The sequence below is a fragment of the Ornithorhynchus anatinus genome, chromosome 1 (assembly GCF_004115215.2).
Source record: "Ornithorhynchus anatinus isolate Pmale09 chromosome 1, mOrnAna1.pri.v4, whole genome shotgun sequence".
Classification (NCBI taxonomy): Eukaryota; Metazoa; Chordata; class Mammalia; order Monotremata; family Ornithorhynchidae; genus Ornithorhynchus; species Ornithorhynchus anatinus.
Window position 1 is genome coordinate 138526222 of NC_041728.1, and position 128901 is coordinate 138655122.

General features: G+C 42.7%; 1 protein-coding gene and 1 non-coding gene across 3 annotated transcripts; both read left to right on the plus strand.

Annotated features, from left to right (window-relative positions):
• Positions 1-274: 274 nt before the first annotated feature.
• Positions 275-67749, plus strand: ECT2 (epithelial cell transforming 2). Of its 2 annotated transcripts, XM_029073892.1 has the most exons (25): positions 275-334; positions 11239-11397; positions 15471-15550; positions 15645-15737; positions 17072-17254; positions 21722-21811; positions 22478-22585; positions 25591-25664; positions 27315-27445; positions 27579-27694; positions 27810-27872; positions 28609-28831; positions 33899-34035; positions 38312-38431; positions 40889-40957; positions 42959-43069; positions 43961-44057; positions 45653-45734; positions 47108-47186; positions 47383-47502; positions 50741-50879; positions 51950-52104; positions 59452-59559; positions 60883-61029; positions 66379-67749. In XM_029073892.1, the coding sequence occupies exons 2-25, from the start codon at positions 11268-11270 to the stop codon at positions 66466-66468; spliced, it is 2745 nt and encodes a 914-aa protein (XP_028929725.1). In that variant the 5' UTR covers positions 275-334; positions 11239-11267; the 3' UTR covers positions 66469-67749. The 2 variants fall into 2 exon arrangements, with proteins under 2 accessions (XP_028929725.1, XP_039769042.1); XM_039913108.1 differs by lacking the exon at positions 15645-15737.
• LOC114815897 lies at positions 65230-65366 on the plus strand. Its single transcript, XR_003763695.1, has one exon. It is a non-coding gene; the product is annotated as a small nucleolar RNA SNORA7 (small nucleolar RNA).
• Positions 67750-128901: the final 61152 nt, after the last annotated feature.

Here is a 128901-nt window from a genome sequence, read left to right on the forward strand (position 1 = left end):
CGGGGGGCGGGCCAGCGGCAGGCGGGCTCGGGCGGCGCCGACCAACGGGGAGGGCGCTCGCCCACCGGCCCTCCGCCCTCGGCCAATGGCGACGGCGCTTAGGGCGGACCGCAGCCTCGGGGGCCGTCCAATCGTCGGCCTCGCCGCCGTCCGCTCCGGCGGCGCCCGCCAATGGGGAGGCGCACCGCCCCCGGGCCCTCCCCGCCTCGCCCAATGGGGAGCCAGCTTAGGGCGGACGGTCGCTTTTTGAATCGCGGCGCGGGAGGGAGGCCGGGGCCGGCAGCGGCCGGGGAAGGTTCTGAGCGGGGCGGGGGCTCGGCCTCCTCCGGACCAGGTGAGTGGGGCTGCACGGGGCTCAGACAGTAGTAATAATAATAATAATAATGTTGGTATTTGTTAAGCGCTTCCTATGTGCCGAGCACTGTTCTAAGCGCTGGGGGAGACGCAGGGTCATCAGCTTGTCCCACGTGAGGCTCCCAGTCTTCATCCCCATTTCACAGAGGAGGTCACTGAAGCCCAGAGAATAATAATAAGAATGTTGGTATTTGTTTAGCGCTTACTACGTGCAGAGCACTGTTCTAAGCGCTGGGGGAGATGCAGGGTCATCGGGTTGTCCCACGTGAGGCTCCCAATCTTCATCCCCATTTTACAGATGAGGGAACTGAGGCCCAGAGAATAATAATGTGATTATCGTTATTTAATAACCATTTATTATCATTATTATTAATGTTGGTATTTGTTAAGCGCTTACTATGTGCTGAGCACAGTTCTAAGCGCTGGGGGAGATACAAGGGAATGAGGTTGTCCCACGTGAGGCTCACAGTCTTTATCCCCATTTGACAGATGAGGTCACGAGACCCAGAGAATGATAATGTTATTATTGTTGTTTAATAATTATTTATTATTATTAATGTTGGTGTTTGTTAAGCGCTTACTTTGGGCCGAGCACTGTTCTAAGCACTGGGGTAGATGCAGGGTCATCAGGTTGTCCCACGTGAGGCTCACAGTCTTCACCCCCCATTTGACAGATGAGGTCACTGAGGCCCAGAAAATAATAATAATAATGATGTTGGTATTTGTTAAGCGCTTACTGTGTGCAGAACACTGTTCTAAGCGCTGGGGGAGATGCAGGGTCATCAGGTTGTCCCACGTGAGGCTCACAGCCTTCATCCCCATTTGACAGATGAGGTCACTGAGGCCCAGAGAATGATAATGCTATTATTGTTATTTAATAATTATTTAGTTATTATTATTAATGTTGGTATTTGTTAAGCGCACTCTATGTGCTGAGCACTGTTCTAAGCGCTGGGGGAGATGCAGGGTTATCAGGTTGTCCCATGTGAGGCTCACAGTTAATCCCCATTTTGCAGATGAGGTCACTGAGGCCCAGAGAAGTGCCTTGCCCACAGTCACACAGCAGACAAGCGGCAGAGCTGGGATTCGAACCCATGACCTCGGACTCCCCAGCCCGGGCTTTTTCCCCTGAGCCACGCTGCTTCTCATGAGACCTCATTCGCTCATCCGTTCGTTCGTTTGTATTTCCTGAGCCCTTACGGGGGGCCAAGCACTGCACTAAGCGCTGGGGACAGGGCAGTGGAACCGGCAGATGCATTAGAGAAGCAGCGTGGCTCAGGGGAAAGAGCCCAAGCTTGGGAGTCAGAGGTCATGGGTTTGAATCCCACCTCTGCCACTTGTCAGCTGTGTGACTGTGGGCAAGTCACTTCGCTTCTCTGTGCCTCAGTTACCCTATCTGGAAAATGGGGTTGAAGACTGTGAGCCTCACATCGGTTAACCTGATGACCCTGTATCTACTCCACCGCTTAGAACAGTGCTCGGCACATAACAAGCGCCTAACAGATAATATTACTATTATTATTATTATTATTATTATTATCCCTTTCCTAAGAAATAGGCCTGTGGAAGCTAATTCAACTGGGCTCAATTGACTTCACTTCTCTGTGCCTCAGTTCCCTCATCTGTAAGATACATTCAGTAGTATTTATTGAGCGCTTACTATGTGCAGAGCATGGGGGTGAAGACTGCGAGCCCCACGTGGGACAACCTGATGACCCTGTATTTACCCCAGCGCTTAGAACAGTGCTCTGCACATAGTAAGCGCTTAATACCAATATTATTAACAAATACCAATATTATCATTCCCCGACCGCCCCCATCCAACGAGCTACCCCCTCCCTGACCGTAACGTGTCTCTTAGCAATAATCAGGATGGTATTTCTTATCCCGGCTCCGCCACTTGCCTGCTGTGTGACCTTGGGTAAGTCACTTCACTCCTCTGGGCCTCAGTGACCTCATCTGCAAAATGGGATTGACACTCTGAGCCCCACTTGGGACAGGGATCATATCCAGAGCTTAGTACAGTACCTGGCACATAGTAAGCAATTAGCAAATACCATCATATTATTATTATTAAGTGCTTACTATGTGCCAGGCACTGTACTAAGCGCTTGGAAGAGGACAATGCAACAATAAACAGACACATTCTCCACCCCCCAACGAGCTTCCCCAGGGAGACTCGTCCCCCTCCCTGACTCTACGCCTGTTGTGAGCAGGAAATGCGTCTGTTATTATTATTGTTAGTAATAATGATGATGGTAAAGTGCCTACTCTGTGCGGAAGTGCTGGGGTAGATAGAAGGTAACCACGTTGTTCCATTCGTTCGTTTATTCATTCATTCAATAGTATTTATTGAGCACTTACTATGTGCAGAGCACTGTACTAAGCGCTTGGAATGAACAAGTCGGCAACAGATAGAGACAGTCCGTGCCCTTTGACGGGCTCACGGTCTAATCGGGGGAGTCGGACAGACGAGAACAATGGCAATATTCATTCATTCATTCAATAGTATTCATTGAGCGCTTACTATGTTCAGAGCACTGTACTAAGCGCTTGGGATGAACAAGTCGGCAACAGATAGAGACAGTCCCTGCCGTTGGACGGGCTTACGGTCTAATCGGGGGAGATGGACAGACAAGAACAATGGCAATAAATAGAGTCAAGGGGAAGAACATCTCGTAAAAACAATGGCAACTAAATAGAATCAAGGCGATGTACAATTCATTAACAAAATAAATGGGATAACGAAAATATATACAGTTGAGCAGACGAGTACAGTGCTGTGGGGATGGGAAGGGAGAGGTGGAGGAGCAGAGGGAAAAGGGGAAAAAAAGGGTTTAGCTGCGGAGAGGTGAAGAGGGGATGGCAGAGGGAGTAGAGGGAGAAGAGGAGCTCAGTCTGGGAAGGCCTCTTGGAAGAGGAGAGTTTTAAGTAGGGTTTTGAAGAGGGAAAGAGAATCAGTTTGGCGGAGGTGAGGAGGGAGGGCGTTCCGGGACCGCGGGAGGACGTGACCCAGAGGTCGACGGCGGGATGGGCGAGACCGAGGGACGGTGAGGAGGTGGGCGGCAGAGGAGCGGAGCGTGCGGGGTGGGCGGTAGAAAGAGAGAAGGGAGGAGAGGTAGGAAGGGGCAAGGTGATGGAGAGCCTCGAAGCCTAGAGTGAGGAGTTTTTGTTTGGAGCGGAGGTCGATGGGCAACCACTGGAGTTGTTTAAGAAGGGGAGTGACATGCCCAGATCGTTTCTGCAGGAAGATGAGCCGGGCAGCGGAGTGAAGAATAGACCGGAGCGGGGCGAGAGAGGAGGAAGGGAGGTCAGAGAGAAGGCCGACACAGTAGTCTAGCCGGGATATAACGAGAGCCCGTAACAGTAAGGTAGCCGTTTGGGTGGAGAGGAAAGGGTGGATCTTGGCGATATCGTAGAGGTGAAACCGGCAGGTCTCGGTAACGGGTAGGATGTGTGGGGTGAACGAGAGAGACGAGTCAAGGATGACACCGAGATTGCGGGCCTGAGAGACGGGAAGGACGGTCGTGCCATCGACGGTGATAGAGAAGTCTGGGAGCGGACCGGGTCTGGGAGGGAAGATGAGGAGCTCAGTCTCGCTCATGTTGAGTTTTAGGTGGCGGGCCGACATCCAGGTGGAGACGTCCTGGAGGCAGGAGGAGATGTGCGCCTATTGAGATGCTAGTAGAGTAGAACCAGGTGACTTCTCCATATACCGTCTTCATCATTATCATCATCGACTGTGGCATTTGAGCACAATATATAGAGTCAAGGGGAAGAACATCTCGTAAAAACAATGGCAACTAAATAGAATCGAGGTGATGTACATCTCATTGACAAAATAAATAGGGTAATGAAAATATATACAGTTGAGCGGACGAGTACAGTGCTGTGGGGATTGGAAGGGAGAGGTGGAGGAGCAGAGGGAAATAGGGGGGAAAGAGGGTTAAGCTGCGGAGAGGTGAAGGGGGGCGGTAGAGGGAGTAGAGGGAGAAGGGGAACTCAGTCTGGGAAGGCCTCTTGGAGGAGGTGAGTTTTAAGTGGGCTTTTGAAGAGGGGAAGAGAATCAGTTTGGCGGAGGTGAGGAGGGAGGGCGTTCCGGGACCGCGGGAGGATGTGGCCCGGGGGTCGACGGCGGGATGGGCGAGACCGAGGGACTGTGAGGAGGTGGGCGGCGGAGGAGCGGAGCGTGCGGGGTGGGTGGTAGAAAGAGAGAAGGGAGGAGAGGTAGGAAGGGGCAAGGTGATGGAGAGCCTCGAAGCCTAGAGTGAGGAGTTTTTGTTTGGAGCGGAGGTTGATGGGCAACCACTGGAGTTGTTTAAGAAGGGGAGTGACAGGCCCAGATCGTTTCTGCGGGAAGATGAGCCGGGCAGCGGAGTGAAGAATAGACTGGAGCGGGGCGAGAGAGGAGGAAGGGAGGTCAGAGAGAAGGCTGACACAGTAGTCTAGCCGGGATATAAGGAGAGCCCGTAGCAGAAAGGTAGCCGTTTGGGTGGAGAGGAAAGGGCCGATCTTGGCGATATTGTAAAGGTGAAACCGGCAGGTCTTGGTAACGGATAGGATGTGTGGGGTGAATGAGAGAGACGTTATTCATTCATTAGTATTTACTGAGCTCTTACTGTGCGCAGAGCACTGTGCTAAGCTCATGGAATGTACAGTTTGGCAGCTGATAAGAGACAATCCCGGCCCAACAACGGGCTCACAGTCTAAACGAGGGAGACGCAACAAAACAAGTAGTCAGGTGTCAATGCCATCAAGATAAATAGAATCATAGATATAGACACATCATTAGTAAAATAAATAGAGTAATAAATAATGGATACAAATATGCACAAGTGCTGTGGGGAGGGGACGGGGTAGAAGAGAGGGAGAGAGTGGGGGCAGTGGGGAGGGGGCTCAGTCTTAATCCCCATTTTCCCGATGAGGAAACTGAGGCACAGAGAAGTGAAGTTTCTTGCCCAAGGTCCGTCCGCTCAACTGTATATATCTTCATTACCCCATTTATTTTGTTAATGAGATGTACATCACCCTGATTCTATTTATCTGCTATTGTTTTAATGAGATGTTCTTCCCCTCGATTCTATTTATTGCCATTGTTCTTGTCTGTCCGTCTCCCCCGATTAGACCGTAAGCCCGTCAAAGGGCAGGGACTGTCTCTATCTGTTACCGATTTGTACATTCCAAGCGCTTAGTACAGTGCTCTGCACATAGTAAGCGCTCAGTAAATACTATCGAATGAAAGGTCACACAGCAGACAAGTGGCGGAGGCACTTAGCGTTGAGGGCGACAGCCCCTTCTTTAGGCATCCCTGCAGGGAAGATGCTTCGGAGAGGCCTCTGTTGTTTCTGGGAGCCCTCGTCCCTAGGGGTGGTCGCTGCCACCTTTTAGAGCAGGAGAAGGAATATGGACACCCTTAATAAGTAATTGTAGTATCGCGGTCACCGCGTATATCTCGTTTGTGGGTAGGTAATTATCATAGGCTATTTTAAATCGATACCGTGCCCTTTCATTCATTCATTCAATAGTATTTATTGAGCGCTTACTATGTGCAGAGCACTGTACTAAGCGCTTGGGATGAACAAGTCGGCAACAGGTAGAGACGGTCCCTGCCGTTTGACGGGCTTACAGTCTAATCGGGGGAGACGGACAGACAAGAACAATGGCACTAAACAGTGTCAAGGGGAAGAACATCTCGTAAAAACAATGGCAACTAAATAGAATCAAGGCGATGTACAATTCATTAACAAAATAAATAGGGTAACGAAAATATATACAGTTGAGTAGACGAGTACAGTGCTGTGGGGATGGGAAGGGAGAGGTGGAGGAGCAGAGGGAAAAGGGGAAAATGAGACTTTAGCTGCGGAGAGGTAAAGGGGGGATGGCAGAGGGAGTAGAGGGGGACGAGGAGCTCAGTCTGGGAACGCCTCTTGGAGGAGGTGATTTTTAAGTAGGGTTTTGAAGAGGGAAAGAGAATCGGTTTGGCGGAGGTGAGGAGGGAGGGCGTTCCAGGACCACGGGAGGACGTGACCCAGGGGTCGACGGCGGGATAGGCGAGACCGAGGGACGGTGAGGAGGTGGGCGGTGGAGGAGCGGAGCGTGCGGGGTGGGCGGTAGAAAGAGAGAAGGGAGGAGAGGTAGGAAGGGGCAAGGTGATGGAGAGCCTCGAAGCCTAGAGTGAGGAGTTTTTGTTTGGAGCGGAGGTCGATAGGCAACCACTGGAGTTGTTTAAGAAGGGGAGTGACATGCCCAGATCGTTTCTGCGGGAAGATGAGCCGGGCAGCGGAGTGAAGAATAGACCGGAGCGGGGCGAGAGAGGAGGAAGGGAGGTCAGAGAGAAGGCCGACACAGTAGTCTAGCCGGGATATAACGAGAGCCCGTAATAGTAAGGTAGCCGTTTGGGTGGAGAGGAAAGGGCGGATCTTGGCGATATTGTAGAGGTGAAACCGTCAGGTCTTGGTAACGGATAGGATGTGTGGGGTGAACGAGAGGGACGAGTCAAGGATGACACTGAGATTGCGGGCCTGCGGGACGGGAAGGATGGTCGTGCCATCCACAGTGATAGAGAAGTCTGGGAGCGGACCGGGTTTGGGAGGGAAGATGAGGAGCTCAGTCTTGCTCATGTTGAGTTTTAGGTGGCGGGCCGACATCCAGGTGGAGACGTCCCGGAGGCGGGAGGAGATGCGAGCCCGAAGGGAGGGGGAGAGGACGGGGCGGAGATGTAGATCTGCGTGTCATCTGCGTAGAGATGGTAGTCAAAGCCGTGAGAGCGGATGAGTTCACCGAGGGAGTGAGTGTAAATGGAGAACAGAAGAGGGCCAAGAACCGACCCTTGAGGAACTCCAACAGTTAAAGGATGGGAGGGGGAGGAGGCTCCAGCGTAGGAGACCGAGAATGATCGGCCAGAGAGGTAAGAGGAGAACCGGGAGAGGACAGAGTCCGTGAAGCCAAGGTGAGATAAGGTATGGAGGAGGAGGGGATGGTCGACAGTGTCAAAGGCAGCAGAGAGGTCAAGGAGGATCAGAATGGAGTAGGAGCCATTGGATTTGGCAAGAAGGAGGTCACGGGTGACCTTAGAGAGAGCAGTCTCGGTAGAGCGGAGGGGACGGATGCCAGATCGGAGGGGGTCTAGGAGAGAATGGGAGTTAAGGAATTCTAGGCATCGATTGTAGACGACTCGTTCTAGGATTTTGGAAAGGAAGGGTAGTAGGGAGATAGGATGATAACTGGAGGGGGAAGTGGGGTCAAGAGTGGGGTCAAGAGTGCCCTACGTTTAAGCATGCATTTGTTTATTTAAGCATGTTAGTTTATGTTAAGCAAAGTTGCTGTCATAATCAACAATGCCAGTTCAAACCGTTATGGACAGGATGGGAATGTTTTGGCAAAATGCAATATACTGAAACATCCGCGCTTTCTTTTTCCCTTGAATTTATGAAGAACACGGTTATTAAGGAATCGTACAGGTTAATCTAGTGGTTGGTGTTATCGGGCCTTGGGATGCCAGTTGATCAATCCTGTAAACTTGTTGTGAGCAGGGAATGTGCTAGTTATATTGTACTCTCCCAAGTGCTTAATACAGACAGTAAGCTCTAAATACCATTGATTGGGTGTTATAATGTACAGAGTACTATACTAAGCACTTGGGAGCATCCAATATAACAGTCATGTTCCTTACCCACAAGGAGGTTTCAAGGAAGAGCAGTAAACCATTCCATCTTTGCATCCAGTAGGCCCCAAAATTATTATTAAAGATGAGTTCATTCATTCAGTCATATTGAGCGCTTACTGTATGCAGAGCACGGGGTGAGTACAATGCAACAGACAGACTCCCTCCCCACAATAAACTGTCTAGCGGTGGGGAGAGAGACATTAATATAAATTACAGATATGTGTGTAAGTGCTGTGGGCCTGGAGGAGGGATTGAATGAAGGGAGCAAGTGAGGGTGGCGCAGAAGGGAGTAGAAGAAAAGGAAAAGAGGGCCTCTTGGAGATGTCGTGCATTCAATAAGGCTTTGAAAATGGGGAAGAGTCATTGTCGGATATATTCCAGACCAAAGGCAGGATGTGGGTAAGAGGTTGACCACGAGATAGACGAGATTGAGGAACAGTGAGAAGGTTAGCAATAGAGGAGCGAAGTGTGCGGGCTGGGTTGCACAGTAGGAGAGTAGCAAGGTGAGGTGGGAGGGGGCAAGGTGATGGACTGCTTTAAAGCAGATGGGAAGGAGTTTCAGTTTGCGGAGGTGGATGCACAGCCACCGGAGGTTATTGAGGAGTGGGGAAACATGGCCTCAACGTTTTTGTAGAAAAGCGATCCGCAAGCCGAGTGAAGTATGGACTGGGGTGGGGAGAGACAGGAGGCAGGGAGGTCAGCCAGGACGCTGTTACAGTAATCAAGGTAGGCTAAGATGAGTGCTTGGTTTAACGTGGTAAAGCAGGTTGCTAATAATAATAATGACGTTGGTATTTGTTAAGCGCTTACTATATGCAGAGCACTGTTCTAAGCGCTGGGGTAGACACAGGGGAATCAGGTTGTCCCACGTGGGGCTCACAGTCTTCATCCCCATTTTCCAGATGAGGGAACTGAGGCACGGAGAAGTAAAGTGACTTGCCCACAGTCACACAGCTGACAAGTGGCAGAGCTGGGATTCAAACTCATGACCTCTGACTCCCAAGCCCGTGCTCTTTCCACTGAGCCACGCTGCTTCTCTAATAGGGAAAAGGATGCTATTTAGTGCCCTCCTGTCTTTTAAGCCTTTCTGAAATCACATTTCCAGGAAGGCATCCCAAATTAATTTCTCTTCAGCCCAGCTTGTATCCCTTTGCGTCCTGCCATTTCAGCAGTTTCCTGCCAACTAATCACTTGTGTACATATGCCACTGTAGGCAGAGAATGTTTCTACCAACTCTGATGTATTGTACTCTCCCAAGCGCTTTGTAGTCAGTGCTTAGAACAGGGCTTGGCACTTAGTAAACTTTTAACAAATACCTTAATGACTATTGATATTATTGCAGTGCTTGGCAACGAGTAAGTGCTCAAAAGTGCTTAGTACTGACTCATACACTTCCTCGTAACTTTCCTCCTATGTAAATAATTTCAGTATCTGTCTTCCCCCACACGTACAGGGCAGGGGTTTCTCCATCTAAATCTAGGATAGTCGCCCAACTGCTTGGTAAAGTGCTCCTGAATATAGGCCCTCATGTATTATTGATTGATTTTTCAAGACAAAAGCACAAGAACTAAGTCAATCAGTAGTATTTGAGCGCCGAGGAGGCGGGGAATCCACGGTTACTCACTTTACTGCAGGTGGAGGATTGAGACGAGGAAACCCTGGCTTCTGGGCTTTTCCTCTCAGTCGGCTGCTTCCTAAGGGGAGACCCACTTCCCTTCTGACACGCTGTAACGGGCAAGGCAGGGACTTTGCGCGTTGCGCTCTGGATTGGAGAAGAAGCTATGCAGAGAACTGAGTACGTTGTCCTCCCACAGTAAGCACTCAATACTTATCACTGATGATGCAGAGCACTTAGGAGAGTGTAATAGAGTAAATAGACATTATCCTTGCACTCAGAGGAGCTCACAGTGGAGTGGGGAAAACAATGTTAAATTATAGGCAAAGGGGAAGCCACAGAGTATAAGGAAAGGTACTTAAGCGCTATGGAGGCGGGGTGCATTCCTGAGTGCTTAGCGGGTACAGACTCAGTGCATAAGTAATGCAGGAGCGAAGCAAAATAATGATTTTTTTTAAGAGATTATTATGTGCAAAACACCGTTCTAAGCACTGGGGTAGATACAAGGTAATCGGGTTGGACACGGTCCTTATCCCGCATGAGGCTCCCAGTCTTAATCTCCATTTGCAGATGAGATAACTGAGGCGCAGAGAAGTGAAGGGACTTTCCCAGGTCACACAGCAGATAAGTGGTGGAGCCGGAACTAGAACACAGGTCCTTCTGACTCCCAGGCCCATTTTCTATTCACTAGGCCACACTGCTTCTAACTATAATAATTATTATTATGTTACTTGTACAGCACTTACAATATGCCAAGTACTGTTCTAAGTACTGGAGCAGGTACAAGTTAATCAGGTTGGACACAGTCCCTGTGCCCCAGGGGGCTCGCACTCTTAATTCCCATTTTCCAGATAAGATAACTGAGGCCCAGAGAAGTTAAGTGACTTGCCCCAGGTCACACAGCAGACAAGTGGTGGAGCCCGAATTAGAACTCTGCTCCTTCCGACTCCCAAGCCTGTGCTCTATCCACTAGACCATGCTTAAAATGGGATTTGGTGGTGAGAGAATCACTAGGGAAGGCTTCCAGGAGGGACTCTGACCTTTTTTGTTTGTTTTGAAGATGGGGAGAGCAGTGAACTGTTGAAAGTAAGAGCTTCCAAGGGGGTGATGTGAACATGAGGTTGATGGTGAGAAAGAGGAGAGTGAGGATAGTGGGTAGGTCGTTATTAGAAGAGTAAAGTTTGCAGGTTGGGTTGGAGGTACATGGCGGGAGAGAGCTGATTTGAAGGCCTTTAAGCCTTCCATTATTATATTTCTCCTTCCAGACTGTAAACTCATTGTCGGTAGGGAGTGTGTCTGTTTATTCTTACATTTGTGCTCTCCCAAGCGCTTGGTACAGTGCTCTGCACACAGTAAGTGCTCAAGAAATACAGTTGAATGAATGAAAGCAACGGTGAGGGGTTTCCGCTGGCTGCAGATGAGTAACCACTGGGAGGTATTTGAGTCAAAGACATGGGCAGAACGAGGAGGTAAATTGCACAATATCATGACTAGAGTAATATTGTGACACTTGGGGTTGTGAAGTCTAATGATTATTTTATCACAAAAATGGACTTTTTTTGGCTGTTTAAATATATTTTTAATTCAAATATTATTCCTGCAGCTGACAGAGAAGTCTGTACACGATCAGATATGGCGGACAACAGTGATTTAATATCCACTGCTGGAAGGAGTTTTTTGGCAGACACTTCCATTTTTGATTCCAGAATTACAGAAACTACTAAGGAAAGCTCGTTTATTGAACCTGCCTTGGGTGTTGAAGGTAACTGTAGCACTTGTTCAGCTGTAGATGTTTTTAAAGTGAAAATTACAGTAATGATAATACTTACGGTATTTGTTAAGCACTTATTCATTCATTCAATAGTATTTATTGAGCGCTTACTATGTGCAGAGCACTGTACTAAGCGCTTGGAATGTACAAATCGGCTTACTATGTGCCAAGCTCCGTTCTAAGCACCGGGGTAGATACAAGGTAAATCAGGTGGATATAGTCCCCGTCTCACATAGGACTCACACTCTCAATCCCCATTTTAGAGGGAACTGAGGCACAGAGAAGTTAATGACTTGCTTGAGGTCACACAGCAGACAAGTGGCGGAGCTGGGGATTAGAACCCACGACCTTCTGATTCCCAGGCCTGGGCTCCGTCCACTTGAGCATGCTGCTTAGTTCTTTTAAAGGCAGGATCTTATGGGTGATCTTTACCAAACATCTTGAGTTTTGTACTTGACAAATGATGGGCACAACAAAATAGGGAGATGAGTTAACTGGTAGTAGCCTACTGAGTGCAAAGCAGTCAGTCGTCTTCATTGAGCTTGTACTGTGTGCAGAGCACTGTACTAAGCACTTGGGAGAGTACTCTATATCAATACACAGATACTTTCCCTCCCCACAATTCTAAAACTGCATTAAGTCAATGTGCAAGTATAACAGAAGCAAGAAAAACATTCTCTGCTTTCATAGTGCTTATAACTTAATGGGGGAGATAGAACATTGATAATTTCTAGACTGTGAGCCTGTTGTTGGGTAGGGATTGTCTCTGTTGCCAAATTATACTTTCCAAGCATTTAGTACAGTGCTCTGCATACAGGAAGTGCTCAATAAATACGATTGAGTGAAAGAATGAAAGAAATAATTTTGGTATTAAGCGCTTACTGTGTGCAGAGCACTGTTGTAAGTACTGGGGCAGATACAGGGTAATCAAGTCGTTCCACGTGAGGCTCACAGTTAATCCCCATTTTACAGATGAGGTAACTGAGGCACAGAGAAGTTAAGTGACTTGCCCACAATCACACAGCTGACAAGTGGCAGAGCCGGGAGTCGAACCCATGACCTCTGATTCCGAAGCCCAGGCTCTTTCCACTGAGCCACGCTGCTTCCCCAAGAAATAGTGGCAGGAGGAGGGAGAGCTAGGCTTTAACAAAGCCAGTGGGCTATTGAGAAGAACAAAGTCCCAGTTCTACCACTTGCCTGCTGTGTGACCATGGGAAAATCTGTGCCTCAGTTTCCTCATCTGTAAAGTGAAAGTATTTGTTCTCCTTCCTACTTAAGACTGAAGCCCATGGAAATTGGGACGAATGTCTTGTTCCTACACCAGCATTTAATACAGTGCTCGCCACATGGTTAGCTCTTAACAAATAACCCAAATAGCTAACAGTGTTAATTTGCAACACTTTTAATTTCATACATGTACATTTACTGGTACACCAAACCGGAAAGATTTCCTGGAGGAGGTGGGATTTTAGGAGGACTTTGGAATTAGGGAAAACTGTAGTCAGGCTGATTTGGAGGGGAAAATTGTTCCAGGCTAGAGATGGGTTTGAGCAAGGAGTCACTTTAAGGGACAGAAAATTGATGAAAAGAATCACTTGGGGTTATTTCTTGAGCTCAGTGCAGCCGTTTGGGGCGGGTAGAATATGGACTGTTGTGTGACACTGGAGTTGGGAGGAAGGAAATGGGGACTAACCTAACCACATTTCTGTGGTGCGTTACACTGTGAGTGCAGTGCTAGATTGGGTAACTTGAAGTGATGACTTGGTGAGTCGTTCCACCTGATCTTAAATATTCCCCTAAAATTAAGGCAAAAATACATGAAAATATCCTCACATTCCCATGTTTCCAAGCTAACCTGCTATCAGCCCTTGGCCTCGCTACAGTAAAGTAGATTTTTCACAACCATATCTCAACTGTGTATCATTCAGAACATTTATTTCATGAATATTCCTACCTCCAGAGGCATCAGCAGGTGAATCATTTAACATTTTTTTTTTAAATAATGGAAGTAATTGATTTGGATCAATCAGTGGTATTCAATTAATCGTATTTATTTAGTGCTTATTGAACGCAGAGGACTGTACTAAGGACCTGAGACAGTGGAATACAGTGGTGATTTCTGACCACAAGATGTTAAAGCAGCTCCTCCATTAAATCAGTGGTATGCATTGAAGCACTTACTGTGTGCAGAGCACTGTATTAAGGCTTGGGAGCATGTAATAAAGTAGAGTTGGTAAACATGATCCCAGCCCACAAGGAGTTTACATCTTAAGCCAGCCAAACGAAACTGATTCTATGGAACTTTGTGCAATTTTTCCCCAGCTGTAAATTTGACTTAAAAGCCCTTTACAATTTATAAAGTCTTTGGTTTTTTTCAGCTATATTCATTCATTCATTCATTCATTTATTCAATCATATTTATTAAGCGCTTACTGAGTGCAGAGCACTGTACTAAGCTCTTGGAAAGTACAGTTCAGCAATAGAGAGAGATAATTCCTGCCCACACCAGGCTTGCAGTTTAGAAGGGCAGAGGCAGACATCAAAACAAGTCAACAGGCAACAATATAAATAAATAGAATTATTGATATATATACACATCAAAACAAGTAAACAGGCATCAACATAAATAGAATTAAAAATGTATACATTTACAAAAGTGCTGTGGGGCCAGGGAGAGGGCAAAGGGAGTGAATCGAAGCGACATGGAAGGGAGGGGGAGCTGAGGAAAAGGGGAGTTTAGACTGGGAAGGCCTCTTGGAGGAGGTGAGCCTTCAATAGGGCTTTGAAGGGGGGAAGAGTGATTGGTGGATTTGAGGAGGGAGGGCATTCCAGGCCAAAGGTAGGACGTGGGCCAGGGGTCAATGGTGGGACAGGTGAGAATGAGGCACAGTGAGAAGATTAGCAGCAGAGGAGCGGAGTGTGCGGGCTGAGATGTAGAAGAGAGAGGGGAGGTCAGGTAAGAAGGGGCAAGGCGATGGACAGCTTTGAAGCCAATGGTGAGGAGTTTTTATTTGATACGAGGTTGATAGGCAACTACTAGAGATTTATGAGGAGAGGCGTGACATGCCCAGAATGTTTCTGTAGAAAGATAATCTGGGCAACAGAGTGAAATATGGACTGAAGTGGGGAGAGGCAGGAGGTTGGGAGATCAGAAAGGAGGGTGATGCAGTAATCCAGGCGGGATAGGATGAGTGTACTAACGTGGTAGTGGTTTGGATGGAGAGGAAAGGGCACCTTCTTGGCGCTGTTGTGAAGGTGAGACCAGCAGGATTTGGTGACGGATTGGATATGTGGGGTGAATGAGAGAGCAGAGTCAAGGATGACACTAAGGTTGTGGGCTTGTGAGATGGGAAGGATGGTTGTGCCGTCCACAGTGATGGGAAAGTTTGGGAGAGGACAGGACTTGGGAGGGAAGATAAGAACCTCTGTCTTGGACATATTGAGTTTGAGGTGGCGGGAGGGCATCCAAATAGAAACATCCTAAAGGCAGGAGGAGATGAGAGCCTGGAGGGAGGGAGAGTGAAGAGGGGAGGAGTTAGAGACTTGGGTGTCATCCGCATAGAGATGACAGTTGAAGCAGTGGGAACGAATGACTTCTCCAAGGGAGTGAGTTTAGATGGAGAATAGAAGGGGACCAAGAACTGAACCATGAGGGATCCCTACAGTTAGTGGATGGGAAGGGGAGGAGAAACCCACGAAGGAGACTGAGAATGAATGGCCAGAGAGAGAGGAGGAGAACCAGGAGAGGTTGGAGTCAGTGAAGCCAAGGTTGGTTAATGTACTGAGAACTGCACTCCTCGGCATAACCTGTTTAGTAACTTCTAGACTCTGAGTCCGATGTTGGGTAGGGATTGTCTCTCTTGCTGAATTGTACTTTCCAAGTGCTTAGTACAGTGCTCTGCACACATTAATCGCTCAATAAATACGATAGAATGACTAAATCCAGAATAGCTTAGTTGCTTTTACTTTATTAATAGTGTTAATTGTAGCTCCCTTCCCCCCCAAAACAAAGACTTGTGTCATTCAATTTTGGAAATGCCCTAAATCACTTTTAAACTTTTCAGAAGAAATGCCACAGATTGAAACCAGGGTGATTTTGGTCCAAGAAGCTGGAAAGCAAGAAGAACTTATAAAAGCCTTGAAGGTATGCAATTTAATGTGACCTCCATTTTTGGCAATCAGTGTGCTAAATAGTTTTGAGTGCTTTTAAATCTCATACCCGAGTCTTTCTTCCACAGACCATTAGAATAATGGAAGTCCCAGTTATAAAGATAAAAGAAAGTTGTCCTGGAAAATCGGATGAAAAATTAGTAAAAAGTATTATTAAAATGGTACGTCAAGCATCTGATTGCATGCGGCATGCTGCACTTCCCTTGATTGCACTCTCTAATTTCTATTTATTACAATTAGATCTAATAGAGGCACAAAAGGTGCATGTGGATGCATTTTAAAGTTTGCTGAGTAGAAAGTGTGCAGTGCATACTTTTTAATCCACTTTGGTAACTGGCTGCTTCTGAAGCCTTAAACAAGAATTTCTAGTACAACATTAAGGAAGTACTCGAAGTAATTTGATATCCTTAATTTGGACTGTTCTAATAGTACATTTCAATATCATTGCTCTCATTGAACTTGCGTGTCCATCATGCATTTTAATTTATCACTAAAACTTTTAATCTTTGTTGTAAAAGTAAATAATGATTTTTAAGTTTCCCGTTCTTCCTTTTTTTAACTGATGGCTGTTAATTGTATAGTAATGAATTGGACAGATCGATATTTTTGAAGTTGTTGTACATATACTCCACAATGCTTTTATTGTCCTTCATAATGTTAAAATGATGAAAAAGCACCTAATCGCTCCTGATTAATATTAAGTATTATATGTATTTTACTTGTACTTCAGGAAAGAAGTTGAATTGAGCTGTTTATATAGGACTGTTTTTGGGAAGAGATAATTCTGTATTGTCATTCTTCTTTCAGAGGCTATAGAGGATTATATTCCCTATTTGAAAACTTATCAGATTTATAAAATTTTACACAGGATTGTTCAAAACCTCTGTGTTATAACTATTGACTTTAAAATTGTTTGAAATAGTTTAAAACCTTTCTAATAATAATAATGTTGGTATTTGTTAAGCGCTTACTATGAGCCGAGCACTGTTCTAAGCGCTGGGGTAGATAAAGGGTAATCAGGTTGTCCCATGTGAGGCTTACAGTTAATCCCCATTTACAGATGAGGTAACTGAGGCACAGAGAAGTTAAGTGACTTGCCCACAGTCACACAGCTGTCAAGTGGCAGAGCTGGGATTCGAACTCATGACCTCTGACTCCCAAGCCCGTGCTCTTTCCACTGAGCCACGCTGCTTCTCTAAATAACATTATTCCAAATTGGATCAGTGGAAATCTTCTGGACTGTATTTTTGGTCATTAATTTGATTCCTGAAGTGCAAGAAGTAAGACTAAATTTGTCTAATGAGGTGATCTTGAAGCATACTTTCTCAGAAAGAAGCTAATGAGATTTACCAGAGTGAAGCTGTAAAATGTAGTGTGCTGGTAATATGGAATACTATAAAATCGAATTAGTAAGCATTTTCATTAATTTGAGACACTTTCTGTAGTCTATTGACTATGATATGATTAATGACTTATCCTTTTCATAAAAATCAAGGAAATTAAAATGCCCTTTATAAAGGCGGAAACAGTAAAGGAGCTTGAAGATGCTGATTCTCCAGAATTTGAGAATATATTTGTGGTCAAAGATTTCCAGGATTCTGTCTTTAATGACTTGTACAAAGCTGACTGTAGAGTTCTTGGACCACCAATCATACTGAACTGTGCACAAAAAGGAGAGGTAAGAAATAATTTTCATTTCAAGAATTTCATGTTTTTCTAACTTTTTGGTCTCAACTCCAGTAACTCTGAACCCCAGTCAAAGAGAAAAGGTCTCCCTTCTCCCATCCTTATTTTACTATATTGCCTGAGTCATTTTTCTAAAACATCATTCTGCACATATTTCCCTTGCTTTAAAGTATTCAATCATTCACTGTCCTCCCACTGCATCCTGATTCGTCAACCCCAAGCTAACTTAACCTCTCTCCCGCTCCCTTTTGTTTGTGGCCTTCCTTGCTTGAATTCTTTCCCCCCATGCATATAACAGACCATAGCTCTCCTCATCTTCAAATTCCTTCTCAAATCACATCTCCAGAAGGCCTTTCCAATTCATTTCTCCTTTTTCTGGTTTAAATCTTCCCCCTTCCTGCAACTGGCACTTCAGTACCTCTGTGCCACCTGTACATTTGTATACTCACAACTCCCAAAGCATGTGTTATATACGTCATTCTTCCTCTTACCTGCAAATTGTCTTTCATCTTCTCCCCGCATACTGATTGTAAACTCCCTTTAGATCTGGGATCATCTTTATTAACTCTGTTGTACTTTCTTGAGCACTGATGCTCTGAACACAATTGTGATCAATAAGTAATATTGATCGTTTGATCAATTGACTGAAATAGATCTAAACTGTCTAATGACCATGGTACTAAGTCTTGAACAAACCGAACTGATAATGTCCTTTCAACTTTTCTAGCATTCTAGAGAAAATGTGAAAAATATATTAAAGAACATAAATCTGCAACTGAAAAAAAGATGCTTAAATTAAGTTGACATTTTAGTTTTGTAATTTCTCCAACTTTTAGTGAAGACTTTTTTCCTTAGCATCTTGTTCAATTCCATCTCTTAGCAAGTACAGTTGTTAGATGATTCAAAAGAAGAAATAATTTATAAAAAGAAACCTGAGTATCTTCTTTAAGGATAAACTTTTGTAATTCCCCAATTTCATATTGAGGTTTTCTGTGTGCAGAGCACTGTATTAAGTGCTTGGGAGAGTGCGGTACAACAGAGTTGGTAGACATGTTTCCAGCGCACAACGAGCTTATGGGCTTCAGTCTCGTGCCAACCTCTTGCTCCCGTCCTCCCTCTGGCCTGGAACTGCCTCCCTCTTTATACTGAACAGGCCATCACTTTCTCCACCTTCAAAACCTCATTAAAATCACATCACCAAGAGGTCTTCCCTGATTAAGCCCTCATTTCTCTACTCTCTCTCTCTCTCTCCCTTCTGCATCACCCTTGCACTTGAATTTGCACCCTTTATTCACCCCTCCCTCTTCCCCACAGCACTTATTTTTATATCCGTAATTTACTTATTAATGACTGTCTCCCCCTCTAGTCTGGAAACACTGTGGGCAGGGAACGTATCTGCCCGTTTTGGTTATCTTGTACTCTCCCAAGTGCTTAGTACAGTGCTCTTCACACAGTAAACTCAGTAAATGCAATTGATTGTTCAGAGCACTATAATTACAAAATGAGGAAGAACAAGATTTGCTGCATTATTTACCCAGAGTTTACAGTGTATTGGGAATTGACAAACAATAATAATAATAATGCTGGTATTTGTTAAGGGCTTACTCTGTGCCAAGCACCGTTCTAAGCACTGGGGTAGATACTGGATAATCAGGTTGTCCCACGTGGGGCTCACACTTTTAATCCCCATTTTACAGATGAGGTAACTGAGGCACAGAGAAGTTGTGACTTGCCCAAGGTCACACAGCTGACAAGTGGCAGAGCTGATATTAGAACCCATGTCCTCTGACTCCCAAGCCTTTGCTCTTTCCACTGTCACGCTGCTTCTCGACTGTATGTGGTGGGGTCTTGGAGTTAAGAGACCATAAATTATAGAATAAGCCATATAACCAGGATAGCGTGGACTTTATTTGAGAAGGATTCCTAAAGAGAGTGTGTTTTTTATTAATCCTTTTGAAGGAGACAGGGCTATGTTTTGATAAAGCAGAGGAGAGAAGGTAATAATATTGGTATTATTTGGTATTTGTTAAACACTTACTGTGTACAGAGCACTGTTCTAAGCTTTAGGGTAGATACAGGGTCATCAGGTTGTCCCACGTGAGGCTCACAGTTAATCCCCATTTTACAGATGAGGTAACTGAGGCCCAGAGAAGTGAAGTTACTTGCCCACAGTCACACAGCTGACAAGAGGCATAGCTGGCATTAGAACCCATGACCTCTGACTCCCAAGCCCAGGCTCTTTCCACTGAGCCCCGCTGTTTCTCCACACCCAGTGAGGGGTTAAGATCTATTTATTTATTGATGCTACTGATGCCTGTTTACTTGTTTTGAAGTCTGTCTCCTCCCTTCTAGACTGTGAGCCCGTTGTGGGCCGGGATTGTCTCTGTTGCTGAATTGTACTTTCCAAGCACTGAGTACAGTGCTCTGCACACAGTAAGCACTCAATAAATAGGATTGAATGAATATGTGCTTTTGTAACTTGAAGCCCTTGGTAAAAAAAAATTTAATATGATGCAATGGTGCCAGGCAGCCAGAGTAGACTTGATAGACATGCTTCTTGCTGCTGTTTTTTAGTGGATTGGAGTTGAGCGAGGTTGTATCATTTATTCAATATTAATTTTACCACTTTCACTGTTACTAAGGCACTATACTAAGTTGTGTGGCAAAACATTAGACTACCAAAGATTTCTTGCATTGAATTTGGAGCTTGCTTTGCTGTTTACCCCTGAACTCAGGCTAAAATTACAAACAATGTTATGTTGGAAATTATCCAAGGTGGAAATAGGATTAAATGGGATTAGGGATTGTCTCTATTTGTTGCTGAATTGTACTTTCGAAGCTCTTAGTACAGTGCTCTGCACAGAGTAAATGCTCAATAAATACGACTGAATGAATGAATTAATAATAATAGTAATGATGGTATTTGTTAAACGGTTACTATGTGCAAAGCACTGTTCTAAGCTCTGGGGGGGATACAAGGTGATCACCTTGTCCCAGGTGGGGCTCACAGTCTTAATCCCCATTTTACAGATGAGGTAGCTGAGGCACAGAGAAGTGAGATGACTTACAGATGTTCTTCCCCTTGTCTTTATTTATTGCCATTGTTCTTGTCTGTCCGTCTCCCCCGATTAGACTGTAAACCCGTCAAACGGTAGGGATTGTCTCTATCTGTTGCCGACTTGTTCATTCCAAGCGCTTAGTACAGTGCTCTGCACATAATAAGTGCTCAATAAATACTATTGACTGAATGAATGAGTTGAGATTAGAACCCATGACCTCTGACTCTCAAGCCTGGGCTTTTTCCACTGAGCCAAAAACTTCCACCAGGACCTGGTGGATAGTGCTATGTATCTCCTAGGGTCCATGATTGATCCCAACTCCCAAAGCAGCATGGCCTAGTTCTCCCAACTGGAGAAGCAGCTGGACTCCGAGCCTGGGAGTTCAAAGGTGATGGGTTCTACTCTGGCTCTGCCACTTGTTTGCTGTGTGAACTTGGGCAAGTCACTTCACTTCTCTGTGCCTCAGATACCTCATCTGTAAAATGGGGATTGAGACTGTGAGCCCCACGTGGGACAGGAACTATGTCCGACCGGATTTGCTTGTTACCACCCCAGAACTTAGAACAGCACACGGTAAGCACTTAACAAATGCCATAATTATTATTATTAAACCAGACACGATTAAAGTGGGGATTTAATTAGTAACACAAATGGGTGGAGATTACAAGAGAGAACACTGAAAGATAGGGTTTGCCAGACAATATTTACGGTCCCTGATGTTCATTCATTCAATCATATTTATTGAGCACTTGCTACATGCAGAGCACTGTACTAAGCGCTTAGTATGTACAATTTGGCAACAGAGAGAGACAGTCCCTGCCCAACAACGGGCTCACAGTCGAAACGGGGGAGACAGACAACAAAACAAAGCAAGTAGGTGTCAATACGATCATAATGGTGGTATTTAAGTGCTTACTTTGCACCAAGCATGGCTCTAAGTGCTCTGGTGGATACAAGGTAATCAGGTTGTCCCATATTACAGTCTTCGTCCCCATTCTCCAGATGAGGAAACCGAGGCACAGTGAAGTGATGTGACTTGTCCAAGGTCACACAGCAGACAAGTGGCAGAGCAGGGATTAGAACCCACGACCTCTGACTCCCAAGTCCAGGCTCTTTCCACTAAGCCATGCTGCTTCATGACTGTCAGGACCAAGAAGAGGATCTGATTAAGTCATGCAGTTTGGCCATGTTTTGCCTGTGAATTACTTGAGAAGAATCAGGGAAATAAAGCATAGTCTAAAATAACCTCCAAACTAAGATGACGACCAAATTCAGTAAAGGGTGGTCTACTTGTGTTGATTGTGTGTGTGTGTTTGTATTCTTCAATATGGGGCAAGTATTGTCTCTTGCCTAGGAAAAACTATACAATGTTTCTTAAATATTATTTTTTCTTCTTGTAGGCTCTGCCATATTCGTGTCGTCCACTCTTCTGTGGTAGTATGCTAAATCTTGTTCTCTGCTTCACTGGATTCAGGAAGAAAGAAGAACTGGTAAGTAATTTGGAAAAGGCTGTATTAAATTTTTCTTAATATTTTTAGATGTTTTTGTTAAACATTTCAAATCTCAAGTCTTTGAAGAGTGTTAGATCACACCATTTTGATGAAAACATTATTGACTTGTCAGCTTTTTAAAAAGGCAATTATGTAGCAGCTATAAAACATTACATTTAAGGAAAAATACATTTCTAACCACAATGTAAGAACTGGAGTCTGCAAATTCTATTGATTAATTCCATTAATTCTCTTCAATTGGTTGTTTCTAGAAGCTTTAGAAATTGGTATCCTCAATTTTCTGGCCCTGGTTTACCTCAGTGTAAGCACTGAAATCAAGGAGCAGCCATTTTTCTTTGTAGCATCAGGAGTAATTACCTGAATTAAAAAGGTTGGTCTATAAAATAGTTTCACTAGGAAAACGCAAATAGTAATGAAGAGTTTATGTAATGCCATTTTTACATTTTATTTTCTGGAACTCTACTGAATATTTGTAATCGATTGTCAAGGTGGTAAAAGAAACATTAGAATTACTTTTAAAAATGACTCTCCTGCAATATGATGGTATTTGTGAAAAAGTGAATAAGATGAATTAATATTTAAGTTCACTTTTGTTCCTGTATACTGGTAATGTGATTTCTAAATTGCACTGACTTGAATCTTCAGGTCAGGCTGGTGACATTGGTCCATCACATGGGAGGAGTAATTCGGAAAGATTTCAATTCCAAAGTCACACATCTAGTGGCAAGTTGTACCCAAGGAGACAAATTCAGAGTATGTACACTGTGGTATTTTAAAGCATTTCTGCATTAGATTCAGAAAGTAGCTAATTACTTTGCTACATTAAAATTTTCAAGGAGGAAACTAGAATGTAATGATGTGAGTTAAGTACTGTTCTGAACACCTGGATAAATGCAAGGTAATCAGATTGGACACAGTCCCTCTGTCAAGTGGGGCTCAGTCTTAGGAGGAAGAACAGGTATTTAATCTCCATTTTACAGATGAGGAAACTGAGGCTCAGAACAGAGTTATGATTAGAACCCAAGTCTTCTGAGTGCTGAGATAGATACAAGATAATCGGATTGGACGCTGTCTCTGTTCCAAGTGCTGTTTCCACTAGGCCAAGCTAATAAAAGCTTTAAAATGTCTGAGAGGGTTTTCTTGGAATTGCGATATACTCAAACTATTAAAGCATCTAAATGTGTCTTAAATTTATTCTAACATTGGCATATATGCAAAATGGATAACAGGAATGGATTCTTAACTCTTGAGATGTTAATAGATCCGTCTCGCAGACTGTGTCTACCAACTGTGCTATATTTTACCCTCCCCAGTATTTAGTATGGTGCTCTACACTTGGTAAGCACTCAAAACATGCTTGATAAATTTGTTAGTTTACTTGGGATTACAGAACAATCTATTGGACTATTGAGTTCTGCACTGAGGAGCCTTATTTCCAGCACTTTCAGCCCAATAAGACTTTCAGTCTGTTTATTACTTTTATCATTACATTACAGTGGAAGAAAAACTAGCAATTTATAACTTAAAATATAATAAATTCAAGCAAGACCTGGGTTCTAATTCAAGCTCCTCCACTTGTCTGCTGGGTGACCTTGTGTAAATCACTTAACTTCTGTGCCTCGGTTACCTCAGCTGTTAAAGGGGATTAAGATTGTGAGCCCCGTGTGGGACATGGACTGTGTCCAACCTTGTATTTATCCTACCTACCCCAGCTCTTGGTTTAGTGCCTGGCCCATTGTAAGTGCTTAACAAATGCCATTTAAGAGGGAAAAAAAAATGGGAATTTAATTGAATCTGATTTTTACTTTAAACTTTCACAAATATGTATAAAATGATTATTTGATGTTCAGTTGTGATACAGATTAGAAAGGTGTGATTATTTCAAATTTGGATTCACTATGTGAACTGAAAAGCCCTATTTAGTTTTAAGATTTTAGGAAGCTACAACTTTGTTCTTCTTATAACTCTGAAAGTCAATTTAAGGCTTTGATAACTTTAATTAGTTTTTCAGTGGCAATTATTTTGGGGAGTTCAAAATTTTCTCCTTGGGATTACTAGGTTATGATTTTTGATCTTCAAAAAGACTGCCAAGGTGTCTCATTTTTGCACATTCAGGTCTCTAGCAGTTCAGCGTGCAAGGTCAGACCTCAAGCAATTGTACTGTTTTGAGTTTGGCTTTTTTATGGTATTTATTAAGCACTTTTTATGTGCCAGGCACTATACTAAGTGCTGGGGTGGATGAAAGATAATCAGATTGGAAAGAGTCTCTGTGCCACAAAGAGCTAGCGGTCTTAATCCCCATTTTACAAATGAGGTAACTGAGGCATAGAGAAGTGAAGTGACTTGCCTGAGGTCACAGAGCAGAGAAGTGGTGGAGCTGGGATTAGAACCCATATCCTCTGAGTCCCAGGCCTATGCTCTTTCCACTAGGCCATGATGGTTCTCTTGAGTTACCTAATACTTGTGGTATTTAAGTGCTTTCTATATGCCAGGTACTAAATTCTGGGGTAGATATTCTGATCAGACACAATCCCTGTCCCAAATGGGACTCACGGCCTAAATAGGAGGGACCACACTGGATTTTATATTACCCTCTTGCTGAGCCACAAAGTAATTTGATCCTTCTATGCTTTCGAATGAGTACAGAGTTACCCAGTGGAGGGTGCTCTGTCATTCATTCATTCAATCTTATTTATTGAGCATTTCCTATTTTCCAAGCACTTAGTATTTTCTAAGTGCTTGGGAGAGTACAATATAGCAACAGACACATTCATGCCCACAATGAGCTCACAGTCTAGAGGGAGAGACAGACATTAATATAAATCAAATACAGATAGATACAGATACATAATAATGTTGGTATTTAAGCGCTTACTATGTGCAGAGCACTGTTCTAAGCACTGGGGTAGATACAGGATAATCAGGTTGTCCGACGTGAGGCTCACAGTCTTAATCCCCATTTTACAGATGAGGTAACAGTCAGAGAGAAGTAAAGTGGCTTGCCCACGGTCACACAGCTGACAAGTGGCAGAGCCAGGATTCAAACCCATGACCTCTGACTCCCAAGCCGGTGCTCTTTCCACTGAGCCACGCTGTTTCTCTACATAGATATGTGATGTGGGGGTGGGGGGGAGGATGAATGAAGGAGCAAGTATGAGCGGCGCAGAAGGGAGTGGGAGAAGAGGAGAGGAGGGCTTAAACAGGGAAACCTTCTTGGAGGATATGTGCCTTCAATAAGGTTTTGAAGAGGGGGAGAGCAATTATCTGTCTGATGTGAGGAGGGAGGGCATTCCAGGCCAGAGGTAGGATGTGGGCGAGTGGTCAACGTCGAGATAGACGAGATCGAGATACAGAGACTTTATCATTTGGGTGCTTCTTTGACATTCCATAAGCCTCAAGATCTTTAAAGTAGTGAAAGATAATTCACTCTGTTCTTTTAACCTTGGAAGTGGGGTCTCTTGTCAGTTTGACCAGCTGGTCAGAACCTTCTGAACAGAACTTACATCTCCGGTCAGAGAACATATTTCTATAATGACCCTTTTTATCTGCTGACATTTAAGATTTATTTGATGGTTTTCATATTGGTTAGACCCTTTTCTTGAATTACATAAAGGAGTTTGAAATTCAGTTGAAAAGTAACTTAGTGTACAACTCGGTATTCTGGAAAGAGATTGAAAATATGATTTTTAACTGTCAAATATGGCAAGTTATAATGAGCATGTAATTGGTGCAGTTACTGAATTATTTATTTATTATAGGTTGCAGTGAGTCTGGGCACTCCAATTATGAAACCAGAGTGGATTTACAAGGCCTGGGAGAGGAGAAATGAACAGTAGGTGTTTTCAAACTCTTAAGTAGCCTATGTTGCTGTGAAGTCTAATTAAAGATAAATGTTGTGGGGTAACCCTCAGGAGGATAGTAAGCAATTTCTATTTTGAAGGGGGAACATGGAATTTTGATTCGTATTGTTATGAAGGGGAAACGGTTGCTTTACCTTCCCTTCTTAAAATGTTAATCACTTCTTAAAATGACTAACAGAATTCTCTCAATTCCAATGACAGTTATGATGCAGATCAAACTTACTGACCCTCTGGAAAAAAAAAAATGGGAGCAGTTTTTAGACAGGATTCTCTGTAATTTAATGCCTTCTGCTAGTGGAAATAGCCAAGAACCATCACTTAGCATTAAAATATCTAGTGGCTAGAGCTCAGGCCTGGGAGTTATAAGGGCCTGGGTTCTAATCCTGGTTCTGTAATTTTGACAGCTGTGTGACCTTGGGTGTGCCACTTAACTTCTCTGTGCCTCAGTTACTTCATCTGAAAAATGGGGATTAATGCTGTGAGCCCCATGGGGGACATGGACTGTGTCCAATCTGATTAATTTGAATCTACCGTAGCACATAGAGTGCCTGGCACATAGCCCTTAACAGATGCCATTAAATAAACATACTTGTTCCTCTCTGATAACTTTTCAGAAGAATGCAGTAGTAGTAATTTGTATTTATTGTGCCTCCCCTGGGCACACCGCATTGTTCTCGTATTGACTTTCCTCGTGTCTTCCTATATAATAATAATGTTGGTATTTGTTAAGCACTTACTATGTGCAGAGCACTGTTCTAAGTGCTGGGGGAGATACAGGGTCATCAGGTTGTCCCACGTGAGACTCACAGTCTTCATCCCCATTTGACCAATGAGGGAACTGAGGCACAGAGAAGTTAAGTGACTTGCCCACAGTCAGACAGATGACAAGTGGCAGAGCTGGGATTCGAACCCATGACCTCTGACTCCCAAGCCCGGGCTCTTTCCACTGAGCCACCCTGCTTTTCATGGGTTCTAATCCCACTCCACCATTTGTCGGCTGTGTGACTTTGGGCAAGTGACTTAACTTCTCTGTGCCTCAGTTACCTCGGGCTTGGGAGTCAGAGGTCGTGGGTTCGAATCCCGGCTCTGCCACTTGTCATCTGTGTGACTGTGGGCAAGTCACTTAACTTCTCTGTGCCTCAGTTATCTCATCTCTAAAATGGGGATGAAGACTGTGAGCCTCACGTGGGACAACCTGATTTCCCTGTATCTACCCCAGTGCTTAGAACAGTGCTCTGCACATACTAAGTGCTTAACAAATACCAACATGATTATTCCTATATTGCCTCTGTTGCTAGGACCTGGGGCAAGAAAGTACCAGCCCACCCCCCAAAGTCTGCTTTTATACATTTTAAACTTAAACTCAAATGTTTGTACAATGCTCTACACATAGTAAGCACTTAATAAGTATGATTGAATTGAATTCATTTCCCTAGCTTCACTGGTTAATTGGAAGTTAACATTCTACTACTATCCATTTTTTAACCTAAAGTTCAAGTAGGTTAAAAAAAATCAAACTGGTTGAGAGTGTGGTTTCATGTGTTTAAACATTTCATAAATTAAGCAATCAACTTAAAAAATAGTTTACCTACCTGAAGCTGGTTTTTTTCCTTTATTTTCAGAGATTTTTGTGCAGCTCATGATGATTTTCGAAATGAATTTAAAGTATCTCCATTTCAAGATTGCATGTTGAGTTTCCTGGGCTTCTCAGATGAGGAGAAAGCTAACATGGAAGAAATGACAGAAATGCAGGGTAATATTCATTTAAGTTTTAAGAAGTAGGAATTTCCTTAAACACTAGGCTGGTTAAGTGGTTTTTGGTGGAACTCTATTTTAAATATTCAGAAGCAACACTATGGGTAATTTTCATGTATTTTTTCTTCTAGGGGGAAATTTCTTACCTGTTGGAGATGAGAGGTGTACTCATCTTGTCGTTGAAGAAAATACAGTAAAAGAGCTTCCATTTGAGCCTCCAAAGAAACTTTATGTTGTTAAGCAAGAGGTAAGTCATTTTTATAATTTATTAGTTTATCAATGGTTTACCATAATGATTGTCTCAGAGTAAAATTGAGTTTTTACTGTTCTAAAGTTTTGCTTTTTACCCCTCTTGGTTATAGTGGTTCTGGGGAAGCATTCAAATGGATGCCAGAGCTGGAGAAACGATGTATCTATATGAAAAGGTATACAAATATTTACATTTGGAAAATAACTATCCTAGTTAATAGTTTGAACTCTTAGGAAGAAAAGAGTTTTCAGTATTCTACATCCAGCAGTCTGCTACCCTCCCTATCATGACTATGTATATATCCTAAGGAAGTTTTACTCAGTATATAGATATATTTTAACCACATCTGTATAAATTGAAGTGCAAGTATTCACATTCAGGAAGTACAGTTATTCCGATTTATCATGTTTGTCAAAGCTCAACAGAATTAGTTTGTGCCTTACTTTTCATACACTGATTAAATTGCAAATATGCTTTAGAGAACATCTTATGCTTTTCTTTTCATGAGAAGTAGCATTGAAGTAGCCTGGGAGTCAGAGGACCTGCGCTGTAATTCTGACTCTGCCAGTTGCTTTTTGTGTCACCTTGGGCAGATCACTTAATATCCCTGTGTCTCAATTCCCTCAGCTGTAAAATGGGGATTACATTCCCATTCTCCCCCTGGCTTAGGCTGTGAGGCCCATGCGGGACATAGACTGTGTCTAACCTGATTAACTCGCAACTTTCTCAGATTATCATTAATATCACATTATCATTAATATCACAATTTCTTTTGGCTAGTTTTAATGGCCTTTCTTCTCCTCCAGTGCATTTGCCTCTCCGAGATGAGAATTTATCCACTTTTATACGTAGTTTGGCCAGTATGCCATTTCTTTTAATGTGAGAGTAAAACTGAGCGTCTTTGTTTGCAGGCCGATACTCCTGAACTCAAAAAATCAGTATCCTTGCTCTCTCTGAGTACACCAAATAGCAATCGTAAGAGACGTCGTTTAAAAGAGACACTGGCCCAGCTGGCACGAGAAACCGACATGTCCCCATTCCCTCCTCGTAAACGGCCATCCGCTGAACATTCCCTTTCTATAGGGTCACTGTTGGATATCTCTAACACCACAGAGTCTGGGAGTAACTATGGAGGTAAGTCAACAGTTGAATTCATTCATTCAATAGTATTTATTGAGCATTTACTATGTGCAGAGCACTGTGCTAAGATCTTGGAATGTACAATTTGGCAACAGATAGAGACAATCCCTGCCCAATGATGCAAAATAACAAATAACTCTTAGTGTTCTCTGGTTATACTAACAAGACTCTTGCCACGAATGAAGAGCCCATGGAGGAGCAGCATGACCTAGTGGGTAGAGCACGGGCCTGGGAGTCAGGAGGACCTAGGTTCTAGTCCCGGCTCTGTCATGTCTCTGCCGTGCGATCTTCGTCAAGTCACTTAGTTTCGCTGGGACTCAGTTACCTCATCTGTAAAATGGGGATTAAGACTGTGAGTCCTACATGGGGCATTGAAAGTGTCCAACCTGATTAGCTTGTATCTACCTCAGTGCTTCCTAATAGTGCCTGGCATGTAGTAAGTGCTTAATAAGAACTATAACAAACAAGCAATATCAGTTGCTCTTTGGAAGCCTAAGTGGAGGAGTGTTAGAGGCCAGGGCAGTGCAGGTTGGCTATTAAATGATCAACTTATTCAGGATACAGAATTCTGTTGAAGAATTCAGACAGTAGTAAAAGCCAAGCCAACCCCGATCAGGTCATTAGGCATAGTAATTCATGGAGGATGCATAAAAGAAAATCCAAGACAGTAAGTGAAACTTTGGATCATCTTTTTCCAAAACAGAATGTAGCTTTTATAGACTAGTTGAAGAAGCTTGAGCAGAAATCAGTGCTATAAATGACCAGAGATGTGATGATTTTTACTTCTCAGAAAGTACAGGAAGTAGAGTATTCTTACAAGACCCTTCTTTTGAAACTTTGAGTTTTGATATGAAAAATATTGCATGGTACCCAAGAACATTCACAGAAGTACAGCTACAAGATCCAAGGAAGCCAATTTATGAAGAGTTATCTAACCTCTTTAGAATTTGACAGGAAAGAAAAAAAACAGTCTCAAAGTAAAAATTCCTGGAACTTTACTGTCAAAGTGAAGCTCAGTACACTGAACCTTTCATAAAAGTTTCAAGTATGAGTGATCTCTCCTGTGCAAGTTTCCTTTTGTTTTAAAAACATAATGTAGCTTTTAATTTTTTCAGTTATATGTACCTAGTCATTATCTGAAATTGGATAGCACAACCAATAAACTTTTTTGGATATTAATGTCATTCAAAGGATAAATATTCTGTTTTTTTAAATGACCGTTAGCCTATGACAAAAGAAATGTAAGTCAGGCATCTCCTTCAATGCCTTCTAATATTCTGAGTTCCAAATTTTAAGTAAAAAGCAGTCATTTCCAAAATATGAAAAGTCAATACTACTTTTTGAGCACTTACTGTGTGTGGAGCTCTGTACTAAGCACTTAGAGAACAATAGAATTAGTAGCCCCTCTCCCACTCTAGACTAACCTCGTTATGGGCAGGGAATGTGTTTATGTGGTTATATTGTACTCTCCCAAGCGCTTAGTACAGTATTCTGCACACAGTAAGTGTTCAACAAATATGATCGACTAGTAAATAGCTTGGACTGTAAACTTATTTTGAACAGGGAACTTGTCTGCTAATTCTGTTGTATTGTACTCTCCCAAATGCTTAGTATAGTGCTTTGCACATGTAAATCTCTCAGTAAGTACTGTTGATTAACTATGACCCCTGGCCTCAAAGGCCTTGCAATCCAGCAGGGGAGACAGACACCAAAATAAATTCATTCAATCCGTATTTATTAAACACTTACTGTGTGCAGAGCACTGTCCTGAGCACTTGGGAAAGTACAATACAACAATAAACAGTGACATTTCTTGCCCACAATGAGCTCACAGTCTAGGTAAGAGAAAGCAGTACAGTTTGAAGATAACTTTTAATGTGCTATGGGTGAGGGGGAAGTGTGAATATCCAAGTATTTAGGTTATTTGGAAATACTGAAATGATTCAAAACAAGGTGGGTTTTTTATATATATATTTTTTAAGCACTTAATTTATGTCAAGCACTGTATGGTAATCAGATTAGGACCAGATTATCTAATAATTAGATTGGATAACCAGATTAGATAATCATGGGGCTCACAAAAGTGAGGTTGATTATTTTTATTTTATTGTTTTTTAGGTTCTTGTAGGATCTAAGCTATCTACTGTAGCTACGGTTAGAGTGCAAGTTCCTTTTGGATAAGGAATGTGTCTCTTTCCATTGTACTTCTAAGCAGCTAAAGCACGTTTTGACTAATGCGACATCTAAGAAAGTGGCAAATTCCTTGGTTGATCACATTCAGTGAATTCCTAGAGCACGGCAAGCTCATGTAGTTAGTTGTTGAATGTGCTTAGAGTCCAGGAGGGCAAGGTTTTTTTTGTCTCGCTACCCTCTAAAATAGATGTTGAATGAATAACATTGAAGATGGTGATGATGTGGGCAGGGGAGAAAAATCAAGGGAGATAGGCAATATTCATTCATTCAATCTTATTTATTGAGCGCTTACTGAGTGCAGAGCACTGTACTAAGTGCTTAAAAGGTACAATTCGGCAATAAACATCGAGGGAAAGGAAGTGTATCCACTAAGAGAACACGCTCCTGCTTAGCTCCTTACCTCAGGGATTGCTCTGGTTTCCCTTATCACAAAAACTAGGAACCCCCCTTTCTGAACCTTTGCCCACTCTTCTTTCTTGCGTGTCTTTATTATTTATGCTTACCATTTTTAAAATTGTTGCATAACTTAGTATCATGTCTTCCTATTACACCATAAACTCTTGTAGGGTAGGAATTGTAAATGCCTTTTGCTGCGCTTACAGTAGCCTCTCTCAATTTTATCATTACCAGTAACATTTATGGGGCACTTACTGGTTGCAGAACACCACTGTATACATTTGAAAGAATACAAAAGTATAATAATAATAATAACAATATAACAAATACAAAAGTAGAACAGAATCCCAGCCCTCAAAGCTTGCAGGCTAGTGGATAATAATAATAATAATGATAATATTAATGGTATTTAAGTACTTACTATGTGCCAAGCACTGTTCTAAGCACTGGGTTAGATATAAGTTCATCAGGTTGTCCCAGGTGGGGTTCAAAGTCTTAATACCCATTTTACAGATGAGGTCACTGAGACCCAGAGAAATGAAGTGACTTGCCCAATGTCACACAGCTGACAAGTGGCAGAGTGGGGATTAGAACCCATGACCTTTGACTCCCAAGCCTGTGCTCTTGCCACTGGGCCACACTGCTTCACACACACAAATTGCAGGTGGAGAAAGTAATACAGTGTATATAAGATGTGTAGTAGGTGCTACAGTTTTCATCATAATATAAATGCTTCAGTGGTGCAGAAATAGTACTTGGGAGATATAAACTGGAAAAATCTTTCAGGGGAAGATACTATTTCAAAAGAGCTTTCAAAATTGGGAGATCTGTGGTCTGATTTGAAAGTTGGGGCAGTCTAGATAAGGGGAAGTTCTTCAGCTAGAAGTTGGTGGTGGGAGAGGCAAAAATGAGTGAGTAGTTCTTTTATTTTTCCTTTTTAAAATAATAATAAATAATGATGGCATTTATGAATCGCTTACTATGTGCAAGCTTTCTAAGTGCATGCTTACTAAGCACTGGGCATTTATGAATCGCTTACTATGTGCAAGCTTACTATGTGCAAGCTTACTAAGCACTGGAGAGAAAACAAGGTGATCAGGTTATCCCACATGGGCCTCACAGTCTTAATGCCCATTTTACAAATGAGGTAATTGAGGCACAGAGAAGTTAAGTGACTTGTCCAAAGTCACACAGCTGACAAGCGGCGGAGGTGGGATTTGAACCCATGACCTCTGACTCCCCAGCCTGTGCTCTTTTCACTGAGCTACTCTGCTTGCTTTAATATTTCTAAAATATTTCTCACACACCTACTGTGTGTCAAGCACTGTTCTAGGCACTAGATACAAGTTAATCATGTCAAACACAGTGGCTGTCCCACATATTCTAAGTAGGAGAGAGAACTGGTACTGGATCCCCACTTTGCAGTTGGGGAAAGTGAGGCACAGAGAATTAAGTGACCTCAGTTGTCTCCTCTGTAAAATGGGGATAAAAATGTGAATCCCACGTGGGACAACCTGATTATCTTGTATCTATCCCAGTGCTTAGAACAGCGCTTGGCACATAGTAAGTGCTTAACAAACATCTTAATTATTATTACTATTAAGATCACACACTAGGTAAGTAGTGGAGCTGGGATTAGAACCCAGGTCTTCTGGCTCCCAGACCCATGCTTTATCAACTAGGCCATGCCGCTTCTCAACTTGAGAAGAGTATATTCCTTGAGAGGAGTGGAGACTGAGCCGAGGTCTAGTTGGGGAGAAGAGTGGATTCGTAGAAGGAAGTGACCTGATTTGCTCATAAACCCAATTATGAGTGGTTTCTTGATGAGCAGGAATGGGCAATCCTTGAAGACTCTTTTGAGCAGTTGGGAGATGGGTGCAGTGCGACATCTAAGAAAATGTTTGAAAAATATTTTCAATAAATATTGTTGCCTTTATGTTACAAACGTTTTTGAAAGCAGTATAACTTGGAGAATTTTGCATTTTCTAAAGAATTATATTATAATTCTGTAGAATTATATATGCATATATATTTTTCTGGTATTTAAGTGCTTACTGTGCACCAGACACTGTATTAAGCACTGAGGTAGATTCAAGCTAATCAGTTTGGACACAGTCCATCTCCCACATGGGGCTCACAGTCTTAATCCCCCTTTTACAGATGTGGTAACTGAGGCACAGAGAAGTGAAGTTACTTGCCCAAGGTCACACAGCGGACAAGTGGCAGAGGCGGGCTTAGAACCCGGGTCCTTCAGACTCCCAGGCACATGCTCTGTGTCTAGGCACTTGGGAATTTAAATTGTCCCTTTAGAAGACAAAGTTTCTACATACGATGAAACTTGATACAAAAATCAGGTCTTACTTTTGTAAGAACTAGCAATTTGTTTCAGAGGTTAATATATTCTGTGGATTAAGTGATTTGATATTTATATTTGGTAATGTATTCTTTTTCTTTTTTTTTTTTTTTTTAAATAAACACCAAAGTCTTGTGCCAAGCCATCTAAAAATTCCACTCCTGTTCCTCCAAAGCAGTCGGCAAGGTGGCAGGTTGCAAGGGAACTCTATCAGACCGAAAGTAATTATGTTGGTATTTTGACCACAATCCTTCAGGTAAGCTTGAATAGGTAGTGATGGGCTCTTCTAATCTGCTCCTGGCCTAATACTTCCATGAATATATAAGCCACAAGCATAGCATCCTGCATCTTTTCAATATAGATGTATCTATTTTTTTAAATCAGCTATCCAAGTCCTTTGATTCCAAACATTTTACTTGTAATTTCATCAGAGACTTGTAGAAAGAGGTGTTAAAAGCAGATCAATCAATGCTTTGTTTTTCTGAGATTTGGTGGGAGAGAAAAGTTGGCGACCAGTTCATTTAGGTATTACCATTATCTGTACAATCCTGCTACCTTTTACCTTGGATGATCAAAGTAGCGGCTTTGTGCCTCTTTTTGAATTATAGTGAAATCTCATTAATTAGGTTTCCCATGACTTCTAGATTAGCAGCAATTTTTCTTTCCTTCCTGTTATATAAAAGCCTACCATTCTGGGCAGCAAAAGAGAGGTTAAGTAGGAGACCTTGGCTCACTTTAACAAAATATCAGTTATTTGGTCGATTAGAGCTCATTTCAACCCAGCTACTCTACGGCCAGGTTTAGTGAAGTCGTTGAAAGAGCCCAGGTGCGTTCTGTTAATTTGAGCATGTGTTTTTATAGTTCAGATTTCACTAATTTAGACCTGGTTCTAGTCAGAATCAATGGAGCACGGGCTTTGGAGTCAGAGGTCATGGGTTCAAACCCCGGCTCTGCCACTTGCCAGCTGTGTGACTTTGGGCAAGTCACTTAACTTCTCGGTGCCTCAGTTCCCTCATCTGTAAAATGGGGATTAAGACTGTGAGCCCCACGTGGGACAACCTGATTCCCCTGTGTCTACCCCAGTGCTTAGAACAGTGCTCGGCACATAGTAAGCGCTTAACAAATACCAACATTATTATTATTATTAACTAAGTGCTTACACTGCATGCAGAGCACTGTACCAGGGTTGGTAAGCATGTTCCCTGCCCACAGGAGATTACACAGTGATGTACCTAGGTTTTTCCCAACAGATGACATATGGACCATTGTGGGATGGCTCAGGAGAGAAAACATTAACCGCTGTGCTGACTTTCATTCATTCAATAGTATTTATTGAGTGCTCTTGGCTGAGTGGAAAGAGCCTGGGCTTGGGAGTCAGAGGTCATGGGTTCGAATTCCAGCTCTGCCAGTTGTCAGCTGTGTGACTGTGGGCAAGTCACTTCACTTCTCGGTGCCTCAGTTACCTCATCTGTAAAATGGGGATGAAGACTGTGAACCCCACGTGGGACAACCTGATGACCCTGTACCTACCCCAACGCTTAGAACAGTGCTCTGCACATAGTAAGCGCTTAACAAATACCAACATTATTAATCGGGGGAGGATCAGGGCTGGGCCATACTAAGTAACAGGACAGGAATGTGTCTACCAACTCTGTTATATTGACTTCTCCCAAGCACACAGTATGTTGAGCGCTCGGTAAAATATTCATTCGGTAGTATTTATTGAGCGCTTACCTTGTGCAGAGCACTGTACTAAGCACTTGGAATGTACAATTCGGCAACAGATAGAGGCAATCCCAGTCGGGCTCACAGTCTAATCGATTGACACCAATTAGATTCTATTTCTCTTGGAATGTTTTAAGCTGTCAGCTCACTGAGATTGAGGAGGATTGTGTTGGTGATGTTGCGTTATCACCAGCCTCCTTGAAGTCGGAGCATATCAATACCGAACCCCATGCACAAGTCACAAAATGATAGGGACCTTGGGCAAGTCACTTCACTTCGCTGGGCCTCAGTTATCTCATCTGTAAAATGGGAATTGAGACTGAGCCCCATGTAGGGCAGGACCTGTGTCCAACCCCATCTGCTTGTGTCTGCCCCGGCGCTTAGCCCAGTGCCTGGCACATAATATTACAAAGTATTACAGCCATCAACATCATGGTGAATTAGTATTTTATGTCGCTGTTCAATTTAAATATTTTAATGGTAATAGTAATAATTGTAGAAGCAGCTTGGCCTAGTGGCCGCCACTTAGCTGTGTGACTTTGGGCAAGTCACTTAACTTCTCTGTGCCTCAGTTACCTCATCTGTAAAATGGAGATTAAGACTGTGAGCCCCACTTGGGACAACCTGATTGCCTTGTATTTACCCCAGCGCTTAGAACAGTGCTCTGCACTTGGTAAGTGCTTAACAAATACCATAATTATTATTATTAATTAGGTCAGACACAGTCCTTCTCCCACAAGGTGCTCACAATCAAAGGAGGAGGGAGAAGAATGACTCATTTAGTAAATAGTGGTAGCATTTAATAATAATAATAATGATAATAATAATTATGGTATTTGTTAAGCACTTATTGGGTGCCCAGCACTGTGCTAAGTGCTGGGGTAGAAACAAACTAATCAGGCTGGGCACAGTCCCTGTTCCTCATGAGGCTCACACTCTTCATCCCCATTTTATAGATGAGGTAACTGTGGCACATAGGAAGTAAGTGACCTGCCCAAGGTCACACAGCAGACAAGTGGCAGAGCCGGAACTAGAACCCACGACCTCTGACTCAAGCCCGTGCTCTTGCCATTAGGCCACGCTGCTTCAATACTGATATAGCCCTGTGTGTTACCCACATTAAACATAATAATGTCAAAAATTCGTTCACATGGCCTAGTGGAAAGAGCAATAAGTGCCCACTGTACCGTGCGCTGCACTAGGTTTTTGGGAAATATAGATTAAACAAAGCGATGCATTCACTGGCCACAAAGATCATGCTGCTCTAATGGGAAAGACAAACGTATAAACATTTATGGCTAAAATTATTTAATTTTTAAACATTCATTCAATAGTATTTATTGAGCGCTTACTCTGTGCAGAGCACTGTACTAAGCACTTGGAATGCACAATTGGGCAACAGATAGAGACAATCCCTGCCCAGTGACGGGCTCACAGTCTAATCGGGGGAGACAGACGGACAAAAACAAGACAACATAATTACGATAAATAGAGTCAAGGGGATGTATACCTCATTAGCAAAATAAATAAGGTAAATAGGGGTATATATAAAAAATATATACAAATGAGCACAGTGCTGAAGGGAAAGAGGGGAGGAGCAGAGAGAAAGGGGGCTTAGCTGAGGGGAGGGGAAGGGGGAGGAGCAGACAGGGAGCAGAGGGAAAAAGGGTAGCTCAGTCTGGGAAGGCCTCTCGGAGGAGGTGAGTGCTCAGTAATCATAATTTATGATCAATTATAGGTAGGAAAGGTAGGAGAGGGAGATCAGAACCCGTTCTGTAGTCACTATAAAGTTGTGTAAGATGTAGTTTAGATTTTATGAGCACTACTGCCTGCAGTCTTTGTTCATCTGTTCTGAATCAGTTTAGCTGTCCCTTTACGGGTATATTCATGGCCTGTTTAGTTTTTATAGTTAGCAAAAAAAGTGATTTGAAAGAGAGACTACCATGAGATTAACTCTTGCATCTTGTTTCAATCTTGCCTGGACATGGAGAAGTTTTTGAAGTAGGTCATCAGAGAGGCAGTTTCAATTCAGATGTCAATTAAAGTCCCAATTAGGCCTTACGATAAAAAAAAAAAATTCCTCCGGGAAGCACTACAAACCTGGCAAAACAATTTTCTCCCCTGTTGAACGCTAACTTCAAAGTCTGTAATGGAAATACTACAATCTTAGTAGTAAGAACATGTCTCCCATGTTCTTCAGGAATCTCTTATGTGTTGGGACAACTAATTTTAACTTCGACCCAAGTTAAAGCACTGATGATATTTAAGCACCTTAGAAACCATATTTTATGAAGTCGGAGTTAATTTTGTAAACAGTGAGTTCCTTTCAGTAGTCAGATTTTAAGCCAATGAATAGGTGTGGAGGAGTAAAGAATAATGAAATATAACTGAGCACTAAATGTTCATAGAAAATTAGATCAATTTAGCTTCTGGAAATAACTTTTTTTATTTCAACTTGGTATTCTTTATCTCCCAGTAGTCACTTAGCACTCGCATTGAATAATAAAGTTGAATAATAAAGTGGAAATTACCTTGCATAATGCTAACCTTTGTAATGATTGATCTATTGAATTGTGATTAATTCTCAATAACACCTGGCACATTACAAGACTTAAAATATATTCTTGACAAGATTGTAGGTGTAATGGAAAATGCCATAAGGTAAAAAGAGAATTTCTTAGAACTAACTTCTAGGGTGCTTTCAGAAGTTTCAATCTCCCACTCAACATTCCACATCCAGTGTCTTAGAATTTAATGGGATTAAGGAGATGGTACCATAAAAGGGTTACTTTATTTTCCTCCTCCAGTTATTTCAAGTTCCCCTGGAAGAGGAAGGACAACGAGGAGGGCCTATCCTTGCTCCCGAAGAGATCAAGACCATTTTTGGCAGCATTCCAGATATATTTGAAGTACACACTAAAATAAAAGTAAGTATCTGTTATTCATCTATGGTTTTCTTAGTTGTTTTCTTAGTTGCCTCTTTAAGTTTGAGTAATGACATGAGCTCCTTAAAATCCCCTCTTTCACTTCTCGATTTTCCATGAGTTCGATATACAGGTCAAATTTTGCCATAGTTCTCAGTCCCTTCTCACCTTGCCTCACTGATCTCCTTCTACCACCCAGCATGCACACTTTGATCCTCTAGTGCCAACCGATTCACTGTACATCACTATTGTCTCTCTTCTAACCCCTTACCCATAACCTCCTTCTGGCTTGGACTCCCACCTCCCTTCATATTCATTCATTCAATAGCATTTACTGAGCGCTTCATATCCAACTGACCTGCACTCCCCACCATCAAAATTGTCCTGAAACCTTCCCCGATTAAATCCTCATTTGCCCTACCAACTGTCATCGTCAATAGTATTTACTGTTTGCCTACTTCGTATAGAGCACTTTACTAAGTGCTTGGGAGAGTACAACAGAGTCATACTGTCCCATGGGCCTGGGAGGTAGGAGGACCCGGGTTCTAATCCTGGCCCTGCCACTTGTCTGCTTTGTGACCTGAGGCAAGTCATTTAACTTTTCGGGTGCCTCAGTTACCTCAGTTATCTGTAAAATGATTAGATCCCAGGTCCTCTAAGACTTCCATGCCCATGCTCTTTCACTAGGCCATTCTGCTTCCCACTTAGTACAATGCTCTGTGCACAGTAAGCACTCAATAAATACCATTGATCAATTGATTTGGAAATTAAATACTTCCTATGTGCCGGGCAATCTACTAAGAACTATCATAGATACAAGATAATGGGGTCGGGCACAGTCCTGAGGAGACAGAGGTGGTATTTAATCCCCCCTTTACCAATGAGGAAACTGACACCCAGAGAAGTTAAAGGATTTGCTCAGAGTCACGGAGCAGTAAGTGGTGGAGCCGAGATTAATGCCCAAGTCCACTGACTTCCAGGCCTGGGTGCTCTTTCCATTAAACCACATTGAACAAAGGCTTGCGAAAACCTCTGTCGTTACTGGCTAGCACATTTTGTCTTTTAAGGACATAAGTTGTTTGATATGGTTCCATTTCAAAAATCTAAATCAGATTTTAGGCTACAGTCCTATGTTATTTTTGAGTTTTGCTTTAGGATTTCAGAAGATGGAAAGCCAGGGCTCTTAAAATACCCAGCTCTCTAGATCTCATAGTGTGCTGTGGTGTGAGGAAAAGATGGTATTGATGCACGTGTGCCATGTTAGACAAGTTAGATATTGCAATGAAAATGTTTCTCAGTGCAAGGTTTTCAAGAATACATCTGCCATAATCTGAGACTTGGGTTTGCAGAAATGTGGACACCAATGGAATGGATGGTGTGATCAAGAAAATGGAAGAATATTGGGGACTTCATATAGGAAGTGGAGGTTTAAATAGAATTTTGAAAAGAAGAAGAAGAAACTTAAGACTCAGAGAAATTATATATTCAGCATCTTAGAGGCGTGAAAGTCATATGAATGATACGAAGAGGAAGTTTGCGGTAGTGGAGAGACCAAGCTAGGGAATGAAATTAAATTATTGAAGTAACCAAGGAGGTAGAATACCTTAAGATTTTGTAGTAGTTTTAATTTGATGCAAATCAATAAGACAGCTATCCGCGGTTTTGAGGAGGAAATGATTCATTCAATAGTATTAATTGAGCGCTTATGTGCAGAGCACTGTACTAAGTTCTTGGAATGTACAAATCGGTAACAGATAGAGACAGTCCCCTTTGACGGGCTTATAGTCTAATTGGGGGAGATGGACAGACAAGAACAGTAGCAATAAATAGAATCAATTGATCCAATTGGGGTAACCTCAGAAGCATCACTGACTAGTGTATTTGGGTAACCAACATTTTTTCATGGCATTTAAGTGCTTATCATGTCTCAAGCACTGTTCTAAACTTTTTGAAAGAGCAGGGAATATGTCTACTTACTGTTGTACTGATAAATACGATTGAATGAACGAATGCAAAGTTATCACAGTGAACACAGTCCCTGTCCCATATGGGGCTCACAGTCTAGGTAGGAGGGAGTGGGATTTAATTTCCATTTTACAGATTGGGAAACTGAGGTGCAAAGGAGTTAAGTGACTTGGTGATGGTCACACAGCAGACAAGTGGCAGAGCCCAGATTAGAAACCGGGTCCTGATGTAGGAAATAGATAAATCACATTCCAACGTAACTTATCTTGATATTGAACTTCTAGCAATCTCTACAAGTCAACAAATGAGTTAAGGATAAATGCTGAAAAATCTGGTCAATGACGTCCATGATCACTGGGAGAGCTCTTAAAATTAAGCATAATTTGTTTAGTGACTTTTATGCACAAGTTTTAATAGCAGTGAAAACTTATTCAGTGCATGAGAACAAGGAAAGGCAGTCTTATATTAATTTGTTATAATTTTATGTTATTTCAGGATGATCTTGAAGACCTCATTATACACTGGGATGAAAGCAAAAGTATCGGTGACATATTTCTTAAATATGTAAGTGCACTTTTTTCCCCTTCAGTCATAAGTTTTTATTTACATTATTGATTGATTTTTGTAACTAGGAGTTTGGATTTCTTCCGTCTGAAAAACAATGTAATTTGAGCATAAATTTAGGTAAATATTTAAATTTTAAGAAAATTCAGGTTTTATTTTCATTTTTGTCTTTAAGTGCGATAAGATTTGTAGGGCAAATGCTTCTTCCCACTATTGTTCTCCACCACACCCTCTAACTATATGAGAATGGTCAATTTTCACAGCTATCTATTAGTACATGTCACGATATGTCTAATTTGCACTTTGGACATCAGTACAGTTCAAAACACCATCATGTCAAATATTGGTTTCTGATTAGTGCTTTATGCTATAGCAAGAGGAAAGCTGAAATTCCCCCAACAGATGAGCAAAAACTGACCACTTGTGCCAGCAACTAAAGGAGCCCTCATAGAGAAGTAAATCTCCACAGAAAAAAAATGATAATTAAAACTGACCAAAATTTTCACTCTCATATCTCAAAATGCCTCAGTGCCATTGAAACAGTGGCTATAGTGAAGATCACCAAATAAATGTGCTATGTGCATTTATCTTTCAAACACTAGAATTTATTGGGCACTTCATCTGTGCAGAACACTCAACTAAGCACTTGGGAAAGCAAAATATGAGTGTTGTTAGACATGTTTTCTGCCCACAAGAAGTTTATAGTCTCCAGCGGGAGGCAGACATTAAATTATCTTGCCTTATGCTGTTGAGTCGTCTCCGACCTGTAGTGATGTCATGGACACATCTCCCAGAGCGCCCCGCCTCCACCTGCAATCGTTCTGGGAATGGATCCATAGAGTTTTCTTGGTCAAAATATGGAAGTGGTTTTCCTCTGCCTCTTTCTGCATAGTAAACTTGAGTCTCCACCCTCGACTTTCTCCCATGCTGTTGCTGCCCATTGTGGGTGAGTTTTGACTTGCAGCAGTTACACCTTCCACTCGCTAGCCACTGGCCAAGCTAGGAATGGAATGGATAGGCCTCTGCTTGACTCTCCCTCCCATAGTTGAGACTGGTAGAGTACTGGAAACTCTATGGGTGTGACCCTGAGAGGGTCATTAAATTATGGATAGGGGAAGTAGAGTATAAGAATATAGGTAAAGAAGTGCTAGAGGGCTGGAGTTTTTAAGTGCTCAAAGGGATACACAGCCAGATGCATAGGTGATGCAGAGTGGGGAGGGGCAGTTAGAAGTAAGAACCTTGTCATGAAAGGATTCTTGGAGATGTGATTTTTTTTTTTAAGAGGGTTTTGGTAGTGGACTGTTGATATGAAGGGGGAAGGAGTTTCAGGCCCGAGGAGGGACAACGAGGGCAAAGAGTCAGTGGTGGGAACGATGAGATTGGGATACTAAGTGTTAGAGTAGCGGAGGTTGGAATAAGAGGAAAGGGCAAATTGTAGTGATGGTTGAATGAAAAAGATGAGTTGAGGCTAATGCTGATGTTACAGGCTTGTGAGACAGGAGGATAGTGGTGGTATCTACATTGATAGGAAAATCGTTGGGAGGACAGGGTTTGGTTGGGAAGATGAGGTGTTTGAAGTGTCCGGACATTCAAGTAGGGATGTCCTGAAGGCAAGAAGAAATGTGAGACTGAAGAGAAGGAGAAAGATCAGGGCTGGAAATGTAGATAGTTGTTGAAGAGGTGGGTAGGTGAATGAGGCCTCTAAGGCAGTGGATGTAGAAGGAAAATAAAAGGGGACCCAGAGTTGAGCATTGAGACACCCCCAGATTTAGAAGATCAGAGGCGGAGCCAGCAAAAGAGACTGAGAATGAACCATCAGAGCGGTAGGAGAGCCAGAAGAGGACAGTGTCGGTGAAACCAAGGTTAGATAATGTTTCCAGGAGAAGGGGTGGTCCAGAAATAATGAGGATTAGGATGGAGTAGACGTCAGATTTGGCAGGAAGGAGGTTATTGGTGATCTTAGAAAAGGCTCTCTGATTTTTTTTTTTTTTCTTTCTTCAGTCAAGGGATTTGGTGAAAACCTATCCTCCTTTTGTAAACTTCTTTGAAATGAGCAAGGAAATGATTATAAAGTGTGAAAAACAGAAACCAAGATTTCACGCTTTCTTAAAGGTAGGTAATGTTGGCTTCTTTTCACTTGCAACTGTGAGTCTAACGCATTCTCAAACGGGAATCTTATTTCAAATTGCCACGAAGAATCTCATACAGCTTTAAACATAGTTGGACTGTATATTTTACTGATATACTGAATGTTGCCCTCCTTTGAACTATTGATACATCCATTGTCATTCATTTATTGAGCACTTATTGTGTGCAGAGCACTGTAGTAAGCCCTTGGGAGAATGCAATATAACAATAAACACACACATTCCCTCCCCACAGTGAGCTTACTTCTAGAGGTTATAACTCCCAGAGCACTTTGAGTTATAGGAACCAGCAAAGAGTACATTTGAAAAATCTGTTTTAAATTTTGAGCTTGAATATAGGGTAGGGTAATGGGTCTTCTCAGGTGCGAGGGAGGAAATTGCTATCTTCTTTCAACCCAAGTTATACTATAGAGAAGTAATTTAATATAATTTGGCTGTCTTAAAGGAAACCCCGCCAAAGGGATGCATGTTATCTCTTTTCTCTTTGATAGAACTAATTGAATAGCATTTGATTGAGAAGCAGCGTGGCTTAATGGAAAGAGCCTGGGCCTGGGAGTCTGAGGTTGTGGGTTCTAACTCTGGCTCTGCTACTTGTCAGCTGTGTGACTTTAGGCAAGTCACATAACTTCTCTATGCCTCAGATACCTTATCTGTAAATGGGGATTAAGACTGTGAGCCCCACCTGGGACAACCTGATAAAGTTGTATCTCCCCCAGTGCTTAGAACAGTGCTAGGCACATACTAAGCACTTAACAAATGCCATTATTATTATTATTGTCAGGAGTTAATTGTGTTCAGGGTATACACTACAATTCTTAATTGCTATTTTTGTGATATAAACAAATGATCTCTTTAGATAAATCAAGCTAAACCAGAGTGTGGACGGCAAAGCCTTGCAGAGCTACTTATTCGACCAGTACAGCGACTACCCAGTGTTGCTCTCCTTCTTAATGGTATGTCCTATGCACAAGTTGTCCTAAACACCAAAAAAAGCAACTAATTTCTGCGTTCTTAAAACATTCAGAGTATGCAAGTTGACGTGGTGACAAGTTCAGTGTGACAGCCTTTGAATCACATATTGTAAGAATGTAGGATTATCTTCAAGTGAAACTTAACACTTAATTTTTTTTCTTCATTGAGCACTTGCACTAAGCACTGGGTTTCTTACGAGATAATCAAACCAGAAATATCTATCCAACATGGGGCGTGCAATCTTCCGAGACGTTACCTCCCCCAGCGGTTGTATCTCCCCCAGCGCTTAGAGCAATGCTTGGCACATAGTAAGCGCTTAACAAATACCAACATTATTATTATGACCATCTCCATCTTGCCGATCAAATAAATTGAGGCCCCGTGAAATTCAGGGCTTAATCCAATTTCCCACAACAGAGGTACTAGAGGTGGGGGTCTCCTAACTCCCAATTCGCTGCTCATTCCACTAGACCCAAGGTCTCTTTGATTTGTGTTAAAAAAAAAAAAAAAAAAAAGGATATTTTTCTATTAGACCAGGATACATGTGTGGCTCAGTGGAAAGAGCCCGGGCTTGGTAGTCAGCGGTCATGGGTTTGAATCCCTGCTCTGCCACTTGTCAGCTGTGTGACTGTGGGCAAGTCGCTTCACTTCTCTGTGCCTCAGTTACCTCATCTGTAAAATGGGGATGAAGACTGTGAGCCTCACATGGGACAACCTGATTACCCGGTATCTACCCCAGTGCTTAGAACAGTGCTTTGCACATAGTAAGCACTTAACAAATACCATAAAGAGACCCTCTGATATTCCTTGAATGATTGGGTCCTTACAGATTGATCACCTCTTTTCCATTATGAAATAATCTTAAATGGTTTTACATAAAAAGCAAAGTTCATTTTTGTTTGGCTTAAAAACAGTTCTTATTCCCATGGCATAGTGGATAAAGCACGGGCCCTGGAGTCAAGAGGTCATGGGTTCTAATACCGGCTCTGCAACTTGTCTGCTGTGTGACCTAGAAGCAGTGTTGCTCAGTGGAAAGAGCCTGGGCTTGGGAGTCAGAGGTCATGGGTTCTAATCCCGGCTCTGCCACTTGTCAGCTGTGTGACTATGGGCAAGTCACTTCACTTCTCTGTGCCTCAGTGACCTCATCTGTAAATTGGGGATTAAGACTGTAAGACTCACTTGGGACAACCCTAGTATCTCCCCCAGCGCTTAGAGTGCTCTGCACATATTCATTCATTCATTCATTCGATAGTATTTATTGAGCGCTTACTATGTGCAGAGCACTGTACTAAGCGCTTGGGATGAACAAGTCGGCAACAGATAGAGACAGTCCCTGCCGTTTGACGGGCTTACAGTCTAATCGGGAGAGATGGACAGAGGAGAACAATGGCAATAAATAGAGTCAAGGGGAAGAACATCTCGTAACGTAGTAAGTGCTTAACAAATACCAACATTATTATTATTATTATTACGACTGTCTACAATCCTATTTACTCGTATCCACCCCAGCACTTAGTACAGTGCCTGGTGCGTAGTAAGCACTTAACAAATACCAGAATTATTATTATTATTCCAGATCTTAAGAAGCATACAGCAGATGAAAACCCTGACAAAATCACTCTAGAGAAAGCCATTGGATCTTTAAAGGAAGTAATGACGTAAGTGCAACATTCACAGGGTCTTTGTCCATTGAGATTTAGAATAGTAGAAAAATAAAAAGTGAATATAGGGGGTGTATTGTACCGTAACACATTTTTGGAGCACAAAGAAATCTTAACTTATGTAATAAGGCACATTTCTGTTGTTGATAAAGGCTTCCAGTAACACTGACTAGCTCATCAGACTGTCAGTCCTGAAGGCCCTTAGTCTTTGGAAGGTTACAAATATTTTCCCTGAAATTCTCTCTTTTGTTTATAGTGCTTTCCATATGTAAAGTTATATAGCTGGCTACTAGAAAGAAGTGCCACTTAAAGTAATGTGCTATAGAGGGTACCATCAACACCAAGATTGTGAAGCCATTGCTAGCTTGCTTTCTCTATGTTCTACCTAATTTTTTTTTTTGTCATCCATAATTGCTGCACACCAAATTTCAGTGTCCATTTTTACCTTGACGATTCTGCCATACTCTCTCTTTTTCCCGATTTGTCTATTGCTGGCTGCGATTGACTTCCACCAGAAGCAGCGTGGCTCAGTGGAAAGAGCCCGGGCTTGGGAGTCAGAGGTCATGGGTTCAAATCCCGGCTCTGCTGCTTGTCAGTTGTGTGACTTTGGGCAAGTCACTTAACTGCTCTGTGCCTCAGTTACCTCATCTGTAAAATAGGGATTGAGACTGTGAGCCCCACTTGGGACAACCTGATCACCTTGTATCCTTCCCAGCACTTGGAACAGTGATTTGCACACAGTAAGGGCTTAACAAATGCCATCATTATTATTATTATCCATTTGAGGATTCTGTCACTGCTCCTACACAGTTTTCAATTTCTCACAGTTTCATGCTTCCCCCTTCAAGTGTTTCTACCCAAACAATGACTTGAGGGAATGGCCCATTTGGCTATGGCATTGATTATGGGAGGAATAGTTGATTAATGGCTGTCATGATGAACTTAGCGTACATTCATTCAATAGTATTTATTGAGTGCTTACTATGTGCAGAGCACTGTACTAAGCGCTTGGAATGTACAATTTGGCAACAGATAGAGATAATCCCTGCCCAATAACGGGCTCACATGATTCTCCCACTGTCTTTTCTGGGCACTGCTAGAACCTTAAATTCTTTGTGCATGTAATTTAGATTTACATACTTGTGGACCTTGTTCTTCTAACTTCCATTCTTACAGAAACCTGCATTAGGGAAAATTTCTGTCATAGTAGTCACTCCATTTCCAACAGGATGGGTGGTTGGGTCCAGACAGAAGTCATTATTTTGCTATCTGATTTTTTCCAAAAATGTGTTTCAGCAGTACATTAAATGCACACAATTAAACCTTTACCTTTAGTTGAATGTTTATGTAGGACTCTGTGACTTTTGCAGACATATTAATGAAGACAAGAGAAAAACAGAAGCACAAAAACAAATATTTGATGTTGTTTATGAGGTGGATGGATGCCCGGTAAGTATTCTCTATTTAAGAGGTTTAAAGCAATTAAATGAATTCACTCCTTCCAGCCATCAGTGTTACAGTTCACTGAAAGCTCTACCATTTTAGTGTGAACTGGATTAGAAAAAGAGTTTATTTTTAGCATTTAATGTGATCTGGATAACTTTTAAGCAGTATACTCTCTTGTTTTGATCTTGAATTCTTACAGGCTAATCTTTTGTCCTCACATCGAAGCTTAATACAGAGAGTTGAAACAATTTCTCTAGGCGAACACCCCTGTGATAGAGGAGAACAAGTAACCCTCTTTCTATTCAATGACTGCCTGGAGGTAAGGGTACTGCAACTTCATTTTTATCTGTTTAACTGTCAGCACCTATTGAATGTAGATCATCTCAAATTAGATGTGGATCTTTTAAAAAAAAATCTTAAAGTGTTGGCTCTGATAATTAATAGTGAACTATTGATTTGATAGACATGACAATACCTTTATTTGGAGGAGATACTTTGCTTTAAGGGTAACCAACATTTTGAAAGGCTTGGAAATTTTATGGTATCTTACCAGAAACAAATTCACTGGGTGAAATATTTATTCTGGATCAAAATCTACAAACTAGGATTTGAGGACTGATTCCAAGAACTGTTATAAAACAAAAAACCTGGAGTCGTCAGATTTTTATTTTTTTTTGTTAACCTCTGGAACAGGACTCTGTGTTCTGGGAGAAGTAACAGTAGCTGACCCTGGAATTATTTGCATTTGGGGTAAAAGGTGATGAGGTGTAGCATGGAGGGAGAAAGACAATGGTAAACAGCCTTGCATAAACTTTATAATCCTACTTTCCCACTGCAGAAAATGTTAGAGTGCAGAAAGAATCCTGAGCTGAAGTGCTATGATTTTTGTCCTGATTAAGAATGGAAATGCGGAATTCTCTGAGGAAGTTTTAGATATCATTCTCCACAAATATGCTAACTTTATTGCCATGTCAGCTTTGTGCCTCAGGCTTGGGAGCCAGAGGTCATGGGTTCGAAGCCCGGCTCTGCCACTTGTCAGCTGTGTGACTGTGGGCAAGTCACTTAACTTCTCTGTGCCTCAGTTACCTCATCTGGAAAATGGGGATTAACTGTGAGCCTCACGTGGTACAACCTGATTACCCTATATCTACCCAGTGCTTAGAACAGTGCTCTGCACGTAGTAAGCGCTTAACAAATACCAACATTATTATTATTATTATATTGGAAGCGTAGTTTTTAACCTCAGTCTTCCCCAACCTCCCCCTTCCACTCACATGATCCCTCATTGCTCCAGATATTGTATACCTGTAGGTGTCTTTCCTCCCTTCTGTGGAAAACAAAATAATCAGTCCAGGGTCCTCACACCTCAACCAGAATGAACCAACTCTGCAGGTGGCCTATACGCAAGCTGTAGAAAACAGTAATAGGAAGCCCTGAGAGTAAGCAACTGACTTGTTGGGCTTCCAATGTCATTTATAATAATAATGATAACGTTGGTATTTGTTAAGCGCTTACTATGTGCCAAGCACTGTTCTAAGCGCTGGGGGTGATCAGGTTGTCCCACGTGGGGCTCACAGTTTTAATCCCCATTTTACAGATGAGTTAACTGAGGTACAGAGAAGTTAAGTGACTTGCCCAAAGTGACACAGCTGGCAAGTGGCAGAGCTGGAATTAGAACCCATGACCGCTGACTCCTAAGCCCAGGCTCTTTCCACTGAGCCACGCTGCTTCTCTATAATATATATTTATATTATAAAGGTATAATATAGAGATATGTAATGTAATATATTTATATTCCTTCATTGGTACTTGAGCACTTGATGGATGCAGGGCACTGTACTAGACCATCCTTCCCGTCCCTCAGGCCCGCAATCTTGGTGTCATCCTTGACTCGTCCCTCTCGTTCACCCCACACATCCTATCCGTTACCGAGACCTGCCGGTTTCACCTCTACAATATCGCCAAGATCCGCCCTTTCCTCTCCACCCAAACGGCTACCTTACTATTACGGGCTCTCGTTATATCCCGGCTAGACTACTGTGTCGGCCTTCTCTCTGACCTCCCTTCCTCCTCTCTCGCCCCGCTCCGGTCTATTCTTCACTCCGCTGCCCGGCTCATCTTCCTGCAGAAACGATCTGGGCCTGTCACTCCCCTTCTTAAACAACTCCAGTGGTTGCCTATCGACCTCCGCTCCAAACAAAAACTCCTCACTCTAGGCTTCAAGGCTCTCCATCACCTTGCCCCTTCCTACCTCTCCTCCCTTCTCTCTTTCTACCGCCCACCCTGCACGCTCCGCTCCTCTGCCGCCCACCTCCTCACCGTCCCTCGGTCTTGCCTATCCCGCCGTCGACCCCTGGGTCACGTCCTCCCGCGGTCCCGGAACGCCCTCCCTCCTCACCTCCGCCAAACTGATTCTCTTTCCCTCTTCAAAACCCTACTTAAAAATCACCTCCTCCAAGAGGCGTTCCCAGACTGAGCTCCTCTTCCCCCTCTACTCCCTCTGCCATCCCCCTTTTACCTCTCCGCAGCTAAAGCCTCATTTTCCCCTTTTCCCTCTGCTCCTCCACCTCTCCCTTCCCATCCCCACAGCACTGTACTCGTCCTCTCAACTGTATATATTTTCGTTACCCTATTTATTTTGTTAATGAATTGTACATCGCCTTGATTCTATTTAGTTGCCATTGTTTTTACAGAAGAGATGTTCTTCCCCTTGACTCTGTTTATTGCCATTGTTCTTGTCTGTCCGTCTCCCCCGATTAGACTGTAAGCCCGTCAAACGGCAGGGACTGTCTCTCTCTGTTGCCGACTTGTTCATCCCAAGCGCTTAGTACAGTGCTCTGCACATAGTAAGCGCTCAATAAATACTATTGAATGAATGAATGAATACTAGACATTTGAGAGTGTATAGTACAGCAGAGATGGTAGATAGGTTCCCTGCCCACATTGAGCAGGAGGAGTAGAATATAGTCTGGTTACAGCTAGAATGTGAGCTATCTTGTCCAGTGCTCTCTCTCATCTCAAGTGTTCTTGTTGCTCATTAAACCCAAGGGTTAGGCCATACTTCCTGGAAAGTCTCTCTCCTTGCAGCCCCATTCTCTAAGTTAACTATGTTGGGAAATTTCAACAATTTAGAAAATTTTCTTCTGGCCCTATAAATCCACTGTAGTAAATTCTACCAGAATGTGTATCCTCATTACGTATTATGGCCGGAACTTGAAGGTCGAATTAGGGTGTGTTCTTTTGACGGCGTTAATCTGTCAAGATAGAATGCTATAAAAATAACGGATGGAAGATTGGACATGGGATGAGTATTCAGACAAGGTTTCCTTTAGCAAGGGTTCTTCAGGCACTCGCCCCCTTAATTCTAAGAGAACTGACTGTACATGAAGTATTGTGACAACTGGATAGTTCTTACTTAGTAATCAGAATAGAATAACAGCATTTGATAAGTAGGGCTTGCTCCTGGTCTAGTTTTGTTAATGAACAATAAATTTCAGATTTATTTTTCATTAGGAGTTTGGCAGTAACTCTTGTTTTTTGTTTGTTTTGGAACACAGATAGCTAGAAAACGGCACAAAGTTATCGGTGCTTTCAAGAGCCCTCACGGCCAAACACGACCCCCAGCATCTCTGAAGCACATTCATCTAATGCCTCTTTCTCAAATCAAAAAGGTGCTGGACATCAGAGAGACAGAAGGTCAGTGCATTTGAAAAACTGTAATTTTTCATGTGGTGTTATCTCCTGTATGTCGGAATTACTCGCTTCTTCCATGAGACCCTTAGGAGCAAAGCGTTTTCTTTTCTTTCTTGAAATTAATCTTGAAATATTTTTCCCCTCTGTCTTTACCGCCCGGCTGGCAGGTTAGCTGGGGTGACTGTTTACTTAATAACTGTGGCTTTTGGTGATTTTAGTTAAAGCCAAAAGAAAAGTTTCGGAACCCCTTTGAAGTCTTCAATGAAATACCCCTTCCCAGTCCTCTCTGAGCCTCATCACGTCAGACAAAGACTAGAATGAGCCTAGGGATTTATTTTGGTCCCACGCCAGCCCTGCTAATTTATTCCAGTCCTCAATAGCCCCAGTTCCAAGTGCCCTTGAAAGGGCAGATTAACTCTACGATTTGGACTGGTAGGGCCTTAGGCCTAATGACACTAGAGAGAATGCAAAACAAAGATTTTGCTGCACTTCCACCGCCTCTTAGTTTCCTAGGAAACCGCAAGTCCTCTGTTCACTTGTCACACTTGGAACCCACTGAAGGCTGCCAGGATATACCGGACCTTTTAAAGTGCCTGTGTGCCGAAACAGACACTTTTTCTCAATTTTCCTTTAAATGGTATTGCTAAATGCTTACTATGTGCCTGGCACTGTACTAAGCACTAGGGGACAAAATAATCAGGTCTATGTCTCACGGGGGCTGACGGTCTTAATCCCTACTTTACAGATGAGATAATTTAGGCCCAGAGAAGTGAAGTGACTTGCCCAGGGTCACACAGCAGACAAGGGACAGACGAGGATTAGAACACAGGTCTTTCTGATTCCCAAGCACTGTACTCTATGCATTAGGCCACCTGGCTTCTTAAGTAATGGAGTGTGTAAGAGTTGTACGTAAGTGTTTAAGGAGATTGTGTGTTCACATTTGCTAAAGGAAGTGCATAATTGCTGGACTGAGAGGATTGGTGGGTTTTATGTTGTGTGGCTGATTTAATAGTAGGTGGGACGGTCTGAAAAGAACCGAATTAAATTTATTCCTTGTTGGTTTTGAACTTCAGATTGCCATAATGCTTTTGGCTTGCTCGTGCGGCCACCGACAGAGCAGACAAATATACTCCTCAGTTTCCAGATGACGTCTGAAGAACCTCCCAAGGAGAACTGGCTGAAAATGCTGTGTCGGCATGTAGCGAACACCATTTGCAAGGCAGATGCGGTAAGTTACAATATTTGCATTTTAAATAAAGGTGACCACTTATTTTGTCCCAGCTGTATGGAAACCTAGCTACTTGACCATTTTATCTTCTGTCCAGTAGCAATATGGTGAGTGCATCTTTCAAATAGGAACTAGAAATAGGCTTCCTCCCTCCTTTAGTAGTAATACGTCTATTGAGCGCGAACAGTACGGAGAACTTGGGAAGTGAAAAACAAGCAAGTGACACATTCCTTCCGCATAGGACCTTAAACTCCAATGGAGGAAACAGGAAAAAAAGAGCATTTACAAGCAGAGTAATCAAAATAATCAAAATGTCACCTGCTTCACCATCATAACAAGATTCCAGTTGGATTCTCACTCCTCCAAATGCATGTTGGTGGATGGTCTCACCTTTGACATCCTGCTGGGGTTTGGAGAAAGTCTTTCTGTGTCTGGAAAGAACCGTCCTCCTCAGACCCACTCCTGCAGGGATAGTGACTAACTGGCCTGAGTCCTCTCAGTTGCCTTCTGCTTAGACTGTGAGCTCCATGCGGGACAGGGATGTGTCCAACCTAATTAACTTGTATCTACCCCGGTGCATAGAACAGTGTTTGACATGTAGTGAGCACTTAATAAACACCATAAAAAATAAATAAATCTACAATTAAAGCCAGACATCAGAGCTGAGGATGGCAGTCAGTCAAACTCTGGGAAACAGGACATACACTCTGAACTCATTTCTCCCACTTGCCCGTTTCCAGGCAACTTTCAAAGTAACTGTAATCTCACCAAATGTGTGATGGCCAGCTCTGCATACTCAACACTGGGTGGTGGCTTTCCACTGAGCTAGCTGATCTTGCAGCCTTAATTCTCTTACCAACTGAGAGTATTTGGGATAACTGTGCAGTTGCTCTGTGCAGTTCTTCGACGCTCCCACGCACATACTCAGAGATCAAATGATTCACTGATCCTCAGATCTGTGGCTTATGGAGGGTTAGGCTGTGATAGAAACTGAAGCTCGAGAGGTTCAATGGCTTCTCAGATAGTCCATTTCCATATTCAAAGAAGGCAGCCAGATGGTGACATTCCCATCTGTGTTTGTGAGAGGGAGAGAGAGAGAGAAAAGGACAAGGTGGGACCCTCATCCCAGCTACATCTGGTGCACAAAAAGGCTGCCCCTTCTGTTTATCATACTTATTCTCTCAGCACCTGGTGCTGTTTTCTCTCTTGCCCCCTTGTCTTTCATGCCTTAGGAAGCTTTTGCTCAAAGGGAGGACACTTCCTTTTTGGCAGCAGTGCGCCTTGGTGATCTCCCAGCAACTGCCTCCCAGTTTTTCTCTGAGATGCGGCATTGTCTGAGGCCCTGTTTTACCATGTTCTTAAAAGACTTCTTCCACCTTCCTTGCTTTTTGTTTCTCAGTTTCTGGGAAGTAGCGTGGCCTAGTGGAAAAAGCACAGGCCTGAGAGTCAGAGGACCTGGGTGTGGCTTTGCCACTTGCTGGCTGTGTGGCCTTGGGCAAATCAGTTAATTTCTCTGTCCATCGATTTCCTCAACTAAAATGGGGATTCTATAACCTTTCTCATTGTGGGTAGGAAATGTCTGCTCATTCTGTTGTATTGTGCTCTCCCCAGTGCTTAGTACAGTGCTCTGCACATGGTAAGTGCTCAATAAATAAGATTGATATTGTAATTGTGAGTACCACTGTAGACTGGGAGAGGCCCCATGTGGAACAGGGACTGTATCCAACCTGATGAACTTGTATCTACTCCAAAATTTAGAACAGTGCTCTACATTTAATAAGTACATAACAAATTCCATAATAATAGTAATAATGGTAATGAGGGACAGGGACTGTGTCCAACCTAACTTGTAATAATAATAATAATAATGTTGGTATTTGTTAAGCGCTTACTATGTGCCGAGCACTGTTCTAAGCGCTGGGGAAGATACAGGGTAATCAGGTTGTCCCACATGAGGCTCACAGTCGTAATCCCCATTTTACAGATGAGGGAACTGAGGCCCAGGGAAGTGAAGTGACTTGCCCACAGTCACACAGCTGACAAGTGGCAGAGCTGGGATTCGAACCCATGACCTCTGAGTCCCAAGCCCGGGCTCTTTCCACTGAACCAAACTTGTACCTACCTCACTACACAGAATGGTGCTTGACACATAGTAAGTGCTTAACAAATATCTTAAAGTAGCTGTGTTGAGGTGATCATTGATTCGATCCTTGTCTTATGCTGTTGAGTCATCTCCGACCCATAGTGACACCACGGACACATCTCTCCCAGAACGCCCCATCTCCATCGGCAATCATTCTGGTAGTGGATCCATAGAGAATACACGTGTTTTACCATTGCTTCTGCTCAGTCAACTCAGGACTCCACCCTCGACTCTCTCCCATGCCGCTGCTTCCCAGCATGAGTGAGTTTTGACTTGTGGCAGATTGCCTTCCACTGGCTAGCTACTGGCCAAGCTAAGAATGGAATAGACAGGTCTCTGCTTGACTCTCCCTCCCATAGTTGAGAGTGGTAGAGTTTTGGAAACTCTTCAGGTGTGGCTCTGAGAAGGGGGATTCAATCTTACTATTCCAGAATTGGTCTGTTCATGATTTTGTCTTGCCATTTGATATTGAGTGTGTCAATCAATCAGCAGTATTTATTGCATGCTTACTGTGTGTGGAGAAGTGTACTAAGCACTTGGGAAAGTAATAGCAATGATATTAACTGGTAATTTGCTAGACGCTTGCTGTGTGCCAGGCAGTGTACTAAATGCTGGGGTGAGTATAAGCAAATCATGTTGACACAATCCCTCGCCCACGTGGGGCTCTCAGTCTCAATTCCCAATATTCAGATGAAGTAATTTAGGCACAGAGAGGTGAAGTGACTTGCCCAAGGTCACCTAGCAGACAAGTGGGGGGCTGGGATTAGAACACATGACTTTCTGACTCTCAGGCCCGTGCTCTAAACAATACAGCAGAATTGGTAGACACAATCCCTTCTCACAAAGAGCTCACAATCTGCAGGGGGAGACAACGGTGAATGATGCTATTTTCAAGTCCAGAGCAGAAATGTCTGCTCCCCCCAGTGCTTAGTACAGTGTGCTGCACATGGTAAGTGCTCAATAAATAAGATCTGTTTCGAAGAACAGATTTCACAGCCATGGAGAGGATCGTAGGACACTTTGGCTCTGCATGCTATTAGTTGATCTGGTACCTGATACCATGCTGCTCCCAAAAGATGTGCTGACCCTCTTGATTCAGTTTTCTACGGCTGTGTCTGGACTTGCATTGTCGGTCATTATGCTGTCTAGATAGAATTCTTTCGTAGCTTTTAGGTTTGTGTTGAATTGTCAATATGGCTTCTCACCTAATAGCAGAAAATTGAGATTTAGGCTGAGGTCTCTTGACCGCCAGACTAGCGATTTGTCCCCTTTTTCACAATTAATTTCCAGAAGAGTTCCATATGGGCAGCTGCCGAGAGAGGTTTTCATCACCCTTTCAATCTTTAGCTAGACATGTCAACTGACAGAGCTTAGAGCACAAAGTAAAGCAGTCAGTTACCAAGGAGGAATACCAAGATACGAGATAACTATCTGCCAGATTTTAAGGGGAATCTTTGGGAACTGGTCTGTGTTTTGTTTGCAGCCATAACCTGTGACTAACCATCTCAACAACATTCCTGACTTTGACATTTTTAAAGCCTTAGCCAGTGGCTGTCTGAACTCTGACTATATCTTGCAGCTTTGTTCCAGTCGAAAGGTCTTTTCAGCAGGAAGAAATGTAAATTCAGTTTTTCTGTTTATGAAACTTGCTTTAGCAGTCAAGACTTGGTGATCTTCCTTAAAAATCTGTGGCCAAAAAGAAGGGAATATTAAAATTTTATTCTTTGCTGGAATATTGTTGTCAATTGGTCAACCACATGGTGGCACCAAAACCCTTAACTATGAGGCCTGATTTTATCCTGTTATAAATAGCTAGCCTCTTTCATCCAAGCTGTTGCAAATTTTGATTCCAGATGAATTTTATATTTGAATTCAGACTCTTCAGCGCCCACACTCCTGCCTCCAATAAACAGAGAAGCACCTTCACGTAGGACCAGGGCCGACGGACAAGCCGTTTCACCCGTGATTACAGTCCGTTTGTGTAGCTGTGATCATTTATTCGTTTTTGCTTAGGGAGAAGAAACAATCCATCAAAAATTAAAAGTTTAAAGATCATAAGGACCCCCCCCCTCCCCCCACAGTATGAAGACTTTGAAGCCTAAATAACGTTGTTCTTGATTGAGTTTCTTTATTTGTTTCCTTCTTTGTTTATACTGTGCCACCGGATTATTCCACCTCTACACTACACATGCTGAGTAGTGACACATTAGCTCTGGTGAGTTTTGTCACATTGATAACTTTGTGGCCTAGGACTTGTAATGATATTAACGGCAGAGATATGTTCCTGGCCTCCCAGGGACTCTCATCTAAGAATGAGAGGAGCGGGTTGGTGACAAGATAAATAAAAATTAAAAAATTGCAGCAGTAAGTAGGATTAGTGTAGCAGGATTTTACGTTCTTCACAGTTCGGACCAACAGTCTCTAAAGTCACACTTAACCCGGTGGCCTTTTCACAGATCTAAAAATTGAGAAGGTATGATGCTGCTTGTTTGACTCCTTCCCAGACTGGAGCAGTGGCCAATGGGAACCCCTATGGCATATGAGTGCGGTAGCCCCTCTCCTGTACGGCGGGTCCCGGAGTTGAATGTAAGGTGGCGAGTCGGTGGAGGCCTCACACTGCTTTCCAGAACCTATTTTTAGCATCCTGAGCTAGGTTGGAACAGCCCATCGATCCTGAACTGATGAACCTCAGACGTGCATCGCTTGAGTTGAAAACGTTTTTCAAAATTACACTGGGTTATGTATGTGGAAGTACAAAATGTTGGTAAACGCGGTCTCTTAGTAACAGTTTTCTAAGCACTGAGAGAATAGCAAATTTATGAAAAAAAAATTAGGCCAACTGCAATTTTTCCAGGGGATAATTTTTCTATTTGGTTTATCCAGGCCCCTTCCTTATTATTCTCCTCTTGCCAATCTGATTTTGTCCAATTTACTGCTTGCCAACATCTTCATGGCCATGGCCTTGTGGAAAGAGTTTCGCTCTGGGATTCAGCTGGATTCTAGTAGTGCTGCTTGTTGTTGTTGTTGTCTTCCTGAAGAGCCTCCTGTAGTACTGTGGGAGGTGAATGAACCCAGGAAGAGTCCCCAGAATAGCCGGCTAATGTAGGTGGCAAAAGTCACAGAGGCCACCAAAGCACCTGCCTGCTGGGATATGGTGCTTCATTAGTCTGGGCACTGTGCTGCACTCATTTTAGTAGTGAATTGGTTCTGCGCTTAAAAACCCTTTGTGTCTACTCTACAACGTGCTGCTCCCTCTACCTGTTTGCCTGTTGAACACTAGTGGAAACTCGTGGAACTAGCCTAGTGGAAACCCACATGGTAGGGGTGAGAGAGAGCAAGGGGCACTGTGCAAACCTCTAACCTTATAATCAATTCCTTCATGCAGATTCCAGATCTTCAGGTGTCTGGATTTAGGCCTCTTCATCCTTCTTGACGGTAGCCTCCTGCAGCTTCAAATTCATTTATAACAGCATCGCTAAAATCCGCCCTTTCCTCTCCATCCAAACTTCTACCCTGTTAATACAGTCACGCATCCTATTCCGCCTAGATTACTACATCACTAGACTACTGTTGGGAGCTGACCTCCCAACCTCCTGTCTCTCCCCACTCCAGTCCATACTTCAATCTGCTACCTGGATCATCTTTTGACAAAAACATTCAGGACATGTCACCCCCCTCCTCAGAAATCTCCAATGGTTGCTCCTCCTCCCTCACCTCACTTCTTTCTTTCTAAAACCTAGCCCACATACTTCAATCCTCTAGTGCTAACCTTCCCCGTATGCCTCGATCTTACCTGTCTCACCGCTGACCCCTGGCCCACATCCTGCCGCTGTCTGTCTGGCCTAGAACGTCCTTCCTCCTCAAATCTGACAGGCAATGACTCTCCCCCAACTGCAAAGCCTTATTCAAGGCACATCTCCTCCAAGAGGCCTTCCCAAACTAAGCTCCACTTTTCCTTATCTCCCATTCCCTTCCATGTCACCCTGACTTGCTCCCTTTGCTTTCCCCCAGCCCTCCGCCCCACAGCACTTATGTATAGATCTATAATTTTATTGATTTGTATCGATGTCTAGCCCCACAACTCTAGACTGTGAGCTCTTTGTGGGTAGGGAATGTCACTGTTTTTTGTTATATTGTACTTTCCCTGTAGTACAGTGCTCTGCACACAGTAAGTGCTTAAATAAAATTGAATGAATAAAGAAAAAAGACAACTTAAGTCAGTTTCGTTGTTTCATAGCTCTTGTTTTAGTAGGGAGGAGATTTAAACTAGATCCACACGGACCTTCACCCATATGGCTGATTTATTATATGCTTACTTTTTATACCTTCTTGCTCATTCTCCTGTGACTTGACCATTTGTGCCATCTTTTAACTTCACTAGTCAGTCGATCATATTTACTGAGCACTTACTGTGTGCAGAACACTGCACTGAGTGCTTGGGAGAGTACGGTATATCAGACGCATTCCGTGTCCAAGACGAGCTTACAGTCTAGGTTCCCAGAAATTCAGTATAAACCAGGCTTAATACTGAGAATCATGACTCCGACCCTCAGTATTATTTTTCAGGCAGCATACAAGTCTTTACAGAGGCACATTCAAACAGCAGTAGTCTTCAATAGTTCAGTTGTATTTATTGAGTGCTTATGCCAGTGTGTTCTTTCCTAGGATTCTTAAGTTTTTTTCTTTTTTTTTTTTTTTTTTTAAGTCTCTAGGACCTTGGAAACTACCCACCCAGTGTGCTCCTGCTCCCCCCTCCCATTTTTTGGCTTCAATTCATATCACCTTTTATGCCCTCATGACTTCTTGAGTTCACTTCCACTTCACTCCTTATCACAAAATTGATCACAATTGCTAAGGCTGCCATACTATAAATGAAGAGGTTGGTTTGCTCATAGCAAGAGTGGGCCCCACCAGGTCGTTTTAGTACCGCCTCAGTTGGCTGAAAAGTCAAACAGCCTCTTAATGACAACTGTCACCACAGCGAAACCTTGCCCCCCTTCACGTTCCCTGCCCCCATCCCCTATCCGGCCCCCAAACCTAATTAGGGTGAGCTGCTTTTTGTTTGTAAAGAACTAATCTAGCAATCCAGGTTTTCCCCCTGATTGGTTTAATTACTCATTTTAAAGTTTGGTATAAAACTTCAAATTGAGACTATGGGAAAATGTTGGCTATCCATTCATTGGTTATGTGCTATTTTTCAACAGGAAAACCTTATGTACACTGCAGATCCAGAGTCTTTTGAAGTAACTACAAAAGATATGGATAGTACATTAAGTAGAGCCTCCAGAGCAATAAAAAAGACTTCCAAAAAGGTGAGACCAGAACTTGAATGTCTATTTTTTCTAGGTGGTTCATGCAAACTCATGTTGTCAAAACTTGCTTGATGCTCACCATTTTTTTCCCAGTGATTAAAAGGTTAAGGAGAAGATGGTTTGAAAATATCTGAAAATAGTATCTGACTACAGTCACACTGGGTGAAATTCAAAAATGTTATGGAAAATGAAAAGGCTTGTGTAAAGTAATCTATCTTTTCTAGGAAACTCATCATCCTGGTGCTGGGAGCCAATTTGCAACAGCTTAAAATCCAATAAATAAGGATAACAGTGTTGCAATTGGTTCCTTGTCAATTAAACAGACAAGTGTGGCCGAGCAATTCTGTGATCCTGTTGAAACAAGTATTCTTGCAGAGCCATATTACACTGTAACAAATTCAAGTGGTTATAACCCATTTGCTGCATATGATACTGCGTTCACCCGTTCTTTCACCTTGTCTAATCCAAATGGCTCTCTAAAAATTTTCAGTTTGGTAGGAATGCCTGTGTTCCTATTTTTCTCATCAGTATAATACTAATACTATAAATGTTAAGCACTTACTATCAGCTAGGCACTGAACTAAGTGCTGGGGTGGATATAAGCAAATAGGGTTGGACACAGTCTCTGTCCCGCATAGGGCTCACAGTCTCCATCCCCATTTTTCAGATGAGGTAACTGGGGCAAAGAAAGTAAAGTGACTTGCCTAAGGTCACACAGCAGACAAGTGGCAGAGTGGGGATTAGAACCCATGACCTTCTGACTCCCAGGCCCATGCTCAAGTCACAATGCAATGCTGCTTCCCCTAAGAAATCACACCTAACAGAAGGGGTGGCTCAGACATCTCCCTCTTTCTCCTGATTCATACTAACCATAAGGTACTGGGGCCAAGATCACAGATGATATAAGACCTGGAGAGTTTGTCAAGTTGTAAAACATGTTTTGGATTTTTTTTTAAAGTCACTTAATCTCTCCAGGCCTCAGTTTCTCCAGCTTTAAAGTAGAGATAAAATAACAGCTCTCTTCCCATCCTTCCCTCACGGCACCCATAGGAATGGTTCGATTTAATTACCTTGTACTGGCCCCAGTACTCTAGCTGCGTGACCCATTGAAAGTACTTAATTAAAAAAAATATGTTTTCTAAAGGACCTATAAGGACCTCAGTAATGAATTCAGGCTGGACTTGTCGATGCCCATTCCTTTTCAAAGTCACATGTTTCATCTTTGCAGTCAACCTAATCTTTAAATTGTATTTCCCCTCATCTGAACAATTACTGTAGCTCAAAATTTGACACCCAATCTAATTTGGGTTTTGAATCCTTCAGGTTACCAGGGCTTTCTCGTTCTCCAAAACTCCAAAGAGAGCCCTCCGACGGGCTCTGTTGGCACACAGCACAGCAGAAGGACGAAGCCCTCGGTCCAGCAACGACACCTACATAGGCAGCCGACTGACCAGTACATCCTCATTGGCAGTAAGTGGTTTGTAGTTGTTGAAGGAGATCAGGTTAGAACTTTTTATGGGTGCCTCCAGATTCCCCCCCCCCCCAAGAAATGCAGTTAATGCACACTGAGGAGGTTAACGAAATTTAAATAATGCAAACTATTTTAAAACACTTGGATCAGTTGGTCATCTCCGCTATCAGTTGTTTTGTGAGGGTCATGCAGCTAGGGTAGTGTTTGATCATTGCCGCTGAAAAAATGAACAATGAAAAACCAAATGTTGCCTTTTGTACCACACTTTCTTGGCATCGAGTGTTATAAAGCTTCAAGGCCTTGCATATCCATTAAGTATTAAGCAACCCAAGTTCATATGATCTTGAACAAAACGTTGTATGAACTCTGCACTCAGTGGGTTGTAACTCTGGCTCTCTGTGGGTGGAGGCGTGAAAATCTGATGCTCTTGAATATGTTGAAGCCCATACATGTACATTTTAATAAGAAATCATTGGAAATAGTTTAGATTCAGGGCCACTCACCCATCCTCAACTAGTGTGCACTTTCTCCATATTAACAAAATTGAGATGAAAGTTAGGTTTAAACAATTCAGTAAATTTGGGCATGGTAGGATTGACTTATACTACTGTGCCCAAATTCACTGCATAGTTTAAAGCTAATTTCCATCAGTCCCGTACTCCCTTCTCTCTTCAGCTCCCCAGGCTGATTGTACTGAAGCTCTTGAAGTTCTAAAAATGCTCTTAAGGGTTTACAAGCACAGCAAGTTGGGCCACTTCTATCGAGTTCTGCAACACAAGACTTGATTTGGCTTTCTTGTACCTGGGCTTCTCACTGGGATGCCATTTACACACTGAAAAGATCACTTTTGAAATGTCACCATAGAAGTGTTCTGAAAATACAGAAAACTTGGTTATAACCTCATTTAGGATATCACCTTGGTTATAATAACCACACATTATGGGAAAATTCCCCATAGGTCACATCCTAGTTTATCTCACTTTCTGCCTATCTTAAAGCAGTAATCCTATATATATAGCAAAAAAGGCCTTCTTGGATCCAAGCTTGTATAATCTCTGCAGCTTCTTTCAGTACTGTGCTCCTTTAATTCACTTCATTTGCACTAACAGTTTACTTTGAAAGAATAGCCATTAACTTATACCTTAGAAGGCATGTTAATGAAGAATCTTCGTACATTGTGGTTCAAGGACCTAAGACACACTTGATTCCACATTCATTTTGTGAAAGAAAAGCAAATTTCAGCTTTCCAGGTAAGGGAATCTTAGAGCCAGATATGGGAATTTCATCTCTTACTCTTGATGGGTTGGGGCTGGGCTTGGAGGGGGACATAGGGAGAGGAGGTTAAGAAAAGGGACTGTACAAGATTGGAGAAGAAAAGTATTGTCACAGTCATTGTGTAGATCCTTCTCCATTGGTACCAGGAACCATGCTCCATTTTTTTTTTTTTAAACATGGTATTTGTTAAGCGCTTCCTATGTGCCAGGCACTGTACTCAGAGATGAGGTAGATACAAGTTAATCAGGCTGGACACAGTCCCTGTCCCAGAAGGGGCTCACAGTCTTCATCCCGATTTTACAGATGAGGTGACTGAGGCACAGAGAAGTGAAGTGACTTGCCCAAGGTCACACAGCAGACAAGCAACGGAGCCAGGATAAGAACCCAGGTCTTTCTGACTCTCAGGCCTGTGCTCTATCCACTAGGTCATGCTGCTTCCATCTGGGCTGCTGTTTAACTGCCCATAATTCCTCAACTTGGCACTTGCTCTTCTTTCTCCTTATTTCTAGTTAGTTATATTTATTGAGCACTTAATGTGTGCAGAGCACTGTACTAGGCTCTTGGGAGAGTACACTATGACAAATATAACAAACATCCCCTGCCCACAGTGATCTTACAGTCTTGAGGATTCACTGAAGTGTTGTTCTGTTGTTTTTCCCCCCCAAGTGTTTAGTTATGCTCAGCAAATACCATCAATCTCTTTAGAATTTTAGGCATGAGACTGAGGGCTCAATGTTCTGTAATTTGATTTTGATTTCATGCCCATTTTGATAGCACACTGAAATAGTTCTGGACTCTGAAATGTCAAAGAAAGGTTGAATTTGAAGGCAGTGTATTACTGATGACTATTTGGTTCTGGGTCTGTTAGCTAAATATGTTCAATTCATAATCAAATAACTTCAGACTTTTATTGCTTCAGTATTGTTTCAGAATACAGGGAGAATGCAAAAAGTTTGTGATTCTTTGACTGGAATGGTGCTGCAGTGGCAAAATTTAATGCTGATGCAAACTTTTGTAAAAACAAACACTGAGTTTAGCATAAAGCATGACTTATGGATGACACAGATGTGTTTTTCCCCCAGATGTAGTAGAAATGCCTATAAGGCATTGGAAATACCTGCGGGTTCTGTACTAACCACTTCAACCACTTCATCTTTTTGTTCTAGATTTCCCGTTCCATCTCTACATTCAACATAAACGGATCTATTAAATGCATTAATGTTCAGCGCTCAAATTCTATTGATGGATGCTCTCAAAGCTCCCTGTCTCAACTTATACCTTGTTTTAATTCCCTAACTAGTTCTTCATAATCTTTGGAAGGAAGCATTTCTCCTTCAAACTCCAAAAGCATTTCTGATGGGCATTCTGTGGTCCCAAAGTCTATCAAAGTTGTTCTTGACCTTCGTGAAGATAGAGAAGCAGCGTGGCTCAGTGGAAAGAACCCAGGCTTGGGAGTCAGAGGTCATGGGTTTGAATCCCGGCTCTGCCACTTGGCAGCTGTGTGACTGTGGGCAAGTCACTTAACTTCTCTGGGCCTCAGTTACCTCATCTGTAAAATGGGGATGAAGACTGTGAACCTCACGTGGAACAACCTGATTACCCTGTATCTGCCCCAGTGCTTAGAACAGTGCTCTGCACATAGTAAGCTCGTAACAAATGCTAACATTATTATGTAGGAGATGTGTCGAGCAAGGATGGAAATTAATCCTACAAATCTTAAAGTGAGCTCATTAGCTCTTTCTGCTTTTGTGTAATATTTCCTCCCCAGCCCAAATATAAAGGTCAAGGCTAAAGATACCTTTCTTCACTAAATGTCTCCAGGTCTTTTGATTTGACTCTTTAAAAATACTATTTTTAAATTGGTTATTTGAAGTCTTTGTCTACTTTTAGTTACAAAAGGATAACTCAAACTCTGGCTGTTCAGCTGCTCCTCTACCCAATACTTTTTCCTCAATATTACAACTTTTCTAGTGAAATTACCATTTTTCAAATGGAAAACATGAATGAAAGTGTTATGGTCACAGACTTAGGTAGCAAAATTATATTTTCAATCTAGGCTTGTAGCATTCAGAATTTTGGACATATCACATGTGAGAAATTTCTCCTAAATTAAAAAATAAGTGTATTTAAATCCAAACTTTTCCATGCCATAAATAGTTAAGTCTTTTCCAACTTTCACATCAACCAGTTTAATTGATAGATGAGAATTTTGCATATTAATATTAATATTTAATAGCAGCTTTGGACCTTTTTTCTAGATTTCAAATCCATTCTTTAATCCTCTCCCTCACCCCACTGAAACACACACTTATACATCTGGTTTGTTGAGGTGATAATATCAAATGAATCTGATAGTACCTACTGGGAAGGCTTCAGTAACTGAAGGCATTTTGATTTTACGTATTCCTCTTCAACATTCAACTGTCTGTGTGCGGAGCACCGTAATGAGTGTTTGGAAGAGTACAATACAATCCATCAATTGTATTTGAGTGCTTACTGTGGGCAGAGCTCTTTACTAAATGCATAGGAGAGCCCAAGGTAACAGAGTTGGTAGACGTTCTGTGTACCCATCAAGCTTACAGCCTAGATTAAGGAAAAAGGCCTCTGTAGTGAGAAGGAACTTTGCTTATAAATATTTGCTGTAGAAACTTGAAAGAGACCGGTCACAGACATGCATTGTGCAAGGAACACATTGATGTTGAAGTAGGTGACTTTTTTTTATCAGCTATAGAAAACTCTTATTGTGGTCTCCCAGAGACTTCTGCCCTTATTTATGCTTTGTGAATGAGTTAGGTGGGATAGTCTGTAAGAAACTTGATGTTCCCTCAGTCATAATAAGCTCTGCAGGGCAGAAGTACTGTGCTATATGCCCAAGGTCAGAGAAAATTTATTCAGTAGAATACTATCCAAAATAGCATTTAATTCCCCTCTCAGGGTCGCACTGGCGAGTTTCCAGTACTCTAACAGTCTCGGCTATGGGAGGGAAAGTCAAGCAGAGGCCTACCCATTCCATTCCTAGCTTGGCCAGTGGTTAGCCAGTGGAAGGCAATCTGCTACAAGTCAAAACTCACCCATGCTGGACAGCAGCGGCATGGGAAAGAGTCGAGGGCGGAGACTCGAGTTTACTGCGCGGAAGGACGCAGTGGTAAACCGCTTCTGTATTTTTACCAAGAAAACTCTATGGATCCTCTACTAGGATGATTGCAGGTGGAGAACGAGGCATTCTGGGAGAGGTGTGTCCGTGGTGTCGCTATGGGTCGGAAACGACTCGACAGCTTAAGACAAGTATTTAATTGGACAGAAACCCCCTTTTTCTAGCTAGCTGGGCTATAGTTAAATAAAACCTCTTGGAAATCAGAGCCAAGTAAAACAGTTTTGACTACCCCTCCATCTCTTATGAAGAGGGTTTTGGTTTTTTATGGTATTTGTAAAATGCTTACTATGTGCCAGGCACTGTAATAAGCACTGGGGCAGATACAAGGTTGGGCACAGCCCTGTCCCACTTGGGGCTCACGGACTCAATCCCCATTTTAGAGATTAAGGTAACCGAGCAAAGAGAAGGGAAGTGACTTGCCCAAGGTCACACCGCAGACAAGTGTGAGAAGCAGCATGGTATAGTGGAAAGAGCACGGGCCTGGGAGTGAGGTCTTGGGTTCTAATCCCAGCTGTACTGCTTGTCTGCTGTGTGACCTTGGGCAAATCACTTCACTTCTCTGGACCTCAGTGACCTCATCTGTCAAATGGGGATTGAGACCGTGAGGGAGCCCCGCGTGGGACAGGGACTGTGCCTAACCTGACATGCTTGTACACACCCCAGCACTTAGAACATCATTATTATTACTAAGTGGCAGAGCTGGAATTAGAACCCAGGTTCTCTGACTCCTAGGCCCATGCTCGTTCCACTAGACCATGCTGCTTTTCAAGTATACTCGGATATTTGAAGCGATTTGTAAAGCCAAGTAGGTAGTAATGATATTGTAATATTGAATAAGTGAAATGTAGTAATGGCATACCATCACACTCAGTTTATCTTTGAAAAGTATAATTCAATTTTGTTGTTTGCACTTTCACAGGGAATCCCATCTCCATCCCTGGTCAGCCTGCCAGCCTTCTTTGAAAAGAGGAGTCACACTTTGAGTCGATCTACAACTCACTTGATATGAATCGGTCCCCTTGTAAATGTCCTTAAAAATGAAGCGACTGACAAACAACTGGCTGTGCCCTGGCAGGAGACTGACTTAATGGTACTTGAGTAACTGGCACTTAGTGAAAGTTGGCAAGCTATTAAATAACACTAAAGTAACCCATGAGGTGCAAATGTTTTTATAAGAATAAAAGTTTACCTACAGTTGCGCAACTGCATTTAGAATTCGATATTAGTTTAGATGTAATTTATTCTTTTTCCTCCCTCCAAACCTTTCTGAGCCGGGTTCTTAAGTTATTTTCAATAGCAGAAGCTCCGTTCATCCAATGGTAAATTTCAGTATTGAAGGCCAAAAGACTGACGAACTCCATTTTCAGAGCGTCCATTGCTAAATTTAATTGAATTACAGGTATGTGTCTAATCTCTATCTCCAATAGGAAGTTTCTTCAGTGGCATCTGTTGTTAAAACATTCACTGAACGAATTACTGGAAGGGCCATTGATGAAAAGACGCCTTTTCTCACATGCACTGCAGAGAATACAGTCAATCAACTATTAGATTATATAGTTTACTTCAAGACTTAGCACAAGTAAAAGTTAATTTGCCTTTATTAAGAAATAGAGCAGTCAAATTAAAAAAAAAATTTTGGTAGGCTATAGGAGGTAAAGGGCAAATAGTTTTTATTGTATATTCTGTACAAAATATTGATGAGGTACATATATTTGTTTCACAAAATCCACTTGAATTTAGCCACTAGAAATACCTTGATTTTTTTTATCAGTGGGAAAATTCACTTTGCTTGGCAATTAAGAAAATCATTGTAATAATGTATTTATATCCTTTAAGTTGAAATGATTTCTAAAATTGTCAGTAACCATATTCAACTACTTAAAAAAAAAAGCCAGTCTTTAATTGTTCAGTGTAAAGAACAGCTGAGGGCTGAATTGTGTTGAATTAGCATTTCAGTGTATTTAATTTCTGGTGTGAAAATGCTTTTTGTACTCTTCATACTTCCAGTCTTTCCAAAATATGTGTATATAAAATCTTAAACTCAAACCAAGTTTTCTATGTGCCTGCTTGTCTTTCTATGTCTGTTTTAGGAAATTGTTTAAAACCTGCTGCCATTCTAATAGTTATATAAATGTTATGTCATAAAAATTGATCGAGACTACATGCAGTTATTTTGTATGTTTTGTTTCTTTAAAGTGCTGCTTTTTACTATACTAAATGGCCCTTTACTGATGTACTTTTAAAATGATTGTATTAACAAAACCTATGTAAATAAATTCTTAAAATCCAAGGGTAGTTAGTGTGCTTTTTTTTAACGTTAGAGATTTTTAAATTATAGCTTGGCACTCACTACTGTGCATTAGAAAAATTGATGAGTTTTAGAAAGCTTATTGCTCATTGGCTCTTACCCTAACTACTGAAGGATTCCTTAAAATTGATCTAACCTATTTTAAGTGGAGGTTGGGTCAGAACTCCTCCTTTTGGAAAATACTGGGGCTGTGCTATTTAATGGTCTTTATGGTATCTGGTATCTGTCAAGCTATTTTGGGATCATGTTACTCAAAGAATTGTAAGAGGGAGATGGTGGAGAGAGAAGAGATGGTTGATTGGAAAGAGGTAATATTTGTTAAGCACTTACAATGTGACAGGAACCGTTCTAAGCATAGGGGTGGATACAAGCAAATTGGGTTGGACACAATCCCTGTCCCATATGGGACTCACCGTCTTAATTCCCATTTTACAGAGGAGGGAACTTAAGCACAGAGAAGTGAAGTGACAACAGACAAGTGGTAGAGCTGGAATTAGAACCCATGACCTTCTGACCCCCGTGACTCTGCTCTATCCACTAGGTCATGCTGCTTCTCATAAGAGGTATAGAGAGCAGCTGATTGGGAAAGGTTAGGGTGCTCTGAAGATACTTGTTTACTCAGTAAAACACTTTTTAAAATGATAGTTGTTGAGTGCTTACTATGTCCAAGCACCAATACTAAGTGATGGAGTAGATACAAGCTAGTCAAGTTGAACACAGTCCGTGTCCCAGAAGGGGGTCACAGTCTTAATTACCATTCACTCTCCTATCACTTCCTTCTCTCTACTGACTCTCACCAAAGATAGATGGCTTTCTCCAGAGGGCCTTGTGAGCCCTCTGCATTCGCACCACCCTTGACCCACTTAGATTCTTCCACATCCAGCTGGAGAAACTAGGAGAAAAGGAGAGCGAACACTGCAGTTGCAACATGAAAATTTGCTTAACAATGGTCACAAATTAGTCCTCACTCCACTTCAAGCTGGTCATGTTCTAGTTGAGGGAAATGAGGACTGGTTTATTGATACACTGGAGGAAGAGAGGATGTCAACCCCACCTTTACCACCATTGACTTCATTTTCTATTAGTGATTAAAGAGAATTTTTTAATGGTATTTAAGCCCTTACTTTGTGGCAGGCACCAAGTGCTGGAAGTTGGTTAGTCCCCACTCTGGGGCCAACTCCAGAAACATTTAAAGAGAAGGAAAAGTTTCTCTCTCTCTCTCTCTCCCTCCCTCTCTCTTTCTCTCCCTCCTCTCCTTCATCCACCCTGCCCGCTTCAGGCTTAATTCTTCATACTCAGCTCCACTTCCATCTTTTTGCAGTTTGTGCCTGTGCCTAGAGGGCACTTGGTAACTCCAATTTCTCAAGGCAGAGGAATCGACTGGGGTCAGGTCTACCAAACGGGTCCCCACATCATCATGGCCTTCATAGATCCTACCTTACATTGGTCCCAAGAGTTACATTCAACATCCAATGAGTCCCCTGCCTGTTGAGAGCCTTCATGACAGCACCCCCACCTTAAGTGGCTCTGTTGGTCTAGAGGAGAATTTGGGGACAGCTGACTTCTACTGCCCCTAGTTTGGGCTCTTCGAGCTGGGAGAGAGGTGGAGGAGGGAGGAATGGGGAGAAGCAGCATGGCCTAGTGGACAGTCTAAAGCAGTGCTTAGTTCAGCATCCAACACATATGAAGCACTTATTGAAGACCATGATCAACAAGCATAAGATGTCTTGTTCATTCAACAAATGGAATTAGAGAACATAAAAAGCATAGGGTAAACTAAAAAGGAGTGGATTAATAATAATAAAATCCAGGCAACAGGACAACTTTTGCTTGCTCAGCCATCTATTTTGTTTGTCAACTCTTCAATACCCCCTTAATTGACTTCTCCACCCATAGTCTCTCCCATTCTTACCCAACCTTTAGCTCTCTCCTGACGATCCAGTACCCCACCATTTTTTCCTCTCTAACCCCTATTGGTAAGAGAAACATCTTCACACAGTCTTTTCTTGGAGATGACAGTAGCTAGTGTGTTCTTAATATTAATAGGTAATAGAGGGTGGTTGGTGATAGTGTGGCTGAGGAGATCATTTTTTGGGTGGAAAGGAGAGAAACTTGTGTTAGTGTACCTGCGTTACAAAGATTTGACCTTTCTAAAAGCAATGGGCCCTTTTTATGAACCCCAAGGAGGGTCATGGTGAATGGAGATTTTATCTGACAATGCCAAGATAGAGCAATGAAGTGAAAGATGGGATGAGATGTGAGACAGCTGGAGGCAAATTTGTCAAAAAACTGGGATAAAGGACACTGTCAAGTGCTTTGTGAGGCAAGGCAAAGGTCACACTTAAAGAGTAAAGGCAGTGGACCAGTGGAATGGATTAAAAAATATGTGAGAAGAGTGTGGGTGGTCACATGATCAGAAACACTGTCACTGTGAACTATGGGAATGGAGTTAATTTGTGCGGAACTTCTACAGAGGTGATAACTAACAAAGAGAGGTTGTCTTAAGTCTTCGGAATATATCGGGGTGGAAAACCTAAAGACATTCAGAAGGCATTCTGAGGGAGGGATAAAGCAAGGCTTTGAACAAAAAGAGAAATGATTTTAAATATTGCAGTGAGTCAATAATGAGCAATTCCAAAAAAGGGAGAAAGGACTTTGAGAAACAACTACTAAAGGTGTTCAAGAAGGAAGGAAAAAATAGAAAGGGAACAGTAGCAAAACACACGGACTTGCTATGAAACACTTTGGAGTGCTGGGAGAGGAGCAGAAGAGCAGGTGATGGTAGCATCTGGGAACACCAGTGACAGATGAAGGGGGATAAAAAGACAGACCTGGGTCTGCTTGTTGCATTTTATAAAGAACTGGTCGGTCAGTCAACTATATTTACTGAGTGCTTACTGTGTGCAGAACAATAACCAGACACAGTCCTTGCCCACAAGGAACTGACAGTTAAGAGGGGGAGACTATTTGAGGAAGAGAGGAGAGTGGTAGTTAGTGTTTTTAAGACGTGAAAGAGGATGAAGTTTGAGGCCTAGGTAGAGTGGTGTTCTCCACTGAAGAGAAAGCTGAATAGGAGAAAGGAAAAACAGAGAACTAATAATAATGCTAATACTTGTGGTATCTGTTAAGTGCTTACTATGTGTCTAGCACTGTACTAACTACTGGTAGTAATAATAATAATGATAACGTTGATATTTGTTAAACACTTACTATGTGCAGAGCACTGTTCTAAGTGCTGGGGTAGACACAGGGTAATCAGGTTGTCCCACGTGAGGCTCACAGTTAATCCCCATTTTACAGATGAGGTAACTGAGGCACAGAGAAGTTAAGTGACTTGCCCACAGTCACACAGCTGACAAGTGGCAGATCTGGGTTTCGAACCCATGACCTCGGACTCCCAAGCCCGGGCTCTTTCCCCTGAGCCACACTGCTTCCTGTAGATACAGGATAATCAGGTCCCTCATGGGACTCACAGAACAAGTCTCCCCCTCTCAATTTTAAACTTGTGGGCAGGGAATGTATCTATCAACTGATATATTGTACTCTTCCAAGCACTTAATACAGTGCTCTGCACACACTAAGCGCTCAATAAATACGATTAATTGTTAGGAGGGAGAAAGGATATTGAATCCCCATTTTGCAGATGAAGGAACAGAGGCACAGAGAAATGAAGTGACTTGCCCAGGGTTTCCCTGCAGCTAAGGGTGGAACTGGGTTTAGAACCCAGGTCCTCTAACTCCTAGGCCCATGTTTTTCCCACTAGGTCAAATGCTTCCCAAGAAAGGACTGTATGAAGATGTTTCTCTTACCAGTGGGTGTTAGAGAGAAAAATGGTGGTGCATTGGAGTATCAGGAGGGAGCTAAAGGTTGGGTAAGGATGGGAGAGACTACGGGTGAAGGGGTCAATTAAGGGGGAATGGAAGAGTTGACAGAATAAAGGGCTGAGCAAGCATAAATTGTCCTGTTGCCTGCATTTTCTGTAGCAGCCCTCAATTGCAGGACTGTGGAGAGTAATTCAGAGCTGGGGATTGGTAGTGAGATTGGCTGAAGGATAGGAGAGAAAGGTTCCTGGCTCTGCGGCTTGTCTTCCGTGTATCCTTGAGCAAATCACTTCACTTCTCGGTGCCTCAGTTACCTCATTCATAAAATGGGGATTAAATCCCACTTCTTCCTAATTAGACTGTGAGTCCCATGTGGGACAGGGACCGAGTCCAATCTGATTATCTTGCATCCACCACAGCACTTAGAAAAGTGCTTGACACATATTAAGTGCTTAACAAATACCATAAAAAATAGAGTTGAGTTCAGTGGAGAAGGTGGTGTTGAGGGAAGAAGAAAGCAGGGAAAAGGCTGAGCTGCTTTGGTGAGCAGAACCTCTTATTCTTTCTCTGCCCCTTCTGCTCCCAAAGTTCCTGTCCCTGCTTACCCTGCCCCTTCAAGCATCTCCTATCACGCCCCTTTCAGGTGAGGACATTTGGCAACCCTCCAATTCCCTGACTCTTCTTTCCAGACAGCCTCTGACCCAGTTATTCTCTATAAAGCTAAGATTCAAAATTTAAATTTCATTGAAACCTAAAAACCCCCTTTAACCACCAATATTTTAAAGATAAAGGCCAGTATCACCTGAAATTCTGGTATCTTAAAAGCTCCAAATCCATACCATACATTCACTACAAGCTCCTACTGCAGTCTTTTCTAGACTGTGGTTCCAAACCAAGTTTAGGAACTGGGAGCTGCCAAGAAGTGAAAAAAAAATCCCAGCCTCCAGACTAGCCAAACATATGAGGAGATTGTCACAACTTGCTAGCCTGTGGTTGGACATACTCTTCCAAGTGCTTGGTACAGTCCTACTCACACACTAAGTGCTCAATAAATATGATTGACAGGGTGGTTCAAAAACATGTATGTTTCACATTTGTTGAGCAAGGAACATTTTGTGCAGTGTGAATGAAGTAGAAAATATTCCTTTATAAAATAATTCAAGATCCAATTTTTATTGGTGCACTTTCTCTAAATGAAAACGTGAGAGAGGCTATGCAATCTAAGAAGGAACGATTACTGTTTCCTACCATCGTTTATTTCCCCTATTTTCTCCAAATCACTGTAGCCAATATCACAAGGCACCTTTGGTTGCGTATGTGTAACTTTCTAGGTCACATGGCAACTGGGTTCCACGCTGATGTTATTAGAAAGGTTTTCTTGGAAATATAGACTTGTTTCGCAGATACCATCTATTCAATATATGGATATGGCAAGCACTTTAATCTCCAGGCATATTTATGACTGATTCAAGGCTGTATTGCTCAGACCGTGGTGATATAATTTGACTATTAAAATAAGAAATTCACAAACCTCATATGGTATTTCAACAGCCAAGACCGAGAACCACAAATATCACCACGACAATGCCATCTGACCACCTTGAGAAAATGTTTTCTTTCATTTTCTGATGCAGAACATAGGATAATCTTACTACTCCCCAAATGCATTTTCAGCTTCCCATAAAACACAGAACGACGAGCAAGTGTGTGACTACACCGTTTCCTAGCACATTGGATGCTTAATAACAAACGAATAAATAAATGTTTGCCATTTAAATCTTCCTAGAAAATAGTTTCAATAATTTTTTCCAGCCTCAACCACACAGACACCTGAAAACATGATGACTCATGTACTCAGACGTCTTGCAAAACATCCCCAAATTTACCAAGTGAAGAAGCAAAACCTTCAGAACTTGCTATTCCAAATATTAATCTTACATAACCCTCTGCATTTCCACCCCATCCCCCGCCACCAAGGAATTATCTGTTGCTCCTGGAGACTGCGACCTATATTTGTGCTTGTGTTGGTACAATGGCCCTAAAGCTTGTTATTGACATGAGGACAATTTCCATCTGATGCTTCTAGGATCCATTTAATAAATTACTCTTCCAATGTACTAAGTGCTACTCTAATAGCCATGAAGAGTTGATGCACGCTACCCTCTCTCTCCGCGTCTTCCCCCTACCCCTCCTACCCAACAGAAACAATTTCTACTCTGACACCAGTCATACAAGAGATCTGCTATTTTTCATCATGGGAAATACAAACCAGCTATTCCCGGTAGCAGAAAAATGGCGGCTGGAAAAAAAGGGAGGGAACCAAAAGCAAGAAGACTGATATAGGTGACCAGCTCCCTGTGGACAGGGGACTTATCTACCAACTCCATTATATTCGCCTCCTCCCCTTCCCATCCTTTAACTGTTGGAGTTCCTCAGGGGTCAGTTCTTGGCCCTCTTCTATTCTCCATTTACACTCACTCCCTTGGTGAACTCATTCACTCTCACGGCTCTGACTACCATCTCTACACAGATGACACGCAGATCTTTCATCTCTGCCCCTGTCCTCTCCCCCTCTCTTCAGGCTCGCATCTCCTCCTGCCTCCAGGACGTTTCCACCTGGATGTCTGCCCACCACTTAAAACTCAACATGAGCAAGACTGAGCTCCTCATCTTCCCTCCCAAGCCAGGTCCTCTCCCAGACTTCCCTATCACTGTGGATGGTACGACCATCCTTCCCATCTCTCAGGCCCGCAACTTCGGTGTCATCTTTGACTCGGCTCTCTTGTTCACCCCACACATCCGATCCGTTACCAAGACCTGCCGGTCTCACCTTTACAATATCACCAAGATCCGCCCTTTACTCTCCACCCAAACGGCTACCTTACTGCTACAGGCTCTCGTTATATCCCAGCTAGACTACTGTGTCAGCTTGCTCTCTGATCTCCCTTCCTCCTCTCTCGCCCCACTCCAGTCTATTTTTCACTCCGCTGCCCGGTTCATCTTTCTGCAGAAACGTTCTGGGCCTGTCACTCCCCTTCTTAAAAACCTCCAGTGGTTGCCTATCAATCTCCGCTCAAAGCAAAAACTCCTCACTCTAGGCTTCAAGGCTCTCCATCACCTTGCCCCTTCATACCTCTCCTCCCTTCTCTTTCTACTGCCCACCCCGCACACTCCGCTCCTCTGCCGCCCACCTCCTCACCATCCCTCGGTCTCGCCTATCCCACCGTCGACCCGTGGGCCACGTCCTCCCGTGGTCATGGAATGCCCTCCCTCCTCACCTCCGTCAATCTAATTCTCTTCCCCTCTTCAAATCCCTACTTAAAGCTCACCTCCTCCAAGAGGCCTTCTCCGACTGAGCTCCCCCCTTTTTCCTCTGCTCTTTCTACACCCCCTCCTTCACCTCTCCGCAGCTAAACCCTCTTCTCCCCCCTTTCCCTCTGCTCCTCCCCCTCTCCCTTCCTACCCCCTCAGCACTGTACTCATCCGCTCAACTATATATCTTCATCACCCTATTTATTTTGTTTATTTTGTTTAATGAGATGTACATCACCCTGATTCTATTTATTTGCCATTGTTTTTATGAGATGTTCTTCCCCTTGACTCTATTGCCATTGTTCTTGTCTGCCTGTCTCCCCTGATTAGACTGTAAGCCCGTCAAAGGGCAGTGACTGTCTCTGTCTGTTGCCGACTTGTACATTCCAAGCGCTTAGTACAGTGCTCTGCACATAGTAAGCGCTCAATAAATACTATTGAATGACTGAATGAATGACTGTCCTCTCCCAAGTACTCAGAAACTCTGCACATGTTAAGTACTCAATAAATACAATTGATTGATTGACTGATCAACAGACGACCCTGAATTTGATGGCTCCTAACCTGACTCCAGTTTTATCGCTATCACTCATTAGGCTTACTCTGGATTATGAACAATGCCACAATTTCATGACCCTAGTCAAGATAGGGTTGTTTTTGGTTTTTACTGCCTAGTGGCAGTCATAGGTTTAGGAAAATAAGTGAATGGAGCCAAAGGAGAAATATCTTTTTTTTTAAAATCAATTGCCTTAAAAGCAATTTATAGCACCAACTTACTCACTGTACCTGTCTCATCTATCTCAGTGCCAACTTCTTGCCCCACTCCTTCCTGTGGCTTGGGGGTCCCTCCCACTTTATATGAGACAGACCACTCTTCTCTCCACCTTTAAGGCCTTATTAAAATCACATCTACAAGAGGCCATCCCTGGCTAAGTCCTCATTTCCCATATTCCCTCTCCCTTCTGAATTGTCCTTGAGCTTGGATTTGTACCCTTTACTCAATATTCACCTCACCCTTGTCCCTATAGCATTTATGTAGATATACCTAATTTATTTTTAATATCTGTCTTCCCCTCTTGACTGTAAGCTCCTTGCAGGCAGGGAATGTGTCTACCAACTCTGCTGTTTTGAACTCTCTCAAGTGCTTAATACATGCTCTGCACACAGTAAGAACTCAATAAATGCCATTGATTTATTGCTATTTAAATACTACATTTACCTTTGGCCCGTCACTGTACTTCCACTTTCTAAGAGACAAAAAGGCCCCGATTCAATGGCAAATGTGAGTTCCGTCCAATCAAATGGAAAAGCTCCTTTCAGTGGTGGGATGGGCCTTTTCTACTGTCTAACTCCAGTTGTTAAATTCAGCACTGACTTTAACTTTAATCCCAAACAAATCCGGTGCTTTCTCCATGATGAAACATTTTAGGAAAAATAAACTACTGAGTTGGTGTATGATTAACTAAGGATTAGAAAGCCTTCTGCCAATATAGAGTGCTTACAAGTGGTAACTAAGAACCCTGGTTTTTTTTCCAAAAAAAATCAGATGCACAGTAAAACATATTTCCCTAAGATTAGTCAAAAGCTTTAAATCAAGAATAATTATTTACTATTCCTTATTGGAAACCTCATCTGTTTTTCACAATTTGTACTTTTTACAAAAGAAATTTAATCCATCACTGAAATATTGTGTCTCTGGCTTCAGGGCTCGATATTTGGCTTCATTTTAAAGCTTCATGGCTTTTGATACAGCTTTGATGCTTGAGGAAGCAGCAGGCTGAAAGCATTGAGCGGAGTAGCAGAAGGGATTTGAGTCTTTGTTAGAAAACCTTAAACTGAATATTCAGTCGAACATATCAATTAATCAAACTTGACTCCAACTGCATTCTCAGGAATGCCCACAGACAAAGGTAGATAAAACATACTATTTTGGGAAGAAATAATAAGAGAGGCAAAGCCTTACACACGGCATCTATGTGGCTGTGAAGATGATGATTTTGCCTATTTTAACTTAGGGCCCAAGTGACCAAGTTTAAATATTTTTGTTAATTTAAATGTGGGAGTTTAAAGGCTCTTCTACTCATTTTCATTGGTGGTCAAGTCATCAAAGCACCCTGAGATACCGAATGCATATTTTGTCCTTAGGAATTGGGATTATGTTCAACAGACCATGCAAGACACCATATTTCTCTAGGTGAATCATCAGCACAAAAGTACATTTTTGAAAAGCCAGTATAATGTTGCAACACCTGGAGCAGACTAGCCAGTTTACCACAAAATCACAAAACTGGGTCAAAGCAAGTATATTTTTGAAACAAAATAAATTAGCTGACTTTAGTCTCGTATCCCAACATTAAGTAGGAAGATAGCTCATATATTCTTTAAATGTTAGTCAAATGAGGGATTTTATGTGCTTGAATCGGAAGCAGCATGCCCCCCTGGATAGAGCACGGGCTTGAGAGACAGAAGGACCTGGGTTCTAATCCCTGCTCTTCCAGTTGTCTGTGTGTGACCTTGGGCAAATCACTTAGCTTCTCTGTACCTCAGTTATCTCATCTGTAATATGAGGATTAAGACTGTGAGCCCCATGTGGGACAGGCACTATGTCCAACCTGATTAACTTGTATCTACCTCAGCACTTAGAACAGTGCTTGACATATAGTAAGTGCTTAACAAATACCATTATCATCATCATCATTGTCAATACCTGAGAATGAAGGGCCTGAGCTCTTCTGTGAGTCTACCGTCCTTAGTCGGCCTTGCCTTCCAGTATGGGGGATGAGGGTCAGGGTCCCATCATCCTGTCAGCCCTGTTCAATCCTGTCACTCTGTTCCATGGAGGAGGCTCAAGAGCCCTGCTACATTCATAAATAGGCCAGTTTGGGTCTCTCTGTGACTCAGCCTCAATGGAACGTACATTTAGACACACTACCGTTGTGCAGATTACTTTATTAAGCTTCCTGACCCCCAAATCATTATCCACCTGTCCTGATTTTCTTTCTTAAATGGCATTTGTTAAGTGCTCATTTTTAGCCAGGCACTATTCTAAGCACTGGGGTAGATACAAGTTAACAGGGTTGGACACACAGCCCCTGTCCAACATGGACTCAGAGTCTTAATCTTCATTTTATAGATGAGGTAACTGAGGCCCAGAGAAGTGAAGTGACTTGGCCAAGGTGGCACAGCAGACAAGTGGAAGGGCCGGGCTTTAGAACCCAGGTCCTTCTGACTCCCAGGCCCATGACCTCTTCAATATGAGGTCTTTCTACGATGGCAGTCGTGGACCTTTGGACCTGCATTTGTTTACTGGGCAGCTATGTATAGCATCCTTCTTCTGGAAAATTAAAAGCACATCTCATCTCATTCATCCAAACGGCTTCCCTGAGCCTGTCCCGGAACTATTTCACATGTAAATCAACTTAGCGATTGGCTCAGATTCCCCTAGAGAAAGTGACAGAGCCAAGACAGAAGCTCATATGCTTCCTGGTTTCCCGCCCGGGCATTTTTTCTCCCAGAGCCCTTCACTTCCCCTAGTTCATCTATTTTAACTCTATCCTTGTGAAAGGGATAAGAAGGAATAGAACATATATTTTTTCTCTCAAGAGCAAAACTGAAGCTTAAACCCTCACTGTAATTGGTAGGAAAGGTAGGTTCTCTAGGGAAGGAATGTGGCCTAGTGGAAAAAGACACAGACCTGGAAGTCAGAGGATCTGAGTTGTATGATCCAAGATTCACTACTTGTCTGCTTCATGACTTTGGGCAGGTCACTTCACTTCTCTGTGCCTCAGTTCCCTCATCTGTAAAATGGAGATTAAGACTGAGCCCCATGTGGGACATGGACTGTGCCCAACCTGATTAACTTATTTGAGACTGTGAACCCCACATAGAACGGGGATTGAGTCCAACCTGATTTGCTTGTCTCCAGCCCAGTGCTTAGTACAGTGCCTGGCACAGAGTAAATGCTTAATACCACCATTATTCTTATTATCATTATTATTATATCTACCCCAGCCCTTATTGCAGTGCCTGGAATAGAGTGAAATACTTAACAGACACCATTAAAAAACAAAAACAAAAATAGGAAGTTTTATGTCCAGTTTTTGGGTGGCAGAAACTCTGGTGCCTGACTCGCCGCCTACTATACACCCACCTCCCGCCTCTGGACTGGTACACCCTCCCTCCTCAAATCCGACAGACAATTACTCTCTCCCACTTCGAAGCCTTATTGAAGCCACATCTCCTCCAAGAGGCCTTCCCAGCCTAAGCCCCACTTTTCATCATCCCCCGCTCCCTCCTGCATCACCCTGACTTGCTTCCTTTGCTCTTCCTCTTTCCCAGCCCCACAGTACTTATATACATATTTGACATTTTGTTTATTTGTATTGATGACTTTGTCCCCGCTCTAGACTGTAAGCTCGTCGTGGGCAGGGAATGTCACTGTTTATTGTACTTTACCAAGTGCTAAGTATAGTACTCTGCACGCAGTAAGTGCTCAATAAATACGATTGATTGAATGAATGAACTGCTAAAGTAGGTCCTTGGCCTTTTAATAAAATCACTCCTCTTCCTGACCTTTCTGAATTTAGCAATCCAACAACTAAAGTCTGAACTGCAGAAAAGAAATGAAAAAGTTTAATGTTTAAAGCATAAGATGAAAACTGCTTATAAATGGTATTAGCAATGGCATTGCTTTAGTACTTACTATCTTACTATGTTTCAAGCACTGTTCTAAGTGCTGGGTAGATACAAGTTAATCGGGTTGGTCACAGTCCCTGTCCCACAGGGGTCTCACAGTCTGAGAGGAAGAGACAACAGAAACAGCTTAGAGTTGAATAGCTAAGCTACATACCTGTCTTTGAAGGCCCTGAAGAATTTCCCAGGTGTTATTGCCATGAAAGTAACTTAAAGTTCAGCATCCTGCCAGGAGGTCTGTCACCTAGCAGAGAAAGGTACTATTTCAAAAGACAGATAAAAATGTCTTTTTTTTTTTTTTGACCAACCCAACTCATTTGACTCTGATGATCACTAGACATTTATTTATTTATTTTTTGGTTTGGTTGGAATACAGTAGTCGAAACTCACTACATATGAAAGGACTTTAGGCAATTTGGGAAAGGAGGTATTTTCTTTAGCTCATAAATTGTTAAAGATTTTGATTTTGTCTGATCCAATAAATGTGTATTTGTTAAGTGCCTGTTATACGTCAAGCACTGTAATAATAATAATAATGTTGGTATTTGTTAAGCGCTTACTATGTGCAGAGCACTGTTCTAAGCGCTGGGGTAGATACAGGGTAATCAGGTTGTCCCACATGAGGCTCACAGTTAAACCCCATTTTACATATGAGGTAACTGAGTCACGGAAAAGTTAAGTGACTTGCCCACAGTCACACAGCTGACAAGTGGCAGAGCCGGGAGTCGAACCCATGACCCCTGCCTCCGAAGCCCAGGCTCTTTCCACTGAGCCACTGAGCCACACTGCTGTACTAAGTGCTGGGGTAGAAACGAGATAGGTAGATTTAAGAAAATCAGATCAGACCCAATCCCTGTTCCACATGATGCTTACAGTTTAAGTAGGAGAGAAAGTAGATATTATCTCCCCATTTAACAAGTGAGGAAACTGAGGCACTCAGTTAAATGACTTGTCTAAGGTCACAGAGCAGGCAAGCAGCAGTGGCAGGATTAGAACTCACATCCTCTGACTCCCAGACCTGTGCTCTTTCCACTGTACAACACTGCTTATTCATTTGAATATGGAGGTAGCATTAGAGGTATAAACTCACTGTAGTCTTTAGATCCTTGCAAGAGGGGTGGTGATTAGGATGGACAAAGGTGATCTTTCTGGCTCTTTCACTTCAAACCTGCTCTGAGGTGAATTTACCTTTCGTATGGCAGATGAAGCATCCCACAGCCCTCTGGAGAAGGAGAATCTCCTCAGCTCACCTGTACCTGGAAATAAAGATGATCAATTAATCAACCATATTAACTGAGCACTTTCTGTGTGCAGAGTCCTATACTAAGTCCTTGGGAGAGTACAATATCCACTTGTCAGCTGTGTGACTGTGGACAAGTCACTTCACTTCTCGGTGCCTCAGTTCACTCATCTGTAAAATGGGGATGAAGTCTGTGAGCCTCCCGTAGGACAATCTCATTCCCCTGTATCTACCCCAGCACTTAGAACAGTGCTCTGCACGTAGTAAGCGCTTAACAAATACCAACATTATTATTACAATATAACAGAGTTGCTAGGAATATACTTTGCCTTCAAGGAGCATTCATTTTAGAGTCTACAATCTAGTCTACAGTCTACATTCAACCCACCCTCCACCCCACAGCACTTATGAACATATCTTTAAATTATATAAGTTATTTATATCGATGGCAGTCTCCCCCTCTAAACTGTAAACTGGTTATGGGCAGGGAACATACCTGCTAATTCTGCTGCATTGTACTCTACAAGACACTTAGTTTAGTACTGTGCTCTGTTCATAGTGAGCGCTCAATAAATACCATGAACTGATTGACCGATTGATAGACGGAGGAGTTTAGAGTCTACAGATGAGGTACAGATAATGCAGGTCCTGCATTTAGCATTATGGAACACTTGAATACATTCTGTTCATAAAGGGCTAAAGTACTCCCCAGGTGCCAAATCCCATACAGGAGCTTGGGAATAGAGACAAAGTGTTTCACCTTCTCTAAGAAGGCCATTTCCAAGGCAATTTTCACTGTACAAGTTCTCCTGATTTCTTCCTGCTGGGTAGCCTGGTAGCTTATGAATATTCTAACCCTAGGTGGTGTGATTGCAGAAACTAGTAGTACCCAGGAGATAACTGTGCACTCTGGACAGATAAATGTCATTTTCCAAGCTAAGAAATATCTTTGGGAAATCAGAGAAGGCAAACCCTTTCTAATGAGCATATATGCAAAATGGAGCAAGAAAGACAAGAAAAATGAAGACAAGTTAACTTCCTAACACCACTGTGGATCTCAGTGGGAGACTAAGTGAAAAATCCTGATACCCTTACAGACCCTTTCTTCTGTAACAATCCCAAAGTGCTTTGTAGATTAAATTATGTGTTGTGTTTTAACTAGTTACATTTCACATGCTACATGCACACATAAATACACATTTAAAAATGTCTGAGTCCTGTAAACAAATGTATCAGCACATAGAAGTGTGGAAGGCGAGAGAGGCAGACAGTGAATGAGCCCGTGATTGCCATTAAGTTCGTCGCTAAAAGCCTTTTCTCTGTCATAGAATAAGCAGAGCAATAGATGATTTATCATCCTCTAAAGGAGGAAGTGTTGAGTTGTCTCAGCTGCTGAGGGTGTTTATGCCATGATAACAATTCCACTGAAAGCAGACTGACTCTGTGTTCAAGACTGTTTCTTTCAGGGGGTAGGAGGACTGTTCTAGAGTAAGCACTCTCCAGAGGGGATGGAGGACAACGGAGTTCTTGGGTAAAAGCTCCACCCCTGCAGAGCAGTTCAATTTTCATCCAGAACCTCAAGTTTCACCCCAGGTTCTTGAGGTTTGGTTTCACTCTGGCACAGACTTTAGGGGCTTTAAGTCTTGGGTCGTACCCTGAATCACTGCTTCCCAGGAATCCTTGGTGCGCAGGATGAGCAGAACTGTACTTTAGGGGTGCTTCTGCTTGGAGCGTACTTTCTAATCCAGTCTGGAACCTTTGAAAAAAAATGGCATTTGTTAAGCACTTTTTATGTGCCAGGCACTTTACTAAGTACCGGGTAGATACAAGCTAATTGCTTGGACAGTCATAATCCTCATTTTACGGAGGTAACGGGGGCACAGAGAAGTTAAGTGACTTGCCCAAGGCCATCCAGTGAATAAGTGGTGGAGTGGGGATTAGAACTGAGGTCCTTCTGACTCCCCGGCCCAATTTCTTTGTACTAGGTCAAACTGCTTCTCAAACTTAATTTGTGTTTGGGTTTCAACCAGGTGTGTGAGGAAGGAGCATGAAGGGAGGGTTTCTGGTTCATTCTCCCCAACACATTTATCTCCCCATCACATTATCACTTCCTCAAAGCCCTACTGAGAGCTTACCTCCTCCAGTAGGCCTTCCCAGATGATCCCTCCATTTCCCTCTGCTCCTCCTCCCCTCCCCATTGCCCCTACTCTTTCCCTCTGCTCTACTCCCTCCCCACAGCACTTGGCTATAATTTATACATATTACTCTATTTTGTTAATGATGTGTATATATCGATGATTCTATTGATCTATTTTGATGGTACTGATGTCTGTCTACTGTTTTGTTTTGTTGTCTGTTTCCCCCTTCTAGGCTGTGAGTCCATTGTTGGGTAGGGATTGTCTCTATCTGTTGCCAAATTGCACTTTCCAAGTGCTTAGTACAGTGCTCTGCACACAGTAAGCGCTCAATAAATATGATTGAATGAATGAAGGAAAGAATCTGACACCCTATAGCTTAGTGGAAAGAGCAGGGGCCTGGGAATCAGAGGACCTAGGTTCTAATCCAGGCTCTGCTATGTACCTGATGTGTGACCTTGGGCAAGTCATTTAATTTCTCTGTTCTCTTATCTGAAAAATAGGAATTCAACACCTGTTCTCCCTCCTACTTACATCCCTGTGTAGGGCCTGATGTTCTTATATATACCCCAGAACTTAGTACATGCTTGGCACATAGTAAGTACTTAACAAATAACACAATTATTCTTATTACTATCTTACCATGGGACTTCTCAAAGACATTTTAATGGCTCAACCAAGTTGACTGACCTTTGAGACAACACTTGTACATTTTAGATAAAACACATCTGTGGCTTGGGTACTAGGGAAAGCTTCTTGTAGGCAGAGTGTCACTGTTATTCTTTACTTCCTAAGACCCTAGAGCACAGTGCATCACATCAACTGGACACTCAATAAACACTACTACTCCTATGATAACAAAGATAATAACAGCACTAATCATGACAGCATTTAAGTGCTTGATATGTCCCAGGCAATGTATTGAGCATTGATGTGGATACAGGCAAATCGACACATGGACTGTGTCCAAACAGTCCCTGTCCCACGGGGGGCTCAAAGTCTCAATCCCCACTTTACAGATGAGGTAACCGAGGCACAGAAAAGTGAAGTGATTTGCCCAAGGTCACACAGAGCTGGGCTTAGAACTCATGACCTTCTCATTCTTAGGCCCATCCTCTATCCACTACACCACACTGCTAGCTCTTCAAGAATGGTTTTAGTTCTTTTTCTTTCCCATAACTTTTGTCTAAAAAATTTCCAAATTGAGAGGATGTTGTAGAAATCTTTGCCGGAGCCTGCTGACTATATGGTTAAAGATGAGTCAACCACCTCTACCTCTAGGGCTTTTTAAAATGACAGAATATCCACGACTGTGGATGGAATGAACGAGCCCTTTCCATCACGGTTCTCATGAATAATCAGATATCGTATCCTTACCTAGGCAGTTAGTGATTTATTGACTCTATTGGATTGCAACCTCTTACATGTTTCCTGCTACTCCGAGATGACAAAGATAATGTTTCGGCAGTTTTTGCAGTGCCACGGCCTTGAGGGAATGTGAATATAAGCATAATTGATTTTCTAAGTGTGCCTTTTCTCTGTGTTCAATGCTTGGTGTATTCCAGTTGGTATGGCTGACAAATCAGCACTGATTGCTAATTAAAAATCTGAATACATTAAGGAGTTTCACACATCTAGTTTGCTCTCAGACCTGAAACCCTAGAAATGTTAGGTCTGGCAAAGCTTGAATGCATGCAGTCTAATTACCTGCCATTTTGCTTTGACTCAACGGTTCATGAATTACAGTAGCTGTGACTGGCAGGTCATGGCTGATTGCTAATTAAATGGTAGAATTCAGTTTTATGCCCCTTTGACTCAGACCCCTGAAAAGTGACACTCTAGATCGCTGCGAAAGCTTTTTTCAGCATTCACTAGTGGCTTTAGTAATGAACGCCGATGCTCTTATCCCTGCACGACACTGAAATTCTCTAGGTAGTTTCAAGTTAAGTGATGGATAAATACTAATTCCATCATCTAATTTTTGCAACCCAGAATGAAGGGAGGCTTTTGGGGGATGTGGCACAATGACTCAGTGTGTTCTCCCCGGCTCCCACTGTCCCACGGGTGACCTCAGCAATCAACCAGTGGACCTGAAAGGAGAGGTGATGGCTAGTCTTTCTGTTTAAAATGAGACACATCAGCTGTCACCCCAGGAGCCCCCAGACATCATCAGCCTCCTTTAAGAATTGATTTTCTTTCACCCTTGTACTTATCTGAATACCATCTAATGAGCTCCACGGGCTTAATTGATCCTTGACAGCATCATGACAACAATGGCATCTTACTGCATGATTCAGAATGAGCCAGGGTGGGAGGTATTTGATGTATTAAGAATCGTGTGGGCCCACAGTCCCTTATTAAGCCTCTCTCTATAGCACTTCATTTGGTCGAGGACTTTAAAGTCATCCTTCTTCATTATTTGTTTGAGAGTGGGTTTTAAACACTATCTCGCCCATGGCAGAAGGCTGGCACATAGTAAACGCTTAATAAATACCACTAAAAAAAAAAGTTGAGGGGGAGTCATGAGGCTCTGAGAGAGAATTGGCTCTCTCAAGTGCCTCATGGATAGCAGTGTTCGGGACAGACAACTGACTTTGAAAATTCCAGGCATTTTCTTTGCTCATGTTACTCATATTATAGTAATGGGCATTTCTCTGCCCAAATTCATTCATTCAAGTGTATTTATTGAGCACTTACTGTGTGTAGAGCACTGTACTAAGGGCTTGGAAGAGAACAGTGGAAAAATAAACAGACATTATCTGACCACAATGAGCTTGCAGTCTAGAAGGGGGAGGAGACAGACATTAATATAAATAAATTACAGGTATGTGCATAAGTACTGTGAAGCCGGAAGGTGGGGAAGAACGAAGGGAGGAAATCAGGGCAAAATAGAAGGGAGTGGGAGAAAAAGAAAGGAGGGGCTTAATCTGGGAAAGCCTCTTGGTCCAGAAGTGCTTTCAATAAGACTTTGAAGGGGAGAAGAGCAGTTGTCTGTCGGATTTAAGGAGGGAGGGCATCCAGGCCAGAGGCAGGATGTGGGCTAGGGAATGGCAGCGAGATAGATGAGATCGAGGCACAGTGAGAAGGTTAGTTTTAGAGGAGAAAAGTGTGTGGTCTGAGTTGTGGTAGGAGAGAAGAGAGGTGAGGTAGGAGGGGGCAAGATGACTGAGTACTTTAAAGTCAATTGTGAGGATTTTTTGTTTGATGTGGAGGTAGTTGGACAACCCCCGGAATTTTTTGAGGAGTGGGGTGACATGTCCTGAGCAATTTTGCAGAAAAATATTCCAGGCAGCAGGGGGCAATTTGGACTGGAGTGAGGAGTGACAGGAGGCTGGGAGGTCAGCAAGGCGGGTGATGCAGTAATCCAGATGGGATAGGATGAGTGATTGTATTAACATAGTAACAGTTTGGATGGAGGGGAAAGGGCAGATTTTATAAATGTTGTGAAGATGGGACCTGCAGGTTTTAGTGATGGATTGAATATGTGGTTGAATGAGAAAGAAGAATCAAGGATAATGCCAAGGTTATGGGCTTGTGAGACAGGAAGGATGGTGGCACCATTCAATAGTATTTATAGAGCGCTTACTATGTGCAGAATACTGTATTAAGTGCTTGGAATGTACAGTTCGGCAAGATACAATCCCTGTCAATGACGAGCTCACAGTCACCAACTACAGTGATGGGAAAGTCAGGGGGAGGACAGGGTTTGTTTTGGATGGAAAGATAAGGAGTGCAGTTTTAGACATGTTAAGCTTAAGATGAAGGGAGGACATCCAAGTACAGTTGTCTTGAAGTTAAGAGAAAATACGATAATGCAGAAAGGGAGAGAGATCAGGGTTGGAGACATAGATTTAGGTATCATTTACATAGAGATAGTAGTTGAAGCCATGGGAGCAAATGAGTTTCCAAGGCAATGGATATAGATGGAGAATAGAAGAGAACCCAGAACCTTGAGGGACCCCCACAATTTGGGGGTGGGAGGCAGAGGAGGAGCCCATGAAGGAAACTGAAAATGAGTGGCTAGAGATATAAAAGGAGAACCAGGAGAGGACAGTGTCAGTGAAGCCAAGGTTGGATAATGTTTCCAGGAGAAGGGGGTGGTCGACAGGGTCGAAGGCAGCTGAGAGGTCAAGGAGGATTAGGATGGAGAAGAGGATTTGGCAAGAAGGAGATCATTGGTGACCTTTGAGAGGGTGATTTCTATTGAGCAAAGGAGATGGAAGCCAGATTGGAGGGGATCAAGGAGAGAAGTGGAGGGGAGGAATTGGAGACTGTGGGTGTAGATACCTCGCTCAAGGAGTTTAGAGAGGAATGGTAAGTGGGAGATGAGGTGATAACTGGAGGGAGTCTTAGGGTCCAGGGAGGGTCCTTTTTAAGATAGGGGGGATATGGATATGTTTGAAACCTATGGGGAAAAAGCCATTGGAGAGCAAACAATTAAAGATGGCTGTTAGGGAGGAAAGAAGGGATGAAGCAAGAGTTTTGAAATGCCTCCCAAAGGGCTTATAAAGGGAAGACTTTTGATGCTTATGTGAAGCAGCATGGTCTAGTGGATAGAACTCCGCTACATCTGCTGTGTGGCCTCAGGCAAGTCACTTCAGTTCTCTGAGACTCAGTTACCTCATCTGTAAAGTGGAGATTAAGACTGTGAGCCCCATGTATTGGGAATGTATCCAACCCAATTTGCCTGTATCCACCCTAGCACTTCGTGCATGCCTAGCACATAGTAAGTTCTTAACAAGTACCACAGTTATTACAATTATTATTAAACTGTGAGACCTATGTGGCAGGGATCATATCCAACCTGATTATCTTGTGTTTATCCCAGTGCCTAGTACAGTGCTTGCCTCATAGTTAGCATTTAACAAATACCACAATTCTTCTTGTTATCTCTTTAGCATAGATTTTGACATATCGATTTTTTGCTGAATAACCTGTGGAAGGTCATAATGAAAATTAAATGTTGTAAAAACAGCAAGCACAAAATAAACACTGCTACAACTATATAGGCACACAAAAATCTAATTCAGAAATTTTCTTATTGGTATGTATTTACATAGCTCTTTGGTCATGTAACTATAGTCATCATATTTTCTGGGCAGTTTTGAATTAATCAATCAGTGGTATTCATTGAGCGCTTATGTGCAGAGCATTTGAGAAAGTACAATACAACAGAATTAGCAGACATGCTCCCTGCCCATAACAAGCTTACATTCTTGACAGGGAGACTGACGTTAATATGAATAGATAAATTGTAATACATAATTTAAAGATATGTATGTAAGTGCTGTGGGGTTTGGGTGAATATCAAAAGTCCAAAGGTCACAATACATTTTAATTTCATTTGTATTGTTTTGGTGAATTTGAAATCTTGGGAATGAATCAATACACTTTGATTTCCTATGTGAAACTGTGCATTATTTAGCTCTCTTTGCCTTAAGATTCAATTTTCATGGAACCAATTAAGAGTGCTAACTGGGGCCTTAATAGTATAAAGTGGTAAACCAGGTCAGGGCGCCTCAACAAGTAGGACCTGCTTCTTTTTTAACATCAAGCTAGCAGGCAGATGCTGCAGTCTCTCCTCTGGCAAAGGGAGAGGGTTGGATGAATTGATCAAGTAGGTATTTTCCAGCTCCTGTGTGGCTATGAAATTCCATTTTGTACATGCAATAGTTCCAGGAATGATGTTACATCACAAGGAAATCAGCATTTCTGGGACTGACACAGGGTTACTGGAAGGACTGCCTTATCTCCCTGAGCTATTACTTTCAGGAAAGATGATGATAAAAATCCCAAATTATGGCTTCTCCAAATTAATTCTGTTTTTTAAACTCCCTTTGGGGTTGCCTGGAAGAGGAAAATTCAATCAGCATTTGCTTCAGTCTGGCCATGTGCGCCAGAGTCTTTCTTACTGCTAAAAGTGTACCAGAAACATAAAAAATGAACCCACATTTAGATCAGGGACACAGAGAAGATTGTGTGCAGTTTTTTTAGCTTCAAATTTAGGTGCTAATGAGCATACAGCTAAGGATTAGGAAACAGTGAAATGCATTCTCAAGGGATATCTGAGACACTTCTCTGGTGATTTTAAAAAAATGAAGACAGACAGACATTATCGTTCTGGGAAACTCTTGCTTGCTGGCCTGCCTTTATCCAGAAGTCATGGAAGTTTCCTTCCCGCAATGTCTAATGTGTTACATATTTGACAAAGATGGAAGCAGAGTGGCTTAGTGGAAAGAGCATGGGCTTGGGAGTCAGAGACGAGGGTTCTAATATCAGCTCTACCACTTGTCTGCTGTGTAACCTTAGGCAATCCTTTTAACTTCTCTGTGCCTCAGTTACCTCAACTGTAAAATGAGGGTTAAGACTGCGAGCCCCATGTGGGACAACCTGATTACCTTGTATCTACCCCAGTGCTTAGAACAGTGCTTGGCACACAGTAAGCGCTCAAGAAATACCATAATTATTATTGTGGGCTAAGAATTCCTAGAATTGTGTTGATCCAAACAGAGGTAGATGTAGAGGAGTCCTGAGAGTGTAGCGTAGTCTTAGATTTAGAGCAGTGAAACTAGGAAATTATTTGAAAAGCTTGGACACATTTCTTCCTGTACACTTACACTCACAATGGGTAGCCTTCTCTTTACTTTCTGTTTCAGGTGATTGGTGCAAAATGTTTGACAGTGGAAAAGACAAATGGCATCAGAATTTGACACAAAGGCAGTGTCATGTTTCGGTGGGTTTTGTTCTTGTTGCTCACAAGCGTTTGGGGAGGGGCCTTTCTGAGCAGATTTAGGCCTGACAGGTCGAAGAGCAAGCTAGATCTGTTTATTAGAATAAGCGAGAGCACAAGCAGCAGAGAGACTAATAATATCGGATTAGCCCTGCAGTCCCCTAAGATGGTAAGTCAATTTGTTCTATCAGCTGCATTATCTGGTCATCCTCAAATGCCCTGGAAAGTAAGAGATCTCAATCTACTGTTTGGGTCTATCTATCTGCAAATTCCCTGTAGTTTTGCTTTAAAAATGTTTAAATATAAACTGCCAATGATGTTACTTCTCCTGTAGGCTTTTCGATCCAGATTTATAGAATAGACATAGGTGATGTGGAATGACACTATCTAGAATGCTCGCTATCTATTCCCAAAATCAGCTTTTCACCCCAAGTTGATTTGCTACTGACAGAGAAAAAAGCTGCGTAAGGCCCCTAAATCCCCTTTAAATTGATGTAGCTTAGGAGGCTCAGGTTTGGAGCCACTAAGACTCCCTAGAGCTGAGGGTTCAGATCCCAGCTGGAGCAAACCCTGTTCTTCATCCTTCCATAGAAGATAATTGAGTTCTCAGCAGCTTGCAGTGAGAGGGATGTTAAAGAAGCCTAGTGCTCCTCTGGCCCAGAGGAAATGAAATCATTCGTGGTAGTTGGATGGGGCTGGGGGCGGGGACTCCAGCCTTCACAATAATAATATTAATAAAAAATAACTGGTATTCATTGTGTTTACTACTATATGCCAAAAACTGAACTAACTAATGGGGTAGATGCAAGATGATCAGGTTCCACCTGAGGCTCACAGTCTAAGCAGGGGGAAGGATAGGTTTCGAATCCCCATTTTGCAGACAAGGGAACTGAGGCACAGGAAGTTAAGTGACTTGCCCAAGATCCCACAGCAGTCTGGGATTAGAACCCATGTCTTCTGACTCACAGACCCATGTTCTTTCCACTAAGCCACCCTGCTTCATCTTTGGCAAGGAGAAGGACACAACCATGGATTTATTGAAGGACACAACCATGGACTTATTGAATCTCTGACCTCCCAAGAGCCCAAAGCATAGGGTTAGCAAACAGGATTAATTAGCATCCCCGGTTGGTAGTGGTGAAGGATGGTTTGTATGGATGACATAACAGAAAGACAGGTCGATTGAGTGAGTTGTGAATAACTGAACCCTACTTCCTTAGCCTTGCTCCAGTGACTCGTGGCACACTCCAAATTCAGAGCTACAAGCAATTTGTGAAATGGCTCGGGGTTATACTGGCAAAGTGTGATACACATAGTTCATTTCTAATTGACTCATTAACCTCCAAGAGGTTAGGAGTCGAAGTTAGGGAAGCTTTCTAGAACATCCTAAAAGTAAAGGGCTAAAAGTCTATGAGCTAGAAAGTTGTGCGATCACTAGTTGTGCGATCTAGAGAGTTCATTAATTAGGTCTCAGAATGGCTAGCATTTGAAGCAGCATGACCTAGAGGAAAAAGCACAGGCCTGGGAGTCAGAGGACCTGGGTTCTAATCTCAGTTCTGCCCCTTGTCTGCTGTGTGTCCTTGGGCAAGTCTCAACTTCTCAGTCACTTCATCTGTGCGTGGCTCAGTGGAGACAGCCCGGGGCTGGGAGTCAGAGGTCATGTGGTCTGCACATAGTAAGCACTTAAATACCAACATTATTATTAATATCTGTGAAATGGGAATTAAGACTGTGAGCCCTATGTGGGACAGGGGATGTGTCCAACTTGATTATCTTGTATCTACCCCAGTGTTTAGTGTAGTGCCTGGCAAATAGTAAGCACTTAATAGCATAAACAAAACAAATCAAAACAAAAAAAATCAGTGGTATTTATTGAGCACTGTATTAAGCACCCTGCAGTCCAACAGAGTTGGTAGACATGTTTCCTGCTTGGAAAGATAGAGTTTTATTTAGAGGCATAAAATTTCATTAATATAATAATGTTGGTATTTGTTAAGCGCTTACTATGTGCAGAGCACTGTTCTAAGCGCTGGGGTAGATAAAGGGTAATCAGGTTGTCCCACGTGAGGCTCACAGTTAATCCCCATTTTACAGATGAGGTAACTGAAGCACAGAGAAGTTAAGTGACTTACCCACAGTCGTACAGCTGCCAAGTGGCAGATCTGGGATTCAAACCCATGACCTCTGACGCCTAAGTCCAGGCTCTTTCCACTGAGCCATGCTGCTTCAGATATAATGGAGGTAAGTTTAGGTGCTCATATTTTAGCAACATGGTAACCTGATTTTAAACCTAATTAAAGTATGTGAAGATTCTTGTAAAGACTATATTAAATTTCTCTTGATTCTTGTTAGGCTAATCTTTTTTCCCTTCATTCAATCTACAGTATTTACTGAGCATGATCTGTACAACATGCTTGAGAGAGCTCAATAGAGTAAGTAGACACAATCCCTTTTCTCGACAAGTTAATGCTCTAGTGGGGGAAAAAGATTAAAAGAAATTACAAGTCAGGGAAGCAACCGAGTATAGATTTACGTACTTAAGTGCTGTGGAGGTAGGGTATGGGGTGAGTATCTAAATTCTTAGAGGACAAGGCTTGTAGTGGGCTGGGAATGTGTCTCTTATTGTACTGTACTCACCCAAGTGCTTAGTACAGTGTTCTGCACACAGTGAGTGCTCAATAAATATGATTGAATGACTCAAGTACACAGGTGATGGAGCAGGGAGGAAAATAGGGTTTCACAGCAACAAATAATATAGAAACAAGCAAGTGACTTGCTCAAAGCAATCTGGACAGTCTTAACCTTGGCTCTACACTAAGGTTCTTAAGGAAAGTTGTATGCTGAGGCCAGGCTCCTTTTGCAGAGAGACTGAACACCGTGACCAATTGGAGTGACATTTATTACTGGCATGGTGTCTTAATTTGCTATTCATTGAACTGGTGCTAACCTTCTCACTGTGCCTTAATCTCACCTGTCTCACTGTCAACCCTGGCCCACATCTTACCTCTGGCCTGGAAAGCCCTTCCTCTTCAAATCTGCCAATCACTCTTCTCCCCTTCAAAGTCCTACTGAAGGTGCACCTCCTCCAAGAGGTCTTCCCAGATTAAGCCCCCTTTTTCTCAGCTCCCCCTCCCTTCTGCGTTGCTCTGATTCGCTCCCCTTGCTCTTCCCACCCCCCCATCCGACAGCACTTATGTAAATATGTATATATCTATAATTCTATTTATTTATATTGATTGTTTACTTGCTTTGTTGTTCATATATCTATAATTCTATTTATATTGATGCCTGTTTTACTTGTTTTGATGTCTGACTCCCTATCTCTAGACTGTAAGCCCAGTGTGGGCAGGGATTGTCTCTCTTTATTGCTGAATTATACATTCCAAACACTTAGTACAGTGCTCTGCACACAGTAAGCTCTCAATAAATATGATTGAATGAATGAATGAACTGAATCACATTGGGTTGTCATGCATTGGTTAGCTAGAAAGACCCTAGTGAGACTGAATTTAACCCTGATCATTCATCACATGTTGGCAGGCCCAGGGTCACCAGGTCATCCTCACCCGTGGCTTCAAAGCTGTCCATCACTTTGCCCCCTCCTATCTCACCTCCCTTCTCTCCTTCTAAAGCCCAGCCCAAGCACTCTGCTTCTCTGCCACTCACCTCCTCACAGTCCCTCATTCTCGCCTTTCCGGCCATCGACCCCTGACCCGCGTCCTACCCCTGGCTTGGAATGCCCTCCCTTACACCTGCCAAACTAGCTCTCTTCCCCCTTTCAAAGCCCCACTGAGAGCTCACCTCCTCCAGGAGGCCTTCCCTTTTCCTCTGCTCCTCCTACCCTCTCCATCGCCCTGACTCCCTCCATCTGCTCTACCCCCTTACCTGCTCTACAGCACTTGTGTATGTTTGTACATTTTTATTATTGTATTTATTTTTATTAATGATGTGTATATATATCTATAATTCTATTTATCTATTTTGATGTTATTGATGCCTGTCTACTTGTTTTGTTGTCTGTCTCTCCCTTCTACACTGTGAGCCAGTTGTTGGGTAGGGATTGTCCTGTTAATGAATTTTACTTTCCAAGTGCTTACTACAGTGCTCTGCACACAGTAAGTGCTCAATAAATATGATTGAATGAATGAATGGGTGTTGGGGCATTAAGCAGTGACAGTGCGCACAACCATAAACAAATCTTTGCCAGAAGCAAATCCGATGAGAGAAACAGTATCGGTTTGGTCTTTGACTATGATCTCATCTCATCAAGCTATTCTCATCATTCTTTGAAATGAAACTTGTTTTTTTAAGGTCCACAGGGAACAACCACACACTATTAAATTTGTACCACATCTTGTGATGGTAATTTTCTAACTACTGTTTGATTTTTCCTTTGATTTTAGCTAAAAAGATGTTCACTTATTTGTGAAATACTAAGGATTACAACAGTTTACAGATTGTGAAAGAAATATAATTTCAGTTCATTGGAGTACAGGAATGTTACCTCAATCCCAAATAACACTTAGCATTTGCATAATATCTTTAATATGCAAAGCAGTATAAATATTTTAAAATGGAATTAACCTTTAACTCCTACCAATGAAGATTATTATATCTACTTGGTAATTGACAAAGCCAAGGCAGAAAATCTAAATGTCTTGCTCAAAACTGTTGTGTGAGTGATGTAAATGAGATTCAGATTTGACATTTTGGGATTCTGAGACTTTATTCTGTTTATGAATATTGTGTGTTCATGCATGTTCAACTATTCTTCACTTTAAGAGCTGATGGACAACTACTTTCTCCTGGGAACACGATCTAACCTTGGTTTCACTGACACTGTGCTCTCCTGGTTCTCCTCCAATCTCTCTGCTCCTTCCCAGTCTCTTCCACAGACTTCTCCACTACCTCCCACCCTCTAACTGTGGTACTCCCTCAAGGCTCAGTTCTGAGTCCCATTATACTGTCCATCTACACCCTCTCCCTTGGAGAACTCATTCGCTCCCATGGCTTCAACCACCATGTATCTCTACATCAGTGTATCCCAAATCTATCTTTTCAGACCTATCTCTCTTTTCTGCAGTCTCATTTCCTGCTGCCCTTGGGACAACTCTACTTACTTGTCCTGCTGATACCTCAAGCTTAGTGTGTCCAAAACAGAACTCCCCATCTTCCCCACCCAAACCTTGTCCTCCCCATGAATTTCCTATCACCGCAAACAGAATCGCCTTCTTCTGAGTCTCACAAGTCCCATACCTTGGCATTAACTCATCTCTCTCTTATTTCCCTTGTTCTGCCCACATTTTCAATCTGTCAGTTCTACCTTCAAGTCATCTCTAGAATCTGCCCTTTCCTCTCTATTCAAACTGCTACTTTGGTAATTTACGCCCTCATCACACCCCACCTTGACTACTGTATCAGCTTTCTTGCTGACCTCCCTGCCACTTGCCACCCTCTAGGCCACATTTTACTGGGTTGCCCAGATTGTTTTTCAGAAAAAAAATCAGTCCATATCTTTCCACTCCTCAAAGAACCTCCAATGATGTCCCACCCACCTCAGCATCAAACAGAAATTCCTTACCATCAGCTTTGAGGCTCTCAGTCATCTCTCTCCTTCTTACCTTACCTCGCTGATCTCCTACTACAACCCAACCAGCATACTTAATAATAATAATGTTGGTATTTGTTAAGCGCTTACTATGTGCAGAGCACTGTTCTAAGTGCTGGGGTAGACACAGGGGAATCAGGTTGTCCCACGTGGGGCTCACAGTCTTAATCCCCATTTTACAGATGAGGGAACTGAGGCACAGAGAAGTTAAGTGACTTGCCCACAGTCACACAGCTGACAAGTGGCAGAGCTGGGATTCGAACTCATGAGCCCTGACTCCAAAGCCCGTGCTCTTTCCACTGCGCCACGCTACTTTACTCCTCTAACTCCAACTTACTTTTTGTAATTAGATGTAATCTACCCCACTACCGACCCCTTGCCTGTGTCCCACCCCTGACCTAGAATTTCCTCCCACTTCATATCTTAACAGTCCACCACTTTCCCCACCTTCAAAACCCTCCTAAAATCTCAACTCCTCCAAATGGCCTTTCCTGAAGAATCCCTCACTTCCCCATCCACTCTCTTCAGTGCATCATCCATGCACCTGTGTACCCCCATAAGCCCTTCGATACTCACCCCAACTACACAGCACTGGTACATATCCTTATATTCTACAATTCATCCTATCTGTAATTTTAGTACCTATCTTGCCCGGTAGACTTTAAGCTACCTGTGGGCAGGGAGCATTATCATCTGCCAACTCTATCGTATGATACTTGCCCAAGAACTTACTTGTTTTGTTCTGTTGTCTGTCTTCCCCTTCTAGACTGTGAGTCCATTGTTGGGTAGGGATTGTCTCTATCTGTTGCTGAATTATACCTTCCAAGTGCTTAGTACAATGCTCTGCACACAGTAAGTGCTCAATAAATACGATTGAATGAATCAATGCTCTGCTCACAGTAAGGATTCAATGAATACCATTGATTGATTAATATTGACAGCAATCCCATTCATTTGTATAAGTATAGCAGTTAAAGAAGGGGATATCATACCTTCAACAGGATGTACACGATCTATTTTCCAGAGAGACCCTGGGCCCCTCCACGACTTTATGGGCCTTCGATTTGGTGTGAAACATGGTATCCTGTTGTTGTTCAACTCTGTCAATAATAATAATAATGTTGGTATTTGTAAAGCGCTTACTATGTGCCGAGCACTGTTCTAAGCGCTGGGGTAGACATCGGGGAATCAGGTTGTCCCACGTGGGGCTCACAGTCTTAATCCCCATTTTACAGATGAGGGAACTGAGGCACAGAGAAGTTAAGTGACTTGCCCGCAGTCACACAGCCGACAAGTGGCAGAGCTGGGATTCGAACTCATGAGTCCTGATTCCAGGGCCCGTGCTCTTTCCACTGAACCACGCTGCCAAAACTCATGTTGACTTAAAATTCTGTTAATTCATTTTCCTTCTGAGCACCATTAGATAGTGAAGAGCATAAACAGCATAATTCTGTGACAATATTAAGTTATGTGTTTCTAATAATAATGGTATTTGTTAAGCACTTACTATGTGCTAGGCACTGTTCTAAGTGCTGGGGTGGATATGAGCAAATCAGGTAGATTACAGTTTCTGTACCATGTGGGGCTCACACTTTCAATCCCCATTTCACAGATGAGGGAAATGAGGGACAGAGAAGTAAAGTGACTTGCTCACATAGACAAGTGGCAGACCTGGATTAAAACCCATGAGCTCCTGACTCAGGCCCGTGCTGTAGCCACTATGCCATGCTGCTTCTCTGTTTTTGATGTTGCTGCATCTGTTTCTGTTGTTTCAGGGTGTTTCTGACAAAAGTCTCTGATTGTGTGTACACTTCCAGAGTATATGCTGGTCCACAACCACCTTCCTTTTTATTCAGGCTTAATGTAAACACCTCATAGGCAGGGGATGTATTTACTAACTCTGTTATGTTGTACTCTCCCATGCGCTTAATACAAAATAAGTGCTCAATGAATACGATTGATTTACTGTCTATATGCATCACTGGGCTGGTGCTGCAAAGTGATTCACAATCATCCGTATGTCCTCTTGGGTCTGTATTTCAGAAACACGTTAATATTCAGCAGTCTCTGACTTTCAAAGACATTTGAAAATGCTCATAGCCTTTAGACCTGGAAGAGTTTTTCAGGATATTGGGTGTGTATTCTGACTCCAGCTACCATGTCCCTAATTCCACCCTTAAACATGGAGATATAGAGTAGTTTGAATGGGACTAGATTTACCAGACAGACCTTTTTTTTACTCAGATGGTGATGAGAAATTGAAGCAGTCAGAGCATATTCAACTGACTCAAATCCTAAAGGCATTCAGTGAACTTCTAGTGCAGATTTACTCATCAGCTCCAGAACCCTGGTCTGCTAATGACGACAAGGGCTTTTCGTAAGATATGAAAACATATGAATCTTGGTGTTGCTCCTTGCAATTCAGCTATATTGGTAATGCTGCAAAATCATATCTGCTGTGTTGCATTTTTGTCAGAAGCCACACTGACAAAATTATCACTTTCAGAAGCTTGTCCAGAAGACAACCTTAAAACTGAGACTGTGAGACCCATATGGGACATCGACTGTGTCCAATCTGACTAGCTTATATCTACCCCAGCATTTAGTACAGCACCTGGCTCATTCTTGTCTATCTTGCCTCTGACCTGTCACCCACACCCTACTTCCGGTCTGAAATGCCCTCCCTCCTCCTATCAGGCAGATATATCAGTCAGGCTCTCCCCCACTTCAAAACCTTATTGAAGGCACATCTCCTCCAAGAAGCCTTCCCAGACTAAACCTTCCTCTTCTCCCACTCCCTTCTGCACCGTTCTTGCTTACTCCTTTATTCATCCTTCCTCCCATCCTCACAGCACATATGCACATATCTGTAAATACCTGTGGTTTATTTTTTATCTATTTATATTAATGTCTGACTCCCCCTCTAGACTGTGAGCTAGTTGTGGGCTGGAATGTATATGTTTATTATATAGCATTCTCCCAAGTGCCTACTACAGTGCTTTGCACACAGAAAGGGCTCAATAAATACAATTGAATGAACACAGTAAGTACATAAATACCATTAAAAAAAAGGAAGGATGGGATCTGATCTTGTCAGCAGTGGAAAACAGGGAAACCCTTTGCTGTTTTTTTATTTAATGGTATTTGTTAAGCATTTTCTAAGCATCATGCACTGTTCTAAGTACTGGGTAGATACAATTGGCTTCTTCGTAATACACTTTTCTTCTTGAAGGCTATAGTGATGGCAGAATTTCCTTTAATCAGTCAATAAATGGCATTGATCAGGTTCTTACTGTGTTCTAAGCACTTGGGAGAGTACAATACAATAAAGTTGGTAGACTCAGTCTCTGTCCTCAAGGGACTCACAGACTAGAGGGGGAGACAACTATTAAAATAAATTATGGATTTTAAAATAAATGCAATAGGGCTGAAGGTGAGAATGAATATCAAAAGCTTTAAAGCTACAGATCTAAGTGAATAGACATCACAAAAGGAGAGGGAATAAGGTGAAATGAGAGTTTATAAGTGAAGGTTTCTTGAAAGAAATATGAATAGTAATGCTTTGAAGGTGAGGAGAGTGGGGGTCTGGCATAAATAGAAGGGGAGAGAGTTCCAGTATAGAAGGAGGATGTGGAAAAGAGATAGACAAGATCAGGGCACAGTGAGTAAGTTAGTGCTAGAGTAGTATAGTGTGGACTGGACTGTAGTAGGAAATCAGTGAGGGAAGGTAAGAGGGTTTGAGTTGAGTCCTTTAAATTTGATGGTAAGGAATTTCTGTTATGGCAGAGTAGGAGATAAGTGTTTGGATCAATCTGATAGCAATTTGGATGGAGAGGAAAGAGTGGATTGTAGCAATATTGTGAAAGTAGAACCAACAGGATTTGGTAACACATTGAATGTGTGGATTGAATGAAAGATGAGCCAAAGATAATGTCAAGATTACAGACTTGTGAGGCAGAGGATAGTGACGTTTTCTACAGTGATGGGAAAGTTGAGAGGAGGAGAGAGTTAGGGAAGATGAGGAGTTCTGTTTTGGACATGATAAGTTTGAGGTGTTGGCAGAACATCTAAATAGAGATGTCCTGAAAGTAGGAAGAAATGCGAGGATGCAGAGAAGGAGAGCGATCAGGGCTGGAGCGGTAAATTGTGTTCAGTGTATCAAGGTGAAGTTTAAATATCTCCTCTAGGATATATTTGTTACAGTGCAGAAAAGTAGTTGAGTTTATCTCTTTGGATTGAATTTGGAGTTATACTATTATATATCCATAATTCAGGCTCAGTGACAGCCATCCAGTATTTGAGAATAGTAAAGGAACCTATGGACCTGGCAATTCAACTGGGAAAACCATTAATTAGCTCCTTGTGGGCAGGGAATGTGTCTACCAACTCTGATGTATTGTAACTCTGATGTATTGTACTCTCCCAAGAGCTTAGTACAGTGGCCTGCACAAAGCAAACATTCAATAATTACAATTGAAAATATGATTGAGAGTTAGTAATACAAATGTATATTGTACTTTCCCAAGTACTTAATATACTAAGGACTCAATAATAATTGTGGAATTTATTAAGCGCTTACTATGTGCCAGGGACTGTTCTAAGCTCTGAAAAATCCTCTGCTGAAACCCAGGAATGAACCAGAGACCGATTGATTGATTACAGATAAAGAAATTGCAACAAAGAATACTGAAGGAGAACTCTGCGAGGGAAGTGGGAGGGAGAGACGCAGCTTGGCTTATTGGAAAGAGCACAGGCGTGGGAGTCAGAGGTCATGGGTTTTCAGCCTGGCTCTGCCACTTAGCAGCTGTGTGACTTTGGGCAAGTCACTTAACTTCTCTGTACCTGAGTTACCTCATCTGTAAAATGGGGATTAATAATAATTATAATAATAATAATGTTGGTATTTGTTAAGCGCTTACTATGTGCAGAGCACTGTTCTAAGTGCTGGGGTAGACATAGGGGAATCAGGTTGTCCCACGTGGGGCTCACAGTTAATCCCCATTTTACAGATGAGGTAACTGAGGCACAGAGAAGTTAAGTGACTTGCCCACAGTCACCCAGCTGACAAGTGGCAGAGCCGGAAGTCGAACTCATGACCTCTGACTCCGAAGCCCAGGCTCTTTTCCACTGAGCCACGATTAAGACTGTGAACCCCAAGTGGGTTAACCTGATTATCTCATATCTACCCCAGCACTTAGAACAGTGCTTGGCACATAGTAAACACTTAAATACCATCATTATTACAACTACTACTCTTTTAGGCTTTTAAGACTGGTCAACAGACCACTAGTCTAGAAGCCAGCTTAGGCTGCGGACCATGCGATAGACTTGACTGCTTAGGGGAACTCTGAGATACATGGGTTAGGATGAAATTATCTATGAATAATGCCCAAGATTGGATCAACCCACCCTAACCTTGCTTTTTTTTTTAATCCCAGTTGCTTTTGGAGAGAGAGAAATTATTTACTGCATTCACTGAATGGCTCTGAAGACAGCAATCAGGTTCCAGACTCAGCTCACTTCAGAAGATTCAGCTTCTGGTTCATTCATTCAGTAGTATTTATAGAGCACTTACTATGTGCAGAGCACTGTACTAAGTGCTTGGAATGTACAATGCAGCAACACATAGAGACAATCCCTGCCCAATAATGGGCTCACAGTCTCAACAGGGGAGAGAGAGACAGCAAAAGCAGAACAGAACAAAACAAAGCAAAACATCATCATGAAAAAAAATAATAATAATGTTGGTATTTGTTAAGCACTTGCGCTTACTATACGCAGAGCACTGTTCTAAGCGCTGGGGTAGATACAGGGTAATCAGGTTGTCCCACGTGAGGCTCACAGTTAATCCCCATTTTACAGATGAGGGAACTGAGGCACAGAGAAGTTAAGTGACTTGCCCACAGTCACACAGCTGACAAGTGGCAGAGCTGGGAGTCAAACCCATGACCTCTGACTCCGAAGCCCAAACTCTTTCCACTGAGCCACGCTGCTTCCCGGAATCATGGAGATATACTCGTCAATAACAAAATAAATAGGGTAATAAAATAATATATACAAATACGCACAGTGCTGGGGGGGGGGGGAGAGCAGAGGGCGGGAGAGGGGTGAATGGGGAGGGGAGAAGGAGCAGAGGGCAAGGGGGGGCTCAGTCTGGGAAGGCCCCCTGGAGGAGGTGAGCTCTCAGTAGGGCTTTGAAGAGGGGAAGAGGGTTAGTTTGGTGGAGGTGAGGAAGGAGGGCATTCCAGGACAGTGGTAGGACGTGGATCAGGGGTCGATGGCGGGACAGGTGCAAATGAGGGATCGTGAGGAGGCGAGCGGCAGAGGAACGGAGTGTACGGGGTGGGGAGTAGAAAGGGAGAAGGGAGGCGAGGTAGGAGGGGGCAAGGTGATGGAGAGCTCTGAAGCCAACTAACCCTGGAATGGAGTCAGGAGGGAGGTGGAGATTTTCACCTCGTTGGCCAAAATCCAGTCCCTTTCAGAATATTCCAAAACACCCTGGAATAGAGAGGGGAAGGTCTGGCCTGAACCATTCTGGTGTTCTGGCTAACAGCTTTCCCCAGTGAAGTACTCTGCACATGGAAAGCGCTCAATAAATATGCCTGGGTGAATGAAAGAATTTCTGCTGTCACTTTAGCACTTTGGTATTGCCTAAGCATGTCAGTACTCAGAACTTCCTAGAGCACTTATGTTTATCTCTTTATGTTCTATAAACTACGTAACCTAAACCCTCCCCTGCTCTGCAATTTATTTGTCAGTTTCCCCTGCTAGACCACAAGCTCTTTTAGGGCAGGGATCACATGAAACTATTATATTTTACTTTCCCAGATGCTCAGAACAGTCTTTGCATCCACTAGGAGCTCAACAAGTACTACTGATTTATCAATTAATATGTCTTAGGTTCTCCTAACTCTGTCATTTGTTGTGTGACCTTGGGCAAGTCATTTAACTTTTCTGTTTCTTCATATTTAAAATGGGAATTAAATACCTGTTCTTCCTCCTCCTCAGGGTGTGAGCTCCATGTGAAACAGGAACTGTGTACAGTCTGATTACCATGTACCTACCCCAGAATGTAGTACAGGGCTTGACACAGAGATAGCACTCAAATACCGGAATTATCATCATCATTATTATTACTTAAAGGTTTTGGCAGGAATGCCATCCTTTCCTGCAGCTTTACTATTATTCATGGCTTTGACTGTGGCAGTAATTCCCCACAAAGTTGGCAAGCTTTAATACTTGGCTGATTAGTTCTTTTGTGGTTCTCATACTATGTTGATGTAAATCACAGTCCAGGGATCTTCTTTCTTTCATTTTCTAACACCCTCAATTATGAAGAACTACTATGGAGAATCAGATCTATGCTTTTCACCCCAGAAATGAGTTTCCCAAGTTGAGACTTGACTTAGGCCCTGATTGATATCAAAACAGAACAGAGATCGACTACATCATATTTAAGAACCACTCAGCTCTTTCTCTTAGTAGAAGTAATCATGTGCCTCTAACCATTCTCAATGAATGCTCTCATACTCTGTTGCAAAGGGGATCTGCCTGGAGCCACATCAGCCAGAAATCAGGATTCAAATCTGGGCTCAGAATTCTTGTCCCTCTGGATGGGAGCACAATCAGTCAAAGAACATTATTTGTTGAGTGCTTGTGGTGGGCACCATCTCTGTTATATTGTACCCTGCCAAGGGTTTAGTACAGTGCTCTACATAGAGAAGCAGCATGGCTCAGTGGAAAGAGCCTGGGCTTGGGAGTCAGAGGCCATGGGTTTGATTCCTGGCTCTGCCACTTGTCAGCTGTGTGACTATGGGCAAATCACTTCACTTCTCTGTGCCTCAGTTACCTCATCTGTAAAATGGGGATTAACTGTGAGCCTCACATGGGACAACCTGATTACCCTGTATCTACCCCAGCACTTAGAACAATGCTCTGCACCTAGTAAGCGCTTAACAAATACCAACATTATTATTATATAGTAAACAATCCGATTGGGCAGAACACTCTGCTGGGTGCTTAGAAGCACTGGGGAGAATATAAGAAAATCGGGTTGGATACAGTCCTGTCCCACAGTCTTAGTCCCATTTTACAGATGAGGTATCAGGAACAGAAAAGTGAAGTGACTTGCCCAAGGTCACACTGCAGACAAGAGGCAGAGCAAGGATTAGAACCAAGCCAGGTCCATCTGACTCCCAGGCCCATTCTCTTTCAACTAGGCCATGCTGTTTTTCTGTAAGGTGTAAGGCAAGGAGTTAAGAAACTGATTGAGGTAGGCCACTTGGGTTAGATGTGATTATAGAAGGACTTGAAAATGGAGAACTTGGTCTTTTGGTTGTGAAGGTCCCCCTTGATAGAGTTCTAATCAATCAATCAACTGATTGAGAAGAGTGGTTGAGAAGCAGGGTTGCCTAATATGAAGAGTCTAGGCCTGTAAATTAGAGAAGCAGGCTCTTAATCCTGGCTCTGCCACTTGCCTGCGGTGTGATCTTGGGCAAGTCACTTAACTTCTCCGTGCCTCAGTTACCTCATCTGCAAAATGAGGATTCAATACCTGTTAATAATAATAGTAATAATAATAATGGCATTTGTTAAATGCTTATTATGTGCCAGGCACTGTACTAAGCGCTTGGAGTGGATACAAGCAAATTGAGCTGGACACAGTCCTGTCCCACGTGTAGTTCACAGTCTCAATCCCCTTTATAAAGATGAAGTAACTGAGGCACAGAAAAGTTAAGTGAATTGCCCAAGGCCATACAGTACACATGAGGTGGAGCTGGGATTAGAATCCATGACCTTCTGACTCCCAGGCCCATAGTCTATCAACCATGCCATGCTGTGAGAGAAGCAGTATGGCTCAGTGGAAAGAGCCTGGGCTTTGGAGTCAGAGGTCATGGGTTCGAATCCAGGCTCTGCCACTTGTCAGCTGTGTGACTGTGGGCAAGTCACTTCTCTGGGCCTCAGTTCCCTTATCTGTAAAATGGGGATTAAGACTGTGAGCCCCACGTGGGATAACCTGATTCCCCTGTGTCTACCCCAGCGCTTAGAACAGTGCTCTGCACATAGTAAGTGCTTAACAAGTACCAACATTATTATTCTCCCTGCTGAGTAGACTTTGAATCCCTTGTGGATCCTGATGATGTAACAACCCTAATGCTTAACACATGATAAGCACTTGGCCAATACAATTATAATGATGATTACTATTGTTTTCAATAAATTGCATTTATGGAGTACTTTCTGCATAAAGATCAGTTTACAAAGCTCTGGGAGAGTACAATAAAACAGAATTTGTATACATGTTCCCTGTAATTTATTAATATTAATGCCAGTCTCCTACTCTAGTCTGTGAGCTTGTTGTGGGAAGGGAATGAGTCTGTCGTATTGTTATATCATACTCTTCCAAGTATTTAGTACTGTGCTCTGCACACAGTAAGCACTCAAATTTGATTGATTGACTGACGAACTGCCCACCAGAAGCTTACACTCTAGAGGAGGAGATAGGCATTAGTGCTGTAGGGCTGAGGGTGGGGAGATTATCAAGTGCTTAAAGGGAACAGATCCAAGTGCAAGGTCGATTCAGAAGGGAGAGGGAGTAGGGGAAATGAGGTCTTAGTCGGGGAAGACCTCTTGGAGACAGGAGTTGAGGGTGTGAACAAAAGCTCGATGAAAGGAGAGATGAGGATGAAGCACGGAAAATAAGTAGATTGCTACAGAGGAGAAAAGAGTGAGAGCTGGGGTATAGTGGGAGAAGAGAACAGATAAGTAGGAGGTAGGGAGGGAGCTGAGTGCTTTAAAGACGGTTTTTAGGAGTAACCTGTAAGTTTGGAGAGGGAAAGTCAATCATTAGATGTCTTTAAGGAGTGGGCAGATATACACAGAATGAAGTTGAGAAATAAGATCTGGGTAGCAGAGGGAAGTATGAACTGGTGAGGGAAGAGGCTGGAAGCAGGGAGATCAGGGAGGAGGCAGATACAGTAGTCAAGATAGATTATGACAAGTGCCTAGACCAGTTTAGAGGCTGTAGAAAAGTAATCAGCCGAATTGTGTGGCAGAATAAATATGTTTTCAGAGGTAAAGAGGAGTTCAGGATAATAATAATGGCATTTTTTAAGCACTTACTATGTACAAAGCACTGTTCTAAGCGCTAGAGGGGATACAAGGTGATCAGGTTGTCCCACGTGGGGCTCACAGTCTTAATCCCCATTTTACAGATGAAGTAACTGAGGCACAGAGAAGTTAAGTGACTTACCCAAGTCAAACTCCTGACAAGTGGCTGAGCTGGTATTTGAACCTATGACCTCTGACTCCCAAGCCCATGCTCTTTCAGGTGAACCACCCTGCTTTTCTAGTAATGCCAATGTTAACAGGGAGGATGGTGGTGTTACTTCACAAAACTGCCAAAGTCCACCTTTTACTTAATTTTTCTGCACCTCTGACCTCATCTGTAAAATGGGGATGAAGACTGTGATACTCATGTGGGCAGGGACTATATCCAACCCATTCGCTTGTATTCACCTTAGAGATTAGTACAGTGCCTAGCACATAGTAAGTACTTAAATACCACAATTATTATGATGTTTTTAATTTACTTATGCTGATGTCTGTATCCATCTCTAGACTTTCAGCTCATTGCAGGCAGGGAACATATCGGCGACTCTGTTATATTGTACTCTCCTGAGTGTAAAGTGCTCTGTATACTGTAAGCACTCAGTAAATATGATTAATAGATTGCCAGTTCTGATAACTTCAACTTCAAAGTGGGTGGAGAATGGATTTGGGGAGGAAGAGAAGTTCAGTTTTGGATATTTTGAACCAGAGGTGCCAGTAAACATCCATGTGGAGATGTTCTGGAAGCAGGAGGAAAGGTGTGATTCCAGAGAAAGTAGAGAGGTCAGAGCTAGTAAGAAAGATTTGAGAGTCATCTGCATCGAGGTGGTAGTTGAAATCATGAACTCCTCAAGTAGTGAGTGTAGGCAGAAAAAAGAGCTTTGAGGGACACCCAGAGTTAGGTAGTAGAAGCCAAGGAAGAGCTGGTGAAAGAGATTGAGAAGGCTCAGGAAGGGGAGAACCAGGAGAGGACATATCAACAGCCAGGGTTAGATTACATTTCCATATGAAGGGAAAGTTCCCCATGTCAAAGGCAGCCAGAAGATCAAGGAAGATTAGACTAGAGTAATTTTGGCAAGGAGGAAACTCTTGGTGACTTGGGGAGCAGTCCCTTACACCTAAGTCTGTACCCCTAAACCTTTTGAGACACCCCTTTCCCACAGCATTTGTGTACATTTTGTTCTTTCCTCTAACTGTAATTTATTTTAATGTCTTTTTCCCCCTGAAGACTGTAAGCTCCTTGGGGGAAGAGATCAATTCTACCAACTCTATTATATAGTACTGTCCCAAGTGCTTGTACAGTACTTTGCGCTCAGTAAGCACTAAATAAAGCACTGAGAGAAGCAGCATGGCCTACTGGATAAAGAATGGCTCTGGGAGTCAGAAAGACCTGGGTTCTAATTCTGGCTCTGCCACCTGTCTATGTAATCTTGGACAAGTCGCTTAACTTCTCTGTGCCACAGTTACCTCCATCTGTAAATTGGGGATTAAGATTATGAGGTCCAAGTGGGACATGAACATGATACAACGTACCTTGCATCTATTCCATTGCTTAGTGGAGTGGCTGGTACAATATTAAGAGTGTAACAAATACCAAAAAAACCCAAGCCACCATTAATTGATTGATCTCGGCTGAGCAAAGAGGGCAGAAATTAGTAACTGGTGCTGGAAGGTTGTTGGAGGGAAGAAAATAAATCAACAGGTGTATATAATTTACTCTAGACATTTAAACAGGAGTTAAACTTTCCTCTCCATTCTTCCCTCTCTTCCACCCAAATTGTTACTATGCTGATCCAAGCACTTATTCTATCCCAGTCTTGATCACTGCCTCAGCCTCCTCGCTGAACTTTCCTGCCTTCTGTCTCTCTGCACTCCAGCCTATATTCACTCTGCTGCCTAAATCATTTTTCTAAAGCAAGTTCAATCTATGTCTCCCTACTCCTCAAGAATCTCTAGTGGTTGCCCATTCGCCTCTGCAAACAGAAACTCCTTACTACCAGCTTTTAAGCAGTCAATCACCTTGCCCCTTCCTACTTTACCTCAGATCTTCTACTAAGCCAGTCCACACACGTCAATCCTCTGGAGCCAGCTTATTCACTGTCCCGATCATGTCTGTTATGCTGCCGACCCCTTTCCCACATCAGACCCCTAGCCTGGAATCCCTTCCCCCTCTATATAGGCCAGAACAACATTTTCCCCCCGTTCAAAGCATTGTTAAGGTCACTTCTCCAAAAGGCCCTCCCCGCACAAGCCCTCTTTTTCTGGGCTCCTTCTCCCTTGTCTCTGCACTTGGACCTGTGATTTTCAGGCATTTGCCATTTGCCCCCTCTCTCAACACCACAGCACTTGTGCATATCTTTAAATTGTATATTGGAAATTATATTAACATCTCCCCTCAAAGACTGTAAGCTCACTTTGGGCAGGGAACATGTCTATTAACTATTGTAGCATCATACCCTTCCAAAAGCTTACTACAGTGCTATGCATAGAGATGCTCAATAAATACCACTGACAAAGTTGAGGAAGAGGAGTGTTAGGAGAGAGGCAGTTAGCTCAATGGGGCAGTAGAGTCCAGAGAAAAATTTTAATATAAGGGAATATGGGGGGGGGGGGAAAGGATCCATTAGAGAGTAAGTGGTTGAAGAGGGCTATCAAGGAGAAGACATGAAAATCTTGACTCAGTTTTTTTTTTAATGGTATTTTTGTTAATCACTATGTGGCAGGCACTGTTCTAATTGCTGGGATAGATACAAGATAATCAGGTTGGACACACAGTCCATGTCATTCATATTTATTGGGTACTTACTGCATCCAGAGTGTCACAAACCCCCAGCTTATACCAACCAGGCCTTTCCTGGGCCGGGGGAACCTCAGTGACCCATAGTAGAGTCAAACCACACCACCAACCACAAAGACTATGAGGGAAAGTTTTTTACTTAGTTTTCCCTGTCTGCAAGGGAGTGACACATACACCCACTTACTTACTCCACTTCACCAAAGGTCCAGTACCAATCTGCTGGCCAAGGAACCCTTTCTGCCAATGCTTCTTCTTTCTGTTTTTGAGTACTGCACTCCTGCTGCTCCATCTTACTCTGCTCCTGAGTGTGCTTCAGGGCTACTTCTCTGCATGTCTCCTAATGATTCAAAACAAGTGCCTTTTATCTGCCTTAGGCATCACAGCTGTGGCTCTGGTGGTCACCTGTCTCAGGTTGAGTCTATTGGTGCCTTCACCAGCAATCTCTTCCTTGTTGTTGTTCAGGGAATCATAAACAGGCAGCTTGTTGTGGGGTTAGCACACAGAGCATAGTACTAAGCACTATGAGAAGAACTATGAAAGAACAATACTCAATACTGTGGATCCCACATGGGGCTCACAGCCCTAATCTCCATTTTACAGATGAGGTAACTGAGGCCCAGAGAAGTGAAGTGATTTGCCCAAGGCCACACAGCAGACAGGTGGAGGAGCTGGGATTAGAACCCAGGTCCTTCTGACTTTCAGGCCCATGCTCTGTCCACTAGGCTATGCTGCTCTCTGTGCCTCAGTTCCCTCATCTGTAAAATGGGGATTAAGACTGCAAACCTCACGTGGGACAACCTGATTACCTTGTAACAACCCCAGTGCTTAGAACAGTGCTTTGCACATAGTAACCCCTTAACAAATGCCATAATTTTTATTATTATTTCAGAGAGAAAGAAGAGTGGGGGAATTCAGTAACCTAGGTTCAAAGGGGTATTTACTCTGAACTAAATTATTATCCTGAGTCGACTTTCCTAAAAATTTAAAAAGTTACTTTGACAAATACTCTTGACTGAACAGTAGGTGAGGGCCTGTTTCTCAATTCTTAGTGCCTGACGTTTGTTCTGATGCCGTTGTTGCTGCTGCAAAAGAGGAAGAAAAGAGTTCAAGCCCCAATTTTTTATGGTCCATAAAATGTTACAGAGGGAAAGCATTATTGAGTAATAAAAGGTGTGTTTACGTGCACTCCCAAGGCGTCGGCTGGAGGCCCATTTTCATAAATGAGGTAGTCTTGTGTTACTGCTGAGTAATTATGTACACCTCTGAGGGTCTTATTTCACTTGGAAACTAGACTGAAGAGGGCACCGGATTGATTGCAGCATGTGGACTTCTCCACTCTAGTCTGCATAAACTTCATTAGCGAATCTAGATATGTAGCTTCCAGCATCACTGCATTCTCCTGTGGTGTTTTGAGGAAGAAAATCACTCAAAAAATGAAAAACAGACAAAAAACACATCCTCTTCTTGCCTGAGGTGTCTCTTCCAAAATAAAATTGGTGCCCATGGAGATAGGTTGGAAAGTTTGCATCTCATGGCCAAGGACTCCTGCCTCCTCAGGTGTTGATTTGAATACCTCAGTAGTACATGATGCTCCAAAAGAAAATAATGTGGCTTTGTATCTTTGAGTTTCCCTGAGAGACAGGTAGGATATAAGATAAAGGATTCTTCTATATCTAAAACTTATTTTCTGCAAGTTGGGTTACTTTTTTTTTATGCTATTTGTTTAAGCACTTATTATATGCCAGGCACTGTATTAAGCACTGGGGTAAATACAAGTTAATCAGTTGGACACAGCCCCTGTCCCACAGAGGGATCACAGTCTTAATCCCCATTTTAAAGAGAAAGTAAGTGAGGCACAGAGATGTCAAGTGACATGTTCAAGGTCAGTTTATTAAGGGGAGACACCATGGCCTAGTGGAAAGACCATGGTGCTGACAGGAAGAAGACCTTGGTACTTATCCCGGCTCCACCATTTGCCTGCTGTACAGAGAACAGAGTTCCTGCTATTGTCCTCCAGATCCTAAAGTCTTCCCCCACTTCCCTTTCAGGGCTGAGTTGATATTTTTATGGTATTTGATAAACACTTATTATGTGCCAGACACTGTGCTAAGCAATGGTGTAGATACAAGCTAATCAGGTCGGATAAGGTCCATGTCCCAAGTGGGGTTCACAGACTTAATTCCCACTTTACATATGAGGTGATTGAGGCACAGAGAAGTGAAGTGACTTGTCCAAGGCCCCACAGCAGACAAGTGGGAAAGCTGGGACTAGAATCCAGGTCCTTCTGACTTTCAGAACTGTGCTCTATCCACTAGTACATACTGCTTCCCAAGTTAATCAGGTTAGACACAGTCTCTGTCCCACGAATGGCTCATACTCTAAATAGGAGGGAATAGGATTTAATCCCCATTTTACAGATAAGGTAAGTGAAGCACAGAGAAGTTAAGTGACTTGCCCAAGGTCATACAGCAGATAAGGGAAGGAACTGGGAACAGAACTCAAGTCCTCTGACTCTCAGGCCTGGGCTCTTTCGACTAGGCAACACTTCTCAAAATAATAATAATAGCAGTGGTATTTGTCAAGCACTAACTATGCATCAAGCTTTGTTCTAAGCACTGGGGTAAGGACAGGCTAATCAGGTTGGACACAGTCTCTGTCCCATATGAGGCTCACAGCCTTAATCCCTATTTTACAGATGAGGTAACTGAGGTCCCGAGAAGTGAAGTGACTGGCCCAGGGTCACACAGCAGCTATGTGGCAGGGCTGGAATTGGAACTCTGGTTCTTCTGACTCCCAGGCCCCAGCTCTATCCTTTAGGCTCGAGCTGCTTCTCATCACCTAAGGCATCTGTTGCCTTGAAAAGAAACAAAGTGAACCAATTGCCAAGACCCTGACATGCTGATCCTGATCAGCTGTGGCTTACATTATCCTTCTTTTAGACTACAAAATGTGGGAGACATTTCCTGTTTTCACTTCAAAAACAACCAATCCCTTCAGATTTAGAGAAATGGCAGAGAGAAATTCTGCACCAAGAACCAGGCTCATTCACACATCCCTTCAAAATAAACAAAAAGTGAGAGATTCACTGCGTAAAAACACTTGAAAGGAAGAAGGAGGATTTACTCGAAACCGTTAACAAACTGGAAAACAAACAAAAAACAAAACACCTATAAATAATTTATAGGCAAGACATTTGGGGATTTAAGAACTTCATTGTATTGCAGGTGTGCTTTTGGGGCTCTCGCTATGGAGTGGAGAGACTCTTTGCCTGAAGAGTGGATGGGATTGTTTCAGATACGTGACTCTCGGTACTTTAATATTACTTCAATTTTTTAGGTCCTTTAAAAGAATGAAACTCCTCATATATGCTTGCTCTTCACTTTTCATAAGAATATACCTGACAACACAATCAGAGAATAATTGCTATAAACCATTGTTGCCAGGGTTAAGAACTGGGAATTACTATGTGAGCCTACTGTTGGGTAGGGATTGCCTGTATTTCTTGCCAATTTGTACTTTCCAAGCACTTAGTACAATGCTCTGCACCCAGTAAGCGCTCTATAAATGCGATTGAAAAAATGAATGAATGTTTCAGAACGGAAAGGGAGGTGGCATGATCGGTTGATCAATGGGATTAATTGAGCTCCTGTGTACTCAACGGTATATAATAAGCACTTGAGAGGCTGCAGTAGAATTAGTAGACATGCTTTCTTCTCTAAAGGAGCTTACAATCAAGTGGAGGAGACAAAAATTATTAAAAAATACAACTAGGAAGTAATAGAATATAAAGATATGACTGTGAGATTGTCGTCGGCAGGGAATGTGTCGACCAACTCTGTTGCACTGTACTCTCCCAAGCACGTAGTGCAGTACTCTGCACATGGAAAACACTCAATAAATATGATTGATTGATTATACAAGTGCAACCAGGAAGGTCGGGTGCAAGCCTGCCTGTGTTTGGGTGATACGGAGGCTGATGTAATGTGGCCCAGTGGAAAGAGCACAGGATTGGAAGACAGAGGATCTGGATTCTAAACCTGGCTCTGTCACCTGCCTGCTGAATGCCCCAGGATAAGTCACTTAATGTCTCTGTGCCTCAGTATCCTCATCAGTAAAATGGAGATTCAAAACTTGTTCTCCCTCACCCCCCGCCCCCTCCCCCAGGGCTTTTTTTTAAAGGTGTTTGTTAAATGCTTACAGTGCATCAGACACTGAGGTAGATGCAAGTCAATTAGTTTGGACACAGTCCCTGTCTCGTTTGGGGCTCACAGTCTAAGTAGGAGGGAAACAGTGAGCCACATGTGGGCCAGGGACTGTGTCCTGAAGGATTATTTTATATAATAATAATAATAATGATGTCATTTGTTAAATGCTTACTTTGTGCCAAACACTGTCCCAAGGGCTGGGATTGATACAAGGTAATCAGGTTGTCTCATGTGGGACTCACAGTCTTAATCTCTATTTTACAGATGAGGTAACTGAGGCACAGAGAAGTTAAGCCACTTGCCCAAGGTCACAGAGCAGACAAATGGTAGAGTCAGAATTAGAAACCACATCCTCTGATGCCCAAGCGGGTGCTCCTTCCACTAAGCCATGCTGCTTCTCAGAGCTATCTCCCCAGAACTTAGTACTATGCTTGGCACACAGTAAACATTTAACAAACAACACTATTGTTAATGATATTAATAATTATTCTTGATGTAGTAAAGTCAGAATATAATAATAATAATAATTGTGGTGCTTGTTCAGTTCTTCCTGATAACATAAAATCCAGGTCCTCTGACTCTCAGGCTGGTACTCGTTCCTTAATTTCCTGGAACCAAAATGGTGGTCATATAGATGGAGAGGAAGAGGTATAGTGTGTTATTGAAGAAAGAACCAACTGGATATGGTGGTTGAAAGGAAGAGAAGAGCTGAGGAAATTGCCAAGGTTATGGTCTCCAGAGGTAGGGAGGATGGTGGTGTGATGGGAAATTTAGGTGGGAGTTGAACATTTGCAAAGGAAGATGAAGAGTTCAGTTTTGCATACATCTGACTTGAGGTACTGGTGAGACATTCGTGTAGATGCCCTGGAAGCTGGCTGAAATGCAAGATTAAAGAAAAAGGAGAGGTCAGCGCTAGCGAGTTAGATTTGGAAATCATCCACATAGAGCTGCTAACTGTAGGGATGTAGAAACAGGCGAAATCCCAAAAAGAGTGAGTGTAGGCTGAGAAGAAACTCACAGTTAGTGAGAAGGAGTCCGAGGAAGAGCTGGTGAAAAGTCTGAGTAGGGTTAGCTAGAGAGGTGGAGAGAAGAGGAAAAAAATGGTATCAGAAAAAACAAGGTTAGATAGTGTTCTAGGAAAAAGGGGGTGCTCCACGTTATCAAAGATAACCACGAGGTCAAGGAGGATGAGGACAGAGAAGAGTCTGTTAGATTTTGCAAGTAGGAGGTAATTTATTTTAATGTCTCTTTCCCTTTCTAGACTGCAAGCTCACTGTGGGCAAGGAATATGTCTGTTAGAGAAACAGCGTGGCTCAGTGGAAAGAGCCTGGGCTTGGGAGTCAGAGGTCATGGGTTTGAATCCTGCCTCTGCCACTTGTCAGCTGTGTGACTGTGGGCAAATCACTTAACTTCTCGGTGCCTCAGTTACCTCATCTGTAAAATGGGGATTAACTGTGAGCCTCATGTGGGACAACCTGATTACCCTTTGTCTTCCCCAGTGCTTAGAACAGTGCTCTGCACATAGTAAGCATTTAACAAATACCAACATTATTATTATTATTATCTGTTGTACCGAACTGTCCCAAGCCTTTAATACAGTACTTTGCACACAATAAGTGCTCAATAAATGCAAATGACTGGTTAACTGACTGGTGACTTTGGAGCCAGTCATCCATAGGAGAAGCAGGGTGACTTGGCTTGGTGGATAGCGCACAGGCCTGGGAATCAGAAGGTCATGGGTTCTAATCCCTAGTCTGCCACATGTCGGCTGTGTGAACTTGGGCAAGTCACTTCACTTCCCTGGGCCTCAGTTACCTCATCTGTCAAAAATGGAGATTAAGACTGAGCCCTCTGTGGTACAGGGACTGTGTCCAACATTGTATCTATCTCAGCACTTAGAGCAGTGCTTGGCACATAGTAAGCACTTGAAAAGTACCATAATTATTATTATTATTATTATTAGTCTCAGCGGAGTGAAGGAGGCAAAAATCAGATTGTAGAGGGTCAAAGAGGAAATACAGGAAATGAAGTGGAGGCATAGCTATAAATAGTTGTATAGTTATCAAATCTAATGGACCTGAAAGGGACAATCAATCCATCAATCAATCACTGGTATTTATGCAGGGCTTACTGAATGCAGAGCACTCTGCTAAGCATTGGGAAAGTACAGTACAGTACAATACAACCTAGGGAGATTTTAAGCTCCTTCCCCTCTAGGGAGGGGGAAGGGTGTGAGCAAGGGATTAGAAACAGTGGTCAAGGGTGAGGTGCTGTAAGAAGATTGCCTTATAGTAATAATAATGATAATAATGATTGGGTAGTTGTTAAGCACTTACTGTTTGCCAAGCACTGCTCTAAGCACTGGGGTAGATACAAGTCATTCAGGTTGGACACAGTCCCAAATGGGGCTCACACTCTTAATCCCCATTTTACATATGAGGTAATTGAGGCCTAGAGAAGCTAGGTGACTTGTCCAAGGTCACACAGCAGAAATGTACCAGAGCTAAGATTAGAACCCAGGTCCTTCTGACTCCCAGGCTTGTCTAACCATTAGGCCACACTGCTTCTCTGAGAATAGCAAAGAATGATTGCTGGGAATAGCAGGTGAAGAGGATAAATATATAAGGAAGGGAATTGGTGGAAATCCTCAAAGCAGTAGTCATATGTTTCTACTTGGTGTAGAGAGAAATGGGTGAAAGGCTTTTTTGAGGAATGGAGTGATACATTCTGAATGAGACTTTTCTTGATTAATTTCCCCTACATACATTTTACTGCCACTATTTCAACACACTGGGGTGGATATAAGGAAATCAGGTTGGAAACAGTCTCTGTCCCAAATGGGGCTCGCAGTCTCAATCCCCAGTTTACAGATGAGGTAACTGAGGCCCAGAAAAGTGAAGTGGCTTGCTCAAGGTCACACAGGAGACATGCTGCAGAGCAGAATTAGAACCCACTACACCATGCTGCATCTCATTTATGTATATATCTGTAATTGATTTATGGATAGTAATGTCTATCTGTAAGCTTACTGTGGTCAGGGAATGTGTCTATTCATTGTTATATTGTACTCGCCCAAGTGCTTAGTAGAGTGCTGTGAACACAGTAAATGCTCAATAAATACGATTGACTGAATGAATGAAGGAATGACTCTTAGCATGCCTGTAACATTCCTTCAGTGTTTCTTGTTGAGGAGGAGTTTGTGTAAGCTCTTAACGTTGGGTTCTCCTTCTTGATTCCACATTTCTGCTCAGTGCCATCCGGTCAATCAGTTGGAGCTGAAGATATCCTCTGGGTGATTGTGGGGCTAGTAGTACAATGCTTTGCAAACAATAAGTGCTCAATAAATACAATTCACAATAATGATAATAATAATAATAGTCCTGCTGATGTTGGAATGCCCTGCTGGCCTACTGCTCGTTACGTTCCATATTCCAGTGACAACATGACTGGCAGGGGAGGAGAGTTTGAGTAGCATGGGGCAAAGTACTAGTACTTGAAACCATTTTTTTACTGAAGTTGCTGCCTACTCCTCGGCCACGTCCTGCTTCTTACCTGGAATTCTGTTCCCCTTCATATCTGACAGGCTACCACACTCTGCACATTCAAAGTTTTTTAAAAATCACATCTCCAAGAGGTCTTTCCCACTAAGCCCTCATTTCCCTTCTCCTTCTTCCTTCTGCATCACCCTGGCACTTGGATCTGTATCTTTTTAATCCATGGAATTCACTGCACCTTCAAGCCTACAGCACTTTTGTACATATCTGTAATTTATTTTCAGGTCTGTCTCCCCTTTTTGACTGTAAGCTCCTTGTGGGCAGCTCTCTGAGAGGCAGCGAGGCCTAGTGAACAAGCCTGGGAGTCAGAGGTCCTGGGTTTTAACTCTGGCTCTGCCACTTTTCTGCCATGTGACCTTTTGCGAGCCACTTAACTTTTCTGTGCCTTAATCACCTCATCTATAAAATGGAGATTAAGACTGCCAACCCCACATGGGACATGAACTGCGTCCAACCTGATTATCTCATATCTACTCCAGTACTTAGTACTGCGCCTGGAATAGGGTGCCTAACACCACCATATTAATATATAAATATAAATTATATATTATAAATGACATATTAACATGTCTCCTCCTCTAGACTGTAAGCTCATTGTGGGCAGAGAATGTGTCTACTAACTCAGCTGTACTGTACTCTCCCTGCTCACAGTTAAGTGTTCAGAAAATACCACTGGTTGATTGATTGATCAGGAATGAGGCTCATCCACTGTTGTCACTGGGAAACTTCATTCCCTCCCAGTGGAGCAGCGGTGGCCAGAGACACATACTCCCCTTCCTGGCAACATAATTTAAGTTTGCACATTTCCACAGGAATCGGGCACATGAAAACTGAACTGGGGCCCATGGAGTCAGGGTTCGGAGAGTCATATGGATTAAATGCTTCTGTTTCATTAATTAATTAATTAATTAATTCATTCGTATTTATTCATTCAATAGTATTTATTGAGTGCTTACTATGTGCACAGCACTGTACTAAGTGCTTGGAATGTAGAATTTGGCAACAGATAGAGACAATCCCTGCCCATTGATGGGCTCACAGTCTAATGGAGTGATTGCTGTATGGTAACCACTGTACTAAGCACTTGGAAAGGTACAATACAACAACAAACAGACACATCCCCTGCCCACAGTGAACTCACAGTCTGATTGTTTCTCCCTGCCTATCTCAGGGCTATCCCTGCAATGCAGTGACTATGAACCATGAGAGTGGCCACTGTCACATTGCCAGACCACCTTCCTGCCTAGTGGCCTGGGTTAAATCATTACAGGGCCTTGCTAGCAGCTGTTTTCAAAGCTCTGTTTAATATGTTTTTGGAAGATTTCAATGTGGGTTGCATAACTAGGACATACAATAATGAAAACTGAATAATAAATGCCATTTAAACAGGCAATTTGGATCATCAGAACAGTCAAATGTATTACAGGATTGTGGCTGAGGAAGATGTTTTTAGGTGTTCCTCAATCTGCTCCTGACAGCAGAGGATGTTGGATAGGGCAGGTAGGTAGAATATATATATATATATATATATATAATTAGGTTGTCCCACGTGGGGCTCACAGTCTTAATCCCCATTTTACAGATGAGGTAACTGAGGCACAGAGAAGTTAAATGACTTGCCCGAAGCCACACAGCTGACAAGTGACAGAGCTGGGATTAGAACCCACAGCCCCTGACTCCCAAGCTGGTGCCCTTTTCACTAAGCTGCACTATTTCTCTTGAAGCATTGTAGGAATAGAACATAGCTCACTACTACCTACACAATCAATATATTAAAAACAGCAATTGAGGAAGCATCAAGGGGGCTCAATGTCCACTTCCTGGACAGTAAAGACACCTGCCAATTGCTCTGGAACCAATCCCCAAAGTCTCAGTGGAACAAGAAGCAGCAGCAGAAGCAGCATGGCCTAGTGGCAAGAGCCCGGGCTTGGGACTCAGAGGACATGGGTTCTAATCCCAGCTCTGCCACTTGTCTGCTGTGTGACCTTGGGCAATTCGCTTCACTTCTCTGTTCCTCAGTTACTTCATCTGTAAAATCGGGATTAAAAAAATGGTGTGATTTGTTAAGTGCTTATTATGTGCAAAGCACTGTTCTAAGCGCTGAGGGGGATACAGGGTGATCAGGTTGTCCCACGTGGGGCTCACGGTCTTAATCCCCATTTTACAGATGAGGGAACTGAGGCCCAGAGAAGTTTAGTGACTTGCCCAAAGTCACACAGCTGCTTGGCACATAGTAAGCACTTAACAAATATGATTTATTATTATTATTATTAACAAGGAAACCCAGTTCCAAGGTTTTCAAAGGGAGAGCTAAGGGCTTTTCCCTGAGCCACCTCTGAAGAGGCACTGTCACAATCACAAGGCGACCTCATAGAGACCAATTCACTGAAAATCACACAGAGCCTGTCAGTCAATCATATTTATTGAGTATTTGCAAAGCACTGTACTAAGCACTTGGGAAAATACAATACAAGAAGAAATTCCTTGCCCATAGCAAAATATGACTTGCAGCAAAGCAAAAACTGTGACATTGTCCTCGTCTTGTGGCTCCTCAGAGCTCCTGCCAGGAGGCCTACAAAAACCTGCAATGTGCAAATAGAGGTAATAATAGTAATAACTGTGGTATTTGTTAAGTTCTTACTATGTGCCAGCCACTGTACTAAGCACTGGGTGGGGAGGGGAACACAAGCAAATTGGGTTGGACATAGTCCTGGTTCCAAGAGGGGCTCACAGTCTCAATCCCCATTTTCCAGATGAGGTAACTGAGGCCCAGAGAAGTGAAGTGACTTGGCCAGGGTCATGTAGCAGAGAAGTGAGGGAGCAGGGATTAGAAACCAGGTCCTTCTGATTCCCTGGCCCGGGCTCTGTGCACTAGTCCATGTTGCTTCTCTGAGACAAGAGTGACAAAATAGACCACAGACTGTACCGTCTGTGAGCTTCTTGTGGGCAGGGAACGTGCATATTAACTCTATGGCATTGTACTGTCCCAAATGCTTAGTACATTGCTCTGCACACAGTAAGCACTCAATAAATACAATTGACTGATTGACTGAAGACAATTCAGTCCATGAGAGTTGAGCTCTCTGGCATCATTTGATTTTTTTCTCCTACAAAGGGGAATCCAAGACTGTCGCTGGGGCACTAAAATCAGGTGGCATAAACCTGACCCTCTCTCCCCAGATGCAATGTCCTGCTTTGGGAGCCTGGACAGTGAAGAAGAAGCGGCAGGGTCCTCTGCCATTCTCAAGCCCCCTTCCTGGCCCAGCAGTGGTAAGTGGGAGAGAATAATAATAATAAAAAATAATAACTTGTATTTGTTAAGCATGAACTATATGTCAAACACTATATTAAGCACTGGGGTAGATACAAGATAACCAGGTCCCACATGGAGCTCACATTCTAAGCTGGAGGGAGCACAGGAATTGAGTCCCCATTTTGCAGAAGAGGGAACTGAAGCACAGAGAAGTGAAGGGATTTGCCCAGGGTCACACAGCAGGTAAGTAGCAGAGTCGAAATTAGAACCCAGGACCTCTTTCAGGCTAATGCTCTTTCCACTAGGCCACACTGCATGGAACCCTTGGGAGCTGGAGTAATTCAGCTTCCTCTGCACCAAGATAGCCCCTAGGGACATCTGAACTTTCCATCCTCTGTATCTCTTGACTTCCCTATTGACTCATATAGAGCTTCTTTCATTCATTCTTTTATTCACATCAATCATATTTATTGAGCACTTACTCTGTGCAGAGCACTGTACCAAATACTTGGAAAGTACAATTCAGCAACAGAGACAATCCCTGCCCACAACGGGCTCACAGTCTAGAAGGCAACTTTCATGTTTCCTGCTCCTTTAAGATGAGAAGGGAAGCGTTTTGTAGGAACCAAAGTTTACCGCTTTCACACAAAGTCCAGCGAGTCATGCAAAAGCAAACTGCTTGCAAGATTTTTGTATGCAGATAGTAAGCATGGCACCTGCAAATTAGAACACTACCATCTTAAAACCAAAATGGATCAGCTGATCTTGTGCCATTTCATGTTTTTACCAGGTTTGAAATAGGTACGAGAGATCAGTATTTAATACCCTCTGCCGTAGATGAAAGATCTTAAGTTGGTGTGTGCTTTTGCTTTCCCCTTCTTAACATTCAGGATGCTAATTGTCTGTCCAGTCTAACTCTCCCTCCCCAGGTTAATGAGGTGGAGAACGGAGCAGAATGGGATTGGCTGCCCAATCAAATTACTGGGAAATGGAAAAGGTCGAAGTAATACAGGGCATTTACTGTTCCAGAGAATGTAAGGAGACATTACCATGCTGATGTCTCCTCATGATGGATTGCAAAAGGAATAAAAAAAGGCACAACATGAATCTGCTCGCAGGACAATGATTGTAATCAAAATAGGAAATGGTACAAATGTAAGTCATTCCCCTCGCAGTTTCAAGATTATAAATCCTCTATTCATCTGTGACAATCCAGAGGCCATCTCGTGATTTTTTTTTATGTTTCTTCACAAGCTTAGAATTTTGAAATTGACACAAGAAGGGTTACATCTGGTCTTTTTCCTCTTTTGATTTTTAATCATTGCCTGGTAATGCTGTACCCAGACCTGCTGTGTTCTATTCCCATCTGTATCCTTAACTCTTTGCCAATGACTCTTGCTAGAGTCACGCAGCCTATGTCTAACCCATCTCAATGATGAAAACACAGCCCCTACCTCCTGGTGGCACTGTAAAGCTTAATTAACGCCTGCACAGTGCTTTGAGATTTTCAGATCAAGCCTCTCTACCGACGCAAAGCATTTGTGTAGCTTCAACGCTGTGATATGAGGAGAGAAAAAGAAAAGGAAGAAAATAACAGTAATAAGAGGTCCTAGACTTTCTGAAGTGCTTTTCTTCAAGAGCTTTAAGTACATTGAACACATTCATCCAGAATCTCCTAATTTATAATTTACTCCCCACTAGTTAGTTAGGCATTTTAGGGTGTGCATTACTTCTTCCACGCTCCTTGAGGGGCATTCAATGCCCAGAAACAGTCATTTACTAAATGGTACCCTAGCGGTCTGAGAGAGGTAATGTGCTCCCAGAGTAGCCAATTTACAAACAGGACGGCTCTACCTCATTATACCACTTATTGCAAGGGTTTGTTAAAAGTTAAGCAGCGGCCACATACAAATACAGAAAACATTGATGGAGAAAAAATAAAAAAAACCCACACCACTTAGTTTTGCGGGTTCCAATTTTACAATTCTGTCCCACTGGCTCTTTCCATTTCCATTACATCCTATTCACTTCTGAACATTTTTGACCTGATAGCATGATGGGATTACTGTACATTCAAATGTGCCTCATTCACCCTTTTCTGATTCTTTTCTGATTTGAATTTTCTACCCTGATTCCTCCAGGAGGCAATAGCATTCTTCTCTTCCCATCCATGCCCTGGTTTTGTACTTAGTCTTTTCTGACAATTTTTCCAGCAGACTTCCTCTTAACTTTTAAATAATTCATTGTTACTGCTGTCCTGTAATGTCTTGATTCCTATTTTATTAATCACCCACGGCACCTTCCACTCCAGTTTTCAAGTTCTTAAATAAGTAACCATCAAAGCCACTCTCCAGATACCAGATTCTTCATTTCTGAGACTCCTGGATATGCTGCTAATTATTCCGTGCACCCATGAGCAATTTAGCAACCAGGAATCATGTCCCCTCATACCTCTTTGACCACACTTGGCCAAGAGAAGCAGCGTGGTCTAGTGGAAAGACCATGGGCCTGGGAGTCAGTGGACCTGAATTCTAATCCCAGCTTTGTCACCTGTATTCTGTGTAACCTTGGGTAAGTCACCTTAATTCTCTGACTAATAAACATAACCTTTCTCTTGATGCAAAAGTTTTCTAAAAAATAAACAGAAGCTTACCTCTCCAGGCAAGACCGACTCTAGACTGCACCAGGTGTTCTGACCACTTGTCTGATGGAGAGGGTCATTCATTCATTCGCTCATTCAATCGTATTTATTGAGCACTTATTATGTGCGAAGCACTGTACTAGGTGCTTGGAAAGTACAATTCAGCAACAGATAGAGACAATCTCTGCCCACAGTGGGCTCACAGTCTAGAAGCCCTCCCTGGAGACCTCTCCATGTATGGAAATGACATGGCAAACAACATGAAAAATTGTATTTGAAGACCAAGGTGGTGACTTTCCTTCTTACATATTTTTTAAAAAAGAAAAAGCCAAAAAATCTCCTAGTTAATATTCCATGTAGAAAACACTTCCATACTAATAGGGCATCCTCTTTCAATCATCCAGTCATTTGTATTTATTGAGCACTTACTGTGTGCAGAGCACTGTACTAAGCACTTGGAAAGTTCAATTCAGCAACAAATAGAGACAATCCCTGCCCACAGTGGGCTCACAGTCTAGAAGGGGGAGACAGACATCAAAACAAGTAAATGGGCCTCTTACCTCTCTGACCTCTTCTTCTCTGTCTGTTTCTCCAGTTTTCTTTGCTTCCCATCATCCAACCATGGGTGTCCTTCAAGGTTTTTTATATACTCACTCCCATGGTTTCGACTACCATGATTCCCAAATCTACCAATCTAGAAGGTGAAGGATAATGCCTAGTTTGTGTTTCAGAGTTAAGGAGAATAGTGGTGTTGTCATCTGTGATCGGGAAGCTATGTGGGAGGATGAGAAGTTCAATTTTGGACATAATAAGCTTGAGGTGCTGCCTAAACATAGTACTAATAATAGTGGTATTTGTTAAGCACTTACAATGTGCCAAGCACTGTATTAAGTGCTGGGGTGGATACAAGCAAATCGGGTTGGATGCAGTCCTTGTCCCACATGGGACTCACAGTCTTAATCCCCATTTTAAAGATGAGGTAACTGAGGCACAGAAAAGTGAAGTGATTTGCCCACGATCACACAGCAGACACATGGCAGAGCTGAGATTAGAACCCATGACCTTCTGACTCGTAGGCCCATGCTCTATTCATTACACCATGCTGCTTCATCCATGTAGAGATGTCCTTGGGGCAGAAGGGAATGCAAGACTGAAGAGGAGTTGCTGAGGATGGAGTATAGAAGGGGACCTAGAACTGAAACTTGAGGGACTCCCAGACTCAAAAGGAGGAAAGCAGAGGAGGATTCAGGGAAAGAGCCTGAGATGGAAAAGCCAAAAAAGATAGGAGATCAAGAAGACAGTGACAGTGAAGCCAAGGAGAAGTGGGTGGTCAACAGTGTCAAAGACATCTGAGAGGTCCAAGAAGATTAGAAAGGAGTACAGGCCATTGGATTTGACAAGAAGTAGGTCACTGGTAATCCCAGCTAATTTCCATGGAATGAAGGAGGGGAGGAAGCCAGATGATAGGGTGTCAAAGAGAGAACTGGAGGGGAGGAAGTAGAAGCAGAGGGTGTTAGACATCTTGCTCAAGAAGCATGATGAAGAATGGTAGGAGCTACATAACTACAGGGGGCCCCTGGGGTCAAGGGAGGGTTTTTTAGGATAGATGATACACAGGCATGCTTGAAAACCATGGGAAGGAGCCATATGAAAGTGAGCGATTAAAGATTCAATAATTGGGGGGCAAGTGATTTGATAAGGTGTAAAAGAATGGGGTCAGACATGCAGGTGGAGGGGAGTAAATTTTGAGAAGAGACAGAAGATGTCCTCTTGAAAATGCTTTCAGTAAGAGTGTTAGAGTTGAAGTGGGCAGGAGGAGGGAGGGACTGGAGAGGAGCTGGGAAGATTTTTGGGAGATCGTGCTGGATGGTTTCAATTATATCAATTTATCATTCATCCTATTCCATTTGTAAGATGCATCAGCCTCCTTGCTGACCTCCCAACCTCCTGCCTCGCCACACTGTAGTCCATACTTCATCCTCTGCCCAGATCATCTTTCTACAGAAACACTGAGGACATGTCACCCCCCTCCTCAAAAATCTCCAGTGGTTGCTTATCCACCTCTGTATCAAGCAAAAACTCCTCACCACTGGCTTTGAAGCTCTCCATCACCTTGCCCCCTCCTACTTCACCTCGCTTCTCTCCTTCTACAACCCAGCCTGCACACTCTGCTCTCTGGTGCTAACCTTCTCACTGTACCTCAATCTCACCTGTCTCGCTGCTGACCCCTGGCCTAAGTCCTGCCTCTGGCCTGGAACACCCTCCCTCCTCAAATCTAATGGACAATTACTCTCCTCCCACCCTTTCAAAGCCTTACTGAAGACACGTCCTCCAAGAGGCCTTCCCAGACTAAGCCCCACTTTTCCTCTTCTCCCACTCCCTTCTACTTCGCCCTGATTTGCTCCCTTTGCTTTTCCTGCCCCTTGCCCCACAGCATTTATGTATATATCTGCAATTTTATTTATGTATGTTGATTTCTGTTCATTTTTATTGATGTCTGTCTCCCCTCCTCTAGACTATGAGCTCATTGGGCAGGGATTGCCACTCTTTATTGTTGTTTTGTACTTTCCCAAGGGCTTTCTACAGTGCTCTGCACACAGTAAATGCTTAATAAATACAATTGAATGAATGAGGGAATTAAGGGCAAGAGATGGGGGGGCAGAATAGTAGGGTGTTTGAGGAAGAAGTTAAAAGTCTGAAAGAGGCGGCATGGATAATGGGCAAGGGAGTCAATAGGGATGGAGAAGTACTGTTGTGCATTAAAACAGAAACACCAACTTTAAGGTGTTCAATCATGTCTCTAATAATGATAATAGCAATATATATGATGATATCTGTTAAGCACTTACTATATGCCAAGCACTGTTCTAAGCCTTGAGGTAGATACAGCATCATCAGGTTGCCCCACATGGGGCTCACAGTCTTAATCCCCATTTTACAGATGAGGTAACTGAGGCACAGAGATGTGAAGTGACTTGCCCAAAGTCACACAGCTAATAAGTGGTGGAGCTGGAATTAGAAACCACAACCTCTGACTCCCAAGCCCATGCTCTTTCCACTAAGCCATGCTGTCTCTCCCTCTGATTTATTCACCCTCTTCATCTGCTATACCCTAGCTTGCCATCTTCATTTCCCTCAAGCTAAACTACTCACTGTGCCTTGTTCTCAACTCTCCCACCACTCTCTTGCTCACCTGGAACTCCATCCCTCTTTAAATCCAACAGACCACAGCTCTCCCTATCATCAGATCCCAACTAAAATCACATTTCACCCAGGAGGCCTTTTGAGATTAATTTTACACTTCTCAATCAATCAACCAATGAGATGTATTGACCGCTTACTAGGTACAAAGCACTATACTAAGCGCTTGGGAGAGTACAATGCAATGGAGTTGATAGATACGCTCCCTGCCCACAACCAGCTTACAGTCTAGAGGGGGAGACAGACATTCATAGAAATAAAGAAATTACAGATACGTACATAAATGTTGGGGGCCTGTGGGAAGGGTGAAAAAAGGGAGCAGATCTAAGTGGAGTTCTCTAAATTATAACCCTTCACAATTGCAAGTAGTGCAGCATAGTGGAAGGAGCCTGGGCTTGGGAGTCAGAGGTTGTGTGTTCTAATACCGGCTTTGCCACTGATCAGCTGTGTGGCTTTGGGCAAGTCACCTAACTTCTCTGTGCCTCAGTTACCTCATCTGTAAAATGGGTATTAAGACTGTGAGCCCAATGTGGGACAACCTGATTACCTTGTATCTTCCCCAGAGCTTAGAACAGTGCTCGGCACATAGTAAGCACTTAACAAATGCCATCATTATTATTATTATTATTAAGTGCTCTGACTTGCATTCACAGTCTCCTTAACAATTGTGTACAAAGAGAAGCAGCATAGCCTAGTGGATAGAACAGGGCCTTGAGAGTCAGAAGGACCTGGGTTCTAATCCCTGCTCTTCCACTTGTCTGCTGTATGACCTTGGGCCAGTCACTTCACTTCTCTGAGCCTCAGTCATCTCAACTGTAAAGTGGAGATTAAGACTGTGATCGCCATGTGGGACAGGGACTGTATCTAACCTGATTAACCTGCATCTACCCCAGCGCTTAGAGCAGCGCTTCCCACATAGTAAGCACTAAACAAATACCATCATCATTATTACTTAAGCGCTAACCCTTATATATATATATATATATATCCCTTTTTCCTTTCCATTATCTGTAAATTAGTTTAGTGTCCAGCTCTCCCCACTCAACTGTAAATTCCTTGAGAGTAGATTTTTTATTTACCAACTCTATTATGTTCTCCCAAGCACCTGGTTGGTGGATCCCTAAATGCAGATGTCCATCATTCACCTACCTAAAAACACCTATTATCTGATCAATGTAGTAAACAATTACCAGAGTTGATAGACAAATTCCATGCCCAGAGTGAGCTAGAGGGGGAGACAGACATTACTTCAAATAAATAAATTACAGATATGTACATAAGTGCTTTGAGGCTGAGGGAAACTCAATGTTTCAGGGTTTCCTGGAGTTTTGGGGCAATCGACACCCAGGTGTCATTGAGTATTTATGACCAACTCGCAGAGGGGATACGTGCAGTTGAGAAGGATCACCAATCATGACTAATTTTAGGCCGGTGCCTTGGCAGCCCTGGACGTGTGATCTCCATTTCCTGCTGTTAGCTTTATCCCACCCACAGAGAATGCTGGGATCAGACTAAAATGAGCAGCAAGAAGCAGAGGGGGGTGTAGATCAAAGAGGTGTGCTTTTAGGAGGGAGAACAAGTACTAGATTTTTCGGCTGGTGTTCTGTTATGGCAGCAGTGTGGACCTGTCTGCCCTATGCAGTCATAAGTAGTGGGAGGAGCATAAGAGTCAGTTTGGAAAAATGAATAGGATGGGAAGAATAAGAAAAGGTCTAAAAGGGGATATGAGAGGATTGTTTTGGTTGTGGGAAGGGAATATGTCTATAATCTCTGTTGTATTATACTCTCCCAAGTGCTTAGTACAATACTCTGCATACATTATTATTGCTATTATCAAATGCTGTCAGGTTGTTTCTGATTCATAGCAACTTTATGGATGTATTTTCTCCAGAATGTCCTATCTTTAGCCATAATCTGTAATCTTGTTAATGATTCTTCCCTTACTGTTGTTATGGTTTCTATCTAGTTGCTGTGGAACATCTTCCACATTTTCTAGCATTATTGCTTACTCCAGCGAATTAGTCCTCCTAATTATGTGTCCAAAAGATGCTAAGTCGAGTCATTTGGCCTTCCAAAGATCACATTGGCTTAATTTGCTTCCAAAGCCATTTGTTTGTTTTTTGGGAAGTCCATGGTATTCACAAAAGTCTTCTCCAACACCACATTTCAAAAGAATTGATTATTTTTCTACAGTTTTTTCACTGTCCAGCTTTCTGAGTCATACACTGTCGCTGGAAACACTACAGAATTGACAATCTGTATTTTTGTGGCAATACTTACATCAGCACATTTCATGTTTTTTCTAGGCTTTACATAACAAATCTTCCTAACATTAATCTTGGCGTTTTTCTTGACTACTGGTTCCTTTATTATTGATTGTCGATCCCAAGAGAGAAAAATTGTCAACTATTTCAGTCTTCTCTCCATCTGCTTTAAATGTGTTAGAACTTCTAGTTGTCATGATCTTTATTTTCTTGACATTCAAATGCAGGACCTATTTTTTTGCTCTGCTCCTTAACTTTTAAAAATAAGCTCTTCAAATTTTCTTCACTTTCTGCTAATAGGGTAGTATCATCAGCATAACAAAGGTTGTTTATATTCTTTCCTCCAATCTTTACTCCCCATTTGTCTTCATCCAGTCCAGCTTCTATCATTTTGTTTTCAGCATAAAAGATGAACAGATAAGGTGATAAGAAACATCCTTGTCTCTCCACCCTTACTAATGGGAAAACAATCAATTTCTCCATATTCTGTTCTTCCTGTAGTCTCCTGCCTGCCATACAGGTTCCATGCTAATACAGTCAAATGGTCTGGCATGCCCATTTTCCTTAATATGCTCCAGAGCTTCACATGATCCATGCAGTCAGAGACCTTACTATAGTCAACGAAGCATATGATGACTTCCTTTTGATATTCTCTTGTAAGTATTCAGTAAATACCATTGATTAATCAGAGAGGTGAGAAATAGAAAGACAGGAAAGGTGAGATGGAAGGGAGACTGAAAAAAGACAAGATTCTCAAAGAGGCCCAGGCAACTAATTATTGTCCATCTAGGCTAAAATATGGAAGTCCAAGGAAGAAAGTTACAGTCCCAATTCAGTTCCTGTTCATAGCTGTGGTGACATCAGCCAGATGGAGTGGAGGACTGCTGTAGATTATGGACTTCTAGATGGAAGCAGTTTGGCCTAGCAGAAAGAGGACAGGCCTCCAAGTCAGGTGTTTGGGTTCCAATCCTGATTTTGCCATTTGTCTGCCATTCTACCTTGTGCAGTACCTTGATTTCCTCATGTGTAAAATGGGGATTTAATGCTTGTTCTCCCTTCCACTTCTATGAGGCCCATGTGGGACCTAATTATCTTGTCTCTACCCCAGTCGTTAGTACAGTGTTCAGAACACAGTAAGTACTTAAAGACTACAATGATTATTATTATCATTACACATCTCTGTTAGATTGCAAGATCTTCAAGGGCAGGGATTGTGTCTTCTGTGTCTATTGAATTAATGCTAAATCGGTCAAACAGTGGTATTTATTGAGTGCTTACTGGATGCAGAGCACTGTGCTACACACTTGGAAAAGTACAAAACAATTTGGTGCTCTACATTGAGGGGCTAACTAAACATCAGAATGCTCTACTATGCCATCCCATAAAATGGGCAGAGGGAGATCAACCTGGTGTGGTGTGGTATGGAGAGTGTTGGTTAGGGAAGGGATATTTTATGAAATGAACAGAAGGGTGGGACAAGGAATCCCATGGCACTACAATGTGAGAACTTTCAATCATCCAATAATAATGACATTGATTGTGGTATTTGTCAAGCACTTACTACATGACAA

What these genes read in the sequence shown, in the direction of transcription:
- ECT2 (XM_029073892.1), top strand. Translation starts at nt 11,268, where the DNA reads ATGGCGGACAACAGTGATTTAATATCCACTGCTGGAAGGAGTTTTTTG. An exon ending in GATTTCACGCTTTCTTAAAG is followed by an intron (nt 43,070 to 43,960) that starts GTAGGTAATGTT and finishes TGATCTCTTTAG; the next exon opens with ATAAATCAAGCTAAACCAGA. An exon ending in ATGAGGTGGATGGATGCCCG is followed by an intron (nt 47,187 to 47,382) that starts GTAAGTATTCTC and finishes GAATTCTTACAG; the next exon opens with GCTAATCTTTTGTCCTCACA.